Raw genomic sequence first — 112,136 nt, forward strand, 5'->3', positions numbered from 1 at the left:
CAGCTATGTTTCCAGGAGCTTATTTTGGGACTGACCAATCAGTATCTACCAATTTAGAACCGGTCCTTGATATGCATCCCTGGCAAAAAATGTATTCAATAAACAGGGAACACAGATATTAGAACTTACAAATGACAATGTAACACATATGATTCATACTTTCATTACTTATTCTTCAGATTCACCCAAACACACCACACTGTCAGTCAGTCCCTCTGGTCCAGTACCAGAAGACACTGATGTGACTCTGACATGCAGCAGTACTGCCAACCCAGCAGTAAAGAACTACACCTGGTACAGAACTGACAGAGGCCAGGAGACTGTCATGGGGACTGGACATGTTTTAAACATTAAACCTTTGAGAGACAGTGGTCCTTTTTTCTGCAAGGCAGAAAATGCTATTGGAGCTGAACGGTCCAACATCAGTCAAATAGATGTTCAATGTAAGTATCACAAGTGGTCTATGGTGTTTGATGTGAACTGCCACCTGGATCTTTCTCCCTTTGTCCACCGACTAATAACTTATTCCCTGTCGATGCTTTGATTGGTTTCTAACCGATAAACTTCGTTAATGACATTACGACATCTTTACACAAGTCAAAATATGACTAACTAATATAACCCTTGGCTAAAATGGCTGCAAACTTTTCGTAACTTTTTCTTCAGATTCACCCAAACACACCACACTGTCAGTCAGTCCCTCTGGTCCAGTTACAGAAGACACTGATGTGACTCTGACATGCAGCAGTGCTGCCAACCCAGCAGTAAAGAACTACACCTGGTACAGAGCTGATGGAGGCCAGGAGACTGTCATGGGGACTGGACATGTTTTAAACATTACAGCTTTGAGAGACAGTGGTCCTTTTTTCTGCGAAGCAGAAAATGCTATTGGAGCTGGACGGTCCAACATCAGTCAAATAGATGTTCAATGTAAGTATCTCAAGTGGTCTATGGTGTTTGATGTGAACTGCCACCTGGATCTTTCTCCCTTTGTCCACCGACTCCTGGTCAAACACTTTAACTAATTCCCTGTCGATGTTGTGATCAGTTTCTAACTGATAGACTTCATTAATGACATTGCCACATCTTTACACAAGTCAATATATAACAAAATTTGAGAAATGCGTAGATAAATAAATACATGTAGTGGGGTCTAAAAGTCCACGTTGCAAACATAAACCTGTAAATAATCAGAAAGGTTGAGGATTCAGAAAGTAAGTGAAACAGTCAGAAGTAAAATTGTTGTTCTAAACACAGAGGGGTGTTTTCAGCATCAAATCATGGCTAGACTCAACATTTCTAAAGGGGCAGAAACACTTTACAGAAACTCCATCAGTTGTATCCAAAGCACGATCAGGGAGACCCAAAGTGACAACGCAATCAGCAGATCAATACATCAAGCTTAGTTCCCTTACTCAAATTGTTAAGCTGATATTATCATTTGTAATTACAAAAAAACAGTACTGCATAAAAAACAAATGCAAATTAGACGTATCTTGCCAGGTGATCCCAAACTTTTTAACCCCACTGTAAACATGTAACTAGTTGACCCACTGGTAAAACTAACATAACCCTTGGCTAAAATGGCTGCAAACTATTCATTACTTTTTCTTCAGATTCACCCAAACACACCACACTGTCAGTCAGTCCTTCTGGTCCAGTAACAGAAAACACCAATGTGACTCTGACATGCAGCAGTGCTGCCAACCCAGAAGTAAAGAACTACACCTGGTACAGAACTGACAGAGGCCAGGAGACTGTCATGGGGACTGGACATGTTTTAAACATTACAGCTTTGAGAGACAGTGGTCCTTTTTTCTGCGAGGCAGAAAATGCTATTGGAGCTGGACGGTCCAACATCAGTCAAATAGATGTTCAATGTAAGTATCACAAGTGGTCTATGGCGTTTGATATGAACTGCCACCTGGATCTTTCTCCCTTTGTCCACCGACTCCTGGTCAAACACTTTAACTAATTCCCTGTTGATGCTTTGATCAGTTTCTAACTGATAAACTTCATTAATGACATTGCCACATCCTTACACAAGCCAATATATAACAAAATTTGAGAAATGCGTAGATTAATAAATACATGCAGTGGGGTCTAAAAGTCCACATTGCAAACATAAACCTGTAAATAATCAGAAAGTTTGAGGATTCAGAAAGTAAGTGAAACAGTCAGAAGTAAAATTGTTGTTCTAAACACAGAGGGGTGTTTTCAGCATCAATTCATGGCTAGACTCAACATTTCTAAAGGGGCAGAAACACTTTACAGAAACTCCATCAGTTGTATCCAAAGCACGATCAGGGAGACCCAAAGTGACAACGCAATCAGAAGATCAATACATCAAGCTTAGGTCCCTTACTCAAATTGTTAAGCTGATATTATCATTTGTAATAGAAAAAACACGGTACTGCATAAAAAAACAAATGCAAATTAGAAGTATCTTGCCAGGTGATCCCAAACTTTTTAACCCCACTGTAAACATGTAACTAGTTGACCCACTGGTAAAACTAACATAACCCTTGGCTAAAATGGCTGCAAACTATTCATTACTTTTTCTTCAGATTCACCCAAACACACCACACTGTCAGTCAGTCCCTCTGGTCCAGTAACAGAAAACACCGATGTGACTCTGATATGCAGCAGTGCTGCCAACCCAAAAGTTAAGAACTACACCTGGTACAGAACTGACAGAGGCCAGGAGACTGTCATGGGGACTGGACATGTTTTAAACATTACAGCTTTGAGAGACAGTGGTCCTTTTTTCTGTGAGGCAGAAAATGCTATTGGAGCTGGACGGTCCAACATCAGTCAAATAGATGTTCAATGTAAGTATCACAAGTGGTCTATGGCGTTTGATATGAACTGCCACCTGGATCTTTCTCCCTTTGTCCACCGACTCCTGGTCAAACACTTTAACTCATTCCCTGTTGATGCTTTGATCAGTTTCTAACTGATAAACTTCATTAATGACATTGCCACATCCTTACACAAGCCAATATATAACAAAATTTGAGAAATGCGTAGATTAATAAATACATGCAGTGGGGTCTAAAAGTCCACATTGCAAACATAAACCTGTAAATAATCAGAAAGTTTGAGGATTCAGAAAGTAAGTGAAACAGTCAGAAGTAAAATTGTTGTTCTAAACACAGAGGGGTGTTTTCAGCATCAAATCATGGCTAGACTCAACATTTCTAAAGGGGCAGAAACACTTTACAGAAACTCCATCAGTTGTATCCAAAGCACGATCAGGGAGACCCAAAGTGACAACGCAATCAGAAGATCAATACATCAAGCTTAGGTCCCTTACTCAAATTGTTAAGCTGATATTATCATTTGTAATGGGAAAAAAATTAGTACTGCATAAAAAACAAATGAAAATTAGAAGTATCTTGCGAGGTGATCCCAAACTTTTGAACACCACTGTAAATATGTTACTAGTTGACCCACTGGTAAAACTAACATAACCCTTGGCTAAAATGGCCGCAAACTATTCATTACTTTTTCTTCAGATTCACCCCAAAACACCACACTGTCAGTCAGTCCCTCTGGTCCAGTAACAGAAAACACCGATGTGACTCTGACATGCAGCAGTGCTGCCAACCCAGCAGTAAAGAACTACACCTGGTACAGAAGTGACAGAGGACAGGAGACTGTCATGGGGACTGGACATGTTATAAACATTAAAGCCTTGGGAGACAGTGGTCCTTTTTTTTGCAGGGCAGAAAATGCTATTGGAGCTGGACGGTCCAACATCAGTCAAATAGATGTTCAATGTAAGTATCACAAGTGGTCTATGGCGTTTGATATGAACTGCCACCTGGATCTTTCTCCCTTTGTCCACCGACTAATAACTAATTCCCTGTCGATGCTTTGATTGGTTTCTAACTGATAAACTTCATTAATGACATTGCCACATCTTTACACAAGTCAATATATGACTAACTAACATAACCCTTGGCTAAAATGGCTGCAAACTATTCATTACTTTTTCTTCAGATTCACCCAAAAACACCACACTGTCAGTCAGTCCCTCTGGTCCAGTTACAGAAGACACTGATGTGACACTGACATGCAGCAGTACTGCCAACCCAGAAGTAAAGAACTACACCTGGTACAGAACTGACAGAGGCCAGAAGACTGTCATGGGGACTGGACATGCTATAAACATTAAAGCTTCAAGAGACAGTGGTCCTTTTTTCTGCAAGGCAGAAAATGCTATTGGAGCTGGACGGTCCAACATCAGTCAAATAGATGTTCAATGTAAGCATCACAAGTGGTCTATAGTGTTTGATGTGAACTGCCACCCGGATCTTTCTCCCTTTGTCCACCGACTAATAACTAATTCCCTGTCGATGCTTTGATCGGTTTCTAACTGATAAACTTCATTAATGACATTGCCACATCTTTCAAAATGACACCTGCAGTATCGCATCATTATTAGGAAACAGGCATTGAACATGCCAGACACAGTACGTTATCATTAATAAACCTTATATGAATGTTGATAGCAGCACCGTTTGTCCAGGAGCTTATTTTGGTACTGACCAATCAGTATCTACCGATTTAGAACCGGTCCTTGATACACATCCCTGGCGAAAATGTCTTCAATATACAGGGAACACAGATATTAGAACTTACAAATGATAGTGTAACACATATAATTCATACTTTTGTTTCAATACTTATTCTTCAGATTCACCCAAACACACCACAGTGTCAGTCAGTCCCTCTGGTCCAGTTACAGAAGACACTGATGTGACTCTGACATGCAGCAGTGCTGCCAACCCAGCAGCAAAGAAATACACCTGGTACAGAGCTGACAGAGGCCAGAAGACCGTCATGGGGACTGGACATGTTATAAACATTAAAGCTTTGAGAGACAGTGGTCCTTTTTTCTGCAAGGCAGAAAATGATATTGGAGCTGGACGGTCCAACATCAGTCAAATAGATGTTCAATGTAAGTAACACAAGTGGTCTATAGCGTTTGATGTGAACTGCCACCTGGATCTTTCTGCCTTTGTCTACCGACTCCTGGTCAAACACTTTAACTAATTCCCTGTCGATGCTTTGATCAGTTTCTAACTGATAAACTTCATTAATGACATTGGCCCCATCTTTACACAAGTCAATATATGACAAAATTTGAGAAATGCATAGATAAATAAATACATGCAGTGGCGTCTAAAAGTCCACATTGAAAACAAAAACCTGTAAATAATGAGAAAGTTTGAGGATTCAGAAAGTAAGTGAAACAGTCAGAAGTAAAATTGTTGTTCTAAACACAGAGGGGTGTCTTCAGCATCAAATCATGGCTAGACTCAACATTTCTAAAGGGGCAGAAACACTTTACAGAAACTCCATCAGTTGTATCCAAAGCACGATCAAGGAGACCCAACGTGACAACGCAATCAGAAGATCAATACATCAAGCTGAGTTCCCTTACTCAAATTGTTAAGCTGATATTGGCCGCGTTTCCCAGATTCGATCGTTCTTAAGGACTTAAGAAGGCTCTTAAGAAGGGTTCGGCTAAGAAGGAGCGCTAAGATACGGGTGTTTCCCAGACGCGTTCTTAACTGCCTTCTTAGGAGAACCTTAAGATCAAGCCAAAGAAGCTTCTTAAGAAGCTCTTAGTGGGAGCTGTCCACCGCGGTGCTGCTGTGCTGAATCAATCGATGCCAGGCAAATCGATCACCCACCTCTTTATCAGTGCATAAGTGTGTGTGTGTGTGTGTGTGCGCTGTCAGACCGGGCTGTCCAGGCAAAGAGATCCAACGGCCGTTGGATCTCCGCACGGGGCAGCCGGTACTTTGCCTGGACAGCCCGGTCTGACAGCACGTCCAGTGGGGAGAAGTGCTGACGCACGTATGCATTTATGTAAACTCTAGCTTCGCGCACGGCGACGCTGTTGGTTCGCAGGGAGAATGTGCTGTAGCCTATTGCAGCCGTGGTTTCTCACACGCGCGGACTTTGGCAACGCAGAGTAGCAGGTGAAGCCTCTCTGGATGAGGTTCAGCTGAGTTTAATACATCTGTTCCCTTGATATCTGTGAAATGCCACAGGGTTGTTTTTTTTATGTGTAGTACTATAAACTCATAAATGCAGATGTTGCGGAAAACTTAAACGTGTAATTCAATAAAAAGGTTTTTTTTCATCTACCATTTTCTTATTTTCTTTTCTTGCGCCAGTGGTCCGCAGCTATGAGCGCATTTCAACACTGAGCATTGTTTTATTATTTCGCAAAGTGGATAATATAAATTTCCCTGACGCGCTTGATCACTGAGCATTCGGTCACTAAGAAGGCTGTTAAGAGTGGGTCAGCTCGATCTTACATTTCCTTCTTAGTGAAAGATCTTCTTAAGCTAAGAGCGACTCTGGGAAACACATCCTTCTTTCACAGCGTTCTTAAGAGCGCTCCTAAGAAGATCTTAGCACTTAAGAGCTTCTTAACGTATCTGGGAAACGCGGCCATTATCATTTGTAATGGAAAAAAAACGGTACTGCATAAAAAACAAATGCAAATTAGAAGTATCTTGCCAGGTGATCCCAAACTTTTTAACCCCACTGTAAACATGTAACTAGTTGACCCACTGGTAAAACTAACATAACCCTTGGCTAAAATGGCTGCAAACTATTCATTACGTTTTCTTCAGATTCACCCAAAAACACCACACTGTCAGTCAGTCCCTCTGGTCCAGTTACAGAAGACACTGATGTGACTCTGACATGCAGCAGTGCTGCCAACCCAGCAGTAAAGAACTACACCTGGTACAGAACTGATGGAGGCCAGGAGACTGTCATGGGGACTGGACATGTTTTAAACATTAAAGCTTTGAGAGACAGTGGTCCTTTTTTCTGCAGGGCAGAAAATGCTATTGGAGCTGGACGGTCCAACATCAGTCAAATAGATGTTCAATGTAAGTATCACAAGTGGTCTATGGTGTTTGATGTGAACTGCCACCTGGATCTTTCTCCCTTTGTCCACCGACTAATAACTTATTCCCTGTCAATGCTTTGATCGGTTTCTAACTCATAAACTTCATTAATGACGTTGCCACATCTTTCAAAATGACACCTGGAGCATTATCATTATTAGGAAACAGGCATTGAACATGCCAGACACAGTATGTTATCATTAATAAACCTCACATGAATGTTGATAGCAGCACCGTTTGCCCAGGAGCTTATTTTGGTACTGACCAATCAGTATCTACAGATTTAGAATCAGTCCTCGATATGCATCCCTGGGCGAAAATGTCTTCAATATACAGGGAACACGGATATAAGAACTTACAAATGATAGTGTAACACATATAATTCATACTTTTGTTTCATTACATATTCTTCAGATTCACCCAAACACACCACACTGTCAGTCAGTCCCTCTGGTCCAGTTAGAGAAGACACTGATGTGACTCTGACATGCAGCAGTGCTGCCAACCCAGCAGTAAAGAACTACACCTGGTACAGAACCGACAGAGGCCAGGAGACTGTCATAGGGACTGGACATGTTTTAAACATTAAAGCTTTGAGAGACAGTGGTCCTTTTTTCTGCAGGGCAGAAAATGCTATTGGAGCTGGACGGTCCAACATCAGTCAAATAGATGTTCAATGTAAGTAACACAAGTGGTCTATGGTGTTTGATGTGAACTGCCACCTGGATCTTTCTCCCTTTGTCCACCAACTGATAACTAATTCCCTGTTGATGCTTTGATCAGTTTCTAACTGATAAACTTCATTAATGACATTGCCACATCTTTACACAAGTCAATACATAACAAAATTTGAGAAATGCGTAGATAAATAAATACATGCAGTGGGGTGTAAAAGTCCACATTGCAAACATAAACCTGTAAATAATCAGAAAGTTTGAGGATTCAGAAAGTAAGTGAAACAGTCAGAAGTAAAATTGTTGTTCTAAGCACAGAGGAGTGTTTTCAGCATCAAATCATGGCTAGACTCAACATTTCTAAAGGGGCAGAAACACTTTACAGAAACTCCATCAGTTGTATCCAAAGCACGATCAGGGAGACCCAAAGTGACAACGCAATCAGAAGATCAATACATCAAGCTGAGTTCCATTACTCAAATTGTTAAGCTGATATTATCATTTGTAATGGAAAAAAATCAGTACTGCATAAAAATCAAATGCAAATTAGAAGTATCTTGCCAGGTGATCTCAATTTTTTTTAACCCCCTGTAAATATGTAACTAGTTGACCCACTGGTAAAACTAACATAACCCTTGGCTAAAATGGCTGCAAACTATTCATTACTTTTTCTTCAGATTCACCCAAAAACACCACACTGTCAGTCAGTCCCTCTGGTCCAGTTACAGAAAACACTGATGTGACTCTGACATGCAGCAGTGCTGCCAACCCAGCAGTAAAGAACTACACCTGGTACAGAACTGACAGAGGCCAGGAGACTGTCATGGGGACTGGACATGTTTTAAACATTAAAGCTTTGAGAGACAGTGGTCCTTTTTTCTGCAGGGCAGAAAATGCTATTGGAGCTGGACGGTCCAACATCAGTCAAATAGATGTTCAATGTAAGTAACACAAGTGGTCTATGGTGTTTGATGTGAACTGCCACCTGGATCTTTCTCCCTTTGTCCACCGACTAATAACTAATTCCCTGTTGATGCTTTGATCAGTTTCTAACTGATAAACTTCATTAATGACATTGCCACATCTTTACACAAGTCAATATATAACAAAATTTGAGAAATGCGTAGATAAATAAATACATGTAGTGGGGTCTAAAAGTCCACGTTGCAAACATAAACCTGTAAATAATCAGAAAGTTTGAGGATTCAGAAAGTAAGTGAAACAGTAAGAAGTACAATTGTTGTTCTAAACACAGAGGGGTGTTTTCAGCATCAAATCATGGCTAGACTCAACATTTCTAAAGGGGCAGAAACACTTTACAGAAACTCCATCAGTTGTATCCAAAGCACGATCAGGGAGACCCAAAGTGACAACACAATCAGAAGATCAATACATCAAGCTTAGTTCCCTTACTCAAATTGTTAAATTGTTTAATGATATTATCATTTGTAATGGGGAAAAAATCAGTACTGCATCAAAATCAAATGCAAATGAGTAGTATCTTGACTAGTGATCTCATACTTTTGAACACCACTGTAATCATGTTACTCATTGACCCACTGGTAAAACTAACATAACCCTTGGCTAAAATGGCTGCAAACAATTCTTTCATCTATATTAATACAAATCACTGAATGAGCACAATAAAGCCCCCAATGTGTTTCAATGAATTGTCTTCGCTCAACGTTTCAACAATTACCTTGTTATATCAGCACATCTGGTCAAACTTGATTAAACATGACTTCAGCTGACTCATGTCTGTCTTCTCTGCATTCATCACAGTTGCTCCACAGATCCTGTCCTCATATGACTGCAGTCAAACTGCAGACCAGCTCAACTGTTCCTGTGAGACTATGGGGAATCCTCCTCCTGCTCTACAGTGGTATTTGGATGGGTTACCTGTCAATCACACTGACAGGTTTGCAATCAGCAGTGAGCCTCTAAACGTCTCAGGTCTGAGGAGCATCATCATTGTGAGTCAACCACAACGGAGGGATCTTTCCACTTTGCTCTGCCACAGCTCCAACTCCGTGGGATCAACTACTCAGCGATTTTTTGTCTACAGCCTTGTGCCTCAAACATCTGACAAACATCAAGGTCTGTTTTAAGTGTATTGATTGTGTATGTTTTTGGTTACGTGAAAGTTTCTTTAAATTCTGCTATTTTTTTATGTGGTATTTCAAATGTGTGTGTGTTCGTTTACAATCTGTGTGTGCTGTCGGGGGGGAACAAAAACTGGGAAAAGGCTGATTTGTAGGTCAATGGTTAAGGTTAGGGTTAGGCATGTAGCGGTTAGGGTTTCCAGAGAATGAATGTAAGTCTATGTAATGTCCTCAAAAGCGTCAACATGTGATATGTGTGTGTGTTTGTATTTGTGTAAATATCTGTTGACTGTTTGAGGTGTTAACACACCCCACTTCCTGCCAACATCTCTTACGTGCATGTTTAGCACGTCACTTTTAAAATGACTCAGACAAAATTTCATTAGAAATACCAGTGACTGATATGTGAATTAACTTAACTACATAATAAAACAATAAAACTGGCATATATGAGTAAGTTGTAATAAAAGACCTTTCTGTGTGTTTGATTTGACCTGCAGTAACTACTTATCAATTTGGATATTTTATATAGTACTATGTTCGAACTTTTACCAGAAGAATTGTCTCCTGTCTGAGTTACTTCTTTTTCCTTTAATCTTCCACTGTCCCCTGTATGTTTCAGACCCGACGTTGCCAGTGTTCATCACCATAGTTGTGGTACTAGTACTACTAATATGTGGTCTGCTGTTATTCATCAGGTAGGGTAACACCTTGAGACAAAAATTTTTACTTTGACACCTTCGTTTTTTTTTGCAAATACACGTATGGTGACTTTAAATCCATTCAGATCTTTAAGAGACAGGCATTGTATTGTATATTTGTAAATATTTTATATTTTATCTTTACCTCATCCATACTTTTATCAGCTTGGTTGCTTCTTGAGCAGCAACAGTGGAGTTTACATGAATATACACTTAATAATAACTCACAGGAAGCATATTACATAGCAAAAAATTTTATATAAATAAACATTAATTTTACAACATGCAATCAATAATGCACAGACTATAAAAGCTATTTTGTAAACTTTGTATTAAGTAAATCACCACTGCCAAAACTGATGAGTTATCTTTGTGTAATATTCATGTCAGTCAACATGTTTCATCAACCAATATTCATATACACACATCCATCATTTTTTATAGTATTTCAACATGATTAGGTGGATTTCCTTGTTTACTTTCTCTATGATCAATAGTTTCATCCTGTTGAATAATACATTTGTAGTGGGAAATCAAACATACCCTTGTAGGTTAAATCCTCTTCTGTATTTTTCAGGGCTCAGATGACTCACCAGATCGTTCATAAGAGCACAGTTGCTATGAGCCAAGCTCTCACAAATGGAGAAGCAAATGAGGTACGAGTTTTCTCCTTTAGGTAATCAGACCAGATTAGCAGATTACCTGCAACACTAACTTTCTCTTTAATTGTAGGTACCCAATGCAGAAGAAGAGAGCATTTATGTCAACGTCAAAGAGGCGAGACAGGCAGATGTCACCGACCCTGCAGCTGTCTCCGAGCCAAACAGCGCCGACTTGTCCAGCGCTGGGCCAAACAATGCAGAGGGAGCCGCTGAAAGCTCAGAGAAGAAGAAGGGGGAGGGCAGTGATGTGATTTACTCTTCTGTGAATTGGAAAACCAAGAGCAAGAAGAAGAAGGAAGAAGACGTTGTGGACATGGGTCAGCCTGGTAGCTCCTATCTTGAGGAAGAGAGGTGCGTAGTGGGAGCAATGAACAGACATTTTGTCAGTGATGCACTTGAGATGGGAAACCTGTACGATGAATTGGAGCCTAAAGAGGTGAATAAGGCAGCAGAATGTGAATATGCCCAAGTTAAATTTAAAAGGAAGAGTGTTTTGCGCAAATAGATCACAAGTCACTATATTGCTGTGGCCAATTATTTTTCCCAGAATGTCAAGCTCTCTTGTTTTTTTTTTTTGTTTGTTGTTGCTTTGAAACATAAATTTAGATTAAACAGACTTATGTTCCTTTGTTTTGGAAGTTTATTGGGATTTTTTTCTATTTTGACAGTTTTTTGGGTCACTAAATATTTTTGTGCATAATGTATTATATTTTCACATTATAATAGTGTTAAGCATGTGTTCATTAAGAGATACCTTTCTGCTTTACATTAACTGTGCCATGTTTTGTTTATGTTAAGAGACAACAATATATTGTTTTGTTTTTTTCAAATGTAACAGTCTACATTCTTCTTTATATCTAGAATTGCATGTATTTATCCTTCCAAGCCAATACCTGAATGTTCCCATCAATCTCCAGTTGTATATTTTATGTGGATTTTGCATCTTTTAATGCATCTTACTCTTGTCACATTGGTTTAAACATGTAGTGTATTGGGATGAATGCAACTGCTTTTGTACATCACAGTGGGAAACTACTGAAAAAGGCATCGGGCCTGTCCTAAATTGAACTATGTGTCTTAGTTATGAAACTGTGCTTGTTTGTACTATACAAGGACTTGTTTTGTGTATGTACATAGTATGCCTATAAGCTACAGTAGACGACCCTATTATCATGAATTGTGTTAGACAATGGAAAGAGAAACAAACTCACATAGTGAGGTTTTATTACTCACATACAAATAAAATAAGATAACAACTTCTGACGCTCTTCGCTGTTATCGAAACCTAGCAGTACATTGTATAACTGTGGTAACGTACATTGTGTGATAATATAGTAATCAATAAAGAGCTTTTGAAAGTGTTTGCAGCTTTTTCTGATTTTATACAGAAGAGACAGAGCTTCATCTAGCAGTACTAGAGACTCTCCTCCCAAGAACAATGACAGCACTTGTTTTGGTAGTTTTTTAAAGCGTGACCACAATCATTTAACATGTTTAACCAAGTGTGTGTTGTTGTAATCATGAAAATAAAGGTCCTTGAATCTTCACATCATCATTTCAACACAAAACATGATCTTTTTTCTGAACCCTACCAAGCCATTTTCATGTCACTCAATGGCTAAGTTGCATTGTGGGTAATGTAGGCACCAGGTTTGGAAAATCAGTCCACTGTTCTAGTATTGCACTTCTACAACACTGCTGAAGTCATTATGGACTGTTTAAAAACAAATTATCAAAACCAATACAGCAGAACTGACAATATCTCGACACATTCTACTTCCTTTTCAAAACTTGCTGCCTACATTACCCATGATGCAATTTAGCCACTGTGACATCACATAAGGCAATGTATCAATTTACATGCAACAGTTTTCTCTGTTTTTCTTATTTAAATTATAGTTCCAACATCATTGATAAATACAAAGAATTGTACTCAGCATTAGAGTTTGAGAAGGGAAGAATTTTACTTCTCAAAATATATTAAAAGACATGCAGTAATCAAAGCAATAACCTGTCAGAGTTTGAGTCCTTTGTGGTGGCCATCTTGTGCTGGTGCTGAAAGAGGAAGTGCGCCTCAACAGTAGCCTTTTTCTGTTGTGTAAGAGTAGGCGTGTTCTCAGATGTGATTGGATAGTGGAGATGTGATGAAATGACAGGTAATTTAGATAAATACTGAATGATGTGCAAATGATTTGTTTATTTTGAATGTACAATAGTTATCTTAACATGTTGAAGAATTAATTTAGATCTTGTTGGTATGAGCAAGTTAAGAAAACAATGTGTATTTGTTATTTAACCTTGTCAACTCTTATTGTAGAGATCTGCCTTCATAGGCCAGTTTGAACTGGAAAGGCAGACTATATGTGAGTGGAAGGGGTTTTTTTTCTGAAGAGTAGCACCAGAACGGTCTTGAGCTGTGTGAAGAATGTTTTTCTTTGTATCATGTTTTTTTTTAGACTACTAATATAAGTCTGCCTATTTCTTCTGCACAACTTCCTGCAAGCGTGATGTTTTATCTTCCACCATGCTATCCTGCACCTCACCCTACAACAATGTCCTCATTGTAAATGCTAAATTGATTTGCCTTTTATTGCCCCTTTTTTCCTTTACATCTGCCACATTCACCCACACATTCACACATTTATACACTGATGGTGGAGGCTGAAGCAGCCATTCACACATTTGCTCAAACGCCGATGAAACACCCATCAAGAGCAATTTAGTGTTAAGTGTCTTGCTCAAGGACACTTCAATATGCAGCCAGTCGAACTACAAACCCCCTGAATTTGTGGACAAACCGCTCTACATCCAGAGCCACAGCCACCTTAACTTTACATATCTGTGGCATTTTGTGTGTCGATGTTTAATCATTTAAATATTCAGAGGGAATTTTTATTGGTTTATGATTCGACTGCTCATTATCATAGAAACTTGATGGAGTACATGTCATCACCTTCTCAATCCAGAGTAACTGGTCAGTCTGTAGATTTTAAATTGCAACACTGCAGGTAGATTGGTGGGCTTTCAGTATTAAATATAACAATGTTATTGTTTTTATAGTAACGGTGTAAATCACTCTGACAATAAAGGCTAATTACACGTAATTCCCCTCATCAGATCAGTGCTACAAACACTTTTAGGTGAATGTTTGAATCAAAAGGATATTTGTGATCAGTTAAGTGAAAACTAGAATCAAGACACATGTGGGACTAAAAAAAACATTTCTGATTAAAAAAAAAAGTTTGTTGTCACACGCATGCGCACTTCTGTGACTTCCTCATTTTCAAGTCAACTCTTGAAGGATGTTTGAAAAAGCAGCACAACTCTGAAGGAACTTCACTTCTCTGTTCATCTTCATCGTGTACTGTGAGATCTGAAGAAAACGTAAGTCACCATAACTTCTATATGAGACATCAACTCATGAACATTCATGCTAATAATAAAACTCAATTCTAGAAGCTTAAATATTGAATCATGTGACTTCAGATCAATGAACAATTTCTAAAGTAGAAAGGAAAAAAACATTGCAACTGTGAAAACTTTGTGAAAGGTGGAAAAATGTCTATTAAACACTAAAATGTTTAAGTTGTATTTTTGATTGTATTTTTGGACATTGTCACTTTTGAGTGTATTTTTGCCTTACACAAATTATATCTCTGTAAACACATAGAAAACACATAAATAAAATGCAATATGTTTATCACTTTTGCCTGCAACATACAGTATAGCTTCCTGTGTTCCTGTTCAATGTCAAAGTGTCTGACAATAATTTGTTTTTGCAAATTCCTCACAGTGAGTAGAAACACTAAAACAAGCGGCTACTCTTTGTTTAGTATTCCCATCGCAAAACTTAATAAAAGTCTGGCAAATTCCGGGAGATTTTTTTTAAAATTAGTAATGATTCATTTAATTGTTCAGTCTCAGTCTAAGTTTTTAAAGGAAATTATTTAAAAGCATTTTCCACTATGAATGATAAATAATTGCACTCAGTACCTAGAATAATTTATCTTAGGATTCAGTTGATTTTCAGCGTCTCAGAATCCTCTACAGTCGTCTTTGGAGCCTTTTCTACATTGACATTGATCAAAAAAGGAATATAGGGTCACCAAACATTTCTGAATCTGCAACATCTGCAAATATTGTATTCAATAGTGGCCTGCAAATACAACTCTAAAATCTGAGTAAATGAAAGATGCAACGTACGTAAGATGAAATGTGCTAAAGATGTGAATTGTTCCATGTGTCTTCTCCAGAGTTTCTGCCTCTCCTGACACACAGAGATGGCTGCAGCTCTGACTGTCCTTCTCATTGGCTGTCTGCTGCAAAGTGAGTTGAAGTTCATTCACATTTGGATCGATGATTATAAAAACTATAAATATGTCACGTTAATCAGACATTCACCCCAGAGTACATGATCTGTAATACATGCTGCAGCAAATAAAGGATGGAGTGAACTAAAAAGTGTTCGGCTGCATTTCTCAGAGAAAATTTCTATTTTTATCAAAACATTAAGAAAAAAACAATGTGAAAACAAAGAATACTTATTTTGGATTATTTCATGATTAAAGGTCTAGTGCTGAGATTTTAGCAAAGCAACCAAATGGTAAAATGTTCTTCTATTACTGTAAAGCAGTATCCACTTGAACATATTCAAAGATTTGTGTCTTGTGTTTCAGGTGCCCTGTGTGGACGATTCGAGGCCATTACACCACAGACTATAGAGGTTCTGAGTGGATCCTGTGTGACCATCCCCTGCTCCTTTGACGTAGAGGACAGATTTAACTCAGAACTTGACAAAGCATGTAAAGCAATGTGGAAAAATCTGCCAGACACTGTTCTGTTTGACAGCAGTAATCCACAATCAAGCACAATACAAGGAGAACTGAAAGGAGACTTAAAAAGAAAAGTCTGCACCACAACCCTGAACAACATGAGACCTGAGCACAGCAAAGAATATTTCTTGAGAGTGGAATGTGAAGTCCTCAGACATAATTTTTATGAGCAAAAGTTGCACATTTCAGTCACAGGTAGGTTTTACAGTCCATTCACCAACACTTCAGTCATAAGCTCCTTTCTAGAACTGCTTTGACCTTGTGTTGCATTTACTGCATTTTGCAAATAAAATAAAGATGAAGAGTAATGATTACTGTTTATTTACTGACTGGTCCAAATGTACTTTCCCACCAGATGATCCACCCACACCGACTCTGACTCCGTCCACACTGAAGGTGGAGGAGGGAACCTCAGTGAGTTTGAAGTGCTCTGCTCCAGCTCCCTGTCTGTCTCATCCTCCAGCTCTGACATGGACCTCCAGCCTGGGTCACATTCAGGAGTCACTGCAGGAGAATCAGGACAAAACTAAAGTCAAGACCTCTGTTCTGACCTTCACTGCTTCTCGCCTTCATCACAGACTGGAAATCTCCTGTACTGCAGTCTACAACAAACAAGATGGCAGCTCTCAGTCTGTTAGCACAAGTTTGACAGCTGATATTTCATGTGAGTTTGTTCTCTGGTGAAATGTATCATCATTTTACACATTATAATTGATCTCTTGTCACTTAGTTTACTTGGTTTGAATTAGGGCTGAAACAGTTAAGATGAAGATGTTAAATTAATAGTCCATTAATACCTTCATCGTCACCTCTAGTTGTCAGTGATTAGTGGCATAATAAAAGCAGAAAAAAATGTTGAGGAAATAATAATATTTATTTTGCTTGACAAAGAAATAAGTATATAAACATTTTAACACAAAATAAAAAACAGAATTAAGAAAAAAGAAACAGGACAAAGACTTTTGTAACAAAGAATGAGGGAAACATTCTGTGTCTCAGTCTCAGTTGTTTCAGTCTTTGTACCCTGAAGCCACTACTCCACCACCTGCTCACTGCTTGTATCTGGTTACATGTCTGAACAAAGTTTGGTAAAATAATGGAAAGTATCTGTAACTCTAAACTCAAAGTACTTCTACCTCCAACTGTACTCAGCTGAAATACTGTTACTGTAAACGTGTTGTGTTTTCACACTAAACTGCAGTTCACTGTTTAACACCTCATGTTCCTTTAAATAGAAACTCGCAGCTCTACTGTGTGTTTCACTCTGCTGGAAGCTATTAGCTCTGTTAGCTGCTGGCTCCCTAACACAGCAGGACTCTACTGCTCACTGGCTGCTAACAGCTAACAGCTAACTAGCTCTGTTGCTGCTAATTTCAGTTTGGATTTGCAGTTCCCTCTTGGTTCAATATGTTTTTAATAGTTTTATTAGGTCCTGTCAGCAAACCCTGTGTGACTGATTACACTACGATGGCAACAATCAGTGGCCGATCAAACCCGAGCATCCTTTATAATCCATCAACAGAAACAGACATAATACAGAAAAAAGAGTTGTCAACAATTTTAATAAGTGATTAATCAAAAGTATTTTTTTCAAAGAATAATTTTAAAAAATTGACAAAATTGTTCTCTGAAAATGAGGTTTGAAGGAAACATATTTGAGCACTGATAGTGTCATTATTCTATAACATTACATTGTGCAACAACATTTACTTCATAATGATGAATTCAAGTCGAAAAAAATCTACGACAAAAATGTGAGGACAAAGCAGGAGCTTTACAGGAAAGCAGTATTCACTTGTTCTTATTCAAAGATTTGTGTCTTGTGTTTCAGGGCCTGCACAGTTTGACATCTTAATACCGCAGACTATAGAGGTTCTGAGTGGATCCTGTGTGACCATCCCCTGCTTCTTTGATGTAGAGGACAGACATAAATCAAACGTGGATGAAACATGTAAAGCACTGTGGAAAAATGATCAAGGGACTGTTGTGTTTGACAGCAGTAATCCACAAACTACAGGACATTTGACAGGAAACTTAAATAACAGAGACTGCACCACAACCCTGAACAACATGAGACCTGAGAACAGCAATAAGTACTTTTTCAGACTTGAATGCAACAATGCCCTGAAATATAATTTTAAACAAAGAGAGTTGGACGTTTCAGTCAAAGGTAGGTTTTAAAGTCCATCTTCTTATACTTCAGTCAATAGCTCCCTTGTAGAACTACTTTGACCTTGTTTTGCTTTTATTGTATTTTGCAAATAAAATAAAGATGAAGACTAATATTACTGTTTATTTACTGACTGGTCCAAATGTACTTTCCCACCAGATGTTCCACCCACACCGACTCTGACTCCGTCCACACTGAAGGTGGAGGAGGGAACCTCAGTGAGTTTGAAGTGCTCTGCTCCAGCTCCCTGTCCGTCTGATCCTCCAGCTCTGACATGGACCTCCAGCCTGGGTCACATTCAGGAGTCACTGCAGGAGAATCAGGACAGAACTAAAGTCAAGACCTCTGTTCTGACCTTCACTGCTTCTCACCTTCATCACGGACTGGAAATCTCCTGTACTGCAGTCTACAACAAACAAGATGGCAGGACTCAGTCTGTTAGCACAAGTTTGACAGCTGATATTTCATGTGAGTTTGTTCTCTGGTGAAATTTATCATCATTTTACACATTATAATTGATCTCTTGTCACTTAGTTTACTTGGTTTGAATTAGGGCTGAAACAGTTAAGATGAAGATGTTAAATTAATAGTCCATTAATACCTTTATTGTCACCTCTAGTTGTCAGTTATTAGTGGCATAATAAAAGCACCAAAAAAATGTTGAGGAAATAATATTTATTTAGCTTGACAAAGAAATAGGTATATAAATATTTTAACACAAAATAAAGAACATAATCAAGAAAAAAAAGAAACAGGACAAAGACTTTTGTAACAAAGAATGAGGGAAACATTCTGTGTCTCAGCCTCAGTTGTTTCAGTCTTTGTACCCTGAAGCCACTACTCCACCACCTGGTCACTGCTTGTATCTGGTTACATGTCTGAACAAAGTTTGGTAAAATAATGTAAAGTATCTGTAACTCTAAACTCAAAGTACTTCTACCTCCAACTGCACTCAGCTGAAATACTGTTACTGTAAACGTGTTGTGTTGTCACACTAAACTGCAGTTCACTGTTTAACACTTCATGTTCCTTTAAATAGAAACTCTCAGCTCTACTGTGTGTTTCACTCTGCTGGAAGCTATTAGCTCTGTTAGCTGCTGGCTCCCTAACACAGCAGGACTCTACTGCTCACTGGCTGCCAACAGCTAACAGCTAGCTAGCTCTCTTCCTGCTAATTTCAGTTTGGATGTGCAGTTCCCTCTTGGTTCAATATGTTTTTAATAGTTTTATTAGGTCCTGCCAGCAAACCCTGTGTGACTGATTACACTACGATGGCAACAATCAATGGTCGATCAAACCCGAGCATCCTTTATAATCCATCAACAGAAACAGACATAATACAGAAAAAAGAATTGTCAACAATTTTAATAAGTGATTAATCGAAAGTATTTTTTACAAAGTATAATTTAAAAAAAACTGACATAACTGCATAATGATGTTTGAAGGAAACATATCTGAACACTGATAGTGTCATTATTCTATAACATTACATTGTGCAACAACATTTACTTCATAATGATGAATTCAAGTCGAAAACAAATCAACAAAACAAAAATGTGAGGACAAAGCAGGAGCTTTACAGGGAAGCAGTATTCACTTGTTCTTATTCAAAGATTTGTGTCTTGTGTTTCAGGTCCCTTGTGTGGACAGTTTAACACCTTCATGCCGCAGACTATAGAGGTTCTGAGTGGATCCTGTGTGACCATCCCCTGCTTCTTTGATGTAGAGGACAGATATAAATCAAACGTGGATGAAACATGTAAAGCACTGTGGAAAAATGATGAAGACACTGTTGTGTTTGACAGCAGTAATCCACAAACTACAGGACATTTGACAGGAAACCTAAAAAACAGAGACTGCACCACAACCCTGAACAACATGAGACCTGAGAACAGCAATAAGTACTTTTTCAGACTTGAATGCAACAATGCCCTGAAATATGATTTTAAACAAAGAGAGTTGGACGTTTCATTCAAAGGTAGGTTTTAAAGTCCATCTTCTTATACTTCAGTCAATAGCTCCCTTGTAGAACTACTTTGACCTTGTTTTGCTTTTATTGTATTTTGTAAATAGTATAAAGATGAAGAGTAATGATTACTGTTTATTTACTGACTGGTCCAAATGTACTTTCCCACCAGATGATCCACCCACACCGACTCTGACTCCGTCCACACTGAAGGTGGAGGAGGGAACCTCAGTGAGTTTGAAGTGCTCTGCTCCAGCTCCCTGTCCGTCTCATCCTCCAGCTCTGACATGGTCCTCCAGCCTGGGTCACATTCAGGAGTCACTGCAGGAGAATCAGGACAGAACTAAAGTCAAGACCTCTGTTCTGACCTTCACTGCTTCTCGCCTTCATCACAGACTGGAAATCTCCTGTACTGCAGTCTACAACAAACAAGATGGCAGCTCTCAGTCTGTTAGCACAAGTTTGACAGCTGATATTTCATGTGAGTTAATTTGTCCTCTGCTGAAATTCATCATAATTATAAACTGATCTCTTGTCTCTTAGTTTTCATAACTTTGTCTGAATCAGGGATGAAAAAATTATTCCAATAATGCTGAAGTTGATCAACAGTGAAATAATTAGCAACGATTTTGATAAGTCATTAATCACTGTTTTTTTTTCAGACAAATTGTAAAAAAAATCACTGTTCCCTGTTTTCAAAATATGAGGATTTGCTGCTTTTCTCTCTTGTATAACATTGCAAACTGAATGTCTGGGTTTTGGACTGTTGGTCAGACAATGGGTTTTTTGAAAGCACTCTGGTCCTGGCAGTCCTCCGTCACTTACATTAGAGGACAATATTCCCCAGAAAATGTAGCGGAGAAGATTTACCTCAAAATGATTTACTGACCACATCTAGTAGATGTAAGCTTAGTATTTAAACTATTGTACCCAATATTTTTAATGCCAACATTATATATAAGCAAATCAATTTGTATAGGATTCGTTACAGTCTAAGAGGTGGGTGGAAGTTTAGAAACAGCAAGAAAGCTTGTTGGCAGGATAAACTAAGGATATTTGTGAAAGACATAACTGTGTTCTGTCCCTTTCATTGATCCTTTCTTTTGTTGAGTAATCAAAGTGGAGTGGGTAGGATCCACATCGCAAATGACAAAATGAGACGATTTTTACCTGGGAAGCATTTTTACAACATGGGGTCATCAATCTGACTTCAGAAAAAGAAAATGGGACATAATCTTTATTTATTTATTTGTAAATATGTGATTACATTACACCTATAAATATATATATTTATATATATAATATATAATACACATATATATATATATATATAATACAAATAATGTGTCATTTTTCAGATCCACCAAAAATCACCACAGTGTCAGTCAGTCCCTCTGGTCCGGTACCAGAAAGCACCAGTGTTACTCTGACATGCAGCAGTTCTGCCAACCCGGCAGTAAGCAGCTACACCTGGTACAGAGCTGACGGAGGTCAGGAGGTTGTCATGGGGACCGGAAATGTTTTAAACATTGCAGCTTCTGAAGTCAGCGGTCCTTTTTTCTGCAAGGCTGAGAACGATCGTGGAGCTGGAAAATCCAACACCACCCAAATAGATGTACAGTGTATGTATCAAATTTCAAATTTATACGTTCTATATACCCTGATGGGTCTCACTGTATACAGTGCACTGATTTACAAATAATGGCACTATTATATAATGGTGGCTTTCCTAATTAACCCATTAATAACCAGTGACCAAAAGCAAATATCAGTTACCATCTTGTACTTATACAGGTATTTGCAAGTTGTGGTCACCAGTTACACAGCGGTGTCATGGTGACATTACAACTTCAAAAGAAAAACTGTGACATAATCTGCCTTAATTTTCATTACAATATAAAGTTAAACCAATAAATAGGGATGGGGTGATACATGATTTCATTGTAAATCTTGATGACACTTGATCACACGCATGAGTGAAAACTTTATGGATTCCAAACTAAAGATGTGTGTCCTAATTGAGATTAGTGCTGGGTGGTGTGACCAAAAATGTATATCACGGTATTTTTCAAAATTCGGTTTCACGGTATATGACGTATTTTTTATTTTTCATGCATAATCTGGTGCTCACAGCATTTTCTACTGATTGAGAGAGGAATTACTGCAGTAGATTGACTTAGGATGGCCTATTTTACTGTCATGATAAGTGAATATTGTAGAATAATTCCACACTAGTAGTAATACAGGTTTGCATGGCCCCAGAAAATGATGCTGTTTACAAAGAAGAGCCACTCATGATTCTAATGAAGTGAGGAATCAGAATGCAAAGACAATTGCAGTCAAAATACAGAACTTTTACTGTGCAAATTTCACAAACATCTTTTATAAAACCAATACAAAAAGTAGTGCAACTTGCAGTAATTATACTTTTGCTTCAAGTTCAAGCCCAGGTACATTACACAGTATTCAAGTAAATCTAAAAAGGAAATATAAAACATGACTTTTTTTTTTTAAACTTTATTTGCAAAAGGGGTTTACAATTCAAGTTATTACAATAACAAGTGTGACTTAGTGAAGAGGCCGTGACGTGACGGTACACGTCATGATGATGACGTGTGTTTTTTTCAAAGTGTTTCCCCCGGAGAATGACAAAGTTACGTTTTTCTCTTAATTACATAATCGCCATCAGTAGACGGGACACTGTCTGACTCTTTCATTCGCGGGGAAATTGGGGGAAAGTTCACTGAAGTCTCGGTCGGGAGGGCTGACCATCTCTGTGATTTTTTTCAGCGCGACAAACAGTTGGTGAGTTAAAGTTTTTTGCCGGGGACAGACGCTGTTTTTCGGGCAGAAGTAGTCGGTCGGACAGACATTTCTCCACGAATAACTGTGGTATTTTTTTCCTCATATAAGTTGCCAGTTTCTACGTTATTGTTGTATGGTCATGTAACGTTGCTTTGTGGGACATTACTACTACCGGACGTGGCACAGTTTTTTTTTACCAGCTCCTCCTTCTCCGCTGTCTCACAAATGTCGCTGTGAAGATCGTAAGCTTGACCCATGCTTGAAACTGCTCAACACTCATGCTGTCATCAAGTTGACTTTTGAGACACAGGGAGGGTTGAGTGCTTGTCATAGCCCTGTGTTATCTCATCTCTCCTCATTCTCTTGTCTGCTATGTCCCTATTGGGGTCGCGGGGTGTTGCCGCTTTTTTTTCGGGGGGTTGCGGGGCTACTGGGGCCAAATCCAGTTCTCACAGGGCGAAGGCCAGGGTACACCTCTGGATGAGACGCCAGCTCATCCAGGGCCCTCTGATGGCAGAGGCTGCCTTGCAAGGTGCCAACTGCGCATCAGGAGCAATTTAGGGGTTCAGCATCTTGCTCAAGGATGCTTCGGCATGTGTCTCAGTTCCGCCCAGGGGAGCCGGGGTTTGAACAAGCGACCTTCTGGTGGCTGGTCACCTGCTCTACCCACTGAGCTACAGCCGCCCCTGCTCTGTGTTAGTGGGACCATATTTCTGCATGCGTAGCAGAAATGCTGACTCACTATAGAGACATTTCCACACATCTAAAACATGTAGTTATGCAACATCATTATTAGGAAACAGGCATTTGAACATGCCAGACACAGTATGTTATTATTAATAAACCTTACATAAATACTGATAGCAGCACAATTTGTCCAGGACCTGATTTTGTACTGACCAATCAGTATCTACCAATTTAGAACAGGTCCTTGATATGCATCCCTGGCAAAAAATGTATTCAATATACAGGGAACACAGATATGAGAACTTACAAATGACAATGTAACACATATAATTCATATTTTTGTTTCATTACTTATTCTTCAGATTCACCCAAACACACCACACTGTCAGTCAGTCCCTCTGGTCCAGTAACAGAAGACACTGATGTGACTCTGACATGCAGCAGTACTGCCAAACCAGCAGTAAAGGACTACACCTGGTACAGAACTGACAGAGGCCAGGAGACTGTCATGGGGACTGGACATGTTTTAAACATTAAAGCTTCAAGAGACAGTGGTCCTTTTTTCTGTGAGGCAGAAAATGCTATTGGAGCTGGACGATCCAACATCAGTCAAATAGATGTTCAATGTAAGTATCACAAGTGGTCTATGGTGTTTGATGTGAACTGCCACCTGGATCTTTCTCCCTTTGTCCACCGACTCCTGGTCAAACACTTTAACTAATTCCCTGTTGATGCTTTGATCAGTTTCTAACTGATAAACTTCATTAATGACATTGCCACATCTTTACACAAGTCAATATATAACAAAATTTGAGAAATGCGTAGATAAATAAATACATGCAGTGGGGTCTAAAAGTCCACATTGCAAACATAAACCTGTAAATAATCAGAAGGTTTGAGGATTCAGAAAGTAAGTGAAACAGTCAGAAGTAAATGTGTTGTTCTAAACACAGAGGGGTGTGTTCAGCATCAAATCATGGCAAGACTCAACATTTTTAAAGGGGCTGAAACACAATCAGAAGATCTATACATCAAGCTTAGTTCCCTTACTCAAATTGTTAAGCTGATAATATCGTTTGTAATGGAAAAAAACAGTACTGCATGAAAAAAAATGCAAATTAAAAGTATCTCGACTAATGATCTGAAACTTTTGAACACCACTGTAGTTGACCCACTGGTAAAACTAACATAACCCTTGGCTAAAATGGCTGCAAACGATTGATTTATTTACAAATGTATATATTTACACAGATCATTGAATGAGCACAATAAAGCTCCCAAATTGTTTCAATTAATTTTCTTCACTCAACGTTTCAACAATTACCTTGTTATATCAGCACATCTGGTCAAACTTGATTAAACATGACTTTAGCTGACTCATGTCTGTCTTCTCTGCATTCATCACAGTTGCTCCACAGATCCTGTCCTCATATGACTGCAGTCAAACTGCAGACCAGCTCAACTGTTCCTGTGAGACTGTGGGGAATCCTTCTCCTGCTCTACAGTGGTATTTTGATGGGTCACCTGTCAATCACTCTGACAGGTTTGCAATCAGCAGCGAGCGTCTAAACATCACAGCTCTGAGGAGCATCATCATTGTGAGTCAACCACAACAGAGGGATCTTTCCACTTTGCTCTGCAACAGCTCCAACTCCCTGGGATCAACTACTCAGATATTTTCTGTCTCCAGCCTCGAGCCTCACGGTTTGTCTCTGAATACAAGTTCTGTTGATTAATTGGAAACTACCATCATTTCTTGAATTTCCATTATACTCATTTCTTTACTCAGCTAATGACTACACATATACTGTTTTAAGTGTATTGATTGTGTATGTTTTTGGTTATCTGAAAGTTTCTTTAAATTCTGCTTTTATTTTCTCGTCATTCATTTATTTATTTAGCTAATGACTAAGTGCACACTGTAGTATTTCCTTAGTTTTAGTTTGAAATACTGAATAGGAAATGTCCCAAAAAATTATTTCTACTGCCAAATTAAGGATTCATTCGGACAGAATCCGGCATTGCGGTAATCAGCCACATGTGCCAATCCATGGCCGGTTTGTGTGACGTAATAGACTAAACTTCCAACTTTTTCCCTGCAGTTTCCCCCATTTTTGTTTTTTTCAATATGGCACCCCCTGCGGTCCGCACCACCACAGCCTAAACACACTACCCTTATTCAAATGAATGGTAGGACCTATGATTTTACACAACAAAGATTCTGTCTAAATGGGTCGCAATATCCATAAACATGGACAGTAATAACTGTAACTAGTCTCCAACCAGGGCGATTTTCCAATAAAATATTATCCATTTAATTTAGTTTTTTCAATGATATACTGGTGCATGTTGTGTAAAAACTTAATATTTTCAGTAAGGTGTTAAGGGCCACGGGGTTTGACAGATGCATTAGCTACCAGTACTAGTGTAACTCGTCTTTATTGACTGCCACCCATTTCCCTTTTTTTTAGCATGAATTCAAGCAGGTATGTGATTGGAGAACATAAAGAGCTAGTAGCTATTAGAGGGGCAGACACTGACATGAAATACAGGCACTATAAATGGGCTGGGAACAAAAAGACAAAGAGAGAGAGAATTTGAGCACACTACTAGAAAAGAAAGGTTTTTTTTCTTCATGTGGCATTTCAAATGTGTGTGTGTGTGTGTGTGTCTGAGAGAGAGAGAGAGAGAGAGAGAGAGAGAGAGTGTGTTCACAATCTGTATGTACTTTCGGGGAAAACAAAAACTGGGAAAAGGCTGATTTGTAGGTCAATGGTTAAGGTGAGGGATATGTTAAGGCTGGGGTAAGGGTTAGGCAAGAAGCAGTTAGGGTCTCTAGGAAATGCATGCAAGTCTATGTAATGTCCTCAAAAGCGTCAACATGTGATATGTGTGTGTGTTTCTATTACTGTAAATATCTGTTGACTGGTTGAGGTGTTAAAACACCCCACTTACTGCAAACATCTTTTATGTGCATGTTTAGCACGTCACTTTTAAAATGACTAAGACAAAATTTCATTAGAAATACCAGTGACTGATATGTGAATTAATTCCACTACATAATACAACAATACAACTGGTACTGTATATATAAGTAAGCAGTAACAACTCATCAAGCTGAATTCTTTATATAGTACTATGTTCAACTTTTACCAGAAGAATTGTCTGAGTTACTTCTTTATCCTTATTCTTCCACTGTCCCCTGTATGTTTCAGACCGTGTGATGTTGCCAGTGTTCATCACCATAGTTGTAGTAGTAGTACTACTAATATGTGGTCTGCTGTTATACATCAGGTAGGGTAACACCTTGAGACAAAAAAATGTACTTGGACACCTTATACTGACACCATGCCAGGGATGAAAATACACATATGGTGACTTTAAATACATTCATATCTTTAAGAGACAGGCATTGCACTGTCAGGAGATTATATCTTTATCTTATCCATACTTTTACCAGCCTGGTTGCTTAAAGGAATAGTTCACTCTAAATCAAAATTCAGTCATTATCGACTCACCCACATGCTGCTGATAAGTCCGGTGTAGTTTCTTATTCCTCAAAGTGCAGCTGGAGACCCGCGGTGCTTCCCTCCGGCAGGAACAAACCATATAACGAGCTTTAATGGCGACCCAGGGGAAATGTCTGTAAAACTACACAAAAACTTTGTAATATTCCTCCATACTGCTCGTCCGCTGCAATCCAAGTGTCCTGAAGTGGCGACATCCAGAGTTTACTCGAAACGACGTCATTAAGTACATTTTTACGGCCTAAACAGTCACTAGGACTTATCACCAGCATGTGGGTGAGTCGATAATGACTGAATTTTGTTTTAGAATGAACTATTCCTTTAAAAATACTCAGACAGGTTTTTTTTCTAATTTTTTAAAGGATAAATTCAGAGCAGGATTAGAGCTGATTTATACTGTAAAGATAACTAAATATTGTTTCTAGAGCAGCAACAGTAAAGTTTACATGAATATACACTTAATAATAACTCACAGGAAACATTAAATAACAAACAATATTATATAAATAAAAAATAATTTTACAGCATGAAGTCAATAATGCACAGAATATAAAAGCTAATATTCATGTCAGTCAACATGTTTCATCAACCCACATCCATCATTTTTTGTATAATTTCAACATTATGATTAGGTGGATTTCCTTGTTTACTTTCTCTATGATCAATAGTTTCATCCTGTTGAATAACAAATCTGTGGTAGGAAAAACACAGATGAATCAAACATACTCTTGTAGGTTAAATCCTCTTCTGTATTTTTCAGGGCTCAGAGGACTCACCGGATTGTTCGTAAGAGCACAGTTGCTGTGAGCCAAGCTCTCACAAATGGAGAAGCAAATGAGGTACGAGTTTTCTCCTTTAGGTAATCAGACCAGATTAGCAGATTACCTGCAACACTAACTTTCTCTTTAATTGTAGGTACCCAATGCAGAAGAAGAGAGCATTTATATGAACGTCAAAGAGGAGATACAGGCAGATGTCGCCGACCCTGCAGCTGTCTCCGAGCCAAACAGCGCCGACTTGCCCAGCGCTGGGCCAAACAATGCAGAGGGAGCCGCTGAAAGCTCAGAGAAGAAGAAGGAGGAGGGCAGTGATGTGATTTACTCGTCTGTGAATTGGAAAACCAAGAGCAAGAAGAAGAAGGAAGAAGACGTTGTGGACATGGGTCAGCCTGGTAGCTCCTATCTTGAGGAAGAGAGGTGCGTAGTGGGAGCAATGAGCAGACATTTTGTCAGTGATGCACTTGAGATGGGAAACCTGTACGATGAATTGGAGCCTAAAGAGGTTAATAAGGCCGCGGAATGTGAATATGCCCAAGTTAAATTTAAAAGGAAGGGCGTTATGCGCAAATAGATCACAAGTCACTATATTGCTGCGACCAATTATTTTTCCAGAATGTCAAGCTCTCTTGTTTTTTTTGTTTGATGATGCTTTGAAACGTAAATTTAGATTAAACATGTAGAGATAAGTCCTGCTAGGTGACGTTAGAATGTTAGGGTTGTCATGGGGACAATAAAGTAGACCTACGTTTCCTGGACCTAACAGCTGGTGTGTCTCTGATATGCTCCTGCCTCTTTACACCTTCACTTAGCGATAACGCTACAACATGGTGTCAGAATTCTGATATGTTCATATATTTAAAACGGACGGAGCAACCTAACGCAGCCAAGTCAGCTTACCGTTTTTAGGTGATATGCCATGTTTGTAGTCGAGCTGTGACATACAAACTGTTGTTTGCAAACTTTGCATTCGACTTTTTTTCCATTTTCTATTTTTATAAAATGCTGCCACACTGCTGATGTCTTTGACAAGGTAGAATAGGAATGACTGTAAATAAAACGCTTAAAAATAAATAAATATTTAACAAACCACCGGACCTAGGCCTTCTAGTACGTTCTTCAATCTGTTGTCTGTAGTGGGTTGGGCTAATCCAAAATAGTGAAAACAAGGGGGGTGTTCTGAAGACACACTGTTACCTGTGAAACAAGGGCGCTCTGAAAACACCCCCATTAGCACTTGGTACTTTCCTCCTGATGAAGTCAAATATGCCATATGCAGGACACACAGCATTGGGATGGAGAGGACCCGCTGCGTATTTACGCCATAGCAGCATGTAATTAACACGCCAAAAATCGACCAATCAGAATTTTGGTCGAGCCAGAACGTATCGACCAATAAATCGACCAGTCGGAGACTACAGCCCTAGCTGGCGGTTTGTTATTTTTTTGTGAAAAAAAGTGTCTTTTTAGTCTTAGTGTTGCCAACCTCTCCGCGGAAGGAAACGATTTGTAGCTTACAGCAACGTTACCAAGGCAACGGGTCAGCAACAGTCATCATGAAGCAGTTTCAGGTTGCTCCATGAGTCATGTTCCTTTGTTTTTTTAAGTTTATTGTTTTTTTTTTATTTTGAAAGTTTTTTGGGTCACTAAATATTTTTGTGCATAATGTATTATATTTTCACATTATAATAGTGTTTAGCATGTGTTCATTAAGAGATACCTTTCTGCTTTACATTAATTGTGCCATGTTTTGTTTATGTTAAGAGACAATAATATATTGTTTTGTTTTGTTTTTCAAATGTAACAGTCTACATTCTTCTTTATATCTAGAATTGCATGTATTTATCCTTCCAAGCCAATACCTGAATGTTCCCATCAATCTCCAGTTGTATATTTTATGTGGATTTTACATCTTTTAATGCATCTTACTCTTGTCACAGTGGTTTAAACATGTAGTGTATTGGGATGAATGCAACTGTTTTTGTACATCACAGTGGGAAACTACTGAAAAAGGCATTGGGCCTGTCCTAAATTGAACAATGTTTCTTAGTTATGAAACTGTGCTTGTTTGTACTATACAAGGACTTGTTTTGTGTATGTACATAGTATATAAGCTAAAGCAGACGACCCTATTATCATGAAGTGTGTTAGACAATGGAAAGAGAAACAAACTCACATAGTCTGTTTATGTCTCAGGTATAAGGAAGTGGTAACCACATCCTAAAACCTCATTAATACTAATTTGGGAGTTCTTCCTACCAATTGCCTCCACAGTAGAGTACAACACACTGTTGAGTGTTTAGTGTACCAGATTTTAGAAACAGGCAAGAGAGTCTCTCCTTTAGTCTCTCTCATCGTTAAGGCTGACTGCTTCAAATGACCGCAGCAAGTTTCCTGTTTGAGACTGAATAGAACAGAGGGGGTGCAGAGGGGATTAGGTGATTGTTAAGTGGTGGACCTGAGCGCAGTAGCAAATCAGTGGACCATCACAGACACATTCATGCAGCAGCTCGTCAGGCACGGTAAGCCCTCTTGTCCATATCTCTCAAAGAAAAATTTGAATCGAAACTATTATTCAAATTCCCACAACTACTTTTACAGTACATACTTTCTGATGAAATGTTACAGATTAGTGGTGGTGCCAGGCATTAACTAAAAATCAAGTGAGCCTTTTATGTACTTTAATAAACCTGGAAGTGTTTGAGGCCTTTAAGTGTGTCAGATATATGTCATCTGGTACAGAATTTATACAAGACAAAATCATCATAATCTAACTGTAGTTACATTGTTACGGCTGTTTCAGAAATTAAGATTTCAAAGGGGACTCACTGAACGGTGTACAGCGACTACTTTCTTCATGGGGACTGCTCATCTGCTTAAACTGCTAAGCTTGTTTACGGGTAATATTGACCTTCATCTGTTTGTATCTCTGGTTCTGTTGCTGAGTATCATTTTAAACAAAAAAAAGATAACAGAGTAAGCGTCATCTTAAAAGGATAATACCAAACTTTCGGGGGAAAAAAAAGTTTTATTACTCAAATACAAATAAAAGAATATAACAACTTCTGACGCTCTTCGCTGTTGTCGAAACCTTGCAGTACATTGTATAACTATGGTAACGTACATTGTGTGATAATATAGTAATCAATAAAGAGTTTTTGAAAGTATTTGCAGCTTTTTCTGATTTTATAGGAAGTGTTTCCATAATTTTATTCACCGCATAAAAGAAAAGGGGGATGTATGGTTGTTATGTTGTAATATATACTTGAAGAAAGCTTTAGCATTCACTTTAGTATGTTACAGCAATTTTCTTTGTCTTTGTTATTTTTTTCATGTCACTTTGGTATAGCAAATGGCTCTAAATGCTGCAGCAAGTTCAGCTTTTTGTGGTTAATCTGCTCTCACAGTCATATATTTCTGTGCTTAGAGTTTCTAGTTGTGTGTCATGTATTTTATTTCCTCATTCATCTCCAAAAATATCATTACGAAAGAGAACCACCACAACTAACATTTGTTTTCTTCTATACTACCTCTCTCACGCTTTTCTCCTCCTCCTCCGCCTCTTACCAAACAAAGGCATCTCAGTGCTCCAGCAGGTGACAGGCTGGGACATCACTGTACCCAAAACAATTACCGCAGTGGAGGGGAGCTGTGTTGTGGTGCCATGTCAGACACAACCTCATTCTCGGGTAAACTGGTACCAGTACCATGCTACAAAGTATCCTGTAGTGTATGACAGACATCACCCTCGTAAGGTGGAACACCAGTTCAAAGGACGCACCTCAGTACCGGGTAAAGCTGCAGAGGGTAACTGCACCCTGAAGATTAATGATGTGAGGAGAGCAGACAACAACATTCAAGTTTATGCTTGGATCAACCCGGACTCTAAATCAAATCAGAAATTCCATCAACAAACTGTAGCTATCTCTGTTGTTGGTAAGTAATTGTAAACACACATTTAATTTAGGAAAGCCAAGCCAGTGTGAAAAAGTGTTGATTTGCAGGTTCACATTCATTCTAAGGCCTGTTGGGAGGTCAATAAAATATTAAAGTAAAACAATAAGTGATAAAATAAAGCTTGATAAAAATATAGGGTATATAGAAAAAGAGACAAACATAATTAGGCAACTAATTCTGCAGAACCCTTATCAATGTATTACAGCATCCAGGAAACACCAATGCACCACAGCCACACGTAGCTGCTGTCACTGTTTCTCTTTATTTGAAGTTTTACTTCCACATTATGAAATTGTTGACCTCAAACACTGCAAGCACTGCACATTTGAGTTATTGATCTTAAACACTGCACATTTGAGTTATTGATCTTAAACACTGCACATTTGCTCTGCACCATAGCAAAACTGTGATAAATGTAATGCAAAGAAGAAACCTTACTACGCTTTGATCAAATTTACAACGATCATTTCTGTAATGTGTTATATCTCGTTAACACTGTTGATCTTGAAATTTAAAAAATGCTATTTTCTAATTTCACCATGTTTATACTTCCAGAGAGAAAAGTTCCCATTATCTCTATCCAGAAACAAATAATGGATGGGGACATTTTCCAGGCCAACTGCAGCATAAGCCACTCCTGCCCTTCCTCACCTCCATCCCTTCATTGGAGTAAAAGTCAATTTCTGAAGAACTCCACCATAATGGCTTTCAGTGAGAAAATTCAAGGGCAATGGTTGTACACAGAGACCCTGCAGGGACTAACAACATATAAAATGCATAACAGCAAAATGATGTGTTCTGCACAGTTCAGTAGCTTCACCACAGAAAGTCAACAAATAACACTCGACATGTTATGTAAGTGAAACAGTTTGCCTGCTTGAATACACTACAGAGGTGCATTTACTTGCCAAGCATGGTACCAATAAACTGTCTTTCTATTCTTATTGTATGTTACGATTTCCTACATCCACAGATAAACCTGTGACTGTGACCCTGACGATGGAAAAGGGAGCGGTAACGGAGGGTAGCAGCGTCACCATGGAGTGTGCTGCGAAATGCAACCCACAACCACACACATACTCGTGGCTCAAAAGAGAGATGGGTCAGATCACCAAAATAAATTCAACTCTGAGAACAAAGCCCTTCATCAACATCACACGAGACACTTTTATCTTGTGCATCGCTCACAACGACATAGGAGAGGGGCAGTCTGACTGGTTGGATCTGGATGTTCAATGTAAATACATTTCACATTATATTTCCTCTGCTCTACCAGAAGTTACTGATATAATATCAATTCATCCAGGAAAACAGTGCTTAACATTCACACAAAGGAGATGCTGTGCTGGCTACTGAACAGAACCACTAAAAAAAATTTAAAGCAGCAGTCTGCTTTTGGATCAGTCATTACAAACTTACTAACTACTACAACTAGCCATCTTTTATGACTGCTGAAATCAAGCTCGGTGGCCAACACAAGTTTACAAGTTTTGTTCAGCAGGATAATCTTCACAGTGATTTTTGAAGCGTAAATCAAATCACTAAAAGTAAAAAGCTAATGTTAGGCTATGAACAGACTACACTGCAGCTGCATGACTTAAGTGCCAGCACCACTAAACGTCTTACTACACAATTACTATACACGTTTTCTATAAATTGGTCAAGCTAAAAGTTGAACTAAGAATTAAGAATAGTTTCTAATTAAAGTCCACCTGTAGAGACGAACAAGTGAGTAGATGAGTCTCTGTGTTCGAAATGATGACGTTTAATGTCTGCAACCATTTCTGTAGTCTCATTTAGCCACTTTAGTTTTTTATAAAGTGCTTTATAATTTAATTGTGGGACATTAGTGACATATTTTTTGTGGTAAAACAAAACGTTTTAACATCTTAAGTCTATCCAAACCACCTTATTTCAGGAATTTAACCAAAAACCTGAGACAAGGGAAGCAGAAGTGCAACAAATGACTGATTTCTGGGTTTTAGGTCTCATTCATAGGGCATTTTACTGAAACCAACAGGACGGCTGTTAGATTGACATGTGGTGAGATTGTTTAGCATGCGCAACAATATTTAGGTACAGGAATAACATTTGGCATTAGCTTACCAGAGCAAACATAACTGAATACACAACCACATAAAGCACAAACGGTCCCCAGATAGCAGGAGACCAATGCCTGTGATACCCGACCACAGAAAAACTGACAACAGACATCTGGTAAAATAATACCAGTGGTTAAAAAATAGACTTTACTTACCATTTTAATGACTTTGGGTGCGGAGTGTCGGTGTTAAACTGTCCCAGGAAACCGTTGAGATCCTCCTGTCGTCAGGCTGCACCTGTGTGGGTCTGCGCCGAGGCTGAGGGTTGCTATGGCGACAGCTGGCCGGGAACTACCAAGCTAGCTTAGCTAAGTGATAGCAAAGAAAATAGTATCTAGTCTTTGCTCTTGTGCTTAAATCCCTTCACCTTCGTGAAAACGGACAACATGACTGTAGAAGAGAAGCAGAATTATTATTAAGATTAATAATTATCTTGTGGGAATGGCTAACCGAGGTAACTTCCGTTTGTTAGCCGCTAAGGCGTTAGCTTCGAATAACCAAAATACCCCTCTGAACTCGGTTGGTAATCCTCGCTTGTTCGGTCACCTCAGGCCTAGCTGTTTCTTAAAGTGCTATACACCTGGCCTCCTTACTGCTGGTAGACTTTGGGTAACCATCTGATCAAAACAAAAACAAAATCTACCTTAATTGTTTTTGTATCTAGAAAATGCATATTTTATTTGCCTATATTTTAAATACCATTTAAATCAAATCAGTTTTATTTACAAAGCCCAAAATCACAATCACGTTGCCTCAGTGGGCTTTACAAACTGTACAGTCAATGACAGCCACAGAGGAGTGATCCCTCTCCCAGGACACACATACATGCAATAGATGTGCACATACAAACAGAACAATACAATCACAATTTACAAAATTGCATCGACAGAATATCTGTAAGGTGTGTGGATCCAGGAGGACAACTGAGCAGGCCAAGGCATCGCCAAGTGGTGCCTGAGCCACATGACCTCCTCTCCACTGTAGTGACCTATCACCTATTTAGTTAATTCTGAGTGTTTTTTGTTTCTTTTCATATAAATGGCAAGGTCATTTTCCCACTAATGTCTAGATAAGAACTGTGCTTCTGATAATTGAGTCATGCAGCGTTCTCATGATTAGCATGATGATGAAACAGCCATTTGTCACTGCTAAAAAAATAAATCATAATCATTATGAAAAAAATATGTTATTATGTTTATAAATGTGCTGAAAGCGGAGCAAAAACTGTAGAATTGCTTTACTTTTTATGTATTATCCAAATTAGTAACACAATGTGACATATGCTCAAAACCAAGAAGGTATACAAAAGTAAAGACACAGATCAGGTCTAGCATCCAAAAATGTTAAAAATTAATTTGAGAATGACATTCGCCAAGGCTACAAGAAATTTACTTAAATAGACAAACAGAAAGGCAGCTCTAAACGCAAATCCTCCTGTCCAGGGTAAACAAACTGTTTGTGGTTGCATGGTAACATTGCAGCTCTTATTCCATTACAGACACGTGTTTGGACTGAACTGATCTTGCAAGATACAACTGGTAGCAGGTTTTCTGCGGTTTCTGCATTTATACTGATTACATTGTAGGAAGGTAATTTTCTCTCAAGATAGTGTTAAGAGGGTGGAACTTTAATGATTACTGAGAAGAAATGAGTGATTTCCTGAAGCAGCAGGTGACAAAGGAAAACAAAGGAAGATAGAGAAGTGCATTGTGTGCAATAAGTCTGGCTACATGATAAGTATTTAATACAGTTAGACAAAATGTATTATTTTATTGTCATACTGTCTACAAAGTGAAGGAAACATGGGGAGACTGTTAAAGTCAGGGATATTATGGTGTATGCTTTATGTCAATAGGCCAACAAGATGCCTTAACATATTCAGTGGAAACCTTGGAACAGCCATCATTGCTCCTACCATGAAAAACCTACAAGAAACATCTGATTTTAGAAGCAAATGTTTAAGCATGAGTGTATCTTCGACTTTTTGAAAAAGCTACATCCAAGATTTCAGAGAAGTTTGATTACTTTTATTTTCATCATTCTAGATGTCCCAGTAATCCTGCCTGAATCCTCCTGCCGCCTGACAGGAGAAGTTCTTAAGTGTGTCTGCCAGGTCGACGCGTACCCTAACGCTCTGATACACTGGACCATCGATGGAAATGACACCCTGCCGTCCTCCTTTAGCGTTTTCTCCACAAATCAGACACATGTAGTGTCTGGTGTGATCAGTGGCCCAGCTCAAAACCATTCCGATGTTTTTTGCACAGCCACCAACACCCTGGGGAGCAACACCAAACAGCTGTCTGTAGAGGACTTGTCAGAAACATGTAAGTTACTACTCTACACCCCGAAGCAGATCAACAGCTCTTTTGTGTATCATATTTAATAATTAAGCTATTTTCCTTTTGCAGCCTCTTTGTCCACGTGGTTGACAGTTTTAATCATCCTGGGAATTGCTGTGCTGTTTGGATGTATCTTCATTTTCAGAAAATATTATAGAGACAGGTTGGTAGACTTCGCTCCTTGTCATACATAATAATTGTGCAGCCATGATTAAGTTTTTTATTCTTACCCACAGACGACCACCGGGCTCTGTGTGCAACACTACTATCCTTCTAAGGTATTGTGGAATATTCTGCAATTTTGTGCTTATAGTTGATGATTTGCATGAAATTGGCTGAATTCAAAACATATATTTGTATCTTTTTTTAAGGCCAGAAAGGTTATCTGACAGTGTTCAACCACCATCACCAGTATACAACAATTCTCAAAGGTAAAGAAAACAATTTCCTCTCATTCAGCTTAAGTATTTGGCTTGATGTGATATTGAGTATGCAGTCAAGTCAAAGTAAAGTTTTTGTCAACAGGTTGTGCAGAAGATGAAATGAGATTTTATATGCCTAAATTATGAGACGGTACCCCCCACCCCCCACCCCCCTCTCCCTATTAGATCCCAAGATGAAGACACACAATCAAGCCCACCCAGACCAGAGAGTAACCCTGAGGTGGAAAGTGGAGTTTCAGATGTTTACGACAACGATTTTGTCATAGAAATGCGACCAAACAGAGCTCAGCAGCTCCAGAACAAGGAAACAGCCCACCTAGGAGAAGGCCAAAAACAGCCACTGGCAAAGGTGCAGTACATGTCACTGAGGAAAAAATATGCAGTGGTTCACAATGGACCGTCATTTATTTTACGCATAAATTACATGTAAAATACTACACATGTATCAGATTGGGAGCTGGCACAGACTTTGACACATAAAGATTATTTATAGCTTTTGTAACTTTTAAGGATTGTTCTGTCCCTGACAAGTCTCACGTACCACATTTCTTTTTTCCTGTTGCTCAAGCATTGAGAAATATTAAAACTACTCTTTTGACCTTCTACAGGCTGTGGATTGCAACACGGTTGTCTATCTAAACTACTGATCAGAGGGAACCTGCTGCTGTTTTCACACCCTCAGACTCCTCACAGTTGTTTCCACTGAAGTGCATTCTTCAAAGAAATGAATTGGTGCATTTAAACACAACATGTGTATGTCTTGTTGCTGTGTTAACTGATGCTAATGTAAATACAGCTGACAGGAAGGAAACAAATATTTAAGCTGTTCCCAGGCAACAGACAATAGATCTACTGTAGGCGTAGAGGCTGATTTATAGTGTATATGTAGCTATTCTCTGTCCTGTTGCTGAAACATTCTCAGATCACTTTCTAGAAATGATGATGCAAATGATGATCTAAGTGCAATGTGTGTGTGTGTGTGTGTGTGTGTGTGTGTGTGTGTGTGTGTGTGTGTGTGTGTGTAAAAATGATTTATCTGAAATGATGACTTATGCTCTGAACTTGTGGTGTAGGCGTAAGTTTGAATAAACGCAGGCTTGATGAAATCCAAACCTAATTATCGTGTCCAGTCTTTATTCCAGCAGAGATCAAGTGGGAGGAGGTCCTTTATTAATATACTCAATATTTAAGTCAACATGAGCATCGGTTTTGCATTTTGGTTAATATTAACCAACTGGTGTGTGCTCACTGGTCAGTTCAGGATGCACAGAGAAGTGTGACACACAGGTTTGAATATGACTCACTGTTTCCGGCATGTTGCGTTTTATATCAGCTCATCTTTGAACTCACTAGTTATAAATTGGTTGTGTTTGGTGAAAGGTGCAGCAAGGACAACAACACAGAGCTCCAGTTGTTTTTTTAGAGCCTTAACATTTCCCACCAGCTTCTAGGTAAGTATATTTGTCTACCTTATCAAATGTATTGATATTATGAGCAAACATTTCGGATCCTTCTTGCTATTGAAATTCCACATCTGCTGTTTGGGATCTAAGGCTGGGAGGTGACTATGGCACTGTTGTTTTTGAATTACTCTGTGATCAGAGTCATGAAAAGCCATGTTCCTTTCTAACTTTATCCACTCCAACATGAAATCAAAGGAGGCTGCGAACACAACTGAGGTATAAACAATACCAGTAGGACTGTTGAGGGGAAACCTAAGGATAATGATTTGACTTCTTTAAAATCATTATTGTCTCTGAAAAATACATTGAAAAAATGTTGACGTGAATAAACCTATGAATGCGACAGAATTGATAACATCCTTGTTTTCTGTTATATTATCTTCAGTATTAGCTGTCAGTTAATACCTTGGGATTCATGGCAGGTGTCGAATGTGTTTTTGGTGGTGGGACTATCATGGGCTCCTTTCATTTCTCTGGTTTGTACCTCCTGGTTTCCTCTCTCCTCCGACCTCCTGCCTGTGAATTGGAAATTGATGTCAGCACACCATTTTGAAAAATGTCTCAGTTCCTAAAATGCATCTTGAGGAGAGAGGAGGCTTGTCGGAGGAGCAATGAGGGAGGATGCACAGGTGAATCCTTTGCGAAAGTCTGTTCAGCACCTGTTATATAAGAGAGAGGCGTGACACAAAGCTGGAGTATACAGACCATGGTGTGGGAGTGTTGGTGGAATACAATTGTGTTGCTTACATGGATAAGTTGTATTTACTATTTAAGACACAGGCGTGAGTCCAAGGGGGGGACGGGGGGGGGGACACATCCCTATGAAAAATATTATTCTTTTCAACAATTATTATTATTATTATTATTAATATTATTCTTTTTAACAATTGAAGTAGCACGTATTTAAGTTTCAAGACCCCGACCTTTTGCCTCTCAGTGGTTTGAGGGTATGAGGACTTCACATTGGAAAATCGACATGTTTTTTGCCTTTATGTATCATTATAAAGTTTCTGGCCCAGTTGCTCTGTACGGTGCTGAGCACAATTGTCCCACTTCCCCTGTCCCCTACTGGCCACATTGCTCCAGTAGCAACAGGGCCTGAGCATGGTTACCTCATGTATATACGTCATCATGTTGTGGCGCGGTCGCAGCACAATGGACAACAACACAGAGAACATGACTAACTTTACTGATTTTTTTGTGGCTTATTTTGTGTCGGTGAGGTCATAGACAGCCCTCTTACATTCCTGGATTACTTGATTGTGCAAGGGGCGTAATATGCATGATTACACTTCATGCCCACGTTGCGCACCCGTGCTTGTGTTCGTGCATGAGCAACCGTACCGTGCTGTAGCACACCTCTTCTCGTAGCTCACACTAGTCAAAGAAACTGGACATTGAGGGTCAAATGTGCTTGGGCACAGTACAGATGGTCTAGTGTGAGTGAGCCCTTTATGAGCCAATGCAATGGCTGTTACATTATTACATCATATGCATTTAGATCGGTTCCCTTTAACCTTACCTTCACCATGTATCTTTGATTGTTACCAGAGATGAAATCTCCCAGGAACATAAAGGGTGACTTGCAGTCAGACTGGCAGCCTGATACCATTTCTGTCTGCTATCATGTCTCCATGACATAAATTAATACATCAAAACGGTGCCAGGCTGCCAGCCTAACTAGATCGCCAGTCAGGCTGGCAGCCTGGCAACATTTTTGTTCATTTCTTTAGACCATCGTGGAGACGTGATAGCAGACAGAAATGGTGCCAGGCTACCAGCTTGACTGTCTCCTTGATACACTAGATAAATAGATAAACCCAAGTTTGTCTTGTGTTGTCAGTAGTTGCGACTCTGTGGAAAATGGAAGCTATCTACATCTCATTGCGACAGCGGCAAAATAATACCACTGGGAAATGCCCAGGGAGAAAGTCGTCTGTCTTCACTTAAAAATGATGAGGTTGTTTAAACATGTCTTATATTTCCTTATACTCTCTGTTTATTTGGTATTAGAAACATTTATTTGGACCACATCATAGAAACTTATATATATATCATTATTGTCATTGGCATAGTCTGTAATCGCTAACCATCTTTGCCTGTTTCTTCATGAGTGTTTCTTGTGTGTGTTTACTTCCTTCGGTTTAGGATCATGATGGAAACCGAGGTGTGGAGTCAGGCTCTTCTCTCAGTTTACATCATTTCCTTCCTGATAGGCCTGCCAGCCAACCTCCTGGCTCTCTATGCCTTCAGCGTTAAGATCCATTCCAAGCCACTTCCAACAGACATCCTTCTGCTCAACCTGACCGTCTCTGACCTCCTCTTTTTGATCACCCTACCTCTCAAGATGCACGAGGCAGCTTCAGGCATGAAATGGAACTTGCCTGACTACTTGTGCTCCATCACTTCCTTTGCCTTCTTCAGCACAATCTACACCAGCTCCTTGATGCTGATGGCAGTCAGTGTGGTTCGCTATGTTGGGGTAGCTTACCCTGTCGCCTATCATCAGCTGCAGAAACCTGTGTACGCGTTAGTTACCAGTGCTGTTATTTGGTTAATCTCAGCAGCACACTGCAGCATAACTTTCATCACCGTGCACCATCCAGACCTGGCCCACAAAAATTCCACTGTGTGCTACGAGAACTTCACAGAAAAGCAGTTGAAGATCCTCCTCCCAGTCCGTTTGGAGTTTTTCTTTGTGCTCTGCCTTATACCTCTTCTGATTTGTGTTTACTGCTACCTGCGCTGCATCTTGATCCTGTACAGCCGCCCCAGGATATCCCCGATGCAGAAGCAGAAGGCCATTGGAATGGCCTCGGGGACTCTAGCTGTGTTTCTCATTTGTGTGATGCCGTACAACCTCTCACATTTGGTGGGTTTCTTCCAGGGTGAGAGCCCAAAATGGAGGTACTACACCCTGCTGCTAAGCACCTTCAACACCTGCATCGATCCCATCATCTTCTACTTTTCCTCCTCCTCTTTCCGCTGCAACAGTGAGAAGTCCATTTTCAGGAAGCGTGCTCCAGGAGTACAACAGCAAGCCCCTAGTTCTGGCTAATACCCAAAGTGCACATAAATATATTGGATCTATAACCAGCTTCAATGTCATTATTGTACTGTCTATTCTTGACATAACATCAGAATGTGCAATGCCCTGCCAATTGCTTTAACAGTGCAGTTTTGTGAAATAATGTGTAAATGTAAGTTTTAGCGACCACTGTATAACAGAAGATCTGGTGAAGGGTAATCTGTTCCTGCTAAAGAGAACCGAGCTGCTTTCCTTTCGAGACCATTGTGGATCATTTCATGATAAACCCACAGGACATGTTTGGGGCATATGCAAATTACAAATGTTTAGTTTATTTTCTATTTATTGAATGGGAATTTGTATATTTTTTGCACATGACACATAATTTCCTGTTTATTTAAACGTGGGCCAGCCACTCTTCTGCACTCATTCATTCTGTAGGTACACATTTAGAATATACCTGCAAGACAAAACACAGGTCAGCACACAGTACTGTATAAAGTGGATCTGTAATGTACAGACATTCAAGCAAAAGATAATGGCAAGAGGACTATTGTAAAGGAAATTGTTTTTTTAATGGCAAGACATATTTCTTGAAGTTATCTGTTGTATATAAACCTTACTGTTGTATATAAACTTTATATCTTATATGTATTATATATATAAATATATATATATATATATATATATATATACATATATATAGTTTGCATTTCCATTAATGCAAAGCTGATGAGAACTTACTAACTCAATATACAGTTGCAACTTTAGGAAAAAGTGTAAATAAAATTTCAGGAAAAAGAAAGTATGGCTGTATTGTATTGCTGATTTTGTGATTAGTTTTTTCGAGAATTGCTGCTGCTTATAGTATAATTTAGTTCTCATTTTCTCTAAAACTCCCAACTGTTACTTCCTTTTTACCCTGAAACTAAATTTAAGTACCAAAGAAGACTGTAAGTATTTCATAAAACAACATTACACCATACGTTGCGTAATTACATGGTTAATACCAGGAAATGAATATATAAACATGTTGTTTTTGCATCTCATCCAAGACTTGAATGATGCAAAAGTCAAAGTAAACTTTTTGTCAACAATATTGATGTGCAGGAGATGAAATAAGATGTCGTGTGTGAGCTGTAAGAAGATATTGAAAGCATCTAACTGTCTGTCTCCTAGGATTGTTCTGTCTCTCCACACTGAGCATCATTTTCAAGTCACACATATTACTTTTTTTTTTCTCCTGTTGCTTTATTGCTCAAGCAACTATGCTCTTGACCTTCCACAGCGTCTGGATTGCAATGTGACTGACTATCTCGACTGCTGATCAAAGGAAACCTGCTAGCTGACTCCTGAATTACACACACAGCAGTGCCTGTGACAGGTTTAAACACAGCATGAAGGGGCCCCTGTTTATTTTCTGTTGCTTTGTTAACTGATGCTAACGTAAATACGGCTGACAGAAAGGAAACAAATATTCAAGCTGTCTCCAGATAACAGAAAACAGATCTACTGTGGGCTAAAGGCTGCTATACACTGTCTGTGTAGCTATTCTCTGTTCTGTTGCTGCAACTGTCTCAAATCACTTTCTGGTAATGAGGATGCAAAGGATGATCTAAATTGAATGTCTGTGTGGAAAAATGATTCATCTGAAATAATGACATATGCTCTGAACTTGTGGCATATGTTGTTTTGAACAGGCTTGATAAAATCCATATATTGACATTGTGTAGTGTTTATTTAAGCACAGCGATCTAATCCTTTATCAACAAACTCAAATTAAAAGTAAACATCAGCTTCAGTTTTGCATTTTATTCAACATTTATCAGCAGGTGTGTGCTCGTTGCTCAGTATAGGATGAGTGGAGAAATGTGACACACGTCTTGACTATGACATGATATGCTCTTTCTGGTTTATTACATGTCATATCAGCTCATCTATGAACCTGTGATGGAGCACATGCAGTCAGGCAAGTTCCATTTCATGCCTGAAGCTGCCGCGTGCATCTTGAGAGGAAGGGTGATCAAAAAGAGGAGGTCAGAGACGGTCAGGTTGAGCAGAAGGATGTCTGTTGGAAGTGGCTTGGAGTGGATCTTAACACTGAAGGCATAGAGAGCCAGGAGGTTGGCTGGCAGGCCTATCAGGAAGGCAATGATGTAAACTGAGAGAAGAACCTGACTCCACACCTCGGTTTCCATCATGATCCTAAACCGAAGGAAGTAAACACACACAAGAAACATTCATGAAGAAACAGGCAAAGGTGGTTAACGATTACAGACTATGCCAATGACAATAATGATATATCAGTGAAGTTTCTATGATGCGGTTCAAATAAATGTTTCTAATACCAAATGAACAGAGAATATAAGGAAATATAAGACATGTTTAAACAACCTCATCATTTTTAAGTGAAGACAGACGACTTTCCCCCTGGGCATTTCCCAGTGGTATTATTTTTTATGCCGCTGTCGCAATGAGATGTAGATAGCTTCCATTTTCCACAGAGTCGCAACTACCGACAACACAAGACAAAACTTGGGTTGATTTATTTGTCTAGTCTCTCAAGGAGACAGTCAAGCTGGTAGCCTGGCACCACTTCTGTCTGCTATCACGTCTCCATGATGGTCTAAAGAAATGAACAAAAATGTTGCCAGGCTGCCAGCCTGACTGGCGATCTTGTATAGGCTGGCAGCCTGGCACCGTTTTTATTAATTTATTTAGTCTGTCATGGAGACGCGATAGCAGGTAGAAATGGTACCAGGCTGCCAGTCTGACTGCAAGTCAGCCTTTATGTTCCTGGGAGATTTCATCTCTGGTAACAATCAAAGATACATGGTGAAGGTAAGGTTAAATGGAACCAATCTAAATGCAGATGATGTAATGATGTAACAGCCATTGCATTGTACAATCAACATTTAGGGCTCACTCACACTAGGCCATCTGTACTGTGCCCAAGCACATTTGACCCCCAATGTCTAGTTTGTTTGACTAGCGTGAGCGCCTCCTTAGCCCCGGCACAGTTGAAAGAGGTGTGCTACGGCACGGTACAGTTGCTCATGCACGAACACAAGCACGGGTGCGCAACGTGGGCATGAAGTGTAATCATGCATATTACCCCATCTTGCACAATCAAGAAGTCCAGGAATGTAAGAGGGCTGTCTATGACCACAACAACACAAAATAAGTCAGTAAAGTTAGTCATGTTCTCTGTGTTGTTGTCCATTGTGCTGCGACCGCGCCACAACATGATGACGTATGTACATGAGGTAACCATGCTCAGGCCCTGTTGCTACTGGAGCAATGTGGCCAGTAGGGGACAGGGGAAGTGGGACAATCGTGCTTCAGTATGGTACGGAGCAACTGGGTTAGCAACTTTATAATGACAAATAAAGGCAAAAAACATGTAGATTTTCCAATTTGAAGTCCTCATATCGTAAGTGTAAACCACATGGCCCTTTTTCACATTTCCAAGTTTACACATCTTCACCTCCTCTCCTTGTGTCTTAGTCCCTCCCACCTGGGATGCAGGCAGAGGGGGAGTCGAGGCAACAAGCATCAAATCAAATGAAATCAATCAAATCAAATGCTTTTAAATAACTAAATAATTGGGTGAAATGTGAAGAATCTATAGGAAATGAAACATGAGGGCATGAAGATCAAACCACTGAGAGGCAAAAAGTCGGGGTCTTGAAACTTAAAAACGTGCTACTTCAAATGGTATTTAAAAAAATAATATTTTTCACATGGTTGTGTCCCCCCCATCCCCCCCTTGGACTCACGCCTGTGTCTTAAATAGTAAATACAACTTATCTATATAAGGAACACATTTGTATTCCACCAACACTCCCACACCATGGTCTGTATATTCCAGCTTTGTGTCACGCCTCTCTCTTATATAAGGTGCTGAACAGACTTCCGCAAAGGATTCACCTGTGCATCCTCCCTCATTGCTCCTCCGACAAGCCTCCTCTCTACTCACACCCCTATCCCCGAGAGGGGAAGGATGTTATCAACCTCATATTCTATTATTTCTGATTCTGATACTCTGTTCATTTGATATTAGAAACCACGTCATAGAAACTTCACTGATAACATTATTGTCATTGCTTACACCTTACAACTTTGCCTATTTCTTCATGAATGTTTCTTGTGTGTGTTTACTTCCTTTGGTTTAGGATCATGTTGGAGAGTGAGGTGTGGAGTCAGGTTCTTCTCTCAGTTTACATCATTTCCTTCCTGATAGGCCTGCCAGCCAACCTCCTGGCTCTCTATGCCTTCAGCGTTAAGATCCATTCCAAGCCACTTCCATCAGACATCCTTCTGCTCAACCTGACCGTCTCTGACCTCCTCTTTTTGATCATCCTTCCTCTCAAGATGCACGAGGCAGCTTCAGGCATGAAATGGGACTTGCCTGACTACATGTGCTCCATCACCTCCTTCACCTTCTTCTGCGCAATCTACACCAGTACCTTGCTGCTGACAGCAGTCAGTGTGGTTCGCTACATTGGAGTAGCTTTCCCCATCGCCTATCATCAGCTGCAGAAACCTGTGTACGCGTTAGTTACCAGTGCTGTTATTTGGTTAATCTCAGCAGCACACAGCAGCATTATTTTGATCACCACGCACCACCCAGATCTGGCCCACAAAAATTCCACTATGTGCTATGAGAACTTCACAGAAAAGCAGTTGAAGGTCCTCCTCCCAGTCCGTTTGGAGGTTTTTGTTGTGCTCTGCCTTATACCTCTTCTGATTTGTGTTTACTGCTACCTGCGCTGCATCTTGATCCTGTACAGCCGCCCCAGGATATCCCCAATGGAGAAGCAGAAGGCCATTGGAATGGCCTTGGGGACTCTAGCTGTGTTTCTCATTTGTGTGATGCCGTACAACCTCTCACATTTGGTGGGTTTCATCCAGGGTGACAGCCCAAAATGGAGGTACTACACCTTGCTGCTAAGCACCCTCAACACCTGCATCGATCCCATCATCTTCTACTTTTCCTCCTCCTCTTTCCACTGCAACAGTGAGAAGTCCATTTTCAGGAAGCGTGCTCCAGGAGTACAACAGCAAGCCACAAGTTCAAACTTGGACTAAAATTCACTTTAAATATATTGGATCATTAGCCAGCTTCAGTGTCATTATTGTACTGTCTATTCTTGCAATAACATCAGAATGTGCAATGCTCTACCATATATTTATAATAAAGTAAAGTTGGAATACATTTTTTTTTACCTCTTCTCATGAAATGATTGTGACAATGTGATTATTCTTGATAGATAAAGTGTACATCTTCTCAAAACTTTATTGATCAATCTCTTCTAAACATATCACAGTGAAAATTAAACCACAATTAACCTTTGCAAACTGTGTATTCAGGCTTAATACCGGCCCATACCATCCCTGAGCTGCCACCTCCTTGAGTGGTTCCCTGGATGCAGTCATCGCGGAGGTTCTCACCATGTAATCGCCGCACCCTTTGTCTTCCGTCAAGGATATAGCGGCTCTCATCCATAAAGACAACATGTCACTGGTGCCAAAGCTGTAATCTTCTGTGCTCCCTAGCCCAGCAAAGTCAAGCAACTCTGTGTTGAACAGTTAGGTGTGGACACTTGGTCATTCGTCTTGCTCGGTAACCATGCTGAAGCAATCTCCGATTTACAGTTTGGCGGGAAACGTTGATTCCATGGTGTCTTAGTCATGGTAGTTACTCTGGTAGTTGTCGTGGTCGTCCTGGAGATTTTTGTGGCCTCAAATGACCCTCCTCTCGATGATGTTTGAGGATTTTACAGACCGCACTCTGCAATATTCCAAAGAAATCAGCAATATTGGCTTGTTTGTGTCCGTCCTGTCGGAGTGCAAGCACTCTTTGGCATATTGCCAGTTGCGTTGGATGAGGCATAGCCTGGGGAACTTCTGTGTCAAATTTGGTTGAAAATTATACAGCCAATTCTGAAAACATGGACTTACTGCATACAGACTTTAAGTAGGAAAAGGACAACACAGCGAATGTTTTGCCTTTTATAGCACCAAACATTTGTTAAGCATGAATTCATTTCACCTGGGTAACTGGGACTCAGTATGTAATCATTGCACCTGGTCAAAGGTGATTACTGATGTGTATAAATAGGAATAAAAAGAGGAATGTGTCTGAAAACAAAATGATTCCAACTTTATGGGCAACAGTGTATATACAGTATATAAAACAACATACTCAAATTAAAAGTAAACATGAGCTCCAGTTTTGCATTTTATTTTAACCAACTGGTGTGTGCTCGTTGCTCAAACACAACCGAGGTATCACTAATACAAAAAACATTTGGATTATTTGTTTGTAATTTAACATTTCTAATGTCTTTGATCAAACACTGCACATTTTAAAAAATGGTGACGTAAATAATTATAATAAAATTAGTAATTAATTTGTTATTTTGTGATAGACTCACTATTATTTACCATATTGATATGGTTTATATTTAGTCTAATGGCACTTTAAACTGGCAACTGGTTTTTGCCTTAACTATTATTATAAAGTGTTGATTGCGCAATGACTAGTGATAGAAAAATGACACCATCTGTGTTTTACGGTGGCCGAGACCCACCATCGCTGCAAATAAAAGAAACGCTGCAAACAAAAAGAAACGCCGCTGCAAATAAAAGAAACACTGCAAACAAAAAGAAACGCTGCTGCAAATAAAAGAAACACTGCAAACAAAAAGAAACGCTGCTGCAAATAAAAGAACAACAACGATGCAAATAAAAAAAGCCACAATGGAAGTGAATTACCGGGGACTATTATTGCCGGTGCACCAGTGTTTTTTATGTGAGAAGTTGTGGCTTTTTTTATTTGCATCATTGTTGTTCTTTTATTTGCAGCGGCGTTTCTTTTTGTTTGCAGCATTTCTTTTATTTGCAGCGGCATTTCTTTTTGTTTGCAGCGTTTCTTTTATTTGCAGCGGCGTTTCTTTTTGTTTGCAGCGTTTCTTTTATATGCAGGGTTTCTTTTATTTGCAGCGATGGCGGGTCTCGGCCACCGTAGTGTTTCGATTGGTTCCCTATAAACTTTGTTTTCATCCTGCAAATATGAAGGCCGCCGGGCACAAAATGTCCCTGAGAATGAGGTCAGAATTTATTTTTGTGTCTGTTTACTTCCCTTGGTTTAGGTCCAGGATGGAGGTGTTGAGTGACGTTCTTCTCTCAGTTTACATCATTTCCTACCTCAACTGTCTCCAATCACTTTCTGGTAATGAGGATGCAAAGGATGATCTAAATTGAATGTCTGTGTGGAAAAATTATTAATCTGAAATGATGACATATGCTCTGAACTTGTGGCATATGTTGTATAGAACAGGCTTGATAAAATCCGTATAGTGTTTATTAAGTACAGCAATCTTATCCTTTATCAATAAACTCAAATCAAAAGTAAACATCAGCTACAGATTTGCATTGTATTTAATATTTATCAGCTGGTGTGTGTTCGTTGCTCAGTCTAGGATGAGTGGAGAAATGTGACACGCCATGATATGCTCTTTCCGGTTTATTACATGTCATATCAGCTCATCTACGAACCTACTCGTTATAACCTTGTTCTTTTTGATGAAAGGCACAGCAGGACAAGCAGGACAGAGCTTTGGTTGTTCGTTTTTAAAGGTTTTATTTTTTTTGTAAACATCTGCATCTAAGTAAGTAAATATGTTTACCTTATCAATCATGTTGATATTATACTACTGTGATCTTAGTGATGAAAATCCATTTTCCTTGATAACTTTTTAGGTAAACAAAAAAAACAAGGATGTTGCAAAGACCACTGAAGTATCACAAGTACAAAAACATTTTGATTATTTGTTTGTAATTTAACATTTCTAATGTCTTTGATGAAATACTGCACATTAAAACATGTTGATAATGGCACCAAAATGAGTAATTCATTTGTTATTTTGTGATAGACTAACTATTATTTACCATATTGATGCTGTTTGTATTTAGTCTGCTGGCACCTTAAACTGGCAGCTGGTTTTTGCCCTAACTATTATTATAAAGTAATTGATGATTGCACAATGACTAGTGATAGAAAAATTACACCATCGGTGTTTAAATTGGTTCCCTATAAACTTTGTGTTCACCATGCTACTTTGTCGGCCACCGAGCACAAAATGTCCCTGGAAAATGAGATCAGATTTTATTTTTGTGTCTGTTTACTTCCTTTGGTTTAGGTTCAGATGGAGGTGTGGAGTGAAGTTCTTCTCTCAGTTTACATTATTTCCTTCCTGATAGGCCTGCCAGCCAACCTCCTGGCTCTCTATGCCTTCAGTGTTAAGATCCACACAAAGCCACTTCCATCAGACATCCTTCTGCTCAACCTGACCGTCTCTGACCTCCTCTTTTTGATCACCCTACCTCTCAAGATGCACGACGCAGCTTCAGACATGAAATGGGACCTGCCTGACTACTTGTGCTCCATCACCTCCTTCACCTTCTTCTGCGCAATCTACACCAGCTCCTTGCTGCTGACGGCAGTCAGTGTGGTTCGCTACATTGGAGTAGCTTTCCCTGTCGCCTATCGTCGGCTGCAGAAACCTGTGTACGCGTTAGTGACCAGTGCTGTTATTTGGTTAATCTCAGCAGCACACTGCAGCATTACTTTCATCACCACGCACCATCCAGACCTAGCCCACAAAAATTCCACTGCGTGCTACGAGAACTTCACACCACAGCAGTTGAAGGTCCTCCTCCCAGTCCGTTTGGAGATGTTCATTGTGCTCTGCCTTATACCTCTTCTGATTTGTGTTTACTGCTACCTGCGCTGCATCTTGATCCTGTACAGCCGCCCCAGGATATCCCCGATGCAGAAGCAGAAGGCCATCGGAGTGGCCTCGGGGGCTCTAGCTGTGTTTCTCATTTGTGTGCTGCCGTACAACCTCTCGCATTTGGTGGGTTTCATCAAGGGTGAGAGCCCAAAATGGAGGTACTACACCTTGCTGCTAAGCACCTTCAACACCTGCATCGATCCCATCATCTACTACTTTTCCTCCTCCTCTTTCCACTGCAACAGTGAAAAGTCCATTTTTAGGAAGCGTGCTCCAGGAGTACAACAGCAAGACGCAAGTTCTATCTAATAACCAAAACGCACATAGATATATTGGATCTATAACCAGCCTCAACGTCATTATTGTAGTCTGTTCTTGACATAACATCAAAATGCACAATGCCCTATCATGTATGTATATATAGCAGCAGCCACACATCATACTCAAATTAAAAGTAAACATGAGCTTCAGTTTTGCATTTTAGTTAATATTAACCAACTTGTGCATGCTCGTTGCTCAGTAGGATGAGTGGAGAAATGTGACACACGTGGCTCGAATATGACATGATATGCTATTTCCAGTTTATTACATGTTATATCAGCTCATCCATGAACCTACTCGTTATAACCTGGTTCTTTTTGATGAAAGGCACAGCAGGACAAGCGGGAGAGCTTTGGTTGTTGGTTTTATAAGATTTTCTTCTTTTTTTTTTCGTAAACATCTGCATCTAAGTAAGTGAATATGTTTACCTTATCAATCATGTTGATATTATACTACACATTGCAGATCCCTTTTGCTACTGGAATTTCATATCTGGGGTTTGGATTCTGAGATTAAAAGATGACTTTGGAAATGTGTGATCTTAATGATGAAACGCCATTTTCCTAAATAACTTTATCCTTTCTACTGTAAAAAAAAAAAAAAAAAAAGAAAGAAAAGAAAAAGGAGGATGATGCAAACACCACCTAGGTATCACTAATACAAAAACATGTGGATTATTTGTTTGTAATTTAAAATTTCTAATGTCTTTGATGAAATACTGCACATTAAAACATGTTGATAATGGCACCAAAATGAGTAATTCATTTGTTATTTTGTGATAGACTCACTATTATTTACCATATTGATGCTGTTTGTATTTAGTCTGCTGGCACCTTAAACTGGCAGCTGGTTTTTGCCCTAACTATTATTATAAAGTAATTGATGATTGCACAATGACTAGTGATAGAAAAATTACACCATCGGTGTTTAAATTGGTTCCCTATAAACTTTGTGTTCACCATGCTACTTTGTCGGCCACCGAGCACAAAATGTCCTTGGAAAATGAGATCAGATTTTATTTTTGTGTCTGTTTACTTCCATTGGTTTAGGTTCAGATGGAGGTGTGGAGTGAAGTTCTTCTCTCAGTTTACATCATTTCCTTCCTGATAGGCCTGCCAGCCAACCTCCTGGCTCTCTATGCCTTCAGTGTTAAGATCCACACCAAGCCACTTCCATCAGACATCCTTCTGCTCAACCTGACCGTCTCTGACCTCCTCTTTTTGATCACCCTTCCTCTCAAGATGTACGAGGCAGCTTCAGACATGAAATGGAACCTGCCTGACTACTTGTGCTCCATCACCTCCTTCACCTTCTTCAGCGCAATCTACACCAGCTCCTTGCTGCTGACGGCAGTCAGTGTGGTTCGTTACATTGGAGTAGCTTTCCCCATCGCCTATCATCAGCTGCAGAAACCTGTGTACGCGTTAGTGACCAGTGCTGTTATTTGGTTAATCTCAGCAGCACACTGCAGCATTATTTTGATCACCATGCACCATCCAGACCTGGTCCACAAAAATTCCACTGTGTGCTATGAGAACTTCACAACACAGCAGTTGAAGGTCCTCCTCCCAGTCCGTTTGGAGGTTTCCGTTGTGCTCTGCCTTATACCTCTTCTGATTTGTGTTTACTGCTACCTGCGCTGCATCTTGATCCTGTACAGCCGCCCCATGATATCCCCGATGCAGAAGCAGAAGGCCATCGGAATGGCCTCGGGGACTCTAGCTGTGTTTCTCATTTGTGTGCTCCCATTCAGCGTTTCTCATTTCGTGGGTTTCTTCCAGGGTGACAGCCCAAGATGGAGGTACTACACCCTGCTGCTAAGCACCTTCAACACCTGCATCGATCCCATCATCTTCTACTTTTCCTCCTCCTCTTTCCGCTGCAACAGTGAAAAGTCCATTTTCAGGAAGCGTGCTCCAGGAGTACGACAGCAAACCGCAATTTCTAACTTAGACTAAAATTCACCTTAAATATATTGGATCTATAGCCAGCTTCAATGTTTATATTGCACTGTATATTTGACATTATATCAGAATGTGCATTGTTGTACAAATTGCTTTAACAGTGCAGTTTTGTAAAATAATGTCTCATATGTGCAGTTTATTTGTAAAACAGTGTCTCACATGTAGATGTTGCTAACCGCTGTGTAACAAAACATCATGTTAAGGGTAATCTATTCTCTTCATATGGACTGAGCTGCTTTCCATCCCAAGCCATTGTGGGTAATTTTATGACAAAACCACACGACAAGTTTGGTACATATGCAAATTCCAGATTTTATTATTTTATGGTGAATTCTCTATTTTTGTACAGGAAGTGATATCCTTTACACCCATGTGACATCATTTGTTGTTTATTTTAACGTGGGCCAGCCACTCTTCTGCACTCATGCATTCTGTAAGGACACATTTAGAAAATACCTGTAACACAAAGCACAGTACAACACTCAGTACTGTATAAAGTGGTTCTGTAATATACAGACATTCAAGCAAAAGATAATGGCAAGAGGACTATTGTAAAGGAAATGTCTTTTTTCATGGCAAGACATATTTCTTGAAGTTATCTGTTGAATCTTACTGTTGATATACAGTTGGCATTTTCATTAATGCAAAGCTGATGAGAACTTACTATCTCAATATACAGTTGCAACTTCAGGAAAATGTGTAAATAAAATTTCAGGAAAAAGAAAGTATGGCTGTATTGTATTGGTGGTTTCATGGTTAGTTTTTTCAAGAATTGTTGTATGTGGACAATTTGTCAAAAACATGTAAATAACTGTTCACGCTGAGAGATTTTTTTTTTAAATTTTTTTTCAAGGCCATAAAGTTTATTTGACAATGTTCGGTAATCACACAAACAAATTAAATGTGTGCAGACGATTTTAAAAAATCCCAACTGTCCCACTTGTTACTCTGTAAGTATACAATGATATTAGGGATGCAGCCTGGATTATAAAGTGTCCACTGTTCTCCCCTTGTTATCTTGTCTCTGTTTACCAGTACTGCACCCTGTAGGTAACCAGTATTTACAAAATACTTATAATATAATTTATTTCTCCTTTCTTCCCATTAAGCGTTCCCCATTTTATGAGTTTCTTCCAGGGTGACAGCCCAAGTTTGAGGTATACTACACCTTGCTGCTAAGCACCTTCAACACCTGCATCGATCCCATCATCTTCTACTTTTCCTCCTCCTCTTTCTGCTGCAACAGTGAAAAGTCAGTTTTCGGCAAGCGTGCTCCAGGAGTACGACAGCAAGCCGCTAGTTCTACCTAATAACCAAAACGCACATAGATATATTGGATCTATATCCAGCTTCAATGTCATTATTGTACTGTCTATTCTTGACATGACATCAGAAGGTGCAATGCCCTACCATATATATATATATATATATATATATATATATATATAAAACATGATACTCAAATTAAAAGTAAAAATGAGCTTCAGTTTTGCATTTTTGTTAATATTTATCAGCTGGTGTGTGCTCGTTGCTCAGTAGGATGAGTGGAGAAATGTGACACACGTGGCTTGAATATGACATGATATGCTATTTCCAGTTTATTACATGTTATATCAGCTCATCCATGAACCTACTCGTTATAACCTGGTTCTTTTTGATGAAAGGCGCAGCAGGACAAGCAGGACAGAGCTTTGGTTGTTGGTTTTATAAGATTTTCTTCTCTTTTTTTCGTATTCGTCTGCATCTAAGTAAGTGAATATGTTTACCTTATCAATCATGTTGATGTTATACTGCACATTGCAGATCCTTTTTGCTACTGGAATTTCACATCTGGGGTTTGGATTCTGAGATTAAAAGATGACTTTGGAAATGTTGTGTGATCTTAGTGATGAAAAGCCATTTTCCTAAATAACTTTATCCTTTCTACTGTAAAAAAAAAAAAAAAAAAAAAAAAAAAAAAAGATAAGAAAAAGGAGGATGGTGCAAACACAACCGAGGTATCACTAGTACAAAAACATTTGGATTATTTGTTTGTAATTTAACATTTCTAATGTCTTTGATCAAATACTGCACATTAAAACATGTTGATAATGGCACCAAAATGAGTAATTCATTTGTTATTTTGTGATAGACTCACTATTATTTACCATATTGATGCTGTTTGTATTTAGTCTACTGGCACCTTAAACTGGCAGCTGGTTTTTGACCTAACTATTATTATAAAGTAATTGATGATTGCACAATGACTAGCGATAGAAAAATGACACCATCGGTGTTTAAATTGGTTCCCTATAAACTTTGTGTTCACCATGCTACTTTGTCGGCCACCGAGCACAAAATGTCCCTGGAAAATGAGATCAGATTTTATTTTTGTGTCTGTTTACTTCCTTTGGTTTAGGTTCAAGATGGAGGTGTGGAGTGAAGTTCTTCTCTCAGTTTACATCATTGCCTTCCTGATAGGCCTGCCAGCCAACCTCCTGGCTCTCTATGCCTTCAGTGTTAAGATCCACACCAAGCCACTTCCATCAGACATCCTTCTGCTCAACCTGACCGTCTCTGACCTCCTCTTTTTGATCACCCTACCTCTCAAGATGCACGAGGCAGCTTCAGACATGAAATGGGACCTGCCTGACTACTTGTGCTCCATCACCTCCTTCACCTTCTTCTGCGCAATCTACACCAGCTCCTTGCTGCTGACGGCAGTCAGTGTGGTTCGCTACATTGGAGTAGCTTTCCCTGTCGCCTATCATCAGCTGCAGAAACCTGTGTACGCGTTAGTGACCAGTGCTGTTATTTGGTTAATCTCAGCAGCACACTGCAGCATTATTTTGATCACCATGCACCACCCAGACCTGGTCCACAAAAATTCCACTGTGTGCTATGAGAACTTCACAGAAAAGCAGTTGAAGGTCCTCCTCCCAGTCCGTTTGGAGATTTCCGTTGTGCTCTGCCTTATACCTCTTCTGATTTGTGTTTACTGCAACCTGCGTTGCATCTTGATCCTGTACAGCCGCCCCAGGATATCCCCGAAGCAGAAGCAGAAGGCCATCGGAATGGCCTCGGGGACGCTAGCTGTGTTTCTCATTTGTGTGCTTCCATTCAGTGTTTCTCATTTCGTGGGTTTCTTCCAGGGTGACAGCCCAAGATGGAGGTACTACACCCTGCTGCTAAGCACCTTCAACACCTGCATCGATCCCATCATCTTCTACTTTTCCTCCTCCTCTTTCCACTGCAACAGTGAGAAGTCCATTTTCAGGAAGCGTGCTCCAGGAGTACAACAGCAAGCCGCAAGGTCTAACTTAGACTAAAATTCACCTTAAATATATTGGATCTATAGCCAGCTTCAGTGTTTATATTGCACTGTATATTACTGACATTATATCAGAATGTGCATTGTCGTACAAATTGCTTTAACAGCGCAGTTTTGTAAAATAATGTGAAAAGTAGCTAGTCTTTGTTCTGTTGCTGCAACTGTCTCAAATCACTTTTTGGTAATGAGGATGCAAAGGATGATCAAAATTGAATGTCTGTGTGGAAAAATTATTAATCTGAAATGATGACATATGCTCTGAACTTGTGGCATATGTTGTATAGAGCAGGCTTGATAAAATCCATATATTGAAATTGTGTATAGTGTTTATTTAAGCACAGCGATCTAATCCTTTATCAACAAACTCAAATTAAAAGTAAAATTCAGCCTCAGATTTGCATTTTATTTAATATTTATCAGCTGGTGTGTGCTCGTTGCTCAGTATAGGATGAGTGGAGAAATGTGACACACTTGGCTTGAATATGACATGATATACTATTTCCAGTTTATAACATGTCATATCAGCTCATCTACGAACCTACTCGTTATAACCTGGTTCTTTTTTATGAAAGGCGCAGCAGGACAAGCAGGACACAGCTTTGGTTGTTCGTTTTTTAAGATTTTTTTTTTTCCGTAAACATCTGCATCTAAGTAAGTAAATATGTTGACCTCATAAATCATGTTGATATTATACTACTGTGATCTTAGTGATGAAAAGCCATTTTCCTAAATAACTTCACCCATTCTACTGTAAACAAAAAGACGAGGATGGTGCAAACACAACCGAGGTATCACTAATACAAAAACATTTTGATTATTTGTTTGTAATTTAAAATTTCTAATGTCTTTGACCAAATACTGCGCACTAAAAATGTTGATAATGGCACCAAAAGGAGTAATTCATTTGTTATTTTGTGATAGACTCACTATTATTTACCATATTGATGTGGTTTATATTTAGTCCACTGGCCCCTTAGACTGGCAACTGGTTTTTGCCCTAACTATTATTATAAAGTAATTGTTAATGGCACAATGACTAGCGATAGAAAAATGACACCATCTGTGTTTAGATTTGTTCTCTTTAAACTTTGTGTTCACCATGCTACTTTGTCGGCCACCGAGCACAAAATGTCCCTGGAAAATGAGATCAGATTTTATTTTTGTGTCTGTTTACTTCCTTTATCAAGCATGTCAAGTTGAGGTACCACACCTTGCGCAGGCTACTGAGTTAGCCACCAGCTTTTCAGTCGATGCTGAAAAGCTGGTGGATTTTACCTCATATTACACAACTAGCAGCAAGAGCCAAACCTTTGTACAGGTAAAATACCATCTTGGGGATGTAATAGAGGTGTACAACAGTTAAGAATAACTCATGGTGTGTTCCCCAGATACGATATGACTAGCTTTAGTAGCCTTGTAATTTGACCTTGGGAGATCAAATTAAGGAAGGTCTGTAGCAGATGAAAACATACAATGCAGTGAATTATCTGAATGTATAATGATAAACTATTTCTGTTTGTAATTGTTTAAAATGTTACATGTTAAATGTTTAAATATCAAGTGTCAATTTACAGTACTGTGCCAACTGTTATAGTGTATGACTACATGTTTTCTATTGTTTCATTGATAATAAAACAATTGATTCTATTTGGCTGCCATCTGTTTTAACTATGTGAAAAGATAAAATTATGTCAAAGTCATGATTCCTTATTTCATGCTTAAAATAAGAAACTACTACTTGGAAAAAGCAGTTTTATTCTAAGCGTTGATGAAACAGCGTGCGTCACATTTCTCGAGAAATGTGACGAACGTGGCTTGATTACGACATGATATGCTCCTTCTGGTTTATTACATGTCATATCAGCTCATCTATGAACCTACTCATTATAACCTGGTTCTTGTTGATGAATGGCACAGCAGGACAGAGCTCTGGTTGTTGTTTTTTTAAGATTTTCTTTCTTTTCGTATTCGTCTGCATCTAAGTAAGTAAATATGTTTACCTTATCAGTCATGTTGATATTATACTACACATTGCAGATCCTTTTTGCTACTAGAATTTCACATCTGGGGTTTGGATTCTGAGGATAAAAGATGATGTTGGAAATGTTGTGTGATCTTAGTGATGAAAAGCCATTTTCCTAACCATATTGATGCTGTTTGTATTTAGTCTACTGGCACCTTAAACTGGCAGCTGGTTTTTGCACTAACTATTATTATAAAGTAGTTGATGATTGCACAATGACTAGCGATAGAAAAATGACACCATCTGTGTTTGTCTGTTTACTTCCTTTGGTTTAGGTTCAAGATGGAGCCTGAGGTTTTGAGTGAAGTTCTTCTCTCAGTTTACATCATTGCCTTCCTGATAGGCCTGCCAGCCAACCTCCTGGCTCTCTATGCCTTCAGTGTTAAGATCCATTTCAAGCCACTCCCAACAGACATCCTTCTGCTCAACCTGACCGTCTCTGACCTCCTCTTTTTGATCACCCTACCTCTCAAGATGCACGAGGCAGCTTCAGACATGAAATGGGACTTGCCTGACTACATGTGCTCCATCACCTCCTTCACCTTCTTCAGCGCAATCTACACCAGCTCCTTGATGCTGACGGCAGTCAGTGTGGTTCGCTATGTTGGAGTAGCTTTCCCTGTCGCCTATCATCAGCTGCAGAAACCTGTGTACGCGTTAGTGACCAGTGCTGTTATTTGGTTAATCTCAGCAGCACACTGCAGCATAACTTTCATCACCACGCACCATCCAGACCTAGCCCACAAAAATTCAACTGTGTGCTACGAGAACTTCACAGAAAAGCAGTTGAAGATCCTCCTCCCAGTCCGTTTGGAGATGTTCATTGTGCTCTGCCTTATACCTCTTCTGATTTGTGTTTACTGCTACCTGCGCTGCATCTTGATCCTGTACAGCCGCCCCATGATATCCCCAAAGCAGAAGCAGAAGGCCATCGGAATGGCCTCGGGGACTCTAGCTGTGTTTCTCATTTGTGTGCTCCCATTCAGTGTTTCTCATTTCGTAGGTTTCTTCCAGGGTGACAGCCCAAGATGGAGGTACTACACCCTGCTGCTAAGCACCTTCAACACCTGCATCGATCCCATCATCTTCTACTTTTCCTCCTCCTCTTTCCGCTGCAACAGTGAAAAGTCAATTTTCAGGAAGCGTGCTCCAGGAGTACGACAGCAAGCCGCAAGGTCTAACTTAGACCAAAATTCACCTTAAATATATTGGATCATTAGCCAGCTTCAATGTTTATATTGCCGTATGTCAGTAATATATATTACTGTATATTACTGACATTATATCAGAATGTGCATTGTTGTACAAATTGCTTTAACAGTGCAGTTTTGTAAAATAATGTCTCATATGTGCAGTTTATTTGTAAAACAGTGTCTCACATGTAGATGTTGCTAACCGCTGTGTAACAAAACATCATGTTAAGGGTAATCTATTCTCTTCATATGGACTGAGCTGCTTTCCATCCCAAGCCATTGTGGGTAATTTTATGACAAAACCACACGACAAGTTTGGTGCATATGCAAATTCCAGATTTTATTATTTTATGGCAAATTCTCTATTTTTGTACAGGAAGTGATATCCTTTACACCCATGTGACATCATTTCCTGTTTATTTTAACGTGGGCCAGCCACTCTTCTGCACTCATGCATTCTGTAGGCACACATGTAGAATATACCTGCAAGACAAAACACAGGTCGGCTGTAAAGTAGTGTTTAACAACCAGAAAGAGGAAATGGAAATACATATTTCTTGCATTATCTGATGTATACAATCTCACAGATGTGTGTTTAATAAAAAAAATAGTGAACATTTTCATTAATACAAAGCTGATGAGACTGTACCAACTCACAATAAACAGTTGTAAATAAAATCATGGGAACATGAAAGTATTACTGCGTTGTATTGGTGATTTTTTTCAAGAAATAACAGAGCTGTTGTACGAAATAGATTGCTATCTGTTTTCCTCGGTTTGCAATAATTGTGTAACTTTGTTTACTGTCAGCAAGACAGAGTAATCACATTGCACCCCTTATATTTGAACAAACCTGCAAAGAAGGTCATGAGCAGTGCCACCCAGCCTAGTATGTAGGACCAAGAGAAGCGCCAGTCACCAAAGCGCTTGCCCAGGAAGTTCACTGTCACCCCGGTGTAAATGGCCATTGCAAGCAGAACAAAGAGAGCTGGCATGGTGGGCAGAGAGTGACACATGTTAAAATGAATATCCGTAATAAAATAAATAATAATAATAATAAATGTGGTCACAGTGAGAAAGTTTCTACGACAGGCCTGGTGAACTTTGTCTGAGGACATAATATGCAAATTGACTAAATGGCGATAGTCGTTCAGATGAATGTGTCACCATGTGGCTGCCGTACTCCTGACTTACTTGAAACAAAGAACATGATCCCAGCAGCAAAGGAGCGGTTGAACCTCTCAAAAGCCGAGAAGTGGGCAAAGGAGAGGATTCCTGCGATGATGCCAGCAAAGCATGACATTGCAGAGAGGATCATGAAAGCACGAGTGGCATTCCAGTAAGCTGAGGAGGAGCGAAACATGGGAGAGAACATACTGTAAAGATATGTGCAGGAAGATCGACAACCACATAATAAGAACAGTTTTGGACCAAAATGTAATTTTCCTAATATTTCTACTGACTCCTTGAGTATGTACTGAAACATTTTAATCAAAGCTTTTCCTTGAACTGGACTCACACAGCAGCCATCTTTAACACTGCTATTTACAGGCAGACAGTCTTAAAAACAGTGAACGTATACATACATAAAGTGAAATTTACATTAAACTGAGTAGGAAGGGTTAGGGTTATTTCCACATAGACAGGCTGTCATAACTAGTGGGGTTACAAATGTTTGTTGTATATATTTGGTATTCTGTGTCTGTGGCCAAATTTAATCACTCTGACTCCTACACAACAGGAAATGATCAAGGAGGAAGTTGAGACAGTTCAAATACAACTTACAGGCCAGTACAATGATCATTGGAAAAACTCAGAGACAGACCTTCAGATTCAAGACTTTCAATCTTAAATCACAGTGTTTTATCACTATTTGAGATCCAGTGTGTAGGATTTAAGGGGATCTATTGATAGAAATTAAATATAATTTGTTTTCCATAGTGTATAATCACCTGAAACCAAGAATTATTGTCTTTTTGTTGCCTTAGAATGAACCCTTTTATAACAACAGAGAGCAGGCCCTCGTCTACGGAGTCCGCCATCTTACCACCGTGTTCCTACAGTAGCTCAGAGTGAACAAACCGAACACTGGCTCTAGAGCTGTCCTTCATGTTTATAGGTTCTCCACTCTTACTTTAATTGGTGTACGTTTGGATTGAGATTAGATTGCTGTATTTTCATTGTTAGGAACTATGAAGGGCAGCGTTGGACTGTCAGCTAGTCAGTCCAGAGATATTGTAAGTCAAGACTTATGACTTTGCTGATCCTCTGACTTTTCCTCCAGCGTCAACATGCGGTTGCACGTTTGGTTTGGAGTTTGAACTATTATAAGCGTTGCCATAACATTTGGTTCAGACATTCATGTCCCTATTAGGATGAAATGTAATAGATTGGTGATCCTCTGGCTTTTGATCTAGTGCCATCATTATCTTAACATTTCAACCAGCCCCTGCTATACTATGTGTTTAATGGTAATTGACAGATTTTAGCATGCTAATATACTTTACTCAAATGGTGAACATCCCTCTGCTAAACATCAGCATGGCATGGTCACTGTGAGCATGTTAGCATCCTGACATTAGCGTTAAGCTCAAAGCACTGCTGTGTTTAGTCTTGTTTAAGGGGCTTTTTACATCTATTAATCACTTTCTTTCAACGTGACGTGACAAAATGAATCCTTCAACGTCTCTCTCAGTTGCCTATACAAGCCTGTGGACGATTTGTTTAATGCTGCTGGACTGTTGATTTCTTTGTGAAGGATTTTACAAGAAAGTCCAGAGGATGTGGATTTATGCACATTCTCCAGTGCCTCGACTCAGTGCCTCTGTCTGCTCTGCTAACAGAGAGCAACAGTAGCTAAGTTCCCAGGGCCCCTTTAAGTGACATTGAATTGTTTTTTTTTTTCCAGGATTGTTGCTGTTGTTTTAGTCTGCCTGTATGCACTTCTCATACTAAATTCTTGTTATTGTACCTCAAAGGTAAAAACAGTCATTACAATCGCAGGCGTATTCAGATAAGTAGACCTAACCTCTGGTGCATTGTACCTCAGGAACACCCAACAGAAACTTTTAAGAGCCCATGAAAATATTTCCCCACTTACCAATGCTGTCAGTCTGCATGTAGCACTTGCCAGACATGCAGTACCTCCACAGGCCCTGATGGGCAAAGCTGCCAGACAGACGGTACTGCATCCAGTAGTCTGTGGCTGTGGAGACCACCAACAGGATGTTCCCCACGATGGCACAAAATAGGCCCCCTCCCATGAAGCTGTACATCATGAGTGACACTATAACAGTGGTTAAGGCTTTACGCACTGTGCAAAAAGAGAAGAAGACAGGAGTCAGTGGTGCAAGTCAACTTGTAGTGAGGATTTTTTTTTTTATTGTTGATTTAGTTGCAAATGGATTAAGGAGACAGGAACGGCCTGAAGGAGAGGATGCAGAAGCAGGAAAAATCACTGCATGTCATGTCAGTCTGCTTTGCCACAGGTGAAAATGGGAGCTACTCTTTGAGCTACAGTTAGGACAACATGATTTAAGTATCTGATGAAGGAAAGACATCAATTTACACTTCCTGTTTGGATTAACCCAGCAGGCCTGAGGGCTTAAACCAACAATCTAACTCACAGTTCACCTCCTGAAAACAGTGTTGAATTTATACCGCTACACTTCCTCAAAAACAGAGGTGGCTCCTTCCAGAGGTGGCTCCTTTTTCCATTTGCAGTCACTCATTTAAGGGTGATGCTTAAGACACATAAGGGTTTTAGATGCATGTGAGTCTGAATGCATTTCAGTGCGTCTTGACGACACAGCTACCTGAAACCACACAGCAGAACTCATCATGACAGCTGTTGGCCTGCAGAGTGATCATACCAACCACAACACAACCAGCTTGTAGCAACATCTCTGTTTGAACAAGTTTTTTTTTTTTCTGCCGTTACACAAGCATGTCAACTTCCTAGTTGAAATAACATCACCACAGTCAACTTAAAAATAGAGCTGTAACAGAGGTCATAGCTGATACAAGGCCTTAAATTAAATATTGAACAATGAGAACAGTGACAGTAGCTTTAAGAAAAGCAAATGGGATCATTTTTTTGTGAATTGGTCCAACTTGTCAAAGATGATGGCTCCATGTAGCTGCACAGACGTAATTAGCCATAATCTGCTTTTTTTTAAAGTATGGGGACAACAAACTGATATGAACTAGCCAACCTAATCAGCACACAAAGCAGAACATGTCAAACATGCACAGTCTTAAGCGGAGGGTCTGGACACCATAGATTTATATGTGCAAATGAAAGGAAACAGGCAAAACCTGGATCTCAAGTTTGGCACGAAATCTCAAGAAATGTATTAATTGTGTTAAAATTGGAATTGGAAAATTCTGGAAAAAAAAAGACAAACGTAACACACATTTATACAAGATTGCATCCTAATAATGTGAGCTAAAATCCTGCAAGTTACTACCACATGTTAAAGGCCCTCTCAGCCCACCTGTGAGACATGCACTCATTGGTTAGCATGCCATGATATTCACCCTACATTATTATTTTTAATCGAAACTTTTAGCATCCTGATGCCTTCAGCGATTAACAAAAGACCCGACATCATCTTACCTGAATTCCTTGGGATAAATCAACCCTCTTAAGTATCGGCCTTTCCTCAGGGAAAGAGTGAGAGAGAGTGCAAGCCAGGAGTGAGCGAAACGTCAAAGAGGAAGCCCTAGGCTGAATTCCAAAAAGTTATCCCCTCCACTTTTCTGTCGATGGAGGCAAAATCCTTTAAAACAATCGGCACAGAACAAATGCACTTGAGCTGGTGGGCCACACGCCACGTGACTCTTTCACACTGAACTACATGGGAGTATTTTGGGGGGTCAGGGGAGAAGGGAGGGGGGGATGGATGGCGTTGGGGGATGGGGGCAGGGTCTGGGATATGAGGCCGCGGCACCACAGTCCTTGTCTGTTGTTCTATTAGGTATTCTGGAACTGTGGATGTGCAGAGGCTTGCAGTACTGCTGTGGTCAATGGAACATGCTGAAGCGCACACTTTCTTTCAGTGTGGCTGGGGTGTGGTCATGGGGACACATACACGCTTAGAGCAGACACATGACCAAAGAGCTGCTTAGTAAAATTAGACACCGCGCGCAGAGTGTTATACATGTTCGCCCTGAATATGTAATGACGTTATGGAAACATTGCACTAACAGTAAAAGCCTGCCCAATAGCGCACAAGGAACTAAACATTTTTACACCTATGAAGTATTTACAGTATTAGTGTAGACACTGCGAGCTACTGGGCATGCATCTACTCGATTAACATGGCTATTCAGAACATGTCTGAATGGATGAGGAATTGAGGGAAAATCAAGTAATATAAAAGTAGGATTACATCTCAGATTGTCCGTGTTACTATTCAGGGAACTCACATAGCCACAAGCGTTTGGTTTGAAGTGACAAACCAAACGCACCTGTTGGTGGTGTGAAACATTCAGAATAGAAATAGGATGAAATATATATAAATCCAACTGAAATAAACTTTTTTCTCTGGTTCAGCCAAGGTGTGTTAATGCGTAGTGGGAAAAGTACTTGCTTCTGAGTCGACACATGACTCCCATGCTTATACCTAAGTCGTATCGTATCAGCGTGATCTTTCAGGTTGATTTTAACCTTGAGTGAGCTGTGTTGTTCAGGTGACGGCCTCACTCACCACCAGACATGATGTTTTACAGCATAGTCACTGGATATCTGAGACTGAGACCATGCTGTAAAAATAAAAAATATATATTTTCTTTACATGGTGTGACCTTAAAGGATAAATTCACCCAACAATGAAAATGTAATCACTTCACCCTCATGCCGATGGAAAGTCGGGTGAGGTTTCGTAGTCCACAAAACATTTGTGGAACATTCTCACAACTGAAGTAGACGGGGACCCCCGAAAAACTCATAAAATGGCTTCATAAAGCCCCAAGATTCAAAACTGATTTGGAAGGATGTTATTTTGACCCTCAACTTGCAGCTGCGCCTACACACCCACTTTAAACACTTTTAGCAGAGCAGCAGGAGTGAAGATATGGACTTTATTACAGATGTAAATAATGTCTTTTACATCAATTTGGGATCTCTGTGATCCCGGAGACTTGGTTTATGTCGGAAAATGGCAATTTTGCCACATTCTCCTAAACATCTGAAGCAGATGGGGACTGAACAAAATTAATAAAATGGCTCAGTACCACATTTCCGGCATAATCAAAGTCTCCTGAAGCCACAAGATCCCAAACTGATTTGAAAATCCGCAGCTTACACCCCTTTTAAAAGCAGAATCTTCACTGTAGCTGCTAAGCTAAAAGCGTTAGCGTGCACCCTGCTCTGGTCGGTGCATGAGCTCAACCAAACATCAGTGGGTGTCGAAAGCATCTTTTCTAATCAATTAAGGATCTCATGTCATCTTGTATTAGGTCAGACGAGCTCTATGGAGCTACTTTTGTTTGTTTTTTTATATTTAAAAAAAAAGGCCCCATTTACTTCAGTTGTTTAGAAGAATGCTGTTTTGCTGTGAAGCTCCAGAAATGTTTTGTTGACTATGAAACTTCACCCAACTTTCCATCGGCGTGGGTGTGAGTAGATGGTGACGGAACTTTTATTCTTGGGTGACCTTATCCTTTAAACGATCTCCTTCAGCAACTAGTAGAAAGTGCAACAGCCTTGAGAGCACTGCAGAATGGGGGTTTCTCTTAGCATGGTGCAAGTCCGTTGCTATATTTATTGGATATGTCAGTGTACAAAGTGTCTGAGCGATCGCCTTCCTTTACTGTTGTACCTTGAGCTGCACATGCAACGGCATTTTTTGGTGCATGTTAGCACTATTTACAAAGGACTGGGAGACTCTGACGATGCAGCTGCAGGAGTTCTTCATGCTGAACATATGATCTATTACACAAACAGATAAGAGACATGTTCTAGGACAGCCCTGCAGTCGGCCATGACCCCTCTAGGAGAGGCTGTTGAAGCAGAGGTGGACTTTTCTAACCTATACATACAATGGAGTTAATTTGAGTTCCAGCCACTTCCATCTAGTCAGAGGTAAAGATACCCCAAGATGAAAACTAACCAAGCAAAAACCTCTGTCATTCCCATAGAAATAACTCAATTAAGAGTTAGAGTGCTTGAATTGTAGTAGTCTGAGGAAACAAATATGGACTGGCACTATGGACATGCACTCTAAATGTCTGCCTGGACTTTGGGGATATTGATGACGGCTGCTACAGATTTTATGAGACTACTGTTGTTCTTGTCTGTCTGATGTTTTTTTTAAATGCGTCTGTTTGTTCTGTGTTGTACTGACATCAAAGTTATTCTGAGTCTAATACAATGCAGCCAAAGTGTGAAACCACACAGCCGACCTGCAAACCATCTGACCTACATGACAGACAGAGCTGTACTCTTGACTTAAACACTAATGGACGCTGAATTCACAAGTGAATAACTATTATTTGGGCCTGTCTTTAAATGTAGAAACAGGAGATGAGAATTACATACAACCTTATAATCTCATTTTGGGAGTTTTAACACTTTTAACTGTTGGCCCTGCCCTGGGCGTTTCCTTAAATGTGTTCTCGGAGGGTGAACATGATGATTTTTTGTTTATGCACTCTGTTTAACAACTGTGAGAGGTCCACCCTTCATACTGGGTCAGAGGAAGTAGCTGGCAGGCGGTTTACAATCAGTGGACAACTGATGGAAACAACATGCTTCCGCGAAACTGAGCCACTGTCTTCTCCAGAGGGATGTGGAGAGGACAGACTTCTGAGGGGATCTGAAGTGAAAGAAAAAAGACTCTGACCCTGCATTTTCAGGACATAACAAAAGTGCAAGTGTGGCAACATGCACCCAAGGCAATGTCACACTTATATAATAAGCCTAGGTGCTTCCTCATTTCATCGTAACAAGTGCACTTCCTCAAAACGTCGGTTGAACAGCAGCAGCTGATCAGAATCCAAAAAGGAAACCTTTTTTCCCCTTCATTTTTTCCTTTCTTAAAAGTAATGTAGACCAACCTGTGACAGCATCAGAAAACAGTATTGTCTGCACGGTTAATCCAGGTTTAACTGCTGCATTATCAGCCAAACTAGTCAGTTACAGCAGGTTTTTCCAGTCCTGTGTTGTTAATTTCTGAAAGTGGGACTGCCCGGCATTTGGGTCAGCCTTTACAATGATGATGACTTACACTTTATAAAACCTTGCGACCTCTTTCAGAATCAGAATCAGAAATCAGAATCGATTTTATTGCCAAGTCAGTTTTCACACAGGAGGAGTTTGCTGTGGTCTGGTGCAGAACAACAAACAATACTGAAAATAATTGAAAGATATCATGAAGATATAAATATAAATGGAGATGAAAAATAGAAAAATATAGAATAGACAATAACAAAAATATAAACATAGAGAAAACAGTAGAACAATGTACTAGTATGACTGTTATTTTAAAGGTTTTCCATGTAATTGTCGTGTTGTGCTGATATTAATATCAGTTTAAGGCGATTAAAGAGAAATAAAACAGATTCAGACATTGACAGCATTGTCAAGTCTCATTGAGATCAATGTTATCTAAATGTAATGAAGTTTTTCTGATTCTATTGTTCTGAGACGCTGTTCAAACTCTTGATGTAATGGGTGGTCTTTAGCACTGCACCACAGCACCACCTGCTGCACAAATATAAAGAAGAACATCAGCTCTGTGCTCCAATACTCATATTAACAGAATATTTAGGATGCCAGAAACAGATTTAATATGTCCCAGTACGAAGTATGTGAAATGCAGTATGCCGAAAATACCAGGATCACTTGCTACATCTGGTCGCATGTTGTTGTATGGGAGCCAGCATGCTTTCCTGGCTTTTCTGACCCACGATCCTCTGCGCAGTGGAAGATGTGTCACATATGTCAGGACGTGCCACACAAATGTAAACGAAGCTGAGGGAGCACAAACTTTTGACAGCTCACTGACCGATGACAGACCATTGAAGTGTAAGTACTAGGTTCTTTGTTCTCCAAACTTTTGTGCTGATGCTGCGAAAGAATAAAGGAGCAAGAGGGTCAAAGTTCAAGGCCCAGTGTCATGAGGTGGTGTGCCCCTATTGTATACCTACTGCATGCAACAGCATGTACTTACTGCAGTACGAAAGGTAAGAAGAAAAAGTGTGCGATTTGGAACGCACCCCAGGTCACAGCTACTTGAGTGTGTGTTTCCTCACAACAAAAGGAGACGACTATCTGTGTCATCATCAGGGTAATTCATGAACTGTAAAGCTGAGTAACAGTTCACACCGAGCACTGTTTCCTGGGTGTTCCCCTCAAAATGTGACCTGACCTTGAAGCCTACCACAAGATTAGATAACAAACGTTAATGTTGAGAGGAGGCATCACCAACCTGTTCCTCTATTAGGCTGTTCAACATAACTTTAAGGCCCTGAGCCCTCAGACAGAGCTGACTTCACCTTGTAAGTGTTTGAGTGAGAGAGGCTGCGAGAGGAATGGGCCAGCACTTTTTATAATAAAAACAAAAACACAAATAGAAACATATTCAGTCAGAGTGAGTTACTGTAAGTGGAGGATAAGTTCTTGGAGAAAATGTCAGATGTAAGTAAATTAGAACATTTCTGCTTGTGGTTAAAAACGTGGCATATAGTACGAAAGCATCTGAATTATCATTGTGTTTTCAGGGGTTACCCACATTGTTTTATGTAACAACACTATGAACTTTGGCAAAGTCTTAATGATTTGACAGTGGGACATCCCTAAACCCTCGCTGACCTACCGGGAACATGCCTCAAAGTCTGTAAGTCTGTGAGTGTGGACATGGGGATTGTACGGAAGCCCTGAGGGGCAAAAAGGAAATTTTCTTTTTTTCTGGTGATCCATTTTCTAAGTTGTTATGACTTGAGAACTGGTGAAAGAAAAAAGCTTTTGCCAGGATAAACTTTCTAAGTTCCTTAATTTTTTTTCATCGTGTGAAAACACAAGAAATAAAATGTTCACTTGATTTCATGCATGAAAAAGAATCTCCTGCAAAAACAACTCAAGTTCTCAAGTCATAAAAACAGGAGTTAAAACAGTTCAGATCAGACTTGGATCACTAGGGGAAAAAAATCTCACTTGTCCCTCAGGGCCTCCGTAGAATTGGGCCCAGCTCTGCACCTCCCAGCTGAGACAGTGGATGGAGCTGCGGTACAGGTTGATCTCAGGGGTAAACCTAACAGCAGCTCCCTCCGTAGACTCCTGACTGACTTGTTTCTCCTGTTTAAAATACTTATGCACAGAAAAAGTAAAAGTAATGGATCATCTAGGTATGTATGCTTGAGAAAAGAATTTCCAAAAGGAATTTAACAGGATTTCAAGCACTTATTTAAAAGGAGAGAATTTGCTTTTATGCCCTAAGATTGCTGTACTCTGCAGGCTGATAGCTGGGACACTACCTGCAGAAAGAAAATCTAAATGTGTGATCACCAAGTCTTTGTTGTGCTGTTCTGTCTTGTTAGAGGGGACATTGCCAGCAGTTCAGCTCTACCTCTTAATGCCTCTTCTAGCTTTGGACTGTGTTTGTGTGCTGCTGTAGATAAAAAAAATATAGCGTGAAGAAGCTTGAAATACAGATACCAAAGAGCGCTGTGCATATTTGGATGGGTTATAGAACAAGAGGGGATCCAACGAGACCCTGTCAAGTCAGATACCCGGCTCTGCAGAGTAACTCTCCACTTGTCACCACATCGCTGGAAACAGGAGAAGCTGATCAAAGTGCACGCAAATGGAAGAGAATGAAGGGAAATAATGCGGAGACACAGTATGAAGATTATGAACAGCACTTGTCCACGGAGGAAAGAAAACAGATATGACATCCTGCTTTATCTCGTTATGCACCCACACATGGCCAGGACTGAACCCACATTCAGCAGCAGAGCACTGCAGTAAAGTACTTTATGTTGAAGCACAGCAAAGCTTCAAAATAGTGTGCATTATGATTCAATAAAATACTGAATGACCAAGAAAAACCTTACAAGCTATTGTTTACAGTTGTGTCTTACTGGAAATATTATGAAATTGTGAAGTTATAATTAATAAGAAGCCAAATAAATATACAGATTTATATTTATATTTGATTTATTATGATAAAATACTTACAAAATATGAGTTTTAAATTACAGATTATACAGAAAAGTGCTATAAATATCCTTTGCCCACTGAAACAAATGTATGACAAGCTTATTTCATTTAAAATAATGATTAAAATGTAGAAAAAAATCTCATACATTAGAATAAAACAACATGCTGTACAAAAGTTAAACACACATCACAACAGAGTTCAGACGGTTGTAGCAACTCTGACAGGTGCTGGAGGGACAAAGCTGGGCAGAGCCACTGATCTGTCCGATGGAGTCTGAAAGAAAAACAAGCCCGTTCATTTCGTGTAAATCGACAGAAGCATCGATCTTCCGCTTGAATGTGTTTGATTTGAAAGGCTACCTGCTGCAATCTGTTGTAATCAGGGAGCGACTTCAGCCCTCCCGTCAGCAGGTTATGAGGAGGGATTGTATCTGGTTGGATTGTGATTGCCTGTGAGGGACAAGGAAGAAGCTCAAACAACAAGATGCAGGATTCATTGTGCATACCATCTGATGCATGGTATGTATTTTACACTCACAAGCCGACAATCAACTATAATTATAAAACCAGTGACGAGTTTCTAACCTTCTCGACGGCTCTGGACACTGGATATCTTGTCTGCCGACCTACAACACACAGAAAAACAGAATTTGAAGACAATGTGTCACCGTGATTAAATATTTGGTGCCGAAACTTGACTTACTTTTGTTCTTGTGGCAGTAGACACAGAGGTAGATGAAGCCTGCCAGCAGGAGCAGGAAGAGAAGGCTGCAGGGGATACCAGCCGCGATGCCCGCTATGGCAGGTCCACTCAGCCCCTCACCTGTTATCACCAGGAAGAGCAGTGATTTTACAGCGAACTTAGATTACTGAACGCATAATCTGAGGCTATGTTCAGACAGCAGGCAAATCAGATTTGTCTCTTAAATGTGTCAGCACTGTTATTTTCAAATGATCAGATCTGATATTTGGTTCCAGACATCAGCAACACATCTGGAAGGGTTGGTACACGAGTTCCCGAGTGGACGTCATAGATTTGGGCTGGTAGTCTGAACATAGCCTAACACTTTGCCATACCTGGACCAAGCCTGCGGATCTCAGACGGGTCTCCTTCAGTCATAAGAGCTTTGGGGATGACCCGAAACCTGTACGTCGATTTGGGATCGAGGTTGACGATGTCCACACTCCTGGCAGAGCCTGGATGTTGCTGGATGGTCCGAAACTTGCTCGAGCCGCTTCTAGTTTGGGTGCCATTACTATTGTCGGTCAGGAGGTCTGGTCCTTTCATCTGGATGTCAAACCCTTTGCAAAATGTCAAGATTTCTCTGATCAACGTTCAAATCTCATTAAAACTGACAGAATAATAGACATAACAAGAAGCTGACATTTGCTTCTCACAGTACTTTTGTGCTTAAAATGTTTTATCCCAAAACACAGCGCTGCTCAGCTCAGTTTTCACACACTGCATATTTACACCCCTATCTTCCATGTTGACTTTTCAACACGGTGTCGGCTTTCTTTCCAAGGACTTCTGCTGAGCCGTACAGATTCAACAACAAGGAAGACGAGTTCCCGGTGATGTTTAAAATATATTATTGTGAAAAATGAATCAACCCGGAGCTTCCCGGGGTTAATACTGTGTTACCTGTAACAACAGAGGTAGGCGGGACCTCCCAGGTCAACCTGACGATGGTTCCTTCTTGGTTAGGTAACACACTGAAATCTGAGATTGACGGTCCTGGAAAGAGAGGGATTGTGAGCAAAGGGGGAGATCAAGAGGGGGCAGGTGGAGATGGAGGGGGGTGAGGGTACACCAAGACTGGAGAGCTTTGTTTAAAGGGAAAAAGCAACCTCAGGCATTACTTAGCCCTCCGTCTGAGGGCCCATTGTTTCATTTTCCTCTGGTAATGCTAGTAGGCCTGAAAATTGGAAGCTGAGGGCAACAGTATCCTTACGGTATTTAAAAATGGCCTGTGTAGGAAATAGGACTGGAATAAACATTTTTGAAAATAAAAAAAATAAAAAAATCACTGTACAGCTCTCTCAACATCATATGTTTACCTCTTAACTGAACTTCCCTCTTTTGGCTGCCCATTGCGTTGCTGCAGACACACGTGTAGTTTTGGAGGCGGAAGTTGGTGACGTTGTAATCGAGAATCTTGAGCTGTGTGGTGTCAGTGCTGATCTGGTAAGATGTCCCGTTGGCGACAGCCCCGCTGCCTTTGGACCATGACACCACAGCCTGAGGCGTGGCCTCGCTGACACAGTGGATAGTGACTGCTATCTTGTCGTCAGCATCGACTGTGGTTTTCACAGCTGGCAGGAACTTTACTGGACTACCTGGGGAAGAGACGAGGCTCTTGTTTGGCTGATTAAGTCACTTACAGATAATACATGTACTGATATAGACATACTGGCTGACAAACACGTGTACCAGAGGACAACATATACGCCGATACCGATATGTTAATGGTGTGCCAATATCGGATGATACATCGTTCGGGCTGTACTCACTAATGCACATTATACAGAAGTGTTATTTTTTTGAACGACAGATTGCTGAGCATCTAACACTTACTTGCAGTAATATTGCACTTATTCTGTTCAAGTGGGTGGTAAGCCTGGCACGTGACAGTTTTCCCGTTGAGGCCATCTGTGGCAGTGACAGTCAGGCTGAAGTTTCCTGCTCCGCTGCTGGTGTTGCTCAGTGCCGGGAAAGAAAGCTGAGCCTCTGGGGTGCCCCCTGCCCACCGACAGTGGTACTGCAGGGTGACGTTGTTCACCGACTGCACAGAGCACATCGGGCTGCCCGACGGCCTCTCTGTCCAATGACAAAAAATCCATCTTGTTAAAGTGTATCAGTCAGTCTGCATTCATTCACATTTGTTCAATCTCAACGTCTAAGGGCTGAGCAAAGCTTTCCCAATTTTAATGGTTTTCTTTATTAGACAGGTTCATAACAAAAAGGTCTTTATAGGTATAAAGATGGTGGAAGACTGATCTATGGAAGCTGAGAACAGCCGTCAGTGTATTTAATTTATGCCATTACCTCAAGATTGTATTATCTAAAGATAACAAAGAGTGTTTTCTCTTCATAACTGCATAATTTATCTTATGTCGAGAAAATTAGCTTTGTTATCTCATGATAGCAAGACGAGATAATCAACCTGTTACCACGAGATCCGTTTACCAGAGATCAGGAGTACCATGTGGGCGTGCGTAGATGATGTCTCGAAGACTCCAGCAACTGATTTAAGCTCATAGAGGATTATCTCGTTATCGCGAAAGATCAGCCGTTTATATTCTCGAGATAATGGGATAAATTAACCCATCATCGTGAGAAAACAAGCTTTGTTATCTTGAGATAACCCAAGTTGAGAAGCACGACCTCGAGATAACGGCATTAGCTCGAATAAATAATTGCTCCTACTGGCATTCTCAGCTTCTGTAGTGATCCTATAGCTCCAATGCAAACATTAAAATAACTTAAAATAGATGCACAGACCAAAAACGGAAAACTTTCACAGCTTTTCACGTACCATAGACCTTCAAAATGATGCTCCTGTGGCGCTCCTCTTTAGTCTCATCATTGAGCAGGGTGCATGTATAATTGCCCCCTTGACTAGTCTGTACGTTTGTTAGATTTAGGACTCGTCCATGGGACTCAGAAAGGGTCTGACCACCAAAGGCCCACTTAGCAGTCGGGGGTGGGAATCCTTCAGCCTGGCAGGACACGCTCAGAGAGTCTCCGGACTCGTAGAACGGCTGAGCTGGACGGGCCTCAAGTTTGGGGTCATCTGGTCCATCTACAAACACGGCACAAAGAATACAGAGGAGGGTTGGTAGAAATGAGGGGACACAAACACAGACAGGGGTTTTTAGAAATACATCTAATGTTATTACTCTTACACAGCACAGCGACGTTCATGTGAGCCGTCACACTGCCGAAGGGGTTCGTCAGCGATACCGTGTACTGTCCTGCGTCTCTTCGGTTTGGCCTGAGGATCACGAGACTCTGTTTCTCCACCGTGTAGTGCGAGTTGGTATTTATCTCTGTGCCGTTGACGAACCACATCTGACGCTCGACCACTCCTTGCAGCATGCTGTAGGTCAGGGTGAACCGGTCAGCTCCTTCTTCGGCAAACTTAGCTGAGCTCAGAGTCACATTCTTGATGATTTCTGCGAAAGAAAAGGTGAAGAGGTGGTGGATATCACATGGCTGTTCTTCCAAGTGCACCAAAATGACAAGGCAGTGTTTCATTAAGATGGTTATTCTGGAGTGAATTAGAAAAAATATTAATTGTGAGAGCTTCTGGATGCCTGATAGACATATGTTTGCTTTTCTTGGCCACATTACACAGTGCAGAGGCATCCAAATATGAGCAGCCCCAGAGCCACAAGGAGATTCAGAGTGTTGTGTTGGCACAGGGCTGCCCAAAGTGGGGCCCCTGAGCTGAAGCTGGCACGCCATGAGGTTCAACTCGTTTGTTACAATGGTGTTTTTCTGTGAAGCTCCAGAATTATTTTGTGGACTACAAAAGTTCACCAGACTTCCCATCATCATTGGGCTGAGAAGATGATAACTGAATCTAGATTTTGGATGAACTTTTCCTTTAATTGCATATCTTAACCGGGTTTAAGCAAAATCAGAGCCTCGTCAGGTACTCACCAAATACTTTCAGAGTAAAAGTAGCCAAAGACTTTTCCAGTCCAGACTTTGTCATTTCAACAGTGTAGTTACTGCTGTAGCCAAGCGGCACATTTACAAACGTGAGAGATCCATTTGGTTCAATCTTCAGCACATCCTTTCTGTTTTCGGCTATGTTTGCGGGAGTGGGTGAGTTAATAATCCAGATGACGACAGATACATCTTCCATAAACCAGATAACAGATGTGTCAGGAGCACCGCTGAAGGGCACAGCCAGAGTCACATTGCTGCCAGCCACAGCATTCACCTCAGTGGGACCAGCAGCGGAAACCAGCAGCTCAGTGTGTGAACCTGTCGGTGTGGAGCCAAGGAAATACAGTTTAACAAGCAAATATTCATCTCTTTATTCTTTTAATCCTTAATGGGCCTGTGAGAAAGGAACACTTTGCAGAATATCCAAAGTGAATATCCAAAGCTTAACATGAGTGTCTGGAAAGAGGGAACAACATAAGCAACAAAACTGAAACACAGAGTTTGGTTTTAGTCTTACCTTGAAGAGCAAAGCAAAGTAGAGTGGCCAGAAAAACTGCGCTTAATCTCCTAAATTCCTCCAGCCACATCATTTTAATAAAATAGTTGGACAGCCGAGTGGCGAGAGGAGTCAGCTGATTTTAAAGGTTGACTTCAAGGCACATCAAGAAATGTTGAAGAAACGTCCTTTGCTGTCTTGGGCAGCAGTGAGTGATCCACCTGTGTATCCTCCTGTGTGTCCACCTGTGTTTCCTCCTGTTTGTCCTCCTTTGTGTGCTACAATATCCTTCTGTGTGTCCTCCTGTGTGTCCTCCTGTGTGTCCACCTGTGCGCTCCCGAGCTGAAGCTTTCAGCAGGGCGTGTGAGCAGCTCACCTGAGCACATTCAAAGCCTTGATTGTGCATGTGAGGCCACGCCCCTCGTCCACAGTACCTGCTTTTTTTCCTGTTTGGTGAAGAAGCCAATGACGTTTCAATTTATAATGTATCTCTTTCAAGTGTCTAAAGTTGATTCATTTTTAAATGTAGTTTTGTATTGTGGGGTCTCTCTGCTGGGCTTTAGGCTGGTGCCCTTACCAGAGCAGTCAACTTGACAAACAGGAATGTGAGAAAGTTTACTCGCCCTCATCGTATTAAATGACCTGCATATGTTCTCTTATGCACTCACGTGTCAGTTTATACATCCACAAACCCTTCTGAACGTGTATCTAGTAGGGCTGGGCATCATATGCTGTCGTTATCACGATATGAGACTAAATATCGCCTTAAATTTTGGAAATTGTAATATCAGGCATATGGCAGTTATTGTGTTTTCCTGGTTTTAAAGGCTGCAGTACAGTAAAGTGATGTTATTTTCTGAACTTACCAGACAGTTCAACTTGTTCTAATACTTGCCTTTACCCACTTAGTCGTTATATCAACATTACTGATGATTATTTTTCAAAAATCTCATTGTTTTATATATTTCGCAACATCTATAATGAGGCATTTGGTTAAAAACATCCTGTCCACAGTTTACATTATATAAAAGGGTTTTGAGGAGATTTTTAAAATTGTGTTATACCCTAAAAAAAAATCTATCAAAAATGAATGCCGTCTTATACAAAAGGTCTACAATGTAGCTGTCGTTCAAGTTCATTCTGAAAACTCTTATCATGAAATATGTTGTCCTGATTTTCACAATAACAATTAATTCCAACTGTTTTAATTTCAATATGTTTTAAAATATTCCCCGTCTGTTTTTATTTCACTGGCATTTTCTCCTGTGGTTGTTTCATTAAGTAAATGAAACAAACTGGCAGGTGGTTGTTGCTTTCACCTGAATGAGCAGACAGATAAGAAGATTAAAGATTCTTTTAAACAAAAAAATGACTCGAACTAAATAAAAATGATCTGAATTAAATTCTGCTATTGTGAAAAGAAGCCGGACAAAATAAAATATCATAGTAATGAGATGAGCTTAATTAAAATATTGGATTATTTCACAAATAATTAATTCAATTTAATGGTCAAGTCCACCAAGATGAAACACTTGCTCAATTAAATCCCCTTACCGTCACTCTTTCAGAGTATTTAACTTTTCCACCAAACCACGTTTTGCAAGAGAACTAATGATTATTTTCGTTGGCGATCATTTTCTTGATTAATCAATTACTTGTTTGGCCAAAAAAATATCAGAAAATGGTGAAAAGTGTGAAAAAAGTGTTTTCCAAAGCCCAAGATGACGTCCTCAAATATCTTGTTTTACTCAGGACCCAAAGACATTTAGTCTAAAGTCATAGAGGAGTAAAAAAACAGAAAATATTCCCATTTAAGAAGCTGGAATCAGAGAATTTTGACTTTGCTTCCTGAAATAATTACTCAAAATGATTAATCAATTATCCAAATAGTTCTAGTAGTGACTAGTAATCTAGTAATAGCTCTAAATAACACCATGTTTTGGTCCTTAAACCTCCTGCCATGTCCCAATCATCAGAGTTCTCACAGTTACAGGAATAGCTGCATTCATCTAGGGGATTTTAGATGTGTGCTGTAATGTATTGTTACTGGCAGACTACATTACCTGAGGGAAATGTTTATTGTAAGGTTAAATCAAAAGAAATGCCAAAAGAACAGTCACAGGGGTGTTTAGATATGAAAAAGACTGTATGCTTTATTGTCATGGTAATGTTCTGTACAATCAACAGAGAATTGAGGCGCTTACGGTAAAATTCAGATTTTTGATCATCTCCTCTCACTCATACTGAGAGACACCATCCCTGAAACCCAGTTACACTGACACGAACTATACAAATTACCTGTAGACTTGACACTAATCCTGAAGTTTATAATCATCTGAACATGTCTGGGTCCGTATTTACATATATCATTTACAAAAACTGCACCTCTTGACATGTGTGACCACAGATATACAAGATTAAAGAGCTGAGCCAAGCGGCTGTTGGTAAACTGTATAGTACAGTGTCTTACAAGCGACAGGACGATTCGGGGCTTGAATTATTGCATAAAGACTGCTCGTCTACAGTTCCATTAGTAGCCTGTGATGCAGATGATCCAGTGGTGTAAGTTAAAATGCACATAAAAGACGAGATGATCCTTTTTGGGGTTGTCTGGGTCTGCTGCAGGACGGTGTTTCTCAGTACTCCTCCTCTCCTCTCAGTACCTCCCTGCATATCCTCGGGAGTCACAGTCTCAAACAGAGGGATTAGACCGATACGTAAGCTCGTCCTGCGGGTGTGCTCAGGTAATACAGTCGAGTTATTCAGTAGTCCTGCAAGCAGAGAAGAGAACGAAGATATGCAATTCAAGACAAGAGTCGCAATTAAAATCTTTAATTAGTTTTGCTTCCCTCGCCACAAGACACATAATACTCCTAGGCAAAGCAATTAATTAGTATTTCTACAATATAAAGGACGTAACATTGATATTCAAAGCAAACAATTCTATCATTTATCACAAGACGTAAATGTATTGCATACATACAAGAGCCTGAAACTTATCAAGTCATATTAATTAAGAGGCAGATATAGGTTTATAGAGAATAGGGAATCTTTTTAGTATTTCCTACAAATTTTTCAGGAAAGATTCACTGTCATAAAAATTATGAAGACTTAGTTTAAAAGATCAAACATTTTCAAGTAATGGAATTCATTTGAGCTGCATCGATAACGGTAAGAAAATTAGTTGCTAACTATCTGAATAATCAATTAATCGTTTCAGTCATTTTTCAAGCCAAAATGTCAAGTATTTGCTGGTTCCAGCCTTTCAGATTTCAGGATTTGTTGCTTTTCTTTGTCATCTATGATAGTAAATAAAGATTCTTTGGATTTTGGACTGTGAGTTGGACAAAAGAAGCAATTTGAGGAAGTCTCAGGGAAATTGTGATGAGCATTTTATAAACGAAAAGATCAAGTGATCAATCGTAAGTGCCTCTACTGGCACTAACTAATCAAGGCATAAAATTACCCCCCAAAACTATTTAGATAATCGATCCGCTAAACAAGTCATTTTCAAAGCAAAAACAACAGTTCCAGCTTCTCTGGTGTGAGGACTTACTGCTTTTATCAGTTTTTTGTAAATTGAATAACTGTTTTGGACTGTTGGTTCGGACAAACCAAGACATTTAACAACATCACTGTGACCTCTAAGAACTTATTTCTGACAATCTCTCACCTGAACTATTAATTGATTAATCGATTGCAGATTAATTGTTCATTAAAATAAATATTAGCTGTAGCCCTAGCTGACATAAATCATTACAAATTGTTTGGTACTGAATCTCAGGGGGATGTAAAGACGTATCTAGTGTCGGTCAGTGATACTCACCCTTCTGCTAAGTTCTGCGCTTCCCTCCTTTCGCTCCTCAAGCCTCTACACCGTCCCCGTCTCCTTCAGTTTGCCCACCAGGTCATCAACCGTCTCCACCTTCACCCCCGCCTGTCTCTGTGGGGGCTCATCCACTCTCAACACCTCCAACCGTGATGTGAGGTCCACCCCTAAGTCTGCAGGCTTCACGTTAGCGATCTTCTTCTTCTTGGCTTTCTAAAAGAAGGAAAACAAAACAACACATTTTGTACTACTTTTCAGTATCATCAACAGTCTGAGAACTGTTTGTTTTAAATCAGTACTTGTCAAGCCAACAATTATGAAAACTGAATGCTGTATAAAGTCAAAAGTTTGTATGTACTGTGTTGACTTATCTGGGCTCTATGACTTTTTTGCAGTTTCATTTTCCGACAACAAATTTAAATCCATTCCTTAAAACAAGACCATTTCATGCCTTCTTCCCTGCTACCTACCATGATATTAGGCAGGGTGGCATATCGGGGGGTGTTGAGTCGAAGGTCTGCGGTAACCACTGCAGGTGTGTTGATCTTGATAGTTTCCAGCCCACCATCGATCTCCCTCACCACTTTAACCTTGTCTCCTTCCAATGACACCTCTGATGCAAAAGTACCCTGTAAAGATAAAATTAAATGTCAGAACAGTCCATCTGGAAAACAGGGAAACACCTGACCATTTCTAACCCTACTCAACCTGTACACTGTGGGATAACATATTAAAGTGCTCCATCTACTGGCCAGCCTTTGGAACTTCACCTTAACTGTCGAAGCAGCCTTTGACCTGCTGTTGCTGATCTGTGCAGGATCACTGTAGCTAATACTGACTGAAACTAGTCTCTGCTAACTTTGATAAGGCGGTCAGGACAGGGGGATAGCCTGATTCCAGCACTGCTGCGTCACACATTTGAATCTTGGAAAAACAAACAGAGAAAATAGAAACTGTAGTAATCTACTTGTGACAGTGATCAGTAAGGAGTCAGAACATTTTAGCAATGTTAGCTTGGCCCTGTTCAGAAAACCTGCATTAAAGTTAGAACTTACCTGAGGCCAGTCCAGTAAGGCTGCTGTCATCTGGCCTGTCTGATTGCAGTCATCGTCGATGGCCTGTGAAAGCAACACAAGTCATTCAATGGAGATAACATCACATGAGAGCAGGAAGTTTGATCTGATTTTAAATTAAGCTAAAGAGTGAAATCAATCCATTAATCCTGATTTTTTTTTTTTACCTGTTTGCCAAGGATGACGAGTTGAGCCTCCTCCTTCTTGGCCAAAGCAGCCATGATCTTGGAGACCTGCAGGGGTCCCAGGGTTTCATAGTCTTTCCCCGTCACTTCCACATGAATGCCACGGTCTGCTCCCATGGCAAGGGCGGTACGGATGGTCTCCTAAGAGAGGGAGAAACACGGGTCAGAAAAATTTGGAGGATGTAGAGATATTGGGTGGCGCTGCTCCTCAATTAAAATGTGCTACAAGCCAAAAAGGATTCAAACATTTGTCTCGATTCCAATAAATGTTACATTAACTACTCTATTAATACGTCAGTGTGTCATGCTTCCTTCTCATGTTGGCTCACCTCTGATTATCACAGTATGGAAGATTTAAAATTCTGACCTGAAATCCTGGTTGTACGTTACTAGTTGTTGTAACTAGTTTTATATTATATCTGCAATACAGGTAATTACTCTTCAGTTGTTTTATATGATTTATTTTTTAGTCAGTAAATGTGACTTTGTATCAACATTTTTAATAACAGCAGGATTTCCCTAGAACATAATAAGAGATAGAAAAAAAATGCTAAAAGATTGATTATATTGAACCCCACTAAATGTGGACCACCTGCTACACCACACTGTCTTTCTCTAGGACATTGCTTAATAAGGCAGGGGTAGGAAGTCTGGCCCAATCCCACCCACCTGTGCTTGTTGTGGCCCGCAGCTGACAGCCACCACCTCCTTAATAAGCTTCTTCTCCTTCAGCTTGACCGCCTCCTCCACAGCGATCTCACAGAAGGGGTTCATTGAGTGCTTGACGCCATCCGTCACCACGCTGCTGTTGTCTGGCTTCACACGAATCTGAGAAAGAAAGAAGACCGCAGGACAGAGTCATTAAGGGGTGCCAGGTGACAGTCAATCCAGATAGCCTGGATTCGAGGGCAAACTGTCAGGAAGTCTGCCAGCCAAGTGTCTAAAGGTGAAAAAGTTAGTGATGCATGTTTAAACACGAGCCCTGTTGCTGGCAAATATGTCTTCACTTTTGGATGATTTGCATCTCCTCTTTTATTGCTCTGCCATGTTTTTTAGTGGATAATGATAGAGAGGAACTTCCCCTAAGGGTGGAAACAAGGTCTGGTGTTAAAGGAGCACTGATACACTACATGATCAGAAGTATCCACCAGAGTATGTGGATATGTAATACCAAATACTACGGTCATCGACTCTTCTGGAAAGGCTTTCTGCAAGATTTTGGAACATGGCTGGAGGGATTTGACCCGTTCACAAGAGTCACGAGAGCAACACTGAGGTCTGGCACTGGCTCTGGTGTTGCAGATAAGGCCCGGTTTACAGCTCAGATTTATATTCATAGAAAGGCATTTGATGTGGTTATGGTCAGAGCTCTGTGCCAGGCCAGTCAACTTCATCCACACTAACTGTAAAAATCATCTTTAAGCACAGGGGAACTGTTGAGTTGACACAGAAAAAATGTTTTCCTTAACTGTTGTCACACAGTTGAAAACGGTCTGTTTATTGGGATTGTATGATATAGCTTTGAGATGACCTTGAAACTGAACTAAGGAATAGGGATCGACTGATGCAGCTTGTTCAGGCCTGATAACGATATCAATTATTGGAAATCAAAGAAACTGAAAAACGATATTTATTGCCAGTAAAAATAAGCCTCAGTACAATTTACTAAAGTACTGTTCTTAAGTACAATTCTGAGATACTTTAATTCCAATAAACCCATTTTCTGCTACTTAATGATTTCAGTTACTAGTTACTTTGCAGATTCAGATTATTCCGTGTTCATAGGCTATTAATTGTAATGTGTTATCAATCAGAATTTGTTGTATGCTGGACATTGCGTAAGAGGATGTTGCATCAGAGCCAAGTAGCCTATTTTTAAATTAGTTTATTCCATCGGCAATCTGACAGAAAAATCACTGATACCAATAATTAGAAAACTCTGAATATCGGCCCAATATTCGGCCAGGGCTGATGATAGGTCCCCTACTAAGGAACCTAATGAAAAACCATTCAATGCTGCTGCAGACCGAAGAACACAACAGTATATTTACAGAGGATATAGTGTACCTGTATCATACAACGTTATATATGCAGAACACCTAGTTTAAAATATGTATTCTTGCAATAATTGAGTGTGATCAGTATGTAAAACACAACACTGAGAATATCAATCAGATCCAAATAAATAGCCAAACAGAGACAGAAGGCTGAATTTGACATAAAAATGCAAACATTTGTAATTTCAAAACCACATAAAAGCAACTTTTCCTAACACAGTTTGGTCATATCTCTGCTAATGTTTGCAGCAGAGATAAGTCAGTAGTGAGCACTGAAACTACAGATCCTGCTGGAGGCAGCTGAAGCAGGAGTGTTCTTGCTGTTACGTGAAACAGCTGATTATTGTGTTGTGCTTCACCTCTGTGAGACGGCATAAAGACAAAGGTAATAATTGCGTAACTGCACCGTTCACAATTGTCTGACAGACACATTTAAAATGGGGAAAAGCCTCTTTGATAGCAACAAGGACATGCCAGAAATGAGGTTACACAACTTGAACACATCAGCCAGAGAGCACTTCAGGTAACTTTGCACACATCAGAATTGAGGCGTTGCTAACCATAATATAAATATATATTCATCAAGCTGCATAGTGTAAAGTGACCATATAGGTTTAGCTGACAGATCTGTAAAATATATGAACAGTTTGTAGGTGTTCATTCGCTCCTGTGCCACAGCCAGCTGGCATCAACAGCAGGCTAACGCTAGCTAGCAGGACCCAGAAAGTCAAGTGAGGGAGGACAGGAAAAAAAAACATTTAAAACCGTTAATAAACCCATTGAAACATTAGAAGGACATTACCTTCACTGCGTAGTCAATGACACGCTTAACTCCAACGAGAACACGGCCAGACATTGTAGCTGAAACGTTTAACTACACAGTAGTAGACAGCTAACTCAAGAGTCACCGCAATGAACCTTCACCCAAGGAGGAGAGGTCGGACTTATTTTAGGGTGAATCCAGGGGAGGGAGCTCAGGGGACCGCCTACCATTTCAGCCAATGAGAAGCTGATATCGGGGAACGCTCTCTACAGTGATTGGCTGAGACGCGCTTGAAGCCGTTGTTAGATTCAGCGGCGCCGTGGGTTCAGTGAGTAAATAACCCAAATAAAACGTATTTAGGATTTCTTAGAAGGCGTCTGAACTCTGTATAAGTGCACACAGACGATTGTCGGATTTAATTTGCGCAAACTGAGGGAATAGCAACAAATCACCTGGAATAATGTGGTGCTCCTCATATCTGAGTCATAAACAAAGGCCGGCGAAGAAACGTTCCGCTTTCTGTAGGGTAAAGTTCACGGCACACAGGATGATGTAATGAGGGTCGATTGTCATTGTCGTTTGAGCCTCAAATGACATCTGTCAAAGCATGATTTGAAAACATATGATCGCAGTTTATGACTTTACGATTTAATTCTTAATCATATGTGGCTAATCCTACAGAAACAGGGAACATGTATTGATGAAGAGTAGAAGTTGCATATGGATCAATCATAATATCTTCTGTTTTAATGTTTATTGTATGTTAAAACGCATGTATTTCTTTTTCTCTCCACATCATTTGCTTATACATTGTGCCTGATTCCTTTTTTTTTTTTTTTCCTTTTCTCGTTTGTAGGTACATTTTTTTTTTAAATTTTGATTCTGAACCAGAGAGGGAAAGAGAGAAATAGCTGGATATGTATGGGATCATCTGAAAGTTGCCTTTTTCACCTATGTGGCCACATAAACCTAAAATTGTCACACTGGACCAGTGGCCCATGCCATTTTGTATTGCAAGACAAGCCCACAAAGTTTTCTTCCAGTTACCATAATCTAATTTCAAATTACGGAAGGAGAGAAACATTCATCTGAAATTACTTGATGTAATAAAACAACAATTATGAAATAATAATAATAAAAAATAGTGGCCTTTAGCTAGTAAATTAGTACCAAAACTTGGTACATTCAGCTAAAATGTATCCAGTCTCTAAAGAGTCCTGCAAAAAGTCTTGAACATGGCTCTTTAGGCCACATACACGTTAGCATTTAAAGGTGCACTAAGTAGTTTGAGGGAAGACATTTTAATCAGAAGAGATAGATCTTCATTGACATTTGATAATTTTTTATGCCTAAACAAACTAAATGAACAAACTCTCTTTGTTTTCATGACTGAATAAAGAAACTGACCATAGAGGACAACACAGTTAAATACTGTTTTACTTTGTTTATACATGGCGGACCCTGCCACCTTTCTAGCTTCAAACAGTGTTCTGGGGGCCTTATTTTCCTCTGAGAACAGCTTGTTGGAATAAATGGAATAAATAAATATTTCTGAGTTTGTATTGTTTTCTCATTAATATTGTAAATATTAAAATTCTGAGTTTGAATTTCTTCTCATGAACTACACAGTGCCCCTTTTGATGGAGATTTGCCTTTTCTGGATAAAGTCAAATCTGATAACTAATAAACTTTTCAAAAATAACTTGGAGAAGCATCGTTTGAAGATGAAGGAAACGAGAAGTGAAACAACTAAAAGACAGACCTCAGCATCGAAATGAACTTCTGCATCTTGCATGGTTATTTTGGTTATAGCTAATATGCTATGCTCATATTGCTTAATGTTTTTTCCAATTCAGAGCCAGACCGTGAAGCCACCTTTCACCCCTCTTATAGATACTTGTGCATCATTCATGCCAGCCTCAGGACACCAACACATTATCACTTTTTCGCCTTTAATTTTAACTTGTTGTGAGTGTTTGCTCCCTTCACACTTTCTCCTCAGTTGACCATCACGGCAGATGTGAATTCAGCCGGTAATGTTTCACGGTGCTGTGGTCACAGGCGGTACAAACGCCCGCTTTGAAGTCGCGGTCTCCCGTGTGCAGCAAATCCCTCAGCGGCGCAGCTGATGGAGCGGAGTTACCTCGGATCACCCAGCGGCAGTTTCACAGCGGCCTCCATTTTAACTCCGACACCGAGCCGTACCTCACGTGTCCTGGGCTGTCTCTCTCACATGACCCGAGTGTTTGTTCCCGTGATCACCACTTCCATCTCCGTCTGCGACACCGAATATCACTTTTTATTGAAACACTGATGGATATGCTTGAACAGAGTCTGGACAACGCAAGGTAACCGAGAGTCGGCCAAAATGGCTAACTGACACTCGCTAGCAACAACATGCTATTTCGGATAGCTAGTTTACGACGCCAACCAAGGCCTGACCTTAAAAAAGACGGTTGTTAAGACGAATTCAGTGTTAAGACTGCAGATAAGTTAGCAAGTGAAGTAGAGGGACTTGTGAACTGGATGTTGTAACCGAGAAGACTGATTTCAATTCGCCACAAACATGATTATAATCAGCTAATGACAGCACAACAGCTAAAGATAGCTTAAGCTAGCTTTAAAACACAAACAATCGAGCTGTCACCTGCAGTAGGTGATCTGAGGATAGTAGCGATGTTGTGTTTTTATACATTCCCATTGTTCTGTCGGTTCACTGGCTTCTTGCACAAGTTTTCCCTCTCAGTTGCGAGAAAGTTTAGGGTCACAAATTGTATTTATTTTTTAACACGAATACACACGAATGTTAGCTTGTGGCGTATGTTTTTAATTCATGCTGTCTGATTTGCAGCCACGAAAAGCAAGAAGAAGAGGTTGTCCAGACATCTGAAGGTAAGGATTTATTCAGCAAGCTGACACTGACCTGTACAACATTACATGTGTGTATTTTGTGTTATAAAATACGCACAGTGTGATTGGTTTTAAAGGGGCTATGTAGTCTCGAAGATTAATTTTAAAGTCACAATAATTGGTTAATATGCACAATATTAATGAGGCACAAAATGCAAACTCAGAAATATTTATTTTTTCCATGACTGAATAAACAAGCTGCTCTCAGAGGAAAATAAGGTCCCCAGAACACTGTTTGGAGCTAGAAAGGTGGCAGGGTCCGCCACATATAAACAAAGTAAAACAGTATGAAATTGTGTTGTCCTTTAAGGTCAGTTTGTTTATTCAGTTTATTCAAAACAAAGAGAGTTGCTTGTTTTATTTAGTTTGTTTTGACATAATAAAAAAATCAGTCGATAAAGATCTTTCTCTTCTTGTTAAAATTTCTTCCACAAAACTTCATATTGCACCTTTAACTAAACACAAATTGCTCTATCTCACAAGTAAGATGTGTAACAACAAGCTCTTCAGCTGAACTCAGGGCTTGATATCTGTCTTTATTATGTTTTTTTTCCCCCCATTCTCACAACTGGCTTTTGTGTCCTCTTTTCCCCCCGAGACGGAACAGGAGAAGAGCAGACAGCTGTTACAATAGCCAGTGTTCAGCAGGCTGCAGCGTTTGGTGACCATAACATACAGTATCAGTTTCGCACTGAAGGCGGTCAGGTAAGTCACTAATGGCACTGAAATTGTACACTACTTATGATTGTTGTTTTTTTTTTTTTCTTTCTTTTTACTGTCTGTTTCAGACAGACACTAAGTGCCGTTAATGGCATGTCTGTTCAGCACTCACAAGAGAAAGCAGAACAGCCGAGAATTACTTTAGATGTCAGGTTGAACAAATGTCCAAGGGGTGTTTGCGCAAAGACGTAATTAGCAGCCGACAGAGCTTTAAATTACGTATTGATAAATGTGGCTGAAAGGGTTTGGTTGCATGCTGGGAGCATCGTGACAGTGGGAGATAATGATTGCCAGTAAACAACATTTCACGCCACACAGAGTACTCTTTGTGATTTGGGCTTTTTCATACTGCGGCCACCTCACTGTAAGGTAAGGCTGCGTTTTCTTTTCATGTTATCATGTGATTTTTCTGGATGCTTTGGCTCTCTGCCCTTTTACAAAGACAAGTCAGGAGGATAGCAGGCTCTAACTTGCCTGAAGTTATGCTTGTGTGGTTTTATTTTTCTAGTCCCATGATTGACCGGTGACAATGGTGTGTTCTTCCCATCTACTAATGCGGTATTCACACCTGCGGTGGTCAGCGATGGACACTGGGAGAGTGATGCAGATGCATTTAAAAAAGGAGAAGGACGGTCAAGTTGGTTTATCCTTATTTGGATGATTTAAACTGGAGGGAGTTAAGGCAGTGATCCATGTGGCTCATTAGGCGCAAACAGGACTAGTGTGTGAGCGATCATGTGATTCCAGTCTGGTCTGGGATTGGCATGGGGCTGCTGTCACATGTCAGTCAGGAGGAGAGTCACATGATGGAGGAATACAAATACTGATTCTTGGAATAAACAAGCTCATTTTCTTGACTTGTTTTCAAATTGAATCAAGCACATTCTGAAGCATAAGCATATTACATCCCACACAATATGCTTGTGCTTCAGAATGTGCCTGAATTGAGATCAACGCGCTCGCTGCGATTAGGACTATAGTGTGAGATACTGGGCTCGGCTGAACTGAAGCAACAGATATGATAAACAAATCGACAAGTCGGGTAAGGTTTTGATCTGGGCACGGTTTGCTTTTTCGCAGGGATTATAGTAAATTACATAAAAGCTCGGTGTTTCATTCACTTTTCCTTGTGTTCGTCTCTCCACCTCACAGGTGACGTATCGTGTTGTTCAGGTGACTGACCAGCACCTTGATGCAAGAGATGACGGGGGAGGAGCAGTGAGTGTCGTCTCCACAGCCGCCTTCACTGGGGCTCCTCAGGCCGTGGCTCAGGTACAGAACTCGCCCTCTTTTTTATGAATCATTGCGAATCCAAGAACACAAGACCGAATGTATTTATTTGCAGTATAGCGATGGCTTGACTGACCTTTCTGTTATCTTTGCTAACAAGATCGCTGCTACTTCTTTTACTTCCCTTTATCCCAGCTGTCAAACAGCACTGGGTCTCACTTGGGGGGTCTAGAGGGGACACCAGTATCGAGTCTGACAGAGACTGAGGTGTGCGTTCACCTACTGTGACTGCTCCGTTGCTACTTGTTCAACCTCTCCTCTGTCCCCCTTATCCATCACAGGCTGTGATCCAAAACCCTTTCAGTAATGGAGGAAGCCCAGCAGGAGAGGCAGTGGGAGGCGAGACGCGCTTCGCTTACTTCCCCGCAACTGCGGTGAGCGACGGGACTGTGTCTGTGCAGGCCGCCACGGATCCCACACTCACACAGGCAGGGGGTGAGTCAGCTCTCACGCTTAATTTGTGTTGAAACTTAATACAGTGCTGCGGGGCTAATTTAGCCATTATTTTGAGCGACAAACAACGAGGATACTTAAGGACTAGCATAATGAGAGAAAAACAGCTCTTTTCTCAGTAGTTATAAATGAACCATGATCCTGCAGTTTTGGCTGATGTGAAAGAGTAGACTTTTTTGTAGACTCAGGTTTTGCTCACTTTTGAATAATGAAACATTTCCTATCATACAAATCCAGCAACACTTTTTGTTCAATATAAGATAAGATCTCATTAATACGTCAAAAACATGTTTGCCATGGATGAAATATGCTTCCTCTAACAGACAAGTAAAATATTATCTAAGGCCAAAATGGAATTAGTCACGCTGATCATATTTACTGTTTGCTTCATGTCACATGTCCACCCACTCTGCTTCTCTTCCTCTTTACTGTCATATGTCCTCGTCTGGCTGTTCTAACTGTCCTTGTGGTTAAACGGTGGTGATCCAGAGGAGGCTGGTGGGCTCTGTGTGCCTGTCAGTGAGGGTGGTTGATGCTGGGGTGATCTGGAGAGCAGAATGTAGCCCTCTGGCTCTGTTACACACAGCCGGCATCTGCTCGGTTGGCAGTTTGAGGAGTGGATCATGGGTGTCCTCTGATGGTTTTAGAGGGAGAGTGTAGAGTGTGGACAAGTGGTTACTGGAGGAACTTGTAATTCATCACCCAGTGTTTCTGCTGGTGTCTGTGCTTTCTGCCGCACTGTTGGCCCAGACGAGAGCTCTGCACAGGCATGAAAATGAGAGCTAACCGAGATCTGTACCTGCATCTTAAGACCCACTTCTCTCCCAGTCTGCTCTGATGTTACATTTTAGATTTTCCTTTTTAAAACTGAGGGAAATGCTTATGGCCATAAATCACTGCAACTAACGGTTATTTTCATTAGCGATCAATCTGCTGATTATGCTCCTTATTATTTCTTTAGTTTATAACATTTTAAAACGGGAAAATTATGCCATTCACAAGTTGTCAGATCCATTGCAATATTTATTTTTATTTGCTTGTTTTGTCCGACCAACTATCCAGCCTCTAAAGATATTCAATTTATTGTCATATACTATATGAATCCTCTCATTCAAGAAACCGAAAACGTTTTGCTTCACAAAATAGTTGCAAGTATACAATGAGTCGATTGACAGAATATTGGACTCATTGCAGCTCTGAATGAGGCATGCACAGGGTAAAGCAGAGCTGTTCTCAAAACAAATGTAGCTTATAATAGCTGATAAACATTGTTTGTCACATGTTCGTGGCAGTGACGCTACACACATTTCATCTAAGTACCTGCACACAGCACTCAAGCATTTTCATAGTAATACACCACCTGCCCTACCTGTTGTAAAGCTCGTGTTTTTAAGTTTTAGCGTGATGAACCTGGCCCATAAACCCAGAACATCTTTAACAGATGAACATCACAGATCAGTTCTAAGTGCTCTATCGTAGGCAACTGGACGCCACCGGCCTTCATGTGGGTTTCTAGGGCTAGGTGAGCCCAGGTGTGAATGGTTGTTAAGCGGTCTGGGAAGGGAACTCAGTACTGAGTACTCGGTGAGTATTCAGTACTCTGAAACTCAGAGCTCACACGTCCTTAACGACCTTGTAAGGACACACATCTATTACTGAGAGTTGTCAGGCTAATGCAGCACATCCACACACTCCGCCTGTGTCCGTCTCTCTCACTGAGTGTTGTGTGTTGTACTTGTATCACATGACAAATACCCAGACAAGTCAGACGCCCTTAAGGCAATTAAGCAGCATCAATTGACGCACCTCATAACTTGCGTGTTACACTCTAGACACAGCAGAAGAAAACTACAAAAACAGCTGTGTTTTGTGGCTTGTTTTTTTTCCGCCCTTCCCCTTCTGCTGATGCCACAGAAGGAGAAGAGGGCCATGAGGTTTCGTTGCTGTGGGTAACAGCTGATGCCGGGGCCGTTCGGGAGGAAGTGGGTTGTTGTCTTCATCCTCAGTGAGCCTGGGGCAGTTTAAGCAGGCATGACATACTGGCTGAGGAGTGCACTGTAGGGTGTAGATGGAGAGTGCTTTACAAGCTGTCATCTCCTATGAGGTGAGGGATAGTGGAGGATGAGAGCACGGGGCTCTGGCAAAGAACCACAATCCAACAAGACTGGATGGATCCAGGGTTTGGAAGTGCTTGACCTTTCTGTGAAATATAAGTGTTGTTCTAGTGTGAGCATCATTGTTTTTGGTTTTCAGCAATATTTTTCCACCAGAAAGAGCCTCTTTGTCAGAAGGAGCAATTCAGTTCAAACAGATTTAAACTTGGATTTCATATGCCAACAAATCTGGGAGGTGTCACCATTTCAACTGAATCATAGAGATTGCGGTTTCTATTATTATGTTACTTCAGTTGCCAAACTAGGTCAAATTTTCTTTAATTGATAGTTGGCTGCCTTAGCAATCGGTTGTCTGGTAATCAGTGTTATATGAAATATGTTGGATGTTTTTCCATTACAGAACTGTTTAGATCAAGTGAACACCAAGTTACTGGATTGATAAACGTAACAACACAAAATAATGACTTCATTTTAATTGCGGAGCTCCCGTCTGTCGCTATTCAACAACTGTCGGAAATGGCTAAAATGTAATAGTATCAGTTTGTATAGAATATCTTTTTGTTTTTAACTTACAAATGGCTTTTATTTTGATTTATTTGATAAGCAAGTATTTGTAATTTGTAACAACATACTTGTTGATGCCATATTATGTTTTAATGGTGCAAATAGAGAAATTGACAGACTAGTTCAAGTCTGGCTTTAGTCTACGGAGCATTTAAAAATTGAGAAAAACTAATACATTTCTTGTACCGTGATAGTGATTAAATAGATTGTGATATTGGTTTTTTTTTGCCCAGATCGCCCGCCCCTATATGAATCCAAAGGTTTAATGTTTCTTGCTGCAAGAAGACACTTTTTCACACAAATGTGGTAAACCAGGCTCATCACAAATTGTCTTTATTTTTTTTCCTGCAAAGGGATAAACTATAGGCTGTATAGATGTGAAACTCCATTCGTGTGTTATGTCTCTGTCGAGGAGTTACATGCTCTGTTATCTGGTGTTACTGGGGGTGGTTTTGTGTGAAGGGACCTTTAATTTTTGGGCTGATTTATTGAAAATGGCAGTAAACTGTTGGAGACCCACAGGAACAAGATGAGGGCTTGTAGCAGTGCTGAAAGGCACAGTTTGCCTTAAAGTGGAGTGTGTGCATTTTTCTCTCCATTTTATATTTTATGTTTTGTTGTGAATGTCTCTGGAGCTTGGGAAAAGGAGGCTTGGCAGTTTTTCTGTCTGCGTTGATTGTGCATGAGAGGGCTTCCTGCAGTGTAAACATTGTTTTGTGTGTGCCTGTGAGGATTTGGGGGTTTGATGAGTTTTCTTATTTTTTTTTTTTTTTTACAGTGAATACACTCACTCACACTTATTTGTTGTGAGATAATTCATTAGAGCAACAAGAGTCTTTCATGCTCATGTTTCCCTTTAGTCTGTTTCCTCATTGCTAACTGATGACTGTTGTGCGCCCCACAGGTCAGTTTTATGTGATGATGACCCCCCCTGATGTCATTCAGACTGGCACGCCACGAACCATCGCCCCACGCACACAGCCCTACCCTGCGTGAGTATCAGCTCTATCAGCTGCTGTTTGGGAAAAGGACACAGCATTGATATGAGACAGATTTTTCTGAAAACAAACTCGAGGCTGGTCAGTTCTTTTTCAACATTCTTGTTATCCTCCATGTAAATGCCACTTCAGAAAGGATATATGGTGATTTTAGATGTTCAAAGGTGGAGTTTGGTTCGACTTCGAAAGTGGCCCCGATGGCTTTTTAATGTTGAGTGTTCAGAGTCATTCACAACGATTAATTAATTTTGATTAATTTCAATCAGGGCATTTTCACCAAGGCTTTTACTGGGGACTCACAAACACTTTGGCTGATAATGCATAAATATTATCAGCTGTTAATTGGCTATAATGACAGTATAGCTGATAAATAGAACCAGTAATACAAAGCCAAATTCCTTTCATTGACTCAACAAGCGCAGCATCTACACACACAACATGCACCTTTTTTTAGAGTCACTGATCTGCCAGTCAACACGGAGGAGAAGCACAGCACGCTGTTGTGGCACTCATGTTATCAAAACGCTGCACCTGGGTAGAACCATGCAGTGTAGACGAGAGATCTAAACATGTCGGCGCCAGTGTAGATGTTTTTTGCAGCTTCAGGAGAAGACGACATGATTGCAATTTGCCAAATATGTTCTGCCAGGTTTCTGAGAGGAGGGAAAAAGTTTTTAACGCGACAAATCTTATTAGAGCTGTGGAATTTTAAATTATCCATGTCTGCTCACTACATCTTTGCCTTTTCTTACTCTCAGCTGTGCATAAACTACAGGTTAGGAAACTTATTTTCAAATAAATAAAATGAAATGATCGGTTCTCTGAGAGAATGAATCTATATCATGCACCCCTAGCTTTAAACAATTTAAATAATACACATTTGAGTTTGTCAGTGTGGATCTGCTCCTGCGACTCCCCAGTACAAATCTACACGAGCTTGACACATACTGCTTTTGCCGCTTTTCACCCAACCCGACTGAGATACACAACATTTAAATGAACATCTACACATATTGAGTGAACAAAGCAGGCAGAGTTCACCTGAATCTAAATGCTAATGCAGGAGGAGGCTGCGAAAGTGGAGGGAGTCGGATTGCTGTTAAATGGGGCAGGGATGTGGTGTTAAGCAGAGAGAAAGAGCAGCACAACCTGTTTATATGGCCCACCTAGTTTTTCAATCAATCAGGTTGATCAATAATTGGATGTTATATGGTGATAAGGCTATAAAAACAACTTCAAAGCCTATTTAATCTACCATGAGGCTCAGTTTATGTAACATAAAGTGCCAATATGGTTGTTGTTGTTTTTAACTTTCACCACATGCTGCGAGTCTGCCCAGGGAGTCTTCTAATCTCTCTGCTGAGTTTGCTTTAAATCGATTTTATGGCGATGATCTGTATTTCAGCCCATCTCAGCTGGCCTGCTTTCTCCTTCTCCAAAATCTTCTGATGTTATTTATCTCTAAAATTCACCACATGCATCATTATAATCATGCACCAAAAAGGGATTAATCTCAGACTCTCTCCAACTGTTAGCCACATGCTGGTGATTGCTGTTATTAAGATAATCAGCAGGCTCACCTGAGCAAAGACAAACTGAGTTGTCATCTTAATTGCATGATACCAGCCTGGCTCTACGGATAGTTGTTAAAAAAAAAATGAATTCCAACCAGTTTTATCTCAGATTCAGGGTTTACTTGAGTGCCAAACACTTGAGCTCAGAGATGCAGTTTTCTATCAGCTCCTGTAAACAGTTACAGGTTACCTGGAAAAAGAGCCTTGAGAAATCAGCTTCAGATTCACTTCACAAGTTTTCGTAAATAGTGTTGATTTAATTGTCCATCTTAATGTGCACACGCAGGCTGGCACAACTGCATATGGTCCGTATATGGATGAGGCCTGTTGTTAATGATACAGTCCATCAAACCTATTGAAACTGACATGGTACCAAATAGGGCTGCACAATATATTGTTTCAGCATTAACATCGCAATGTACGCATGTGCCAGAGTCACATCGCAGGATGTGCAGTGTCAATTAAGGCAAATTGACTCAAATACGTCGTGCTACAACTCGCATGGTTCTCATTTAAAAGAGACGTCCGTCTGATATTGCATAATTTAGTGGGATTAATGGATCTTGGATGCATGGTTGTGAGCCTAAATGCTTCTTGACCAATTTATCAAACAAAGCATGGCCTTATTTGTTTTTTTTTTATAAAATGCACTCCCCTACAAAATCAATCCTGTCATTCTAGAATGATTATGTTTTTCCAAAAAGAGCTCTTCAGGTTATTTGGAGGAAATTTCTGTATTTTTCATATTGCAATATAAAGTGCAGAAAACCAAAATATCAAAATGTCATTTTTTATAATTTTTTTTATCAATATCGTGCAGCCCTAGTTACGAATGACATCGCAACAACCAAGCGCACTTACAAGATTTTGCGAAACAACCTGCCCTCAAAAAGTCTATGTGTGGGAAACACCGTGTAACTATGTTTGGTCCTTGTTTGTTAAAAGTCGAAGCATAGCTGTTTGCTTGTTGAACACATGACCCTTTGTCAAATTGAGTCAGCACCGACCTAACTGAATATTCCTCCAATTAGCACCAGGCTTACACTTAACCTTTAACTCGTGAAACTGTCAGGACACAATACTAACGCTGCTTGTTTTAGGTGGCACATGAGCTCAGTGTTCTTTCTTGTTATGAAGGTTATTAAAACACACACAAACCAGAAACGAGCACCACACTAGTATTAACTGTCTTCCTTTCATCTGTCAGTTTGGCTTTATATAATGCTTGGATCGACAACAAGGATGTTGACTGCTTCTGTGATTTTCAAGAACTTTGGATTTCTTAAAGATTTAAGCTCCTTTGTTGTGGGCAGCATTACGGGAAGTTCTACATCTGCCCTAATTTTGGCAGCAGCTCTGCCGTTTCTCATCTAACTTGATATTCACAACGTTACTACACGCTGCTTTCCAGTCATGAGTAAAGAACAAGCTTTGTTGTGGTGTACGTCTGCATTTCCATGTGTTTGAAAGTGAATTGTTTTCTCATCTCTCTGGATGCCTATCTGCAATCTGTGTGTTTCTATTTATTTCCCCTTCCATGAATAATGTATGATTTTTGACACAAGCCTCAGAGTTATATTTAAGTTTCAGCTAACTAACAGTGACATTATCATTGGCATGTGAGTGAAATGAATGAAAACTTCAACACCCTATCTGCCATTCGCAGAGATGAAAACGAGCTGCTGCAGCATGAAGGTTTAAACTGGTGAGGACAGTTTCCACATTTCTCCCACACTCTCCCCCCTCCCCCTTTTGTTTTGTTTTTACAGCAAATGAACTAATCAAATGAGCTCACAAGAAGGGAGAAGAAGCACACAAACCTCAGCTTTCCTCTCCTCCCCTTCCCTCTCAGAAGTCCCTGGTGATTCTTCCCTGCTCTTGATGTGTGAGACACAGATGTAGCGTTTCTTCAGTGCTGACCCTGATCCATTGTTGTTAGTCGTGCTCGTGGCAAATGTATTTCTCCATTAGGACTTGGAAATTAGGTCATTGTTCTCCATCTGGAAGCAAATGGCTTGCTCCACACTTTTATTTTAGTATTGTTTTCAGTGTGTCATCTGTCGTTGTTGTTTTAAGTTTTGTTCTAGTTTAGCCTAGTTTCGAAAAAGGTAGTTTTCAAACTAATTCATTGTTTTTTCTAGGTCTGTGGAAGGTGTAGGTGTACATATTTGGCAGGGGCTTTGGGAATCCCTATGCAGGGAAATTTTCATTTTTTCAAAAAAGAAAATATGCCTCTTCACATAATTTTATTTGTGAATAGATTTATTGGATAGGGCAGCTTAGAGAGATAACAGGAAAGTTTTTATATACTGGAATTAATATTAGGACAAATGAGCAATGGGTGGTCACTATCAATGTATCTTAACCGAAAATGTATTTGCACACAGGCAGTTAACGGTCACCAAGTCTTATCTTTGTCCGTATCAGCCGCTGAGAGAATATCAAGCTCAAACTGCAGTCATTTGTATCTCAACGTACACTTAACTGACCTATTAGCGGGGTGTCCATCAGCGTATTTTTGCATTTTGAAGTATCGCATTAGAAGTGGTTGATGGAAACAGCTACATTTTAAAAAACTTGCTCGCTTGAGATCATTTGTGCCTTTTTTGACTGAAAGTTGTTGCGCTTTATAGAAGATGGAAACACCTTCTCTGAATAAGTTCTGACGAATCAAACATTTATTTCACATGACTGATAAGCTCTTTCCGCTCCGTCTGAAGAGATGAAAAATAGTGGCAGGTTAAAAGAGTTTTCTCATCGCTCGACACAGATTAAGTGTAACCTTCCACACTTGAATACTAGAGCCCGACTGATACTATTTTTGGGGCCGATATCGATATAAGGAGGTGAAATTTCAGATAGATATATCGGCCAGTATACTCGCGTTTTTTGTGGTTAATCAAACAGTTGTGACAAAGATACAGTATGTAATGAAAGCAGAATATTTAACAGTTTAACAATACATTTTAGCAACTAATATGACACTGTGCATTGAAACAATAAACTTAAGTCGAAATGTGATAATTATTCATTATAACAAGCATCTTTTTCTGCATCTTAATCTCCAAAAAGAGCGTTTATATATGTGCGTATATCGGGCATTAAGTAGGCTGATACTGATATATCTGTGATAGGCCAATATATTTATATCGGTCGGGCACTAAATAAAGCATAAAACAAACAGAAATGTCATATTTCCATAATGGTTTTCTACATTGCTTTTCACAGTTTGAGGTGTGACAGGCGCTATTTTAATTATGCTATCTTACACCTTCTTCTGCATTGTTGTAAGATTTTCCAAATTGAGAATTGGCACCACCTGCTTCTTCTGAACCAACTGCTAAATAAGCGCATAACTGTGGTGAAATGAAACGGGCATTTATTTGCATTTTATTGAAATTCCGTTTAAATTTGCGATTAATCTGGATGGAAACCTGGCTTTCGTCCAGGCTCGGGCTTGGTGTAATACTGTAGCCTAATGATAGGGGAGGGAAGAAGGAGTGACAATTGCATTCCTCTTTCGAGAATCAATATTAGATTTGTACAAACGTAGTCCTCCTCTACATCCATGCCTCAGATGATATGAATAAAGCACTTCGGCTGTGGGGTTGTGTACTGTTAATGTTCTGGATCTCACCGGCAACAATAACTCTCGGGAGCACTTAGATGAGGTGTGCCTCTAAGTTGTGAAAGAGGAAGAAAAACGACGTTCCTGTAGGCCTGTACATTTAGTTATTCATACAGTCATCCACATTTTTTTTTTTTTTACACTCTGCCGAAGAGCACTGTTGGGCTGAATCCATTATACAGCTGAAATCCCATTAAGATGCGTTGAGATACAAGAGAGACTGCAGTTTGGTTTGGCTGACTATCTCAAACGGAGATATCAGCAGTCGAGTTGTGTTGATGGGTCACAAATTCACTGCTGCAGAATAAAGATGTGTCGTAGAGAGACAGACAAGAAACAAGAGTGACCTTACAGGACGTTATCAACTTCATGCAAAGCTGTAACCAGAAATGCACCCAATAAAACATTCTCACAGGATTTTCTTTAGCAAAGGTGCACCGTTTTTTTTTTTTAAGTTCTTTTGGTTGCTTATGATTAATTTGAAACGGGGTAAGTGAAGTGTTAATTGTCTTTTCCATTAGTGGGGCAAAACTTGTTTGAAATTCAGTTGGCCACCTTTAAAATACGTGAGCGTACTGTTGGCCTGTTCATGTCGTGGTGGGTGGTTGGATAAGTGTCCCTGTCACGTCTCAGGGACTTAATTAACACAATACCTCAGGGAAGACACAGAGACAAGACACAGTTGTGTCATTAGCGTACGCCCAGACTCCAATAGACAGCATCTGGTTTTCTACAGTGTTGTAATTTTACAGCATAATAAAGCAGAGAGCTCGCTTCAGGCCACACCTGGGAAGCGGACGGCCAACAAGAATACAAAGGTTGGACGGGTCTCAGTATTCCAGTCAAAGCGGCCCAGCTTCAGGCCCTCGAGGGACTGCAGATGCAGCCTCATATGGCCGTGCATCTCTCAGTATTTCTACCAAAGGCTCTACACAACTTCAGAGGCTCCTTTTTTAAATGGCACAGCGGCCGTGGCAACGTCTGTGATTACAAAAGACTCGAATTTAATGATAAGAGTGATGAATAGTTTTTAATAGGCACAGGATTAGGTGAATTTTTGGGGGGCTTGGTTTGGTTTTGTGCTTGATTGTTGGGTAGTCAGAGATGGGCGATATTGTAGTGTATGAAAAGTGTTTTTTTTTCTTTCTTTCCGTCTGCAGGAAAATGGATGGACCGCGAACACCCAGAGATGAAAGAAGAAGAGCGCAACATAATGAAGGTGGGTAATTAGCAATGATTGTGGCTTTTGATTTGAGCAGCAGTGCAACACAATGCACTGTGGTGCCTAAATGGAGCATTTTTGTTGAAAGAAAATCACCAAGCCCTGACAAAATAGTCTATTAGGAATAGATGTTTACGGTCTGGCCATTAGAGGTTGCTGTTGAGCTGTCAAAGTCGGGCAGTGGTTGGTACCTACAGTTCAAACCACTGAAATGATGAGATCTAGGATATAAAAAATCTGTTTTCTTTAAACTGAAATTACCTCTGATCTCTCACTCTATGAAAAGAAAAACAAATCAGAAACTGCTGCTTGTATTTATATATATATAATATAAATAATCTTTTTAATCTATCTTTTTAAACATTCCATCAGTTGAGAGGCGGCGGAGAGATAAGATCAACAACTGGATTGTCACACTTTCCAAGATCATCCCAGACTGCAGTATGGACAGCACCAAGACTGGAGCAGTAAGCAGTCTCACTTGCCTCAGCACTGCTGCTGACTTTTTAACAGAAGTTTCTGTTTCAAACGTTCACGATTCAACTCCATGTCCTTCCAGAGCAAAGGAGGCATCCTGTCTAAAGCGTGCGACTACATCCGAGAGCTGAGGCAAAGCAACCAGCGGCTGCAGGAGAGTCTGAAGGAAGTGGAGAGGATACAAGTGGACAATGAGCTGTGCAGGCAGCAGGTATGAATATCAGTCGGCCTCAAGTGAAGTTTCCAGGGCTTCAATAATGGCCGGAGAATGTCTATGAATGGTAATGTCGAAAACATTCCTCTGAGGTGGCCGTGTGTAGCAGATAAATAAAGTTATGTATAAAAAGGCGGCCATCGTGGGCTGCATATGCGTCTATGAAGATTGCCGCTGCATTGAATAGATTAGTTTGCTTTGGGAATGCATTGCAACATCCTTTCACGTAAGTCTCAGAAGCATGAAATCCACCTTGCCCCGTACGCATCTTCATTTCTCAAAAACAAACCCCCTGAGACCAGAGTCTGTATGGCTGATCATCTCAGCCTGACAAAGAGGATAAAAGAGTTTGCTCTCATAGAACGAGAGGTTTTACCTGAAATCACTGTTTGAGAGACGGTGGGAATACTATACACAGGGGTTGTGAGAGCTAACTGCATGCTAATGCAGCCAAAGTATTGTGAAGTATTGCAGCTCTGAAGCTGCCACATCTCCCCATTGAATCCCAGGCCTCCAAAGCACTCAGCAATGTATTCTTATTCTGATGCTCAAAGCTGAATATCCTTTCCTCGGTCCCTCAGTGGGGAGTCAGGGAATTGGGGAGTCGCCCAGGAGAAATGTAGCAGAGATGACATACCTCAGGATTTGATAATCCAGTCGGTTGTGGACAGAGATGTCTTTGAATAGGCCTGCACATACTACTACTTTAATCCCAGGGATTGAATGGCCCTGTGTGTACATTACACACAGCCAGCAGTCTCAGTCTTCAAACGAAAAAGTTTGGTCAGTAAACTCAAGCTATATTAAGCTGTCACAGGGATGAAGATGTTGATAATGAGATTTTTTTTTTTTCTTTCCATTCTTTGTTCTTAAGATTGAAGAGCTGAAGAATGAGAACGCTTTGCTCCGAGCGCAACTCCAGCAGCACGGCATCGAGATGGTTGGAGAGACGCCACCGCAGTGAAGCGGAGACAAAATGAACAGGGAGGGGCACCACCACCCAGACATCCAACCGATAGGGTGGAAAAACAACAAGGACTTGTGAAGAATCACTTTCTTTTTAGTGAATGTATCCTCTCCTGGGTTCCCAGGGCGCGATCCCTTCACCGGCCAATTGTGGCTGTACTTGACTGTTCCAATCCTATTGAGATAACCACCCGTTACAACTCAGCAGAAATGTGCTCGGAGAAAAGATGGCCACTCACCACCATCAGAGTGCTTTTCTCGCACTAGCTGTGAAAGAGAAGCTCTTCTGAACGCCTCCCTTGTTTTGTATTTATGTAGCCTCACTCATGGACTATGATATTTGTCATTTTATTTTGTCCCCCGTCAGTTTATTTTCCTCCCAGATTATTCATTTTGACTTAGTCGATGCTTTTATTCTGTTTGTGGTTTTGAGTTCTGTATTAATATGTTGTTTTTAGCTGCTTTAATTTATTAGTCCGCTTGCTGACAGAAGCCTGGATGGAGACCAGTTACATTGAAGCTCACGCACCCCAGAGAAGCAAACTGAATTTTAAGTGAGAAAACATCAAAGTATGCAAAACATTATGATTCTACAGACAGAAATATTTTGACACACATAGTTTACCTAGACCCAAAGACAAACAAGGAGCTGTGCTGGCCTGTGCTTCTGAGCTGATTTCTATAAATATGACTTCTCATGTTTTAATACAGATGTTACAGAACGTTAGAGCAGATTATCTCGGGGAGTAAACAATCAATAACTCATTAACTTTCTGCGGGCCCTATTTTGTCATGACGTGTGCAATCTTGGAGATTGATTTGAAAAAAGAAGTGGTATACTTGAATTGTTGGGCATTTGCTTAACCAGAAAAAAATAACTCAACAGTCAACAGAATCATGTGGAAAGAAACAGCTGTTCAAATGCAATGAAGTCACAAAATGAAATGTACATGTGTGGAGCATGTAGACTATTGACAAACCTGCTGGATTGCGGACTAGAGAGGAGAGGGGTGCAAATTCCAATTTTTGCCAAACTATCTATAGATGCTGTGTGTTTTATTTCCAGCTCTTGTTCATGTGTGATTTTCCCGGTGACTCACTTTGTGTAAGAATAATCCCCACATGTTTCATTTCTAGCTGTTTGCTCTATTTTGGTATTGCAACACTTCAAATGGAGCTCAACGCACAAGGGAGGAAGGCACCCCGGAGAGCGGTACTGAAAGACTATGCTAACTATGGAAAAGGAGAACACCGAAATCCTGTGTTGCACTTCTTGGTTGAGCAAGACTTGTTCTCCATGAAAAGACGGAATAGTTGGAAAGTGGGGAAACTTAGAAATGATCCTGCATATTTCTCCACCCACTCAGGCGAACAATAAGTAAACTGTAATTGGTTGTACAAACAGCAGAAGCCAATATTAACATTGTTGATGATTTTGTGAATGAATATACATGATGTATTTTTTTGTTCCCCTCCGGGCGATGTGAGTGAAGAGAGATATCAAGCTTCGGAGCCACTTATTAGAGCAGGATTGCTTCTCCCTGTGTCAACAGCTCAGGATCCAGCAAAGCAAAACCAACACTCAGACCCCTGGCAAAATCAGGCAGACTATCACATTTTAATATCTCAGACTGTGCAAGTTAACAGCTTGTGCTTTGGAAGCGCTGTTCTGCTACTACTGCTAGATTCAAACCTGATAGTGCAAGTGTCTGATCTATCAAACGAGGCTCCTAGCCAAAGTTGAATGATAGATGTTTTTGCAGCAGAATCTTTATTTTTTTTTTTTTACACCTCGGTGCGAGGAGAGCAGAAAATGTGAATGTGAAGACATGAATAATGCTTTGGAAGACGGATGTTTGCAAATGAAAGGTCACTCGTGGCTAATTCTTTTTTTTTTCTTCTCGCGTTTCTTTTTTGAAATGGCAAAAGAAAGAAAAAAGACTCCTTTTCTCTCTGTAGCAGCCTCACTGTTCTCAGGTTAGATTGTAAGACATCTTTTCTAAGTAAAATGGTGGAAATAAAACTTTCACTAGCTAATAACCTTTGTGGACTTGTTCCTTCTGCTGAGCTTGGACATGTACAAAAATCCATACTTCATTACTTGTGTAAAGTTGGTTTGCAGTCCCTCGTCTGTTTGTCTATCGGTTAGAAGCTGATAGATTTTTCATATATTTGAGTGAAATTTGTGTGGGCTCACAACTTCTGAATTGTAGTGTGTTAAATCATCTCAACATTTTCATCACCTCTTTCCTCCTAAACATGCCATTGTGAATGTCTGAACACTGTTAAGCATTTAATTCAAATGAATTTATTTGATATTGAAGCCCCTGATACTCGGCGTCAAATCAAAGGCTGTTCTCTAACCTTCTGTGGAACTTGTGCTGGAAGCCGGTCGCTAGCTTATGTTAGAAGAGTGCATTTCTAAATTACCATTAGCTAGTGTCGCTCTCTGTCGGCGTAGCGGAGAACGTGCATAAAGTCGCATCCTTTGGACTGTTGTGGAAAATCCGACTTGAGTCCTTCAAAAGAAATCCACAGTCCAGCAGCATTAAACAACTGAAACAAAGCGTCCACAGGCTTGTAGACAACCTGTCGCGATCACACGTTACAATCTGCTCACATATGGCCAATAAAAAAGAAGCAATGAATGTTAATGGCTACAAGTTGTTACGCAGAGCCCCTTTGAATATCTGTGACTCAATTTGCATTTGAAGTTTCAGCACCTTCTTCTAATTAAGCTCTGCCCATTCAAACCGGTGGGTGAAAACACAGATGAAAATACAAATACAGAAATCTGCCACAACAACCACAAGGGATGCATGATGTTCGTTTTTTTGCAGATATATCCAGTATGCTGACATTTTCTCATTTTGGCTGATTGCAGATAGCAATATATGCACATATGTTTCTCCATTGAATGCCAGAGAACATCAAGTCTCTCCTGAATTGGAATTAACATATTTTAATGCCTGTTGTTCAGTGGTGCAAAAATACCCAAAAGTCATACTTCAGCATACAATCTGCAAGGTATAGCCTGAACTAAGGTTATCAAATGTATGTAGTGGAGTAAAAAGTACAATATTTTAGTGGATAGGAAGCTTAAAGTAGCAGAAAGTGGAAATACTCATTTAAAGTACAAGTATCTCAAAATTGTACAGTTACATTCCACCACTTCGACTCTGTTTGTGACAAATACTCTACTCTGAGGGGTGCAGGAACAAAATGATGACCTTTTACACCTATATATGGCTTTACAGCAACATGATGCATTCAGAAGAGTCCTGAACCTTACAGATCTCCAATGCTCCTGGACATGCTCAGCCTATCAGCAGTATTCACTATGTATTTTAATGTAATTCCAGATGTATCATTTTTAAACATCCTCTGTTATTAATACCAACACATTTGGAGGATTATGCAACCTTGGAGAGAGTACGCGCCCCCTGCGTACCCTTAAGTTCACACAATCGATTGATCAACACAGAAGTAAAATTAAAACCAGTGAGTGGCTGGACCACAGAGGGCACCTTGGGTGAGAGAGATCAATGGTGGATTAAAGGAGCATCCGAGCTCTCAGTGAGATTGAGTTTGGGGCATTTAAGCATCACTCTGCTGTTCTTCAAGAGGGAGCAGCCACGATTTGGAGAACTCAAGCGCAGACTGGGATGCTGTACACGTCCAAACAGTCAGACTATTTATAACTTAAAGACTCTCTATCCATCAGTTTTCATTAAACTGACACTGTGTGTTAGATTTGCCTCGGATCTGTCTTGCCTCCCCCCCCCCCCCTCCCGCTCCATTGTCTCCAGGCTTGTCAGCTGCCATTCGAACACACACACACACACCCACAGCTAGCCCGGCTGGCGTCTGTGTGTCCCTGTCTCTGTTTGGCTGATCTCTGATCCCACGTACCTCTCTGATTGGGACATACGTTCTCTGTCTGTCTGTCTGCCTGCCTCTTTCACCCCAAACCTGCAGAAGGTCTGCAGAGTTGCAATGAAAGTCAGTCTGGAAAGGGAACGGCACGCAGAAATGCAGGTTTCTTTCTCTTAACAAGTGTAATATGAAGTGTGCACTAAGGGAATGTCACTTTTTACCTCTCGGTGCAGTTAATTCACTTAAAATTAATTGATGTATTAATTGGAAGAGGGAAGTATATCCGCTTTGAGCGATAAATTGTTATTGCGGAAATTACACTTAATGGATTTGAAACAGTGGTTTATGTCTGGTCAGTTGTGAGCAACTGTTTTCACGTTTGCCTGGAGGGCAAGGACAAATCCGCCTGATGTAAAATCCTTTATGTGAATTGGAAAATATTTTAATTTGTGTTAAGGCACGTCCACCAAAGCACACGGCTGACTGATTTTTCATTGGAGTCGCACTGGCCAGCGCATTCTGCTGGAAAGCCACAGCTTCATGTCCTGCAGGCTGGTCTTACCTTTGTGCTTTTGGAGCTACAGGAGCACACAGTCAGGAAGCATGCATTGTCCGCTGCCTCTGCCTGTTTCACATCCCCTCCTCTCTCTCACTCAGGTTGTTATTTGTCGAAAAATGGCTGACAGAGGGAGTCTTATTCCACCTGACATACAATGCTCCTCATGCCTTGTACACCACACCGACTCTGATTTCTTCCTGGGCCTACATTAATAACTACACAGCTACTACACTGCTCCTGTCTCGCTCATAATGGTATCAGCACAAAGGTATGCATTCCGCTGCTGTCAGGAGACGGGTGGGGGTTCAGGAATGAGCTCTGATTTTTTTTCCCGGAGCAGCCGTGGTCTCGGATTCTTCGGTATTTTGATCAAGCTGACAGGCAAATTCTGTTTGCATATGTTTAAAGTCAGGTTTTGACTCCACACATAGGAAGAAACAGTGGGGAGTGTGGAAACTAATGCTTACTAAAGTATCTATACTGTTTCCGATCATTACTGTGTTTTATTTAAGACTTTCTGATCACGAATGTCAGATGAAAGAAGCAGAAGTTGGTATTTATTTATATCTTTAAGTGAACTTCTTTAAAGCAAGGTTATGTGACTACAGTATTTTATCTTAAAAACACATCTTCAAAATCATTTTGATGGTGCATTCACTTGTAATAGGGTGAATGGGGTCCCACTCTACGCCCCATTCGCTCTCACTTGGGTTGGGGGAGTAGGATCTCCCGGGTGAAGTGCATAACGCTCATGGCACCAAGTCACAAATCTCCATTTTTGAAATCAAATGGAGAAACACTCGACTGGAGGATCCGTGGATTTAGATTATGCAGTATCGTGGGTGCTGATCAAACTGACCCACAAACAAGAGGAACAGTAAGGCCTGTTGGTCCAACTTGATATGTAAAAACTCTGTGAAAGTGCCCTCTTGGATGCCTCTATCGTAGATAAAATACTATATATATAATAAAATACAGCTGGTGCCCTTTCGCCCCTGCCCCTTAAACACCCTGAGTCCGCCACTGCTGATTAACATAATATTGCAGCGAATACACAACGAAAATGTCACTGTATCTGATGTCACTGTTTCTGATCATTACTGCGTGTTATTAAAGACCTTCTGAACACAAATGTCAAATAACAGATATGGATGATAGACGCTACAGCAGAAGTTATCTTATTTATTTATATCATGAAATAGACCTTTTAATTATCTCAGTGAGGCCTGTTCACGACGTTAAATTGCTGATACCCTGTAAAATTAAGACTAAACAATGGTCGAGAAAGGGTTGTGGCAACACAGCACTGTGATTTAACAACTTTTACTTCAGTATAAACCTCATGTGAAGCAGCTGAATAAGAACAGTAAGAGGAAACAACAAGGCCTGAGGTCCTGATTAATGTTATATGGCAGCGAATGCGCATTGAAAATGTCAGTTTGTTTCCTAACCACACAGCAACATCAGACACAGCTCAGATTTAACTTCTAGATGCATTTAATTCTCAGTGAGACGTGTTCAGTCCATTAAATTGTTGATGCCCTGTACAACAACCAGATTAACAGTAATCCATATTTAAAAAAAAAGTAAAAATGATTTAACAACTGTTCAGACATCAATCAAATGGAGAAACACTCGACTTGGAGGCCATAGTTTAAATAATAAACATTTATGACCACGGCCAATCAGCTTTTGGCAGACAACTCCAGGTGGGCTTTTATATTGACATGACAAATATCCAGTGCATTACACGATATTGCTAGAAGTGTATTAGACTGACAGTCGGCTATATTTCAGCTGTAGACCATTCACCAAGAGAGTAAACAAAAACAGCAGCCTTTCCACTAAAATATATTTCCAGGCAATCCATAAGGAACAAAATGCAAAAAAGCTAATTTATACTTCAAGCCATCGTCTCAAGTGGGCTGCTGTTTATGTGCACTGTTTACTGGCCTTCCTTAAAGTTTTATTGAAACAGAAATTCAATAGTCAAGAGTTGAACAAACAGATACAGGAATCCAGTTGATTTCGTTAAAGATTCATTCATTGTTTTCTTATCTTTGCCAATTTCTATGTTTCCATCTTAAACAGATGCTTCCAGGAAATTCTTTAACAGTGTGAAGTACAGTGTGTCTCAACAGTTTCATTGATTTGTCAAGGAATAATGCATAGATCCTGAGGAAAAAGAAGAAAATAAAAACTGTTGACAGGTGGCTGGTATCTCTGAGTGAGCACAATTTGATGTGGGTGTGAATACAAAAATCCAGATACAGCAGGTTCATATAAGTTGTATTTGTCAAACTGAGATCGAAGAAGGTCAGGAGACGCCAGGCAGGCAGATCAGTGGAGGAACTTTATTTACCACAGTTAACATCAGCAACAGGAGACTGAACCGGCAAACACAACAAAGACTGAACTAACGATGGGACTGAAATACAAACTAGACTAAACAGGGGCATGAGGCGCAGGTGAAGAGAGGCGTGGAGGCACAGGTGTGGAGAATGATGTGAAGAAACAAAAGAGCAGGAGAGGAGCTGATAGGAACAGGGCCGGGCTAATGAAGCTGATGCAGGGCAGGTGCGGAGGGAAAGGCACGCTGGTGAAGGAGAGCAGACACAAGAACACAGGAGGGAAACGGAGCAAAATGCTGCATTCATGTTCTCTTCAGCTGGTCCGGCATGTTTTTCCTTATGTGTGTCAAGCTGGAACAAAACAACACACTGAGAGCTGTTTCCGGTAATTGAGTGACGAGGAGGAGCGACGGAAAAGGATTATGTAAGTCATGAAATATGTTTCACAATTACCATTAACCAATGTTTACTTTTGTCCGCCATGTTTCAACATGTTGTCCACCATGTTTCATGAGTTTTCCCGCTCGAAAATGCGTTTTTCCGATTAGTCTGACCCCACATGAACGCACTAAATGGGGACACAAAACCCAGAAAACACCAATCAAAGGAGACAGAAATGACAGCACCATGACAGTATTTGATATTGGATTAGGCTTGACTAACTGGACTGGTACAGTAGAGCCTTGGCAGAGGTATACACTCTACTGAGTGCCATTAAAGAGTCTCTGATTTGAGCAATGAACATTGACGATCACTATGAGTGCCTTAACATTGTTTATTTTATCTATTACAGATTTAATTTGAGTCATGATTTATCATTTGTCTTTTCTTTGACTCCCTTTCCTGTAAAACCCTACTTTTTGAGAAAAGGTGCCACATAAACATGCTTTAATCTTCTTATCATTTTTCAGAGGAACTTTGGCTTATGCTCAATCATATCCTGGAAGTGCCTTTAATAAAGTGTAACATTCCTCTAATCCACACAAACCTAGGGAATTCCCCACAGTCGCCAAAGTGCAGAAACCCATTAACCTGAGCTCCACACTGCCCCCTGAGTCTGACATCTGACACTGCAGTGTTTAACCCATTCAGAAGCAGCACATTTTCCGAGGTCATCACTATTAAATGCTCTTGTGTTTATTTACAAGTGGATGAGTCTGTGATGTACTAACACTGGCTCGGTGTCCTAGATCTGAGGGAAGTTGTAAACACTTGAGGCGACAGTCTGGCAACTGTTTTGGTGGAGGGGAGCATTGTGTGTGTGTGTGTGTGTGTTCGTGTGTGTCAAGCTGACAGAAGATGAATATGTTGAAGGTCTTGCAGCTCCATATAAAGCAGGTAGAGACAGGGAGGGGGAGGGGCGAATGGGGTGAGAAATGGACGAGGACAGGAACAGGGGACGATGATGAAACAGGGGACAGACGGGGGCAATGCCCTCGACCGGGAGAAAAAGGTGGAGTGGCGCCTGCAGAGGTGAACCTGCCCGCCGCGCTGGTGCCTGGCTTTGTTTGGCCAGAAGATTCCTGCTGATAGCCTTGGAGTCTGTTAGGAGACACGCATGCTCAGTGGGAGCACAGGCCAAAACATGCATGCTCGGAAAACCCAGATCCATAAGCTCCTTTTTAAAATTTCTTTTAATCAGTTTTGTTTTGTCTCCTCCTTCTCTCATCTGCGAAACCTGGATGTAATATTTTTGTCCTGGCTCAGTCAACCAGTGGCATATTCACATTTCTCACAGGCTGAGTCACGCTTGGTGAAACATGCCAAACGAAAATGACATGTGTTCATCAAGAGCGGACATAATGTTCTCGCTCACATGGCCCCTTTCTGTCGCCCAGTCACGGAAACGCACACTATGACACACGCACACACACACACACACAAAGTAAAGACAATGTGATGCTCTCTTTTCATATTTAGAAAAAAAAAGGCGGTGGGTAGGATCCAACAAATGTGGAGCCATTCGTGGTTGTATTTGTTGACTCTAATGTTGTGGTCACCCAAAGCAAGCAGCAGGGTTATCAGTGAACGAGACAGACTGACGCAGGGGTCCCTGCATGTTGTTTTACTAATTGAGTCAGCGTGGGCAATTTGTACAGACTTTGAAGATATAATGAGAATTCAAATGGCCTCCGATTTTTATCAGCGTGCTCAGTACATCGTTTATCAGTTTGTACCTTTTTTTTATTTTTTTTATTTTGCCTTTTTCGTTATTTCATTTCCACCATTATTGATTTTTGTGTTTATTCACAGCCTGATGTTGCTCTGGAAGAGTTTTCTTACACTGACAGGTTAATTAATCTAAAGCTGTTTATCGCAGCTTCAGTGATAAGGAGGGAAATAATTCTTACTATTTTAGAGTTTTGCTACGGCATGCAAACAGTCTGGATTATTATCATCATGTCATTGTCTTTTAAAGGTGCGCTGTGTAGCTTTGGGAAAGAAACTGTAATCAGAAGATAAAGATCCTAAACAGACTAAATAAAGTCTCTTTGTTTTGAATAAACTGATTAAACAAACTGACCTTTAAAGGACAACACGACTTTATACTGTTTTATTTTGTTTATATGTGGCGGACCCTGCCACCTTTCTAGCTTCAAACAGTGTTCTGGGGACCTTGTTTTCCTCCTGAGAACAGCTTGTTTATTCAGTTATGGAAACAATAAATATTTGAGTCAGTATTATTACCTCATTTATATTGTAAATATTAAGATTCTTCCAAAACTACACAGTGCTCCCTTTGCATTCACACAGTTGTAAACAGTGTTTAAAATGCATGCTGTGTGGCAGGCAATAAGCAATGATAATAAATAAAATGAATATTAATACATATATGTAATGATATACAACCGATTTCTTTTTTTTTTTTTTTTTAAGAACAATGCAACTCGTTGCCGTCCAGACTTAATAAACCTCATCAGATTACATTATATTCGTCTTTATCTAATGCATATTGAAACACCTTGACTCTCAAATGGAGGATTTTAATCCTGGCTACTATTCCGGTGCTCTCAAAGGGATTTAATTTGGTTCAACTGCAGGTTCCTGTGTATTATGCAAAAACTGAATGTGTTGAAAATGAGGGGCTAATTATTCCATTTGAGAGGTTGTAATTACATCCTTTAGACTGAGCAATGGATATTCCAAGTGGCTGCCTCTCCTTTAGTGAAGGATTTCCTGGGTCGAAACAAGTGCAGCTCAGTGAGCCGTGCGATGGGTTGACCCATAGCAGTCTTGGCCTCTTGCTGTGGGAATCTCCAGCTTCCAGTTTGTTCCAGGAAAAGTCACTTTTTCTTTTTTTCCTTCTTTTTTTTTTTTTTTTAAAGCTGAATCTCTACAAGTGCGGCCTCAATGCGGATTACATATTGCTCTCATATACTGTGAAAATGATGGTCTCCTCTCTCCGGCAGCAGCAGCTTGTTCGTGTGTGGAATTATGTGTTCTGTCTGCAGAGAGTAATTTAATTTAAAAGTTCATAGTTGGTTTGATGTTGTTGAACAGACAGCGGGGCCCACAATCAAAAATAGATCAGAGAATTTCCACCAGTGTTGCGGCACAACTGCGAAGTGCAGGAATGAGGGGGTCAAAACTTCCCCAGTAGAGTTAGGTAACCGCTGCCAGGAATGGGCCGGGCCTCCCGCAATGATGAAGCAACACTGAGCCAAAGTGTGTATAAATACAGGAAGGCTCTGCAGACTAAAACCATTAGACAGCTGAAGGACTCTAAAGAGCTGACAAGGGTCACCAGAAGATCTGAAGAAACCCACTTGCCCTGACAATCACCATCCATCACTGGAGCTGAAGAACAAATTGAAGATATTGTGGCGCTCTTCGGTGGCCCGACACCCATGAGAAAAAAGACCCATCAGCTCTAATCTTCAAAGGATTTAATAACTAAACCGTTTAACCCACCTGAAAAATGAAGGCATTCAGCATTGCAGTTGCAGTGACACTCGTGCTCGCCTTTATTTGCATTCTGGAGAGCTCTGCCGTCCCATTGAACGGGGTAAGAATTTGACTTAAACTCACTTCATTTGCTTATTAGCTATAAATGTTTTGTCAGGATGCTAAGATGTGGCTCCTAAATGTGCATAATTCATTAACAGGTGCAAGAGCTGGAGGAGGCAGGGAGCAATGACACTCCAGTTGCGGCACATCAAGAAATGTCAATGGAATCGTGGATGGTATGTTCAATTGACTGAATGAATTAAGCCAATTACCGTGAGCAAATTAAAATTTAAGTGGATGTGTTTTCCCCGTGGAGTACCCCGGTGCTCTTCTCCACACAAGGAGGGGATGAAACGCTGGAGATGAACGCCATCACGCTCACGTCTCTTGTCTTCCGCACAGATGCCGAGTCGCGTCAGGGAGAAGCGTCAGAGCCACATCTCCATGTGCTACTGGTGCTGCAACTGCTGCCGGGCCAACAAGGGCTGCGGTTACTGCTGCAAGTTCTGAGGACTCCCGCAGCGACCACAACACTATAATTTATTACGCTTTTTATCCTAGACCCGAGAAACGACCTTTTTCTTGACCTCTTTCTCCAATGCATTGACTGTGCTACACTGTTTTGTCTCATTTTTACGAGGTGTGAAAAAACGAAGAGCTTTTCTTTGTATTTATTTTGTATGTTTTAATACTTAAGTCTTTTTTTAAGCTCAATGATATGTAAATTTGTTTCTAAAAATAACCCCGATGTGACTGTTTCTTCGTCTAAATTAAGTTGATCTTTGATGCTGAATAAATCATGAACATTCAAAGCAACTGCAAAGGTGTTTTGTTGTTAATGAGGCAACATTTAAAAACAATACTTTTTTATTGAATAGGTGTGAACTGAAAAACAACAGTATAAAGACCATCTGGGCACATGTTAAATATTATAACTGATAGAGTCATAGTAATATTAAGTGCTTAAAGACAGTTTAAGAAATATAAATTGTAATTATTGTGTGATTGTTGCAGTTACTCGTGCCCAAGTCAATGTTTTTATAATCCAGAATCACAAATCACCAAATCAAACAAGACGAATCAAGAGGCTTTAAAATATGTACAGCATATAAACGCATATCCCCCCCCCAAGAAAAACCCTTTAACAGGGAGAAGATCTCAGGTTGAGGAACCGAAAAGAGACTCAAGGGCGGTCAGACATGCAATAGATGTCAGAAATAGGTAGATAGTCTGA

General features: G+C 40.2%; 11 protein-coding genes and 1 long non-coding RNA gene across 13 annotated transcripts; 9 read left to right on the forward strand and 3 right to left on the reverse strand.

Annotated features, from left to right (window-relative positions):
• Positions 1 to 29,507: 29,507 nt before the first annotated feature.
• On the forward strand, positions 29,508 to 36,561 carry LOC311260090 (sialic acid-binding Ig-like lectin 13; the record flags this gene model as incomplete). The annotated part of the gene is made up of 7 exons (XM_084357602.1): positions 29,508 to 30,743; positions 31,420 to 31,779; positions 32,356 to 32,469; positions 32,774 to 33,037; positions 35,948 to 36,229; positions 36,314 to 36,407; positions 36,558 to 36,561. The coding sequence occupies exons 1-7, from the start codon at positions 30,701 to 30,703 to the stop codon at positions 36,559 to 36,561; spliced, it is 1,161 nt and encodes a 386-aa protein (XP_084213728.1). The 5' UTR covers positions 29,508 to 30,700.
• A 50-nt stretch (positions 36,562 to 36,611) lies between these two features.
• Positions 36,612 to 37,693, forward strand: LOC311259599. The gene is made up of 3 exons (XR_014622921.1): positions 36,612 to 36,675; positions 36,853 to 37,036; positions 37,296 to 37,693. It is a non-coding gene; the product is annotated as an uncharacterized lncRNA (long non-coding RNA).
• A 2,609-nt stretch (positions 37,694 to 40,302) lies between these two features.
• Positions 40,303 to 41,208, forward strand: LOC311260091 (free fatty acid receptor 2-like; the record flags this gene model as incomplete). The annotated part of the gene is made up of 1 exon (XM_084357603.1): positions 40,303 to 41,208. The coding sequence occupies one exon, from the start codon at positions 40,303 to 40,305 to the stop codon at positions 41,206 to 41,208; it is 906 nt and encodes a 301-aa protein (XP_084213729.1).
• A 4,149-nt stretch (positions 41,209 to 45,357) lies between these two features.
• On the forward strand, positions 45,358 to 46,269 carry LOC311260092 (free fatty acid receptor 2-like; the record flags this gene model as incomplete). Its single annotated transcript, XM_084357604.1, has 1 exon — positions 45,358 to 46,269. One exon carries the CDS (start codon positions 45,358 to 45,360, stop codon positions 46,267 to 46,269), a length of 912 nt encoding a protein of 303 aa, XP_084213730.1.
• Positions 46,270 to 49,391: 3,122 nt separating this feature from the next.
• LOC311260093 (free fatty acid receptor 2-like) lies at positions 49,392 to 50,288 on the forward strand (the record flags this gene model as incomplete). Its single annotated transcript, XM_084357605.1, has 1 exon — positions 49,392 to 50,288. The coding sequence occupies one exon, from the start codon at positions 49,392 to 49,394 to the stop codon at positions 50,286 to 50,288; it is 897 nt and encodes a 298-aa protein (XP_084213731.1).
• Positions 50,289 to 51,355: 1,067 nt separating this feature from the next.
• On the forward strand, positions 51,356 to 52,258 carry LOC311260094 (free fatty acid receptor 2-like; the record flags this gene model as incomplete). Its single annotated transcript, XM_084357606.1, has 1 exon — positions 51,356 to 52,258. The coding sequence occupies one exon, from the start codon at positions 51,356 to 51,358 to the stop codon at positions 52,256 to 52,258; it is 903 nt and encodes a 300-aa protein (XP_084213732.1).
• A 2,411-nt stretch (positions 52,259 to 54,669) lies between these two features.
• LOC311260095 (uncharacterized protein) lies at positions 54,670 to 58,800 on the forward strand (the record flags this gene model as incomplete). The annotated part of the gene is made up of 2 exons (XM_084357607.1): positions 54,670 to 55,556; positions 57,873 to 58,800. 2 exons carry the CDS (start codon positions 54,670 to 54,672, stop codon positions 58,798 to 58,800), a joined length of 1,815 nt encoding a protein of 604 aa, XP_084213733.1.
• Positions 58,801 to 59,115: 315 nt separating this feature from the next.
• lim2.5 (lens intrinsic membrane protein 2.5) lies at positions 59,116 to 63,493 on the reverse strand. Its single transcript, XM_084356436.1, has 5 exons — positions 63,409 to 63,493; positions 61,891 to 62,103; positions 59,985 to 60,134; positions 59,644 to 59,778; positions 59,116 to 59,273 (listed from the first exon to the last, which is right to left on the reverse strand). Exons 2-5 carry the CDS (start codon positions 62,066 to 62,068, stop codon positions 59,212 to 59,214), a joined length of 525 nt encoding a protein of 174 aa, XP_084212562.1. The 5' UTR covers positions 62,069 to 62,103; positions 63,409 to 63,493; the 3' UTR covers positions 59,116 to 59,211.
• A 6,434-nt stretch (positions 63,494 to 69,927) lies between these two features.
• Positions 69,928 to 75,478, reverse strand: vsig10l (V-set and immunoglobulin domain containing 10 like). Its single transcript, XM_084356578.1, has 12 exons — positions 75,153 to 75,478; positions 74,624 to 74,953; positions 73,864 to 74,133; positions 73,494 to 73,760; positions 72,533 to 72,775; positions 72,016 to 72,294; positions 71,600 to 71,692; positions 71,032 to 71,256; positions 70,658 to 70,777; positions 70,540 to 70,580; positions 70,315 to 70,404; positions 69,928 to 70,228 (listed from the first exon to the last, which is right to left on the reverse strand). The coding sequence occupies exons 1-12, from the start codon at positions 75,223 to 75,225 to the stop codon at positions 70,154 to 70,156; spliced, it is 2,106 nt and encodes a 701-aa protein (XP_084212704.1). The 5' UTR covers positions 75,226 to 75,478; the 3' UTR covers positions 69,928 to 70,153.
• A 1,780-nt stretch (positions 75,479 to 77,258) lies between these two features.
• Positions 77,259 to 83,233, reverse strand: etfb (electron transfer flavoprotein subunit beta). The gene is made up of 7 exons (XM_084357156.1): positions 83,078 to 83,233; positions 80,888 to 81,046; positions 80,201 to 80,359; positions 80,016 to 80,078; positions 79,431 to 79,589; positions 78,958 to 79,173; positions 77,259 to 77,902 (listed from the first exon to the last, which is right to left on the reverse strand). The coding sequence occupies exons 1-6, from the start codon at positions 83,129 to 83,131 to the stop codon at positions 79,003 to 79,005; spliced, it is 765 nt and encodes a 254-aa protein (XP_084213282.1). The 5' UTR covers positions 83,132 to 83,233; the 3' UTR covers positions 77,259 to 77,902; positions 78,958 to 79,002.
• A 1,602-nt stretch (positions 83,234 to 84,835) lies between these two features.
• Positions 84,836 to 102,202, forward strand: usf2l (upstream transcription factor 2, c-fos interacting-like). 2 transcript variants are annotated; one of them, XM_084358542.1, is made up of 11 exons: positions 84,836 to 85,386; positions 85,890 to 85,930; positions 86,547 to 86,653; positions 87,821 to 87,940; positions 88,240 to 88,393; positions 91,994 to 92,081; positions 95,328 to 95,366; positions 98,450 to 98,508; positions 98,884 to 98,978; positions 99,071 to 99,199; positions 100,077 to 102,202. In XM_084358542.1, exons 1-11 carry the CDS (start codon positions 85,352 to 85,354, stop codon positions 100,164 to 100,166), a joined length of 957 nt encoding a protein of 318 aa, XP_084214668.1. In that variant the 5' UTR covers positions 84,836 to 85,351; the 3' UTR covers positions 100,167 to 102,202. The 2 variants fall into 2 exon arrangements, with proteins under 2 accessions (XP_084214668.1, XP_084214669.1); XM_084358543.1 differs by lacking the exon at positions 95,328 to 95,366 and having other exon boundaries at positions 84,838 to 85,386.
• An 8,456-nt stretch (positions 102,203 to 110,658) lies between these two features.
• On the forward strand, positions 110,659 to 111,712 carry hamp (hepcidin antimicrobial peptide). Its single transcript, XM_084356601.1, has 3 exons — positions 110,659 to 110,960; positions 111,061 to 111,138; positions 111,305 to 111,712. The coding sequence occupies exons 1-3, from the start codon at positions 110,874 to 110,876 to the stop codon at positions 111,410 to 111,412; spliced, it is 273 nt and encodes a 90-aa protein (XP_084212727.1). The 5' UTR covers positions 110,659 to 110,873; the 3' UTR covers positions 111,413 to 111,712.
• Positions 111,713 to 112,136: the final 424 nt, after the last annotated feature.

This window comes from Pagrus pagrus (genome assembly GCF_965226575.1).
Source record: "Pagrus pagrus genome assembly, chromosome: 7".
In the NCBI taxonomy this organism is placed as follows: Eukaryota; Metazoa; Chordata; class Actinopteri; order Spariformes; family Sparidae; genus Pagrus; species Pagrus pagrus.

Bases quoted from the DNA above. Each gene is read 5' to 3' on its own strand.
- lim2.5 (XM_084356436.1), bottom strand. From the start codon at position 62,068: ATGATGTACAGCTTCATGGGAGGGGGCCTATTTTGTGCCATCGTGGGG. The intron at 59,779-59,984 runs GTAAGTCAGGAG...CCACCATGCCAG, and splicing joins GATCATGTTCTTTGTTTCAA to CTCTCTTTGTTCTGCTTGCA. The intron at 59,274-59,643 runs GTTTGTTCAAAT...TTTGTCTTGCAG, and splicing joins GCTCATGACCTTCTTTGCAG to GTATATTCTACATGTGTGCC.
- vsig10l (XM_084356578.1), bottom strand. From the start codon at position 75,225: ATGATGTGGCTGGAGGAATTTAGGAGATTAAGCGCAGTTTTTCTGGCC. The intron at 72,295-72,532 runs GTAAGTGTTAGA...TCTCTTCCCCAG, and splicing joins TAAGTGCAATATTACTGCAA to GTAGTCCAGTAAAGTTCCTG. The intron at 70,229-70,314 runs GTAGCCTTTCAA...TTTTTCTTTCAG, and splicing joins ATTACAACAGATTGCAGCAG to ACTCCATCGGACAGATCAGT.
- etfb (XM_084357156.1), bottom strand. From the start codon at position 83,131: ATGTCTGGCCGTGTTCTCGTTGGAGTTAAGCGTGTCATTGACTACGCA. The intron at 79,590-80,015 runs GTAAGTTCTAAC...TTATCTTTACAG, and splicing joins CCTTACTGGACTGGCCTCAG to GGTACTTTTGCATCAGAGGT. The intron at 79,174-79,430 runs GTAGGTAGCAGG...TCCTTCTTTTAG, and splicing joins CCACCCTGCCTAATATCATG to AAAGCCAAGAAGAAGAAGAT.
- usf2l (XM_084358542.1), top strand. From the start codon at position 85,352: ATGGATATGCTTGAACAGAGTCTGGACAACGCAAG. The intron at 85,931-86,546 runs GTAAGGATTTAT...TTTCCCCCCGAG, and splicing joins GGTTGTCCAGACATCTGAAG to ACGGAACAGGAGAAGAGCAG. The intron at 86,654-87,820 runs GTAAGTCACTAA...TCCACCTCACAG, and splicing joins TTCGCACTGAAGGCGGTCAG to GTGACGTATCGTGTTGTTCA.
- hamp (XM_084356601.1), top strand. From the start codon at position 110,874: ATGAAGGCATTCAGCATTGCAGTTGCAGTGACACTCGTGCTCGCCTTT. The intron at 110,961-111,060 runs GTAAGAATTTGA...ATTCATTAACAG, and splicing joins CTGCCGTCCCATTGAACGGG to GTGCAAGAGCTGGAGGAGGC. The intron at 111,139-111,304 runs GTATGTTCAATT...TCTTCCGCACAG, and splicing joins TGTCAATGGAATCGTGGATG to ATGCCGAGTCGCGTCAGGGA.